This window comes from Cheilinus undulatus, linkage group 2 (genome assembly GCF_018320785.1).
Source record: "Cheilinus undulatus linkage group 2, ASM1832078v1, whole genome shotgun sequence".
Lineage (NCBI taxonomy): Eukaryota > Metazoa > Chordata > Actinopteri > Labriformes > Labridae > Cheilinus > Cheilinus undulatus.
This window is the reverse complement of record NC_054866.1, coordinates 53770410-53914588: the sequence shown is the minus strand read 5'-3', so window position 1 is coordinate 53914588 and position 144179 is coordinate 53770410. Positions and strand designations below refer to the sequence as shown.

Below are 144179 nucleotides of genomic sequence, written 5' to 3'. Positions count from 1 at the left end.
AATGTACACATGGCAGCAGCAGGGCCTGTTGCCCTCTAAAGATGCACATGGTGAGCTGTGGGTTTCTGAATTCAGTATTGATTGATTCTTTAATGACCACACAGCCAAGCTGGTGGAATTTGTTGTCAGTACTGCTGGTACAGGTTCCAACATTTAAACACAAACATAGGTATACATCCAGACAAACACATTCAGACAAACACAAAGGCCATGCTTAACCTTCCTCAATGTTCAGAATTCAGAATATTAATAGCAAATGGACTGTTGTCTTATTTTCTTCTGCTTTATGCGAGTTTGCATGGCTGTGCAGCATAACAAGCTTTAACAACTTCAGGGACAGTGGGAGTCCCCAGTCTCTGACACAGTTGCCCTTGTTCTAAGCAGGGCTTCCTTCTGTTTTTGTGTTGTGCTTCTGCATATCAGACGTGCTTCCCTGTATGGTCCAGCAAGGACAAAAATCAACCTTAGTGGCTGATAAAACCACCATCAGGATGTTGGTTCCTAGGAGTTGCTGCAGTTTGTCTCACTGGAGGAAGCAGGGTTTTTTAAGTGGATCCTGACCGGTGCATTTGTGTTCAGTGAACTTTTGCAGCATTCAACAGAAAGAAGTAAAAATCCCTTATTAGACGGTTCTGTTTGATATCTGAGGATTTTCTGTTTCCCTGCACATCTCTCTCTCCCTCTCCCTGTTGGTGTATCTCTATCTGTCCATCTCTCTGTGCTGCTGATTCATGACAGAGCTGCAGGCGCTGACATGACAGTCAGTCTGGTAGCACTCAGACACAAGTCCTGCTGGCTGCTGAGCCTCTGTTTGTGTGACTGTGTGAGTGTGATGAATTCATGCTGACTAGCCCTGTCTGCTGTCCTTCTTCTCTTTGGGTCACATCCCCAAACAGCCTGTAAACCTGAGCAGAAGGGCGAACCGGGACAGACAGAAAATAAGAAGCTTGGGTGTTGGTGTCTTTGCGTAACCTCTCTGAGCCTTCTGTCACTTAGACTTAAAGCTCAGTAATGAATAGGGATAATGACTAGGAAGGCAGTTTTTACCACTTGTTGATGCTTTTCTGCTTTATAGCTCGATTACTTTGTTCAGGAGCAGATGATGAAATGATGTATTGTTGCATTTTTTTATTTGGGTCGTTTAACATTCATTCATGTGAAGCAAACAAAGGTCAGTCCTTACACCATGACACCACAGTCTCCTCTTCCCACCATGATCTAGGCCACTACCCCATCATGACACAGTGAAATCAGAACTTTAGACATTTATGTATATTTATAAAAGTAAGACTAAAATATGGCAATGACAAAGTATCCAGACCCCTTTCTCAGCTCTTAGTTGAAGACAGCCTCCAGTCATTTTGAATATGACCCAGCAAGCTTTGCACACCTGGATTGGCAAACACGTTTAATATTATTGTAAAGCTAAGACTGAAGAAAGACTGCCTCAAAACTGCTTGAATCGAGTCTTAACCAGTAGTGTGCCGGGGGGGGGGTGCTCCCTCTCGTGGCCCAACTGTTGAAAATGCGCGCTAAAGTGCCCTCTTGGGAGGCAAAACACGAGCTAAAGTGCCCTCTGGGAGCCAAAACACATGCTAAAGTGTCCTCTTGGGAGGCAAAACGTGTTAAAGTGCCCTTTTTGGAGGCAATTCACATGCTGAAGTGCCCTCTTTGGAGCCAAAACACGCTGAAGTGCCCTTCTGGTTGGCAAAACACACTAAACTGCCCTCTTGGGTGGAAAATACTCACGCTAAAGTGCCCCCTTGGCTGGTTAAAACATGATAAACTGCCCACTTAGGTGGCAAAAAGGCAGTACCCTCCTCATTGGCAAAACACACTAAACTCCAGAAGACCATTAGGACCAAGAAATACTATGAAACATTACTGTTGCAATGACTTTAATGTTGGGCCCTTTTTTGATCTATATTGAGCCAGAACTAGAGCTCACAGAACCAGTTTGGATTATCTGGTGCTAAAATGGTGTTAAAATGCACTAGAATACAGGAAATGGCATCTACTTCAATTGAAAATGCTGACTCTGACTTTTTAGCATGCAGCTGAAATTAAAATCAAGCCGTCACGCAGCTGTTACACGACTGCCATGCACTCAGTCTGAACACGGCTGTCAGAGAAAGTCGTGGTTGTGCTCTGCATTGTGGAAAAGCTTCTAGCCTCTTTGGCTGGTTAGTTACCATTCCATTATTTCTTTGTTTTATTTACATCAGGAGGAGAAAGATGAGACAAGACGACAAAAGTGCCGACTGGACTATCACTTACCATACTTCTGGTCCTGCCAGAACTGCAGTTCATTGGCTCTGTAACCACTGAAAATTTCATCGAGCTCAAAGCTTTTAGATCAAGACTAGGCTAAAACCTTGTATAGGGCTGAAGTAGCTACAGTATCTGGGATGCCTGACTGAATTGATTGTCTGGCAGAGTGATTAGTGTTTGGGGGGTGTAATTGTGCTGTCCCTAATGTCTGTGTGTTGAGTGTTGAAGGACCCTTAAAGTTTAAAACTTAAAGCCCTGTTGGCAGTAAACAGCTAACCTGACATGCCAGATCGATTGAATATATTCCACACTTATCTGGTAAAGCTCCCATAGAAAGCATTTGTGAAGGGTGGGACTTTTCAGAAAATCTACAGAAGGTGATTGGAGGAACGTCCTGTCTGTCACAGTCATGATGGGCCAGCAGAGCGACAAATGATGTAGTGAGCATGTGCTAGTCTTTTGCAGGCCACTGCTACCTTAGTTTGTGAATGGCAGAGCTTCATGAAAAATTGATGCCAAGGCCGCTCAGGAGACGTGCAAAAACAACTTCTGTGCCAAGTCAATCTTTTGGTGTGACTCTCTGCACTTGTTTTAAAAAGAAAGGTGCCCCAGTTCGGATTAAACTTCTGCTTTCCTACAGCTACATCTGAGCTTACAGCTACCACAGCAGCAGCCATAGGATACACTGGAAAAACATAACCGTAATGATAGGATGCCAAAACAGGTTGGCAGAAGAGTGAAAACATCTTTTCTGTCACGGGAAGCTGCCCGTGTTGCTCTCTGCGCTTGTTTTAATAAAGACAGTTCTGACCAAACTACTGCTGTGGCTAAGTCTGAGCTAATCAATCCACTAGCAGCAGCCATTGCACACAACCAGTCACAACAACGAACCCTTTCCCCGTCACTATCACAAACTCATGCCGGAGCAGGTCAGCAGAAGAGCAAAAACACCTTTCCCAATCACCATAGTGGAGGCGGCCATTATTGATGGTCTTCTGTACAACAAAACCCCACCCATAGCGCAACTATATGGTATGGCTCTGAAAGTAGAGGCTCTCCCTCAGTCAGTCAGTCAGACACATACAGAGCCATGTGTAGGGCTGAGAGGTCAGACCAAAATTCAACTGATCATGCCTACCATGAGGGGTGGTTGTTTATGTGCTGCCTTTAAATGATCCTGTCATGCTGTTGTGTACTGGAAAGGCTTGGCGTTTCCAGGTGGTTCCTAGTTGGCTATCCTTAGGAGAACGTTTAAGCTCTGTGCACAGTGTAACCGCACCACTTCTCTGAGGCCAAAGGGTTCAGATGGGAAAAGACACACATGTGTTTATTTTTGTCCATTAAGCCATTTAGAGATTTGTAGAACAGTACTTTTAACTCTGATGTCTAACACATCGAAAGCCATCTAAGAAGGCTGATTTGATGAGGCTATTTAAGCCCCGGGTCCAAATTTAGACCAGGATTTCTGACTAACTGTTTTGGCCTAAAGTGGCACGGGGTCAAGATCAGGGTTAACCTACAGGATTGGTCTCCTGTGCCAGCGGTTATCTTGGCTATGGCTACTTTTAGCAAGAGGAAGTCAAGGTACAGTTAGAGCTGAGAGATATGACCTGAAATATAAATAAGTGTGTTTTTCTCTTTATGTTGGTGATATTACAAAACTTACAAAACTTACAAAACACTATTCAAAGTAGGGGTTTATAAAACAGAAATGTTGACCTTCTGGAAAATCCTCATTCCTCCCTCAGCTCTTGGTCTCTGCCCCTTTTGCATGAATTTCTGCATCTCTGCTTGTGTCATGGAGGCGATCAGTCTGTGGTCCTGCTGAGATGTTATGAAGCCCAGGTTGCTCTGATAGCCTTCAGCTGGTCTGGATTGTTGAGTCTGGTGTCTCTCATCTTCCAGAGATTCTCTATGGGGTTCAGGTCAGAATTAAACCCAGTTATACCAGGGTCAGTAAACCAGTTTCTGGTGGTTCTGGCTTCACTGTGGGCAGGTGGAAAGGAATCAGGATCTCCATAAAGTTTCCCAGCAGATGGAAGCATGATAGTGTCTAAAATCTCCTGGTAGACGCTGACAGTGTGGACTCTGAACTTAATAAAGACCAGTGGACCAACAGCAGCAGATGGGCTGGACCCCAAACCATCACTGACTGTGGAGGCTGGAAACACCTGAAGGATTCTGGACCTCTCTGATCCTCCTCCAGGCTCTGGGACCTGGACTTACAAATGAAATCAAAATGCACTTTCATTTGAAAACAGGACTTTGGACCACTGAGACCACAATGGTCCAGGTCTTTTTCTCCTTAGCCCAGGTGAGACACTGATGACAGGGTCTGTGGTTCAAGATTGGCTCTACACTTGTAGCCCTTTTCCTGTGTGGTGGCTCTAGATTCTCCGACTCCAGTCTCAGTCCAGTCCTTATGAAGCTCCCCTAAGTTCCTGAATCTACTCTAACAATCCTCTGAAGGCTGAGATCATCCCTGTTGCTTGTGCTCCTTTTCTTACCACACGTTTCCCTTCAGTCAACTCCCCATGAATCTGCTCTGATACAGCCTCTGAGAACAGCCTGACCTCTCAGCAGTGACCTTTTGTGGCTTACCCTCCTTGGGGAGGAGGTCAGTTATGGTCTTCTGGACAAGAGTCAAGTTAGCAGTCTTCCCTATGATTGTAGTTGTGTGCTCTCGACCAAACTGATAGAGTGAAGGCTCTGGAAACCTTTGCAAATAGGACTTTTACACAATATTCTAATATTCTGAGATAGCAGATTTTAGACTTTTGAGTTATAAGCTGTTATCTTCAAGATTTAAACAAAACAGTCTTGAAATATTTCCCTTTTATGAGATGAATCTAGAATCTATGCAAATTTTTGAATTAAATCATTAGGAAAAAAAAAACCTTTTCATGATTTCTAATTTTTTGAGATGCACCTGCACAGTTTAGATAAAACTGCCACTGTAGCTACATCCAAGCTAAAAGCTCCATCAGCAGCCAATGCTTAGCAGCTTACAATCCCCCTCCACACACGTTGCATTCTCAAATACATCTTTTTTCAAATAAAATAGTAAACATTCTGCTGTTAGGTGTAAAGAGCACGCCATGTCAACAGTAGTCTGTCCTTCACTGTGCAAACGAAGCAGCTCGCTCTGAAAGACTCGTCAAGGACTATTTCATTTTCACAGTTGTCCAAACCAACCTGAATCAGGTCTCTCAGAAGTTGGAAAGCAGCTGTGTATGTATGTGCTAGCATGTCTAAAGTTCAGTAGCAACGTTTAACACCAGAACAAGTCTGCTGCATCCACTGTCGCCATGTGAATGAAAGTGATAATGGCGTACACCAGAGACGGCAAGCAGAGGAGAAACCAGCACGGTGTGATTTAGACATTAATGCTGGAAACTGAGTTTCTAAACATCTTGTAATAAAAGCATTCAACAACATAATAGGTGTGGATGTTTATCATGAGGAACTACTCAGAAGCCCTGTGATTGACTGGCCACCAGTCCAGGGTGTACACCGCCTCTCGCCCAACGACAGCTTAGATGAGCTCCAGGCCTCCTGCGACAGCCAACGGGATAAGCGGTATAGCAGGGGTCATCAAGTAAATTTTCACAAGGGCCGGATTTAGTTTTGACAGAGACTCTGGGGGCCGGACTTTGGGCCAATTGACATGCTATTGTATTAGTTTTAGTATTTTCTTTCGAATCCCAGAGAATGGACCCCCCTAATTGTGATTAAGCACCAATATTAACCCATTTTTGAGACTTTTTAATATCTTTTCACTTCTTCATTCGGCCATTTCTGCAACATTTTTTTTGCCACTCTTAACCCATTTTGATAACTTTTGACAGTTTTTGCTCATTTTACCACTCTTTAACCCCTATTAGCCACTCGCCTGCCAATTATTGCCCCTGTGTGCCATTTTTAATCCCTTTTCACCACTTTGCCAGGATATTTTTGGTGTATTTTTGCCACTTTTAGTTCACTTTTGATACTTTTGCCAATTTTTGCCATTCTTTAATCTTAAATTTTGATCAATTTTTGCTTTTCAACTATTTTTGCCACCTTTTAACCCCTTTCATTACCGTGTTTGCACCATTTTTGCCAATTTTAACCAAGTTTTGATACTTTTTGCCCCCTTTTACCTCTTTTCACCAATTTTTGCCTGATTTTAACCTCTTTTCACCACTTTTCCAGCCAATTTTTGTCCCTTTGTGCCACCCCACAACCCACTTTGCTGCTGTCTAACCACTTTTCACCACTTTATCTGGCCATTTTTGCAACATTTCCACCAGTCTTAACCCACTTTTTGAAATATATTTTTAAAATATTTGCTCATAATTGCTGACAAGGGAATTTCTGTAAAAAAAATAAATAAATAAAAAAATCAAATGTTTAGTCATTTTCAAACTTTTTCAATATTAAATGTTATTATATTAATTTTGGGGTGCAGCTGCAGACAATTAAAGCCAAAAAAATACCCTTAAAACCACAACATATTGTGAATTTAATGATCTTCTGGGGGCCGGCTAGGAAGCTTAGGGGGGCCTGATATGGCCCCCCGGGCCACCAGTTGACGAGAATTACTCATTTTGATCTGTGTTTAAACTTAGCATTAGTACATCTGTAATTAGCAAAGTTAGCATACAGAGTTAGCAGTAGTTTTAGATGCATCTTTGGCCACAAGCCCGCATTATGAAACATATCTTTAACTAATGCATAGTTTCTGTTTTATGGAGATGCACAACATTGCAGAAGCGAGCTCTAGACAAACCAAGACGACCCATTCCAGTAAACAGATGGACCAACAGAGATGCTATGCAATGTGAGAACACTCACTGCATGTTGCCATTATTTGCTAACCTTAAAGACTGGGACTGAGTCTGAGCAGCTTGTGTTAGGCTCTACTTTATTCACCTGCCACTAGATTACACTATGCATGTCATGTTTTGTCTCATTTGTGCTCTAAAACCAAATGCATGTGGATCCACCTAAGATGAGGGAGTTGCTAAAATCTGTTTCAGAGCAGAAGTAATTCTGGCGATGGTATTGACACCAGTTTACAGTCCACTTTAGGGGACAATACTATTAACCATTAATGCAGGATGTGTAGTTAGTTTGTGACAGAACCAAGTAAATTTGGGCACTGTCTGCAAAATATCAAAATGCATGTGCTATTAGCATAATCCTAAGCCCAACTTCAGAGTATTTTCTGATTATTTTAATGATATTTTATGTTTGAGTCATTTCTGTCTATGCCAATGTGCCAAACTGTTCAGTGATATTATTTGATGTAACAGTTGGATGTTGCTCAAACAGAATCACAATGTTTGTCCACAGTAAAAGCCTCATAATCCTCCAAGCTCTTGCAGCAGTGCTGTCATGACCTGATGCCACCACTCAGTCAAGTAGAAAGTTCATGAACTTCTCTGACGTATTTCTGACGATCCTGTTTAAACCCCCCAACCCACTAACTGGAGCTGGATCATAGTTTATGCATTACATATCTGTGGTTCTTTTGTCCTTAGGCGCTTGGTCTGAACTCAGTCATTCATGAGTTTCCTGACTGATGACTTGTTTACTTGTTGTTGTTTGCTAGTTAGATCAATTAGTGCCCAGCAGGGGAAGTGTAAATTTACCCAACATGCACCAGCAGGAGGTTTTCAAGCTCAGAGCAGAAGAGACATCTGACCAAAGACAGTGACAGAATGAGCACAGAGCGACAGAACCACTGACCAGGGCCACAGGAGACTAGTTTGACTGTCACAGTACCAGTGCCATTCTCAGCCACTCTTACGGGAAGGTTAGTCCTCCTCAGGAGGTAGCTCTCTGAAAAATAGAGGCCACACCCATACATAGAGATTTATACAGCAGTAGGCTGAGCAGCACAAAGATAGTCAGTGCTGATAGATGTTTAAATATTCTTTCGTAAGTCTTGTATTTATGGGTCTGTCTGCAGTATCTAGGAAATGGATTTTTGAGCCTCTATAGCAGTGCAGTTCAACCCTGCTTAAACAAAGAGCCAAATTGTTGAAAGATACTTTTACAAGAGCCACAATATAAGTGGTGAAAAGTGGCACAAAACAGCTAAAGTGGCAATAAAAATAAGTTAAGGGTGGCAGAAATGGTCAAAAAGCATCAAAAATGCTTTAAAGGGCACAAATGGGGAGAAAAAGTGGAAGAATGGTCAGAAAGTAGCAAAAATGGGTGAGAAGTAACAAAAAATGACTTAGAGGTGGCAAAAAATGGTCAGAAAGTGGCAAAATCATGGCCAAAAAAAAAAGAGATAAAAGGGACTAAAATAGGCAGAAAGCAGTCAAGAGGGGCAGAAATGGGCAAAAAATAGGAATCAAGAGGTATGTGATGGCAAAAGGTAACTTAAGTGGGCAAAAAGTGGCAAAAATGGTGAAAAAGGACAAAAATAGGAAAAAGTGGCAAAAAGAAGAGGCAAAAATTTGGGACAAAGGAAACAAGTGGTATTTAATGGCAAAAAGTAGCTTATTTAGACAAAAAGTGGCAAAAAAATGGCTAAAAAGGGCAACAATGGGATAAAAGTAAGATAAAAAATGTCAAAAAGAAGTTGCAAAAATGGGCAAAATAGGAAAAATGGGTATTTAATGGCAAAAGGTGGCTTTAAAGGGCAAAAAGTGGCAAAAAAAGGTAACAAATGGCAAACATGAGATAAACATGGAAATAATGGGGGGAAAGTGGCAAAAAGAAGCTGCAAAATGGCCAAAGAAAAGGGTGAAATGGGGTATATAATGGCAAAAGGTAGCTTAACCCTTTAAAGCCTGATACCTCAAATAATAGCCAGAAAATTCTTTTTTTTTGAAAATGTGGAAATGAGATGTTATTTATCTGAAATCCAGAAAAAGGCCATACAATTTCACATTTACATTTTTGTACCACATGTGATACATTAGGAATTGTTTGAAACTGATAATCCACTAGAGGGCATTTTTATCATTTATATGACTGTATACAAAAGTTTTTTTTTAGGAAATTGTTTATCATTTTGATTAGATAGAGGTATCGAAAAAGTGCGTATCAAATATGATACCATTGGCTTTAAAGGGTTAAATGGGTGAAAAGTGGCAAAGATGGAGAAAATGGCAAAAAGTTTCCCTTTTTAAAGGTTTTCTGGGGATAGTATTTGAAATTAAGACACAAAGAGCCACATTTGACTCCAGAGCCACACGTTGAGTATCACTGCTCTACACAATAACAAGAGCTAAAGCTGGAGGCAGAATATTCTCAGGTTGTCTATCTGTCCAGGTCATAGTACTACATCTGTTTAACACTTGGAGGGACGTTTTGCACAAACGTCTGCTCTGACTCAGGAATGAACTTCTGAGCTTTAAGACAAAGATTAGAGCTAAAGGGTTTCTTTTTCATCCCTTGCTTGTGATTTGTCCTTAGATTATAAGAATGCTTTTAGAGATTTTTAAACTTTGAACAAATGTGCATTATGACTCAAGGATAAGTTGGGTACATGTTGGTGATTGTGTGTCAGAGATCAGTGTAATGAGGGCCTCATGCTTATCCCTTATAAACACGATGTCTGCTTCTAAGGGTTTTCTTCAAACTGCCTGATATCCTCTCTGACTTAAGGATGAACTGATTAGATCCTGTAGGTCAAAGGCCAAGAACACTGGGTCTTATGTCCATCCTTTTATGGTGAATGATATACAGTTCACACTGAAAGTATGAAGATGCTCTTTACTTTTTCAGTTACTGTTATGGTGCATCCTGATGCTACAGTAAAAAAAACATTTTTCACCCATTAATCTAGACAAAGAGAAATCTTCCAGTTTCTCTGATCTTTGCTGAGATGTTTCTACACCTCCACATGTAGAAAATGAAACTGATAGGACATGATTGTCTTCTCTATAGAAGGCCTCACAGCTGACAATGATCATAGAGCAAATCCGGAGCCATGAGGTCAGAGGGACTTCCTGTAGAGCTCAGAGACAGGATTGTCGACAGGCTAAGATCTGGGGAAGGCTACAGAAACATCTCTGCTGCTCTGAAGGCTCACAAGAGAACAGTGGCCTCCAGAATACTCAGATGGAAGAAGTTTGGACCAACCAGGAGTCTTCTAGAGCTGGTCGCCAGGTTAAACTGAGCAATCAGGTAAAAAGGGCCTTAGTAAAAGAATAGACCAAGAGCCTGATGATGACCTTGACTGAGCTCCAGAGATCCTGTGTGCAGATGAGACAAAGTTCCAGGAGGACAATCATCACTGCAGCTCTTCACTGATCTGGGAGGATCAGTGGAGCAGTGGGTGGAAATCTCTACTCAGGGCAACACACATGAAAGCCTGCTTGGCTTCACATGGAGTTTCTTGCAAACTTCTTGCAGGCGATCTGCAGCTCCTTTGACCTCATGGCTTGGTTTTTGCTCCGATATTGTTGTCAGCTGTGAGGCCTTCTAATGAGAGGAGAATCCTGTCCAGTCAGGTTCATTTTCCACAGGTGGACTCCAATGAAGGTGTAGAAACATACAGCTACATTTAAAGTGTAGTTGTTCTGTCTGAATTCAAAAGTTAATTCAAAACCTTTATTTATTCTCGACAGTACCAGGGCCGGCTCTAGCTACCCTCCACCCTCACCCCGCTGGCAAATGTGTAGTTACAGATGCATATTTCTTAAATAATGCAGAAATATTAATATTAAGGTTTTTATTTATTCTGTAGCATGTGCTTAAAGAGATGTCATTTCCAAAAGAGGCAAAGTAGTTCCTGTCTTGAATGTGATTTTAATGTTTATAGCACTATACCTGAAAACAAACAACAGCCTTTTTCAGTCATCGCAGCATTATTTCTCTCAGGATAGGGTAGCCACATGTTGCTAAAATGGATCAACAGCCACAGTGACACGAAGCAGCTGTGGTTCAAACTTTTCACCCTCACTCTCTCTCACAAAACCTCCCTCCCCCCCTTCCTCCCCCCACCCCCTCTGCTCCCTCTCTATAATCCCATTATGTGTAGCAATGACCTGTCAGTGTCAATTGGTGTTGTTGTCATGCCAACCTCCCGCCATGGGCTGGCCCCTGGGCTCTCGGCCAATGGGAATCCTTCCTGCTGATTAGCCCGGGGTGATCTCGTTAGGTGACTCTGTCCACTACAGAGGAGATTCACTGGGAGGATGGGGGGGATGCTGGGTGATGGGAGAGGAAGCATGGAGCAGAATCAGAGGATTTAAAGGTGATGTAATATACCTTATGCTGGCCATGTTGGAGGTCCAGACAGCTCCAGCTTCTGTCTGTAGCTGCAGGGAAACATTTAGGTGAACGGACTGCAAGGAAACACATACACATTTACAGTTTAAGCTCTTTATACTTCAAACTATTTTTATTGAATCTACATCTTGTATTCATCCATGTGAACCCTTTGATTTCCTATCTGAAATATGTCCCTTTGGATTTACCACAGAGTAGGAAACACACCATATGGACAAAAGTATTTGGTCACCTGACCATTACAACAGCAGGGACTGTAATGACATTGTATTCATGTTCATGTTCTTTAATATGGAGTGGCCCCTTTAGCAGCTCTACTAGCCTCCACTCTTCTTGAAGACTTCCCTCAACATTCTGGAGTGTTTCTGTGTGAATGTGTGTCCATTCATTCTGCAGAGCATTTATGAGGTCAGGCACTGATGTTGGACCAGAAGGCCTGGCTCACAATCTCTGTTCCAGTTCATCCCAAAGGTGCTGGATGGGGTTGAGGTCAGGACTCTGTGTGGGTCAGTCAAGTTCTCCCATAACTGAACTCAAACCATGTCTTTATAATCTGTCTTTATGCTCTAGGGCACAGTCATGTTGGAACAGAAAAGGGTCCTCCACAAACTGTTGCCACATAGTTGGAAGCTTCGCATTGTCCAGAATGTCTTGGTCTGCTGAAGCATTAAGACTGGCCTTTACTGGAGATAGGGGGTCTAGCCCAGACCCTGAAAAACAGCCCCGTACCATTATCCCTCCTCCACCAAACTTCTCAGTCAGAAAGGTAACATTCTCCCAACATCCCACCAAAATTGTGATTGGTCACTCCACAGAAGATATTCCACTGCTCCACAGTCCAGAATTGGTGTGCTTTACACAACTGCCCATTCCATGAAGCTCTCTACGCACTGTTCTTGAGCTAATCTGAAGGCCACATGAAGTTTGGAGGTCTGTAGCGATTGACTCTGCAGAAAGTTGGTGACCTTTGCACTCTATGCACCACAGCATCCACTGACCCCGCTCCGTCATTTTATGTGGCCTACCACCTGGTGGCTGAGTTGCTGTCGTTCCCAATCTCTTCCACCTTGTTATAATACCACTGACAGTTGACTGTGAAATATTTAGGAGCCAGGAAATTTCACCACTGGACTTGTTGCACAGGTGGCATCCTATCACAGTACCACGCTGGAATTCACTGAGCTCCTGAGAGCGAGCCATTCTTTCACAAATGTTTGTAGAAACAGTCTGCATGTCTAGGTGTTTGATTTTATACACCTGTAGCCATGGAAGTGATTGGAACACCTGATTTCAATTATTTGGGTTGGTAAGTGAATACTTCTGGTAATATAGTGTATTTTTCAACAGTTTGGCTCTTAGGTTGAGCAGGGTTGAGTACCGCTGGTCTAAACTATCAAATATCATAAATGGAGGTGCATACATACATATGTAGCACTGAGGATTACCTCTAGGTATTATTACTTCAAATGGATATAAATCAATGTTAATGCAATTAATAGATACATAAATAAATAAAGTAATGGCGCTATTGAATTTCAAAAAAATACTCTGGCTAATACAAATAGGAGTCACAAGTGAAAATGTCAAAGACTAACTAGTAAGAATTTCAAGTTCAGTGTGCTTTAAATTTTGATGAAGAGTCCAAAAGCGAGAAATGTGGGATTTTACAACACTTGAATACACATTTACCAAAGCCTGGCTGAAGCTTAAACCATTCCTCTTAAGACAATCCAACTGAATGCATTCTTCAAACGTAAACCTCTAAGTACCGAACTACAGACATGATATCACTTCAACATATCAGACCCATACACGTCCTCTGGGAGTCTTTCTGATGGTTGTTGTTGTGTCGCAGAAAAGCACTCGGCACAGATCTGACACTAGGAATAACTCGGAGCGTCTAATCCAACGAGTCACACAGAAATATGAATGTGAAGGTGGATTATACCTTGAAGGTGGGAGAAGGAAAGCTAAGTGCTTCTTAGGAAAGTTTTAACCTGAACCATTTAACACCTTCTTTGTCAGTGACCCAACACTGCAAGCTTATCCACAGCAAATGAGCGGACTTAGGCATAACCTCTGCTCTTTAACTTAACCTTTTCCCCTCTGTCAGCATGAGGGTCAATAGAAATAATCCAGGGTACCCGTCACATCGCTCTGTTTGACCTCCATCACCATCTGTCACAGCTTTACCTCATCACAACTTTCTCCACTCCGCCCTTTGCTGCAGACGGTCAAATCAAGAGTCAGAAATTCTGTTCCCCCTTTATGAAACCTTACAGATTACTGATAATCATTAGACCTCTGGTTGTTTGTATTAACATCTTTAAACAGTGCTTAAAGACCAACTGTTTCATGGTCTGGTACTAAAATGATCACAGATTACATTTCAGGGAATTTTAGCTCTAAAACTGAGTGGCTTTATTGTACCTGACAGGGTTGTTCTTATTATTATTTGCATTCATCAGATGGACTTTTGAAGCCCATATCTTATGTAAAATGTTTGAACACTTTGCTGATGCATCTGTTCTTGTGAGAATTTTGATGTTTTGGGGGTCTCAAAAAGGTCCATTCAGAATTGCCTCAATAGCTCTGCCCAACAGTTTTTAAAAATTAAAGCCCCCTCCTTTGGCTTTGTCGTAGTTATGAAATGTTGTGGTTAGATGCGGCTTGGGGAGATACACAAAAAAATCCTCTACAACCTACACCCCAACTCCAACAGGTAATCTGTTATTTCGAATAAATAAGCAAGGTTTGGGCTCTTTATGGCCATTTCAAGAGCTCATATTTGATTAAACTTCTAGGCATTTCATCCAATCGACTTGTACTTTGGTTAAAAGGTAGAAGAGACGCTGATGATAACAGACTATCAATAAAATTTCCATTAGTCAAAGGTGGTGCTGTGGCAAGCCCTGAAAAATATTTGCATATTAAAAAAACAAACAAACAAACAAACAAAAAAAAACCCCAATAAAAACAGTGTTGTTTTAATCTCAGCTGTGCATGGGCCGATTGGACTCAAACTTTCAGTTTTTATGATGCATTCTCTGGTTTATCAGGGGCCATTCTCTGGGTTTATCAGGGGTCATTCTTTGGTTTATCAGGGGCCATTCTCTGGGTTTATCAGGGGTCATTCTTTGGTTTATCAGGGGCCATTCTCTGAGTTTATCAGGGGCCATTCTCTGGGTTTATCAGGGGTCATTCTTTGGTTTATCAGGGGCCATTCTCTGGGTTTATCAGGGGTCATTCTTTGGTTTATCAGGGGCCATTCTCTGAGTTTATCAGGGGTCATTCTCTGGTTTATCAGGGGTCATTCTCTGGTTTATCAGGGGCCATTCACTGGGTTCATCAGGGGTCATTCTCTGGTTTATCAGGGTCCATTCTCTGGGTTTATCAGGGGTCATTCTCTGGGTTTATCAGGGGTCATTCTCTGGGTTTATCAGGGGTCATTCTCTGGTTTATCAGGGGTCCATTCTCTGGGTTTATCAGGGGTCATTCCCTGGGTTTATCAGGGGTCATTCTTTGGTTTATCGGGGCCATTCTCTGGGTTTATCAGGGGTCATTCTCTGGGTTTATCAGGGGTCATTCTCTGGGTTTATCAGGGTCCATTCTCTGGGTTTATCAGGGGTCATTCTCTGGGTTTATCAGGGGTCATTCTCTGGGTTTATCAGGGGCCATTCTCTGGGTCTATCAGGGGCCATTCTCTGGGTTTATCAGGGGCCATTCTCTGGGTTTATCAGGGGCCATTCTCTGGGTTTATCAGGGGCCATTCTCTGAGTTTATCAGGGTCCATTCTCTGAGTGTATCAGGGGTCATTCTCTGGTTTATCAGGGGCCATTCTCTGGGTTTATCCAGGGCCATTCTCTGGTTTATCAGGGGCCATTCTCTGGTTTATCCAGGGCCATTCTCTGGTTTATCAGGGGCCGTTCTCTGGGTTTATCAGGGTCCATTCTCTGGGTTTATCAGGGTCCATTCTCTGGGTTTATCAGGGTCCATTCTCTGGGTTTATCAGGGGCCGTTCTCTGGGTTTATCAGGGTCCATTCTCTGGGTTTATCAGGGGCCGTTCTCTGGGTTTATCCAGGGCCATTCTCTGGTTTATCAGGGGCCCATTCTCTGGTTTATCAGGGGCCATTCTCTGGATTTATCAGGGCCCATTCTCTGGGTTTATTAGAGGCAGTCCGTTCTGTAGTCAGGCCTGCAGGAGAGTACAGGAGAGCTCCACATGGTGAGGGCATCAATATCTGCTGTCATTGTTTGTTTTTTTGTTGGACAAATGCATGAATCATGGCTGCCTTATTCTTTTGATCCTGAAATTACGTGCATGGTCAGAATCCTGAGAGTCAGAGGTTTCTGGTGGAGTATAACATGAGGTCAACTTAGGAACAGTCAGTTTGTGAATAAGTGATTTTTAAGAGCTTTTTCAGCAGGTCCATAAATCTGCAGTTCTCTCCTCTTTGTACCTTGCTGCTAAATTCATTGTGTTGCTAACTGGTTGTACCATGATGATGAAATAGTTTCTTCTCTGATGCAGTTTAATCATATCAGAAACATTGGGTTGACTATAATTACTCTATCTGCAGACGCTGGCTTGTATCTTTTCGGAGCTGTAGCCGCTCAACGCTCTTGTTCACAGAAGTTTGACAAAAATAAGAGTGATTAATTTTTCACTAGGATGGATAATTTATTTGCTGTGAGACCCTGGTTAAGCAGTCTCTTCCTGAGCTGTGTTTTCCTAAAGCTTTTATCCTCACTTAGAATCTTCTCCCGTCTTTATCCTCCTCGCCCATAAACTCTCTGATCCCAGCTCACCTTCACTCTTCACCTCCTCACCTCCTCAGGTCAGTAAAGAGTATTGGCTCTGTCTGTTAACCTGCAGTAAACTCTGCAGCTCTCTGTGGAGGGAGGGGGGAGTCATCGGCTGCTATAAATGGCTACGGCTGTGTTAAGCTGGCCACAGGGCTGCAGTTGAGTTGAGCATGGGGAGGATGGACAGGAACTAACAGCCTGTTTATGGCAGCATGTTTCGATGTGCTTTCTCTTACTCACAGAGCTGATAAAAACCCAGCAGAGCTGTATGAGCCGACACTGAGAGGGCTTTTCTCACTAGAAGTTCATCTCAGTAGTCCAAAGCTAACTGTGGCTTGCTAATTTTCATGTTGGGCTATTTACATGAAACTACCCAATGCTGAATGTTTAGGACGTCCAGCCTTGGTGGCATGGTGTCAAAACATTTCTCAGTATTGTTTGTTATTCAGTAGGATTGTATCAAAGTTTTCAGCTCTGACACAGCTGTAGTTCTCTGGACAAGAAGGCGAGATATGCTAATGCAGGGGTTCTCAACCTTTTCAGCCCGTGACCCCCAAAATAAAGGTGCCAGAGACCGGGGACCCCACTGTACCTGAAGCTGGTTGAACACAGACATGAACAATCAAGAATAGTCATGTGGAGACAAGGCCGTCCATTGGGGGGGGAAATGGGAGAGCTCTCTGGCACCCAGCCAAACTGGGGGCCCATGGAGGTCAACAAAATCATGGTCCATTGTAAAATTAAGCTGTGATATCCCTATTTCATATTTAACCTGAAAAAATAACTACTCTTATCACTGAAACAAATATCTTTTTTAAACCATTTGTTTAGTATATAGCCTTCTTAAAAAATTTAAATCTATGTTGTTAAAATAAGACTTAAAATGGGTTAAAAATTGAAAAAAATGGGTTGATAATGGCTAAAGTGGTGGAAAAGGTGGTGAAGTTGGATTTTAAAAGTAGCAGAAATGGGTTAGAAGTGGCAAAAAATAACCATAGAAAAGGCAAAAATGGCTTACAGTGGCAAAAACCAGCATAAATAGTAGTAAACGGGAATTAAAAAGTGGCTGAAAAGGCTTTCAGTTGGCAAAAAAGGGCGGAAATCTGTTGAAATGGGAAGAAAATCAATATAAACTAGCAAATTAGTGTTAACTGAGAAAGAAAAAATTGACAGATATTGGCAGAAACTGGTCAAACTGGCAACGATGGGCATAACAAATAGTGAAATATGGTTAAAATGGTAAAAATTGTGCATACAAAGTGGTAAAATGGGGTTAACCCCTTAAAGCCTGTCTGTATAATGTTTGATACATACTTTGATGATACCACTAATCAAAATGATCATAAATAACTAAAAAAAATTGTGAATACAATCTAATAACTGATAAAAATGCCCTTGAGTGGATTATCAATTACCAAAAACACCTAATGTATCAAATGAGATTAAATATATATATATATATGTTAAATTTGATAGAAATTTAGATTTTTTTGGATTTCATTAGGAAGTGAAATAAACATTTCAGTTCTAAAAAGATAAAATTTTCTGGCTATAATTTGTGTTTTCAGTCTTTAAGGGGTTGATAGTGGCAATTATGGGTCAACAGAGGCAACATTAGGCAGAAAAAATTGGTGGGAAGGGTTTAAAATGGCAAAAATAAGTGTTAAACAGTGTTAATGTCGTTGACTAAAACTAGAACTAAAAATGTTTGTCGACAGCCTTTTTTTCCATGACAAAAACTAGAAAAGCACTCGGAGAGAGCAGACCTCCACCATTAGCCCTATCTCCCAATAGTACAGAATCCTTTAAAATATTCCTGAAGCCAGACAGTGATCTGGATCACTCCCAAAATCTAATCAGTTCTTCCTTATGCCATTTCTGACATTTCCTGAAAATTTCATTGAAATCTGTCCATACATTTTTGAGTTATGTTGCTAACAAACAAACTAACAAACTAAATAACAAACTAACTAATAACAAACGAACAAACCCTCCAATCACATAACCTCCTTGGCAGAGGTAACTAGACTAAGACTAGCAAAAATAGATCTGTGATGACTAAAACTGACAAGAACTAAGTTTATTTTTTTCAAGATGACTAAAACTAGACTAAAATGTAATTTAGTTTTCGTCTGACATTTAAAATCCATATTTCTCCACTGTGGGTAAATCTGTCAAAAAAACAACACATCTGTATCTATTCTGCCTCTCAGCTGTAGAAAGCAGGGACCCCAGGTTTGGCAGAGTGCAGAGAACACACTACCATGATTTGGTACCAGATTTAGGCAAGAAAATAAATGCTTGGACTAAAAATAAAGACTAAAATGTGAGGACTTTTTATGGACTAAAACTAGACTAAAACTAAAAAGGGTAGATATGACTAAAATATGACTAAAACTAAAATGTATTTCATTTAAAGACTAAAACTAAAATAAAAAATAGCTGCCAAAATTAACACTGGTGTTAAATAGCAAAATAAGTGTTAAAATTTGTAGGAAAAAAATGATGGAAACCGGTTAAAATTTGACAAAATTGATGTAAAGTGGCAACAGTGGAATTCTTAAAATATTCTTAGTTTTTTAAGGGCATCTGGAGACCCCCTCTTGGTGTCTCGAGACCCCAAAGGGGGTCCCGCCTTCAAGGCTGAGAACCACTGTGTTAATGTACAAAGCAAGAAGATAAAAAGAAAGACATTTAGAAGTCTAGAAAGGCACTATTTTGCAATGCAACATTCGGCTATGCATACTCAGCATGTTTTCATCTCCTGATAAACTAAAGTGAGTGACTTAGACGGGAGTGAAGATGACGTGCTGAGTACTGTGGGTATGAGGGAATGCTTTAAGAGCTGAACTACACAGAGGAACTTCTACAGATGGATCCTGAGTTTCCTGGTGGTGTAGGTGTGCAAACTGTGAACCAGTAACCAGAGATGACTGCTGTCATGAATGGGACTTCACAACGCTTCTACAGGACATTTCTCACAGATGCCTGCAGCCTGCATCACTCCCCATCCAGAGTTCCCTAGCTTACTAAATGATGCATTTAACAGGCTTTCTTCAGCTTTCTGAACGTGAATTGGAGAAACCGACCCCAAACAGAAGAACTGAGTGGAAATTTGTCATCAGAGCAAGTTTATGGCTGCGGTTTAACCGGCTACAGGGGTCTAACTATATCTAAAAATAGGGGGTATTTGTTCAGGTGAGGTAGACGGAAAAGCCATCGCTGTGCAAGTGCTAATGGCTAAGTGCTAAGCTGAGCTAGGCTGGACTGTGGTAAAAAGCTAGGAGAGAAGTCGCTACACAGTGAGAGTGCTTGTTGTTAAATTATATGTACATTGAAACGCACGACAGCCATAAAACAGCTGCGATTAAAAGCAGAAGAAAGAGAACAATACCTTAGCTTGTTCAACTCTATGAGAAACACAGCAACAAAGCAAATGTACAAACAGGAAGTGAGGCAAGACACTCACCGTTTGTCAGCAGGAAGGCAGAAATATCCCTTTAAGATAGAGACTGTAGAAAAATGTCCCAAATTTGGTTTTACTTTTATGTGCTGGGGTTTTAAAACTGAAAAAAATGCCCTTATGCAGCAGTTCCCAAACTTTGTCTGGCGGGCCCTACTTTGGCATAGAAAAATTATTTCAAGCCCCTCACCAAACACATCAACACATGATCATATATAAACATACACAGGACAGCTTATCTCACACAGGTAGGAGGGAACGAGTCCAGCTCTCTCTCTTATATCCACCTTTAATCAGGTCAAGCCAAGGCCCTCAGAAATGGCCCCTGAAAGGCCCAGCTCAGGGGCCCTCTTCTGACGCTATTTAACAACATCAACAAATGCACATTGAATCTGTAGCGTTGGCCCTTGGTTAGCATTCATCTGGGCCTGAAGTCAGTCAACTTTGGAGCAGACAGAAAACTGTTGCAGGTCTTAGCATGCTTCTAAACAGGCCCAACCATGACATGAATATTACCACAATATTACAAATATTACCAAAATAAAAGATTAATGCGTTTTTAGAAGAGGGGGTTTGTAGTTTGAAATAGGCAACATAAAAAATGCTTATTTGTCTGTCTTTAATGAGTGATTCCAGGTATTTAGGTTAGAAATTAAAGGTAATCATTCCTTAGATTTTGGACCATATGGATCATGTCTTTGCTAACCTTCATGGGCCCTCCAGAACTATGGTCCAAGATAACATTACCCTGTTCAGCCCCTTGTGGGCCACCTTGACTCATCTGTAGTCCTACATTTACAAGGAAGTCTTGTCACAACATTTCCCATGCTTAGATTGTAGAGATGGGCGATACCAATGTTTTTTAGTTCGATATGATACTGGTACTTTTGAAGAAAGAATCAAATACTGGACTCTCAAACTTTCAAAAGTTACACATTTCAGGCAGTTAAAAAGGCATATGCAGGTCATTCAGAAATTCATTTAGGAGGAAACTTCAATTAAATTAAAATGTTTAAGCAGGTAAAAAATAAAATAAACTGTAATCATAGCACAAACTTGTATAAAGCATTAAAATATCCACAACATAACTAATTTCTTTTCTTTTTTAAATTCAGATAGAAGGGCTATATTAGCCATCTATACCCACTAATTTGAAAAAAAAAATGTAAGAAATACAAGTCATCAAAGATTTTCATAGAGAAATTTATGTTATGTTTCTACAACTTGGTCTTTATACATTTTATGGTATTGTCATGTGGTCTCAGTATTTTTTGTTTTCTTACAATTTTGAAATTCACTTATTGACCACACTGAGTGAGAAAGACAGACAGGTTCACATCACAGACTATAAAATGATTTCATACTTGAGTGTGTGGAGTTGTTGAAATCTGTTACTCATTAATGATTGGTCCTCAAAGTCACATGGTACACCAGGATCGACATGTCTGATTGGTCCTTAAACCCATGTAGAAGCTCTTTAACCCAAATCATATTTTTAATGCTAAAATAGAATTATTATTGTTATCCATGAATTTTCAAATTTACTGATTTACAAAAAAACTGAAAAATAGTAAAGCACATTATTATTTCTTGATTAATATTTCAAATGATAGTTATTTACTTGCATTCCTGAACAGAAAAATTAGTTTTAGTGGTTGAATGATATGCTTGATTCATTTCTGACTTCTCAGAGAAGCCCAGTGAGCCGGCTCAGATTTGGTTGAATTCAGTTTGAAATCCCTCATTCCTGTTCAAAATGGTAAAACGTGGAGAGCTGACTGACAATGAAAGAGTCCGCATTAAAGCACTTCATGATGCTGGATGGTCTCTGAGACAAATATGACAGATGGTCTAATAAATTTGTTAAGCACTGTATTTTATAGTACTCATTTGGTATCAATACCTTGCTAAAGGGATCAATAACAAAAGAGTACTTGGTAAATATCGATATATTGATACTTTAGTATCGATACTCCCACCACTATTAAATTGATTCAGGACCCTCCAAGAAGCCACGGGTCCAGCTTTAGGAATCACCGCTGTTATCCGTGTTAAAACACGCCTTAAAATATGACACTGCTGGATCTGAGGTTCCTGAGGTTCATCGTTTTGTCCTTGTTGGAAACTGACTACTAAGTTTGAACAACTGGCTGACACATCAGCAAACTTCTGCTTTACTCAGCTTATTCTCTTTATTAACTTTTTTATTGCACACTGAATGTGTAGCGTTTTTATCTAACTTTTTTCATCCATCCAGCTGCTCATTGTTTATTTGACATGAATTTGACCACAGCCGTTTTAAAGGCTAACTCTGGGTGGTGCTATGAACATGGTGGTGCTGAGATCATCAAAACTAATATTTGACAGTATCTGTATATAAGAATGGGTTAAAACTTACACAAGTACAGGACATTTTTCACCATGAAACACGCTAAACCTTTGCCTTGGTTAACTTTGAACATCTGAGCTCAGCACCTATGATCTGGATGAAGGCTCCCCTGTTGCTCCACTTGCTCATACCCCCCATAGAGTCGCTGCCATGGTGTCCTTAAGCAAGGTGCATTACCCTGCATGACTCCAGTTGGCAAGAATGACTGTTGTTGTTGTTGTTTTGCACAGTGAGAGCACCACCTGTTAGCATGCCAGTGGTCAGCTATACAGGCTAACGGCTACGGTGAGCTAATCTGATGGCAGTAGACGTGGCCTGGTACACTGTCACTGCTTGGACAGCAGGCCTGATTCAGAGGCCAAACCAGGAAGGTTCACCATGTGTGGACACTGACTGCGTAATGCTGTAACTGAAACCAAGGGCCTCCTGTGGAGAAAATCATGTGTGCTTACCACTCAGCTGTGGCATGATGTATACAGAGCTAAATGAGGAGGCTAAACCATGCTCAAATCTTCTTAATGCTCTTTACGATGATTCGAGATCACTTTGGTGAGACTGCAAAGTCTTTTGTGTTTTCTCTTTTTATTTAGAATGAAAATCAACAATCAAAACAAAAAACAGCAACCTTCTAAGGTGAAATCTTTGAAGACACTTTACACATTTCAGTCAGGACAACTCTGTCAAGAAACATTGCTCTTCCTATGAGGAAAGCCTGGGGCAGGGAGAGGAGCAGCTAAACCCCCAGAGCGGATCAGGCATCAGCGACAGAATGACACTGATGGAGCACAGAGGAGGAGCTGGGGTGGAGGAGGGTTGCAGAGAGAGCAATTTGCAGAGGGAGCAGCAAACTGTTGCCAGACTAGAGCAGTTTAAATATGGCAGCATGAGTGCAATTATGGGCATAGCACATGGGGAAAGAGGGTACTGATTACCTGGGCCCACAGTGGGGAGGGGCCCATGGGAAACCTGCAATGAAAAGTGTTTTTCTGTTTTTGTTCTTAGTCATTAATGTCATTATTGAATCAAAAGCAACAAAATGAATTGGTCAACGGACTGAAATTTGTATCAAATAGAGTGAAAAAACACTGGGGGGGTCCCTGCTCCTCCCTCGAACATGTCTAAGTATGTAGTCTAGTGCTGCGAAATAATGCAGGTAATTTTAATTTAACCATAGTAAAAATATATCTCATAAATCTGGAAATTATGGTTCACAATATGTTTAAATGCATAGATATTTGCAAAAATAATGTTGCATTTGTTGCTTGGCTATCCAGTTAAGGGGGGCCCTGTGTAATGTTCTTTCTGGGGGCCCAAAATCCCTAGCTATGCCCTTGAGTGCAATTAGCCAACAGCGTGCTTAGAAAGAATCAGCTGGCTGTCAGCTGATGAGAGCTGATCTTAAATATATGGCAGTGCTCAACTCCAAGGCCTGCCTGAGCTAATGCTGTAAGCTTGGTATTTGAATATTACCTGCAGGGATGTACTACGCTGTCATTTATTTGCATGTTGTCCAGCTTCCTCCTCTCTTCTGACTCTTAGCCATTTATCAAACAGCGCTGAGGTCATTAACTGGCTTCTTTTTGGCAGACAGCTGGTGTGTGAACTGGTCTCTTTAATCTGTATATACGTTGCTCTAAATCAGTGATACTCAACTCGTGGCTCTGGAACCACATGTGGCTCTTTTGTGATTATTTGTGGGTCTTTTATGTCTTCATTTCACATACTCCCCCAGAAAATTGAAAAAACTGAGACTTTCTTGCTCTTTTTTCACATTTTTGGTCACTTTTCACCCATTTAAGCTACCATTTGCCATTAAATCCCATTTTTTTGCAACTTTTTACCCATTTTTGCAACTCTTCACCATTTTTTCTCCCAATTTTCACACATTTAAGCTACAGTTTACCATTAAATACCACTCGTTTCCTCTTTTTTGCCAGTTCTTGCCTCTCTTATCTGCTTTTTTGCCCATTTTAGTCACTTTTCACTTTTTTTTTTGCCACTTTTGGACCATTTTATGTCACCTTTAACTCATTTTTTTCACTTCTCAACCATCTTTTGCTTCTTTCTGACCCCTTGTCCACTTTTCCTCCAATTTTCACCCCCTTTTTATCCATTTTTGTTGTTTTTTGACAATTTTGACATCTTTTACTTACTTTAATTGCTACTTGAAGCTGTTTTTGCTTCACCACTTAGATTGTGGCTCTTGCAAAGGTATTTTTCAACAATTTGGCTCTTTGGTTGAGCAGGGTTGAGTAACACTACTCTAAATCAACTTTGAAACTACTGTTCTGAGGCAGAAAAATTACACATTTTTCAGTAAATTTCATTTTTTTATTGGAGTTTGGTTACTTTGAATGAGATGATGCAATGAGTGTGTTTGGAGGGAATAAGGCTGCCATAGTTTATAATAAAAATGTCAGGATCCTTTCTGTAATGAGGGTGGACACTTAGAATAGTAATATGAGCATACATGTGACAGAAACAATGACTTTTGGTGGATGAATATGCTGAAAAGATACTCTTTCCCTTACTTCTCGAACTTTTGGAACTCATTCATCATTTAGAATGAAAAATCTAGAAAAGGTCTGTGTTGTGAAATAACAGTAATTTCTGTTTTTAAAATCTGAGGACAGAGCGAACAGAGAGTAAGAGATTACACCTCTGTCTCACCAAAAATCAAACATGTAAGAGCTCAAATCTGACTGCTCCATGTCTCAAACTTGTTTAAGTCACCCTTTGTATCATATTACTCTTAACTTAGTTATTCTAAGGGAGGCCAGCTAATTAAAGTCAGGCTAACCATCCAGGTAATGAGGATCCTGTGAGATAAAACCTAAAACCTTGTACCACTGCACAGGGCCAGATTAAGACAACGAAGTGCCCCTGGGCAAGGTCTTTCCAGCGGGGGCTGGTCGTAGTGTCAGGCGGCCTATTGCTTACCTCAACAGGCAGCGTAGATGTTGGTGCAGGTCTGTTGCAGTATGGTTATGCGGCTACTGCCGTGGGCCCCCTGTGGGTCTTGGGCCCTGGGCAATTGCCCAGTTGCCCTAATGGTTAATCCGGCCTTGTCACTGCACCAATCCTTCATGTTTTTTTTTTGACATTCAGCGTTGGTCAAAGGTTTAGGATCAATCTATAAACTCTGATAGAGCTGGGTTTGGAGGACAATGTTTTCCATGACCAACTGTGATGGATAAGCAGTAGTCCAGGACCTGGTACAGACCATCACACCACCATCCCTATGTCTGTCTGTTGGTCTGATGTTCCTCTGACGAAATGCTGTGTTAGTTTGACTCCAGATGGAACGAGAAGCACACCTCCCAGAAAGTTCCAGTCTTGTCTGGTCAGTCCTCAGAATGTTTCCCCAGAAGTCTTGGGGATGATCAGGATGTTTTTAGTCACATGTGAGACGAGCCTTTGTGGTTTTTTTTGCTCAGCAGTGGTTTTGGCCTTGGAACTCTCCCATGATGCCATTGTTGCCCGGTCTCTTTCTGATTTTTGAGTCATGAACTCTGACCTCAACTAAGGCCAGTGAGGCCTGCAGGTCTTTAGATGTTGTTCTGGGTTCTTCTGGGACCTCCTGGATGAGTCGTCCATCAGTCATGCCACTCCTGGGATGGTTCACCACTGTTCCAAGTTTTCCTGATTTGTGGGCAATGACTCTCACCATGGTTGACTGGAGTCCCAAAGCCTCAGAAATGTTTTTGTAACCGCTTCCAGATGCCATGGTTCCATGATGTGTTGGAGATCTTTTAGGCTGCTTCACTTTGTCAGAACGGTTCTAGTTAAGGGGTTTCTGGATTCATCAGGTCTGGCAGTAATCAGGTCTGGGTACTGATTGTCAAACTGAACTCATTAAATGTGACAAATTTAAATGTGACAAATATGCAAAAACTCAGAGATCAGGGAGGGGAAAATACTTTTCCACAGCTCTGTATTTCTAGCCCAGTTGTAGTAGAGCTGAGGAAGCCATTTGGAGGCGAGGCGAACCATCTTCAAGAACCTCAATCAAGTCCAGTTGCCCCCTTTGGCCCAGTTTGCCTCCAGCCTTGGTCGTCATCAGCTTGGAGGCATTAGGAGTGAAAACTACAGCTCACTGGTATTATTCGGTTCATGGATCTAAACTAAAAATGTCTCTACTTCACAACAGAAATCTTGAAAATGCTCCGACTGTGCCAAGATGTCCTCAGTTTGGCAGTGTGAACCCGAAGTGTTCTCACAGGAGTACAAAGACTCACAAACAGACACCACACACGCATAAATACGAGAGCATAGCACGCTGACAGATCACACGGCTCGGCTCAGCCAGATGAAAAGGAAAAAGAAGTGTGAAGAGAAGCAGAGAAAGAGAGAAAACAGTGTTTTTAGGCCAGTCTAGTTAAGACCTCACTGTCCCAGTTGAACAAAATATAGAGCTCACACTTGGAGATGAAAGCTGTGTGTGATTGGGTGTGATTGTGTGAGTGTGTGAGTGTAGTGTACGCTCAGCAGTAGGTCTGTCTCTCTGGGACGCCTCTCAGTAGGAGTTGGAGCAGCAGAGTAGAATAGATCACTGTTTTCAGACTGAAGCAGCCAAACAGTTTTTCTGAGCGATGTCAGGGTGAGGAAGGACTCTCACGGCAGGAATCTGACTCCATCTTTATCAAACCTGTCGCTCTGCTCTGTCCAATCAGAGACAAGAGGACAAAAAAGGGGCACTGCGGAGACGCCTCGGATCCACTGATGCAGTCTGCAGACTGCACCTTAAAGAGTAATAAATGCTTTTTCCCTATCATCCTATAAAGAATCACCTCACCTCTCTAGACCAAAGGAACATTCTAAAGCAGAGAAAAAACAGAAAGATCCCTCATAAAGCTGTTACTATTCTACCTTTGAGGGCCTCTGCATGTTGTTTCTGTCAGATGATTTCATCTGATCATTATTACATAGCAACACACACGGACTTTGAACACAGAGTCCAGTGACTTCATTATTTTTATCCTGCAAAATTTGCAAAATGATCCCTTCCTGTAAAGACAAAAGCATGTATAACTTTGTGGTTTCAAAATTAGTAGGTTATCAGGGGCCATTCTCTGGTTTATCAGGGTCCATTCTTTGGGTTTATCAGGGGCCATTCTCTGGGTTCATCAGGGGCCATTCTCTGGGTTTATCAGGGTCCATTCTCGGGGTTTATCAGGGGCCATTCTCTGGGTTCATCAGGGGCCATTCTCTGGGTTTATCAGGGGCCATTCTCTGAGTTTATCAGGGTCCATTCTCTGGTTTATCAGGGTCCATTCTCTGGTTTATCAGGGTCCATTCTCTGGGTTTATCAGGGGCCATTCTCTGGGTTTATCAGGGGCCATTCTCTGGGTTTATCAGGGTCCATTCTCTGGTTTATCAGGGTCCATTCTCTGGTTTATCAGGGTCCATTCTCTGGGTTTATCAGGGGCCATTCTCTGAGTTTATCAGGGTCCATTCTCTGGTTTATCAGGGTCCATTCTCTGGTTTATCAGGGTCCATTCTCTGGGTTTATCAGGGGCCATTCTCTGGGTTTATCAGGGGCCATTCTCTGGGTTTATCAGGGTCCATTCTCGGGGTTTATCAGGGGCCATTCTCTGGGTTTATCAGGGGCCATTCTCGGGGTTTATCAGGGGCCATTCTCTGGGTTCATCAGGGGCCATTCTCTGGGTTTATCAGGGGCCATTCTCTGAGTTTATCAGGGTCCATTCTCTGGTTTATCAGGGTCCATTCTCTGGTTTATCAGGGTCCATTCTCTGGGTTTATCAGGGGCCATTCTCTGGGTTTATCAGGGGCCATTCTCTGGGTTTATCAGGGTCCATTCTCTGGTTTATCAGGGTCCATTCTCTGGTTTATCAGGGTCCATTCTCTGGGTTTATCAGGGGCCATTCTCTGAGTTTATCAGGGTCCATTCTCTGGTTTATCAGGGTCCATTCTCTGGTTTATCAGGGTCCATTCTCTGGGTTTATCAGGGGCCATTCTCTGGGTTTATCAGGGGCCATTCTCTGGGTTTATCAGGGTCCATTCTCGGGGTTTATCAGGGGCCATTCTCTGGGTTTATCAGGGGCCATTCTCGGGATTTATCAGGGGCCATTCTTTGGGTTTATCAGTGGCCATTCTCTGGGTTTATCAGGGGCCATTCTCTGGGTTTATCAGGGGCCATTCTCTGGGTTTATCAGGGGCCATTCTCAGGGTTTATCAGGGGCCATTCTTTGGGTTTATCAGGGGCCATTCTCTGGGTTTATCAGGGGCCATTCTTTGGGTTTATCAGGGGCCATTCTCTGGGTTTATCAGGGGCCATTCTCTGGGTTTATCAGGGGCCATTCTTTGGGTTTATCAGGGGCCATTCTCTGGGTTTATCAGGGGCCATTCTCTGGGTTTATCAGGGGCCCATTCTCTGGGTTTATCAGGGGCCCAGACATTTTTGTAGGCAGGCCTGTGTGCTAACCTGCTTTTACAGATTTTTTGGAGCTTAATACGATTTCAGCATAAATGTCACCAGTTGACCATGTTTTTATTTTACATTTAAGCCATTTTGTGCATATTTTTTATAAAAATTGAAAAATCATTCAATTTAAAATCATAATTTTTTTTTAAGGTGTCTGGCGACCCCACTTCTGTATCTTGCAACCTCCAAAGGGTTTCTGACCCAAACATTGAGAACCACTGAATTAAGACATCATGATGGAGTCTGTTGGCCTCAGATGTTAGTCATTTTCAAACGTGTCCAAACCTTTAAAATAAATAATTATTAAACTTGTCTCCTGATTGAATTGCTGAGTGTTATTGTATTTTTAGACTAAATTACTATTCTAATGAGGAAAAGTTCCTGCAAAACAAACAAAACCCCCTCTGCATTCATTGTTGCAATCTTTAAAATCCTTTGAGTTTGCATCCACTGCCATAATAATGGATGCAATGATTCTGAAATAATGTTTTTCATGTCCATCAGCTCAGACTGTGCACTCATAATTGTGGATGTTTATTTTTTCCCTCACACACACACACTGCATTATCTTCATGCTGAATGATAAAGTGTCAGTGCACTGGATAAACACTCCTTTGTGTGCGCTTGTTTTCATGTGACCAGCCTTTTGTGGTTGTTTAAGTGTGTGCGTTTAAGCCATCAGAGTCCTGATGTGTGTGCAGACAGCCTCTGGCCCCTGATGTACACCAGAGTGCTCTGATTCTACAACTACTACACCCTCTGAGTGTGTTTGTAATTGCTCGGTGTCCATGGTCCCTGGAGAGCACTCCACTCGTCAATAGAGAGCATAATGTTGTGAGTTTACCCATAATGCCCCTAGGGGATGCTGGTTGAGTGAGCTCATTGCGGTCAGACTGATGTACTGAGTGGACACTTGGGACAAGAGAGTGAGTGAGTGAGAGAGAGAGAGAGATAGAGTGTTTGCATGAACTATCCTTAATGTGATGATGTTTTTATGTTTCCAACCAAAGAATGACACGAAAAAAACAACATGGAATTTAAACAAAGACAAAGATAACGAGTAAATCTAACAGTCAGTTTTTATAGATGATTTTATTTATTACGGGAAAAAAAGCCATCCAAACCTACCTAGCCCTATGTGGAGGAATACAAGACATTTCTGAGGTCTTTGGGACTCCAGCCACCCACAGTGAGAGCCATTATCCACAAATGGAGAAAACTGTGAACAGTAGTGAACCTTCCAAGCAGTGGCTGGCCTACCAAAATGACTCCAAGAGCGCATGGACGACTCATCCAGGAGGTCCCAGAAGAACCCAGAACAACATCTAAAGACCTGCAGGCCTCACTGACTCAGTTCAGGTCAGAGTTCATGATTCAACAATCAGAAAGAGACTGGGCAACAATGGCATCATGGGAGAGTTTCAAGGCCAAAACCACTGCTGACAAAAAAGAACACATAGGCTCGTCTCAGATTTGACTAAAAACATCCTGATCATCCCCAAGACTTCTGGGGAAACATTCTGAGGACTGACCAGACAAGACTGGAACTTTCTGGGAGGTGTGCTTCCCGTTCCATCTGGAGTCAAACTAACACAGCATTTCATCAGAGGAAGATCAGACCAACAGTCAAACATGGTGCTGGAAGTGTGATGGTCTGGACCACTTCACCATGAATTCTTCTCTCTAGCAGAATATCCTGAAGGACCAAGACCTCAGGCTCAAGTCCACTTGGGTTATGGAGCAGGACCATGATCCCAAACACACCAGCAAGTCCACCTCTGAATGGACTAAAAACTAAATGAAGGTTCTGGAGTGGTCTAGACAAAGTCTGGATTTAAATCTGATTGAGATGCTGTAGCATGACCTTAAACAGTCTGTTCATGCTGGAAAACCCTCCAATGTGGCTGAATGAAAACTATTCTGCAAAGAAGAGTGGGACAACATTCCTCCACGGCGATGTGAAAGACTCACTGACAGTTTTCACAAATGCTTGCTTGCAGTTGTTGCTGCCAAGGATGGAACAACCAGGTATTAGGTTTAGGGGGTGGTGATTTTTTCACACAGGGCCAGGTAGGTTTGGAAGGATTTTTCCCTTAATAGATGAAATCATCAAATATGCAAAAAAAAAAAAAAAAGAAAGAAGTCAGGAAAGGCAAATGCTTGACATTACAGAAACTCTCTCAGCAGCATTTAGTCTGCTCTACCTCATCTTCAGAATTCAGACTGAACATCCTGAAGACATTGATTCTTATGAAATCAACAGAAAAGGGATTTCCTAGACAGACTGGTGATTATGGATCAGTTTTGGGTTGACTGGAGGAGGAGAGTGCTCTGCTCTGAAGTTTGAGTCTGTCTCCACAAAGAGGGTGGCTGATGCTCCAGCTCACACTGACGGATGTCTCCCCAGGGAGCAGACAGTCAGGTCAGTCCTGATCTACTGAAGCTCTAAAGCGGGTTTAACCTCCACACCGGGGAGCTGAATGGAGACTGTCCCTCTGATGCTAACATCTGTCTTCTTCTGCTGTCAGCCACGCCAACATCACAATATGATCACACCAGTCAGGATTTTACCTTTATGTCAGACAGAGCTGCCCATGCATACTTAAAGTGCCCTGGAGTGCCTACTCAGAAAGAAACATCTTGAGAGGTGTGTGCAGCTAGTAAAACATTGATTTGTTGGTGGCTGCAGGAATTATCACCAGGTAGAGGTAGAGATGGACTTGGTTTATAGCATTTCTCTGTGACTACTCAGAGCGCTGACTGAAGGTCACTCTTAACCATTCACTCCACATCCACACTGGTGTGTAAACCGTCCATCACTAACCTGTAGAGGCGTTTGGCATCATTTCCTGTTTTCCTTTTTTAATTGTTTAGACCGGCGGTTCTGAACTGGTCTAGACCCACGAACCACCAGTCTCTCTTTTGACAATCGCAACCCAAATAAAAAAAATAAAATAAACTTCCGCACCACGTTTAGTTAATTCAATTAGTAGTTTGGAGCATGATTGGACCAAAATACTTAATGAAAAATAGAAGGGACAAAACTGACCAGTCTAAGTTTTTGCCAATTTTGCAAAGATCTTGAGAAATAACTTCATCATGACAGGAAAAGTAGCTTTATTCATTGAAAGAAAATGAGACATTAGTTGAAATATGGACCAAACATTTACATTAATCCAGTTTTACAGTAAAATGTAAAAACTAAAGGTATCGATGCATGTCCACTCAGGACTTCAGGACTTTTTGCCACCATTTTTTACAGACACCTGTTCGTGACCCACTGAAAACTGCTCCGCGACCAAATTTGGGGTCCCGACCCACCAGTTGAGATCCACTGGTCTATACTGTTGATGCTAACAAGATACATTTTGGCGTGTAAGTTCTTTGTCAAACAAATTTTGAATTTTTAACATCAGAACCTGTGACAGGTCAATAATAAGCTCTAGCATATTCATATTTGATTGGCGGTAGATTTGAAACCGGATAAGATAGATGGATCATTCTTTTTGCATATAAAATCTGGGGAGTTACACTAACATTTCACACATTCACCATGTTACAGGGCGCTTTCTCGTTGCAGTGATGGGTTTGTAAAAATACACAATAAAGCCCACATAAAAAAAATCTTTATAAACGAGACCACGGGTATTTGCAGCACTTTCTATGTTGAAATAAACATCATCACATTGTGGGCATGACCTGTCACATGATTCTTAGGTATCCCTACCCGATAGGCTCCCCTCCCTCAACAACAGGAAGTGGCGTATTTTCCCGGGAGTTGTAGTTTTTTTCCGCAGAATACACTGAAGAACTTAGCCTGCACTCATACTTGCCTTTTCTCTCTTTCACCCCTACTTTTTTACAAAAACACTCAGACACACAACCAACACACACCTCTGACACACCTCCACACATATGTAGTTATGGATTCCCAAAAACCTGGTCACACTAAACGGTTATACAGCTGGCGCGAAACTTTTGAGCGTCAGATAAAGAGTCCAACTACTCATCGGGCTTGTTTTTTTTTTTTTTCCAGGTTACAAAATTGACTATATCTCAAAAAGCAAGTTATGTACGGACTCCAAATAAATTTCCTGTGCTTCCAAAGGATATTGTGAAACTTTTTTACTTTTACAAATTTGAGGGATACAGCTGTTCAATTCCGTATTTTGAAATATATAAAACATAAATGATTTTCTTTTTTTTTTTTTTTAAGGTTTATTGCACTTTTAAGCAATTTATTGTAGTAGTTAAGACAAAAGTCAATACATATTATTAAAACTTGGGATATAAGGGTTATATTGATGTAAAGCAAATAAAAATACTCCCAAAAATTGCACTACAGTAAGTAAAAATGTAAGAATATGTCCTGGCAGACTTGCACAATAGTGGGTTTTAAAGGGTTAAGCTAGTATGACACTTTTAGTCGTAGGAAAGTCAAAATGCTGTACACTTGCCCATCCCCACCATGATGGCTGAGGCTGACAGGAAGTGTCCGTCAGTATTAACAAACCCATTTATACTCATGCAGGAGCCACTGACACAGCAGGGGGAGCAATTAGAGGTTTAATCTGACTCAGTGACAGAGTCACCACCACCCCTTTGATTTAAAATGTAGATATATCTTGCTATGTCAGTCTCAGATAAAACTTTGTGCTTAGATTCAGCAATGGTGGGATTTTTATTCACGACATGTGCTCGATTCCGTCCTCTCCTCCACCCCTGGATGTGTCCTGAGATCCCAGCGCATCCTCAGTTATCTCCCCGTTTCAGATTTTTACTTTCCACTCTGAGTCTTTGTGGTTTTAATCTCTTTGTTCAGACTCTCAGGGGAGGCCGGGCTGTCGCTCTGCATCTTTGCCTCTCTAAAACCTTCTCTCACTGCTTGGAAGCACTGATGTTTGCCAAATATGTTGGGCTGAATTTTGGAGAAATATGCATGAGAAAAGGTACATACTGAAGTTTTTCCATTGATGTCAAACCCGAAGTAGGAAACAGGATCTACAGAGCCTATTAGAAGGATTCACCATCTTGGATGTGTAACCCTTTTATTGATTTTATTAATCAATCATGGTCCATATGATTTGGCTTTTGATAAAAACACTCTAATGTTAAAGTGTAAAAAGATTTCTACAAACTAATGACAATTAAACTAAATTCTGTAATTTGAAATAAGTGACTGCATATTCACCCACTTCTCGTCAGTATTTAGTAGAGTCAGCTTTGTCTGGAGCACTCAGTCTGTGTGGATAGGTCTCAGTCAGGCTCAAACATCTGGACTCATGAATTTCACTTCATTCTTCCGTGCTAAACTGCTCAAGCTCTGGTTGGGCGGTCGGTATGGGAATCAGGTGTGAACAGCAATTGCTTCAGGTCATTGTCTTACTGGAAAATAAATATTCTCCCAAGCAGACCAAATAAAACTGTCCTCCAGGATTTTCTACATTCATTTTACCCTCTACCTTTACAAGCCTTCCAGGGCCGGCTGCTGAGAAGCATCCCCACCTAATGATGCTGCTGAGAAGCATCCCCATGGCATGATGCTGCCACTACTGTGCTCCACAGTGGGGATGGTGTGTTTGTGGTAATGTCAGAGTTTGGCATCTTGTCTCATGACCAAAAAGCTCTCATCAGACCAGTGGTGTGCACGGGGGGAGGGCAGGGGGCGGTTGCCCCCCACATGGCCCAAATGTTGAAAAACGTGTGCCCTCTTGGGAGCCAAAATGCGTGTTAAAGTGCCTTCTTGGGAGCCAAAACACACATTAAAGTGCCTTCTTGGGAGCCAAAACGCGTGTTAAAGTGCCCTCCTGGGAGCCAAAACACATGCTAAAGTGCCCTCGAGAGCCAAAATATGTGTTAAAGTGCTCTTGTGGGAGCCAAAACACATGCTAAAGTGCCTTCTTGAGAACCAAAACACATGCTAAAGTGCCCTCTTTGGAGCCAAAACATATGCTGAAGTGCCCTCCTGGTTGGCAAAACACACTAAACTGCCCCCTTGACTGGTTAAAACATGATAAACTGCCCTCTTGGGTGGTAAAAATGCATGCTTAAGTGCCCTTCCGGTTGGCGAAACACTACTGTTGCAATGACTTTTACGCCACTGCATCAGACCAAAGAACTTTCTTCCTCTTGACCCTGGAGTCTCCCACATGCCTTTTGGTGAACTCTTGTCCAGCTTTAATCTGAATTTTATTCAACAGTGTCTTTCTCTTTACCACTCTCCCATAAAGCTCTGACTGGTGAAGAACCGGCCAACAGTTGTTGTCTGCAGAGTCTCTCCCATCTCAGTTGCTGAAGCTTGGAACTCCTTCAGAGTAGTCATAGGTGTCTTGGTATCCTCTCTCACTAGTCTCCTTCTTGCACGCTCACTCAGTTTGTGAGGACATCCTGATCTAGGCAGATTTACACATGTGACATATTCCTTCATTTCTTCATGATGGATTTAACTAAACTCTGGGGGATGTTCAGAGCCTTGGAAATGTTTTTGTCTCCATCCCCTGACTTAGACTTTCAATAATCTAAGTTGCTTAGATGGTTCTTTTGTCTTCATGGTGTAATGGTAGCCAGGAATACTGATGAACCAGTGACTGGGCCTTCCAGACACAGGTGTCTTTATATTTCAATCATCTGCAACATGAACTATCCAGGGTTAAATACTTTTTAAAGGCTTTTCTAATGGTCCCTGAGGTTGTCACACCAGAGACTTTTGCGGCCCTTAAAATCTGAATAAATGATGTGCTGGTGCCAAAAGTGAACATTTCTGTCTGGAGAGCGTGCACAACCACTACAGAAGACTCAGAAAGTTTTTTTTTTTTTTGAGCAGTTTAGAGAGCCACATCAGGCTCCGTCAGCTTCCAGCTTATCTTGTTGAATATTCCTCTCAGTCGCTCACGTATCGATCGCTTCAAAGCAACATTTTAAATAATTAAGTAGCTAAAACACCCTAACATGTTCCCCCTTTACTCTCCTGATGCAGCTCGCCACTTTTAATTTCCAAAAAACATCGTTTTCCTGCCAATCACACACACTTCCTCCCTGCTGCTCCTGAGTGTGTGTACCACTGCCGTGTGTATTGCGTGTGTATTAAATGTGAGTTGACTTGGCAGTGAACCAGAGCGCTCACAGCAGCCGGTTGGTCGGTCAGTCAGTCTCGTCACAGCGGGCTCCGGTCCAAAGCCATTTGGTGGAGGAACATCCTGACTCCATCTGGGACCAGGGTAAAATACAGAGAGTTGCACACACACCTGTCCTATCCTACCTGTGTAAGCGGCTAATGCCACGCTGGCTGGTGTATTTATACACTGAGGAGGACTATTAATGGCTGATGTGTTTTATCTTAAAGCTTCTAGGAAAGAGATGTGTTGGCTTACGCCACTCATCAGCAGCAGGATGTGGAGCTCTGTAGGACGTCCTTTAACATGACTCGGGCAAGAGTTCTTAAAACTTGGAGTCTGAATCTCTCCTTTTTAAGACGATTCCATTTAAATCATTTAAATTGGGGGCGGGGTGGGGGGTTGGTGGGGTATCATTCATTTTCTATATATTGCATGTAAAGTACAGAATATGTATCTATAAAAATTTGTTTGAACATTTTTAACCCTTTATTGGCCAGGTTCTGTCAAAGGAAACCCTGGGGTTTTAAAGGTCACGTATTTGACCCCTTTAAGACAAGTTTATATCGGTCTCAGATGTCCTAAAAACAGGCCTGGAGATTTTGTTGATAAAAAACACTCCAGTATTGGATTTTTGTATGTCTAAAAACCCCTCTGTTTCAGCCCTGCTAAGAACAAGTTGTTTCTGTGTCTGTGGCTTTAAATGTTAACGAGCTGTCTGGCTCCGCCCCTAACCATGCCCCTCTCAAGGACTGGATGTGGCTCTCCTAATCCTCCTCTCAGCCAGGAGAGGAGGGCAGAACTTTCTTCCAATCGAGGAGGAACAACTGAACCTGGGGGCGGGGCTTACTCCCCACATGACATCATGAGGGGAAAATCTTTAACAGCTTGGGGGGATTTTTCAGGTACTTGAGGGGATTGTGGACAGGCCAGGGACACATATTTTTGTTATAAAAGCCTGAAAAGGTGTTTTTTGCATTATATGTGATTGCTCCAGGGTCAAAAAAATCTAACTATAATGGAAATAGATGGTCCCAAAATGGACACTAGGGGCACACATGTCAGAATTTTTGTACTCAGTTCATTAGAGGCATGGGGTGTGAGTTAAGACATTTTTCCAAATGCCATTAAAATACAAAAAATGGTGAAAGTTTACGCCTGAGTCTTAAATATGCTTAAATATGGCCCAAAGACATGAGGAGTAGATTTCTTTGTTCAGCTTTCATGTAAATATCAACACAGGCAACATTTCACTTTTTCTAATCTAGGAGAAGTCATCTGATTTCTAGGTGAAAGAATATAATTTAGGGGTGCGTCATTTTGAGCAGATTCAACCCAGTCTCACAAAATTTCGTAAAAATGCTCACAAAATTTTGTCTATTGAGTTGTGTCCCTGGACATGAATTTCTGTCGTACGTGCTGGCTCCACGTTTTCTCTGAGTGCAGCAAGCAGCTATATTTTGATTTTAATTAGCCCATAAAGTGTAATAACTCGGCACGTAATGACAAGAAATCATCAGGTTACTTTTTCATTTGATTTTGTTTTGACTACACCATCATACGATCAGAAATTGTTATGAATTAAATGATTAACGAAATTAAATCCTGTGCATTTCAAGCACCGGTCATGCTGTCTTCAAGTTTTCTCTGAGTGCATAAAGCAGCTATATTGTGATTTAAACAGCCCATAAACTTGAAAATGTGGCATGCAATGATGAAAATTTATCTTGCTATTTTCTTCTTTGATTTTTATGCCATTACATTGTCATACGATCATAAATTTTTGTGATCTTAGTGACAATGTACATTTTTTTAGCATGTTAATGGGTGTTTATACTTTACCATTTTGATTGATACCTCCTCTGCCTTTTCTCCCTGTAATTTTGTTATCTTCAGCCCCCACCCAGAAAAACTGCCTTCATTCACAATTTTTAGCTTTGAATTTAATAGGGGTGCACTGATTGATTGGCCAAAATTGGTATTGGCGCCGATTTCCTTAATTTTAGGAGCTTGGCAATTGGCCGATCCTTGTAATAAGATCAGTTTCATATGCCTCTACCTACTAAAATGTGAAAAATGAAAGACTAAAGGAACTGTTGTAATTTAGTAGTTTGGACAGCAATGCTTTAAACTTTTCATTTATATTTGAGAGAACTACTTCATGTGCAGTTAAAACAACAAGTGTGCATTGCTTCATGGGTATTGTTCAATGTTATTCAATAAAATAAGATTGGAACATTGAAGATGTATGCTGTCAGTTATAAAAAAATCGGTATTGGCCGTAATCGGAATCGGTAGGTCAGAATTTTTAAAGATCGGTGATTGGCCAGAAAAGTGCAATCGGTGCACCCCTAGAATTTAACAGTAATTACAGTAATCTACACCCCTTTGAGCCTTAGTGATGTTACTATGACGACGATACGTGAATACGCCAGCTTCTCCGCCAATCTCCTGTCTTTGCGATAAAACTTGAAGACAGCACAACTGGTGCTGCCTATTGAAATGCACGGAATTTCGTTTCGTTTATCATTTAATTCATAAAAATTTATGATCATATGACATGGCAGTGAAAACAAAATCAAATGAAAAAATAACCTGATGATTTCTTATCATTACATGCCGAGTTATTATGCTTTATGGGCTAATTAGAATCACAATATAGCTTCTTTTTGCACTCAGAGAAAACGTGGAGCTAGCACACTGCCTATTGAAACGCATGAGATTGAATTTCATGCTACACAACACAAAAAGCAGAAATTCGTGTCCAGGGACACAACTCAATACATTAAATTTCGTGAGCACTTCACGAAATTCTGTGAGACTGGGTTGGCAGATGGGTTAAGAATGTGTGTAATGTGCTGTAACTCCTGGAGGGCATTCACACTTTTGCTCCTGTTTTTTTTTTTTTGTTTGTTTTTTGTTTAAACTGAAAGAAAATGTGTAAAAAATGTAAAGAGAGAGCTGAGAGAGAGTTACAAACCTCCCTTACTTCGCCCCCAAACAGCAGAAAGACTTAATAAAGGGGTTGGTGTGAATGTGCCTCTCTCTTTACATTTTAACACCTTTTATTTCACTTTACACATTGTAAAAAAAAAAAAAAACAGAGCAACAGTAGGAATGCCTTCCAGGAGATCCGGCACATTTGCTGTGCACACTGCCAGAAAATTCCTCATCTTTGTAAAATGGTCTTTGAGCGTTGAGCTGCAGAATTAATACTGCAACATGAAGAATCTGCTGTTTAAGAGCCCTTCCTCATAAATGAAAAAATATGACGATGTGGGAATGTACAATTACATTTCTACGCTCAGTAAACTTTTTATTAAGCACAAACACGGTGATATTGTTCCTGGCATCGCCGCTCTGTGAGCCAATCCCAGACTTAATGAAATGAAACAGGATTTGGATGTTTTTTTTTCAGTCAGGACCCAGAAATGCAGAGAGAATGTGTTCAGGCCGATAAAATTAAGAAGAAGGTCTTTTAAGGACGCTGAAATCTCAAGAATACGATCGTCCAGGACGGGCGATTTGAACGGCTCATTAGTTCTAGAGATCAGGGAGTGTGAGTCCAGCCTGGAGCATCTGTATCTGCACTGGAAACACTCAGAGGAGATGTGGACTCACAAACATGCACCAGGACAGCAGAGAACCGCATGATTGTGTTCTGTGCTCACCAGTAAACAGCCTAACTCCATTACATCTCAATTCAATCAATAGCATGTCTGTAACTGACATCAATTTTCTTTAAAATTCCCTACAACCGCTGTTTTTAACCCAATTAAACACCGCAGTCAGCAGCTGAGCAGTGACTCACTGCCGCGGCTGAATTTAAATCAAATCACTGCAATAATTCACTTTGCTCCCAATTTTCTTCTTTGCATCTGATCAGGCGGAGCGAGGAAGTAAAGCGTGATTTTCAAATCCTCCTCAGATGTCTCTGAATGTCGGGACATTAGGGGCAGACAGAGACGGGACGTGTCTATGCACTGCAGCACTGAGGGGGTTTTGTGTTGGACGGATGCCCCCTATTATACCACAACACGGTCTGTGTGCTCATCGTAAAATATCTCAAATTCCCAAACAGAGCAGCTCCAGGGCTGGAATGTGACTGGAGTCTGTCCTGCCTCCATTTTTTTCTTCTTTTGCTCTCTCCGTCTTCTTCAATGTAGCGATGAGACAAGTGCGTGGTTTGAAGTCAAGTTTTCATGGCAGAAAACAGCGACCAGCGCCCGTCCTTGATACTGAGGGGTTAAAAACACACCAACTCTGAACGAGATGATTTTCAAATCCTTACCAATTTAAAAATCTCTGGAGACCAAAAATGTAAAAAGATTTTATTTCTGCCTTAGACGGAATCAGCCTGGCATCCAGCTCCACTGTGAGAGACCTAGTCTAGTCTTTACACCAGTTTATGACTTGTAAAGTCAATGTGAACAAGCGAGGAGACATGAGATGGCATGAATGAGGTGAATTTGTGTCGTGTCCAACATGTCGTTTGCTTCAGTCGTTTATTCACAAGAGCTGAAAACCTGTAGTCAAGCGAATCACTCGCGAAAGCCAATCAGCATGGAGATCCCCCGGTGGCGTATTTCACATAAATCATTAGAGGATCCCCAGAGGACCAGCCTGAGGAGAAACGTGTGGAGTCAGTCTGTGGCTACCCAGATCTGTACCACACAACGTGCCCGTTTTACAGAGCAGGAATAATGAGGAGCTGGCTTGGAGGAGAGGGAGTGAGGAGGTCGAATTGACCAGTAAGTCTTGAAAACTTTTGTCCATCACTTTGTCACAAGGCAGCAATCCCCTCACTGTAAAGGTAAATGTGCTTTATTCATATAGCCTTTTACAACACCCCACAGGTGACCAGAGAGCTTTACAAACAATCAAATAGCATTAAAACACGCAGCACAAGACAAGCCCATAAAAATAAAACACATCAGCATTAACAAATACAGACTAAAGGATTTAACCGCCACCACGATTTTTTTGCTCATTTTTGCCACTTTTTTGCCCATTTTCAACCATTTTTGCCAATTTCCCCCATCACAGCTACCTTTTGCCATTAAATATCACTTTTTTTCCTATTGATCTAACCTTTCTTGCCAAATTTGGACCATTTTTTGCCCATTTAAGCATCCTTTAGCCATGAAATACCACTTGTTTCTTATTTTTTTGCTCATTTTTGCTACTCTTTACTCCTTTACTTATAGTTTAGTCACTTTCACTAATTTTTTGGACCATTTTTTGCCACCTGTAACTCATTTCTCTCACTTCTCACCAATTTTTGCTACTTTCTGACCCTTTTTCCACCTTTTCTCTTCATTTTTGCTACTTTTTGACTGTTTTTGCCACCTTTAACTTATTTTTATCGCTACTTTAAGCTGTTTTTGCCACTTTCACCACTTAGATTGTGGCTCTTGCAAAGGTATTTTACACCAGTTTTGCTTTTAGGTTGAGCAGGGTTGAGTAACACTGCTTTAAAGGCTTAAAAAATACTCCCACGGCTCCCTGGATGACCACTGATGATGATAATAAAAACATATTTATCATCATCTAGTTTGATGTTTCTTATTCACTTATCTGTCAACACATGACGTTTGTGAAAAATATTGAGACCAAGCAGCAGAGTAAGAAGATTTTTCTCCTCCTCCAGCCCTCAGTTTGCAAACGCTAATGTGTGTAGAGTCTTTTGTCCCTCATGACTCCCCTTATGACTCCCCTGATTCATCTCCAGAGGCCTAGCCTTAAACTTCCAACCTCTGTCCGTGTATCTGGGGTTAAAAGTCCACGCACACATTCCTGGGTTAACGTGAAATTATTTGCCCTCTAACTGAATTTCAGAAGTTTTTCTCAGCTGTGGGAAACAATTGTGCCGATTCATGCGTAGCCCCCCCCCCCCCGATTTTCGCCTGATCCCCCCACAGCCACATTTCCACACTCGAAGGCTGAAAAACACGCCTTGTCCAGCCAAACACATACCATCTTTATCAGACAATGCACAGATTTAAGATTGGGATCCAGCACATAGAGCTAAACATGTGGGAAAATGTTCGGAAAGATACTGAAAACAGGAAGTAGTTTTAATTTTTCTGATTTTAAGACAGATTTATTCAAATTTTATTGATAATAAATAAAAAGCTTTAAGAAGATTGACACTAGTTCTGCCTCTTGGCAGAAGGAGTGTCCAGATTCCAAGTCTGTCATCAGGCGTCTTCATCCTGCCAACCCTCAAACTGGTAGGCCTTTTCACTGCCAGAGAACGAGCGGACCAATCAGCATTGTACGAGGAAAAAGAGGCGGAGGATGGGACGGAAGGGCCGGCCAACTATGGGCTGTTCTTCTCTCCCTCCTTAACGAGGTTTTAGGGTGGTTTGATCATGTTTCAAATCCACTAATTATCAATAATGATAATAATAACAGTTTCATCATTTAAGAAAAAGATATTGTTGAAATATTAATTCAATAAACGTACCATGCTAACCAGCCCGGGCAGGTGACAGAGACAGCGGAAGTGCATGCATAGGTGCAGCGGTTTATACGCCTATCCTACAGTAGTAAGTGAAAGGCCCGTATTTATCCTTTAAACTTATAGTCTCCTCTTGTTTGTGTGTGTCTTTAGCTCACACACACACACAGCGCAGCGTTCATCCGCACTGTGTCCATCCGAGAGATGGGACGATGCATTATATTTTCCTTTATTTAGCCATGCTTAACTGTTAGTGCTATAAACTGGAAATCAGTTCTTCTTCACTTCTGGAAAGCACATCATGTTGGCTACTGTTTTAGAGTAGTGAAAAAGAACCAGAGGAGCCACTGCGGCAGCAAAGAATGGAGGCTGTGTGACAGTTTTTCTCTGAATGTGGTCGTTAAAATGCCTTCCAGACCGGCGCTGTTCTAAACGACAAGAAGTGACAGAGTTTATTAAAAGTTAAATTACTTTTGAACCATAAATCGTTGCCTCTTACTTGTTGTTCCTCCTGAAGCTAGCCACTGTGTCGTCCCGTTGATGCTATTAATGCGTTTAAATCCCTTGCAGCAGGATTTTAAGTGAGCCTGGAACTCCTGTGACTTTTGGGGACTTCAGTGATTAAATCCACGCCACTAAACCTGTTAACACGAATGTTAACTGCCATATTTTGTAACCTTTGTGAGGGTCGTTCAGCCAGTTGCAGTCTGTTCTATAATTACCTCATGCTGCCCAGATAGAGCATAGTATACACTATATTGCCAAAAGTATTTGCTCACCTATAACAACTTCAACTCTTCTGGGAAGGCTTTCCACAAGGTTTAGGAGTGTGTTTATGGGAATTTTTGGCCATTCTTCCAGAAGCGCATTTGTGAGGTCACACACTGATGTTGGACGAGAAGGCCTGGCTATCAGTCTCCGCTCTAATTCATCCCAAAGGTGCTCTGTCGGGTTGAGGTCAGGACTCTGTGCAGGCCAGTCAAGTTGATCCACACCAAACTCTCTCATCCATGTCTTTATGGGCCTTGCTTTGTGCACTGGTGCACAGTCATGTTGGAACAGGAAGGGGCCATCCCCAAACTGTTCCCACAAAGTTGGGAGCGTGGAATTGTCCAAAATCTCTTGGTATGCTGAAGCATTCAGAGTTCCTTTGACTGGAACTAAGGGGCCAAGCCCAGCTCCTGAAAAACAAGCCCACACCATAATCCCCCCTTCACCAAACTTTACACTTGGCACAATGCAGTCAGACAAGTACCGTTCTCCTGCAACCGCCAAACCCAGACTCGTCCATTAGATTGCCAGATGAAGAAGTGCAATTCGTCACTCCAGAGAACGCGTCTCCACTGCTCTAGAGTCCGGTGGTGGCGTGCTTTACACCACTGCATCCGAAGCTTTGCATTGCACTTGGTGATGTATGGCTCGGATGCAGCTGCTCGGCCATGGAAACCCATTCCATGAAGCTCTCTATGCACTGTTCTTGAGCTAATCTGAAGGCCACATGAAGTTTGGAGGTCTGTAGCCATTAACTCTGCAGAAAGTTGGCAACCCCTGCGCATTATGTACCTCAGCATCTGCTGACCTCGCGCCATCATTTTACGTGGCCTACCACTTGGTGGCTGAGTTGCTGTCGTTCCCAGTGGCTTCCACTTTGTTATAATACCACTGACAGTTGACTGTGGAATATTTAGGAGCCAGGAAATTTCACCACTGGACTTGTTGCACAGGTGGCATCCTATCACAGTACCACGCTGGAATTCACTGAGCTCCTGAGAGCGAGCCATTCTTTCACAAATGTTTGTAGAAACAGTCTGCATGCCTAGGTGATGATTTTATACACCTGTGGCCATGGAAGTGAATGGAACACCTGATTTCAATTATTTGGATGGGTGAGTGAATACTTTTGGCAATATAGTGTATATATGAGAGAGCCGGTGATGCAGTCCCCTGTATTACTGTTATTTAAATATTTAGGATTAAAAGTCAACAATCAGGAAAACAACTTTAGGCTCACAGAGATGCTGTATACTGTGATTCTATTTGTTGAGTCATGTTCTGAGTCACATGTAGGTCTAAAAGAATTTGCTAGTCTGCACAGTCAGTCCAGAAAGTTCACACTTGATCAGAACTCAGTATCGACTGATACCCAACACTTTGTTATCAGAATCCTATCGGGAAGGAAAAAATGGAATCGGAACATCCCTATGGTATCAGAACATCCTAAAAGCAAATTGATTCAATATATACACAATGTAATATTCCTCATGTTAAAATAAAGAGTAAATATTACTCTATTTCATACAGTAATATGTAATAGTTAAAAGTAGTTCATGATATCAGAATCAACCTTGACAACAGTAAGCCATCAGTTCTGGTACTGCTTGACCTCAGTGCTGCTTTCGATACTGTTGACCACCAGATTCTTTTAGATCGATTAAGTACTCACATAGGCCTCTCTGGAAATGTTTTTAACTGGTCCGCTTCATATCTGTGTGACAGAAAATTCTTTGTTTTTATTGAAGATCATTCCTCCAAACACTATGAGGTAACTAGCGGGGTACCACAAGGATCAATTTTCGGACCATTACTTTTTAACTTGTACATGTTACCCCTGGGTGGTGTCATCAGGAGACATGGCATCTCTTTTCACAGCTATGCTGATGACACTCAGCTCTATGTGGCTGTGTCTCCTGATGACACTACAGAAATAGATTCTCTTTTTAACTGTATTTTAGATATAAAAGCCTGGATGTCACAGAATTTTTTGCAGCTAAACCAGGACAAAACAGAAGTTTTAATTATTGGATCCAAGGCTCAGAGAGAGAAACCGACCCCTATACTTAACAAAATAGGACTAAACCCATGTCAAGAAGCACAAAACCTTGGGGTGATCTTTGATTGTGATTTTAATTTTAAGGCTCATGTGCGGGGGGTCACAAAGACGCTTTATCATTAACAGGCTAGACCAGTGGTTCTGAAATCCACTAGTGTGCCTTAAGGCAGGTCTAGGTGTGCCGTGGGAATTTGTACAATACGTTACAACTTTATGGCACGTACTGTAACCAGGCCTGCCCACGGATCTGACTGAACCCCTGAAAAACTCCAGAGAATGGGCCCTCCCAAGTTGGGATTTATTGATGATATCAGTGTATGTGTGTTGAATCAGTAGCATTGGTGCTAGCATCCTGGCTAACAGTTACCTCATTTAGAGCTGAAAAGTGTGGCAAGCTATTATTGGGTTGAAAATGTTGTTGAAATGATTAATTCATGCTACTTTTAAGTTAACATTTTTTTTCTACTCTTTCTTGCCACTTATTTTGACATCTTAAACCATTTTGGTGCTTTTTGGCATTTTTGCCACTTATTTTTATTACCTAACCCATTTTTGCCACCTTTGTAGTACTTTTTGCCACATTTAACCCATTTTTGCCACCTTTTTGCCACTTTTTGCTCACTTTTGCTATTGCTTTGCCATCTTTTCATCACATTTAACCTCTTTTTACAACCTTTTAGCAACTTTAATCCTTTTTTGCCACTTTTCTGCCACTTGTGATCTATTTTGTCACCTTTTTGACACTTAGAACCCATTTTTGCCACCTGTTGGCCAATTTCTGCCCACTTTTGCTTTTGTTTGACCATTTTTATGCCCAGTTTTGCCCTTTTTATCACTTTTAACCCATTTTTACCACTTTTGTACATTTTACCCTTTAAGACCAATTGTAACCCATTTTTGCCACTATTTTGACACTTTCAACAAGTTTTTGCCAATTGCAACCCATTGTTTGCCCACTTTTTTTTAAACAATTTTTGCCCATTTCTGACTTTGTTTTGCCACTTTTTGCCCACTTTTGCCATCTCCATGATCCCCCAGTTGGCTGGGCCCCAGAAAGCTCTCCCCTTTATAGGCCACCTTGACTGTAATATTATTTATAAAGATTATTTTGTATCGATTTAAACATGGTGTGCCTTAAGATTTTGGCTTAACCTTAGGTGTGCCTTGGGTGAAAAAAGTTTGAAAATCACTGGGCTAGACTACTGTAACGCCCTCCTCTCTGGTTTACCAAAGAACACAATAAATCAGCTCCAGCTCATTCAGAATTCTGCAGCAAGAGTACTGACCAAGACCAGAGGAGAGCACATATTACTCCTATTTTTAAGTCCTTGCACTGGTTGCCTGTTAGTTTTCGTATTGATTTTAAAATTCTTTTATTAGTTTATAAAGCATTACATGGCCTCGCCCCAGACTACCTATCAGAGATGGTTTTACTTTATGAACCTGGACAGACTCATTTATTCAGTCTGGCTTTTATGTAGTACTTTATAATTTTTATGACTAAACAGGTTATCACAATCATTGTTCTATTTTATTCTGTTTTTTATAAGACATTTTAAATCTTAATTTAAGGGTTTTTAGGCTTTTATTAAACTCTAGTTATGATCATCTTTGTTTTAATGTCCAGTTTTATAGGCTTTGAATTATTTGGAATGTTAAATTTTTTTATGATTGTTTTATTTTAACCTTGACTGTTTTTGTGCAAATTTTAATGTTTCTTATTTTCATAAATTCTTCCCTTTTCTGCTTTGTCTTCTATCTCTGTCTCTTTTCTTATCATTCATCTTTTTGATTGTTTTAGTAAACTACTTTTGTGTGCATTAGTCTCTAAACCTTTTTACCGTTATACCTTTTTGTCAATCACTTTTTTACATCCCTGGAAAGCACTTTGAACTGCAACTGAATTTGTTTGAAAGGTGCGATATAAATAAAGTTTGATTGATTGATTGAATAGAATCTGATTAGAAATGTGTTAATTAGAAGTGTGACTCAGTCGCCCTGAGTGCATATTGTTGCCTCATCTTGATGGAGTAGACTCTGTAGGTTTTTTTTATGGCGTGGCTGCTCTGTGACCCTCTGAACTTAGTGACCTGTAGTTTGTGCCAGAGGATGAGATGTTGTCATGATTCAGGTTTTTCCGTCTGTTTGGATTGCTCTGCTTCACGTGGATTGACGTTGTTTGGCAGCAGCCAGCGCTGAAAATAGACCTGGCATGCATTTCCAGTGAAACAGAGCGGAGTGGCGCTTCTGGGACGTGCTGGAGACGGACCAGAGCGCTGAAGATGGAATCACAAAGACTGACTAGAAAGGGAGGCGATGCGCTTCATGAGGGGATCACAGCTCAGCTGGTGTCCGTGGAGACTGGAGGGTAGTGTTGACGTTATGCCATAACCTAAGACAGAACCTGCACAGAGCTAACAGGCTGCTGAGGTTTAAAATGATTAACTTTCTCCTCAGATGAATCAGAATGACTTCCTAATGTCTTCTAGGAAAGTCTGTTTGTTCTTTGAACAGGAGCAGAAATGTAGAAACCACTGAATTAGCTGATCTCTCTTCATGTGATCCCTGAGAGGAAAGTGTAAAATTCTCTCCTGTTTTTCCGTTAATGAGCAGATATAATCATCTTCATCCCAGCTGCACGCCTGCCGGGCCCTGAACAGATGGAGCGCTTTCATTAACTGGATCACCAGCAGAGAGCACACAGACACAGACCGACAGAGTGAGGCTGCAGAGTCCCACAAATCAAAGAATATTATCACCATCATTTCCAGAAACCACGCTGCTGCTCACACGTTCACAGAAAACAACGATGCTGAAACCAGCAGAATACAGCGCTCACACACACAGAAGCAGCAGATGACAGGCTGATGAACGGGAGCAGGAGGTGACAGCTGCACGGCGGACTCGGGCACATGGACTCCGGCACAGTCCCAGACTCTGCCTGCTGCTGACGCTCACCGACTCTGATGGCTACACACGGAGTTCACATGTTTACACTGCTGCTGACATGGAGAGGAGCTAATGCTATTACTTATCACTGTCTACTAAGCAGCTCTAAGAGCTTGTTTACGTTTTCTTCTACCACCATTTAAAGCTACAATATGTGCCACCTCAGTTCCAAAAAAGTTAAGGCGCTGTGTAAAATGCAAATAGAAACAGAATGGGATGATTTGCAAATCTTATAAGCCAACACTTTCCAGATGTTAGAGCTGCCCTCGCCATAGGCACTAATGCAACCCCATACCATCAGAGATGCAGGCTTTAGAACTGAGCCAGGAGAACAAGCTGGATGCTCCCTCTCCTCTTTCGTCCACAGGACACGGCGTCTGTGGTTTCATCTGACCACAGAACAGTTTTTCATGTTTCCTCAGTCCATGTTAAATGAGCTTTGGTCCAAAGTAGACGGCAGTGTTTCTGGATCCTGTCGCCATACGGCGTCTTCTTTACACTGCCAACAGTGTTGACAGACAATGATTTCTGAAAGTATTCCTGAGCCTATGCAGTGATTTTAGTACAGAATCATGCCTGTTTTTAATGCAGTGGCCCCTGAGGGCCCCTGATGGCCCCTTCAGCCTTGTCCCTTGTTCGCAGAACTCCAGATTCTCTGAATCTGTTGAGGATATTATGGACTGTAGATGGAGGGAGACTCAAAGTCTTCATTATTTAATGTTGACGAACATTTCACTGAAATTTTTCCACAATTTCTAGATGCAATTTTTCTTTGTAGATTAATAATATTTTTTTTATAAATGTCTCAGTTCCCATATATCTGATATATTGTTTATGTTCTTTTGTGAGTAAAAAGATAAATCCAGTAAACGGGCCCTCCCTGTTGTGATTTATTGATGGTGTGTGATTGGCATTGGTGCTAGCATCCAGGCTAACAGTAAGCTATTAATGGGTTGTTATGTTAAAATTATTTATTTGTGCCTCCCTTTAACCCCTTTTCACCACTTTTTCTACCCATTGTTGCCTCTACTGTTTGCCACTTTTCATTCATGTTTGCCTTGTTTTTAATACATTTTTGCCACTTTTAAAACCCAATTTTGCCAATTTATAACCCCTTTTCACCAACCTGTATATTGATTTGCCATTCTGCCTGTTTTACCACTGTTCCAATTCAATCCACTTTATTTATATAGCACATTTTAAAAACATTCAAGTTTACCAAAGTGCTGCACAGTAAAATCAAAGAAGTCAAAAACACTGCTAAAATAATAATAATAATAATAATAATAATAATAATAAAGAACTGTTAAGCCATTTATGCCACTCTTTAATTCAATTTCATGGCTGCTTGGTCCAAATTTGTGCCCATTTTTGCCACTTGAAACCAGTTTTGCCACTTTGTACCCCTTTTCTACACTTTTTCTGCATTTTTTTGCAACTCTATGCTCTGCCTCAGTTAACCCATTTTTACCCCTTTTTCATACTACTTTCTGCCCATTGTTGCTACTTCTCAACCTTTTTTTTTTTTTTTTTTACAAATTTTTGCCAAATTAAACACATTTTTCCCAATTTAAACCAACCTTTACCACTTTGTTCACTGCATTCCACATTATTATGCAAATTACATTTTTCTCTTATTTTCCTAAATATTAATGCAAATGACAATATTTTTCAAGTCATCAGCCATTAGAGCACAATTCAAATTTTTTTGAACAAACTTCATAATGATAACCATTATTTAAAAAAAAAATAAAAACCTCAAAATGCACTATTCCACATTATTAAGCAGGCCACAGGTTTCAGCAATATGGGAAAGAGAAAGGATCTCTGCTTCTGAAAAGTGTCAAATAGTGTAATGCCTTGGACAAGGAATGAAAACTACATATTTCATGAAAAATTAAGCACCATTACCACACTGTGAAGAAATTTGTGGCTGATTCAGAGCACAGACCGGTTTGTGCAGATAAAAGCATAATGAGGAAGGTTTCTGACCGACAAATTCATGGGATTAAGAGAGCAGCTGCTAAAATGCCATTACAAAGCAGCAAACAGGTATTTGAAGCTGCTGGTGCCTCTGGAGTCCCACCAACCTCAAGGTGTAGGATCCTCCAGAGGCTTGCAGTTGTGTATAAACCTACTATTCAGCCCCCCTAACCAATGCTCACAAGCAGAAACGGTTGCAGTGGGCCCCAAAATACATGGAGACTCATTTTCAAACAGTCTTGTTGACTGATGAGTGCCGTGCAACCCTGGATGGTCCAGATGGAGGAGTAGTGGATGGTTGGTGGATTGCCACCATGTCCCAACAAGGCTGTGACATCAGCAAGGAGGGGGTGGAGTCATGTTCTGGGACAGATTCATGAGGAGAGAGCTGGTAGGCCCCTTTAGGGTCCCCGACGGTGTGAAAATGGCTGAATGAGTTTGTGACTGACCACTGTCTTCCATGGTACAAAAAGAAGAACAGTGCCTTCTGTGGCAAAATTTTCTTCATGCATGACAATGAACCATCTCATGCTGCAAAGAATCCCTCTGTGTCATTGGCTGCTATGGGCATAAAAGGAGAGAAACTCATGGTGTGGCCCCCATTCTCTACTGACCTCAACCCTACTGAGAACCTTTGGAGCATCCTCAAGCTAAAGATCTATGAGGGTGGGAGGCAGTTCACATCAAAACAGCAGCTCTGGGAGGATATTCTGACATCCTGCAAAGAAATTCAAGCAGAAACTCTCCAAAAACTCACAAGTTCAATGGATGCAAGAATAGTGAAGGAGATATCAAAGAAGGGCTCCTATGTTAACATGGAACTTGGTCTGTTAAGATGTTTTTGATTGAAATAGCTTTGATTTCAGTAAATATGAGCACCTAATGCTGCAAATTCAATTAATGATCATTTTAAGGTCTTTACAACCAATAAAACCTTTTAAAACTCTGTTGTGCTTAATAATGTGGAACAGTGCATTTTGAGATTTTTATTTTTGAAAATATAACGGTTATCATTATAAAGTTTGTTCAAAAACATTTGAATTATGCTCTAATGGCTGACGACTTGAAAAATACTCTATCATTTGCATTAATATTCAGGAAAATAAGAGAAAAATATCATCTACATAATAATGTAGAACATGGTATACACACATTTCTTCTTTTCTTTACCTGATTTGCCACTTTTTGCCAATTCTTGCATCTTCTTACCTATTTTTGCAACTTTTGGCCCATTTTTTGTTGCCTTTTTTTCAGCAATTATTTATTTTCTTCTCCCCTTAATGTTGTCTCAGTTTCTTCTTTCTTTTCTGGCATCCTGATGTTTGTGCTCATCGTGGCCAGCCTGATGTCTGACTTTACTTTCATTTAGTTTAATGTGCCTATTCACATTATGAACATTAACAAGTAAAGGTAATTCTCTTTTTAAGAAAAGGCTAACACGTAAATTTAAAATGATATGTGTTTCCTGACTAGCATTATTATTATACAGGTAAAATAAATAAGGTTATCACAGTTTAACTTCATAATGGACCGTGATGTTGCTGACCTCTATGGGTCCTCCGTTTGGCCGGACCCCAGAAGCTCTCCCCTTTATCCCCCTTATGGGCGGCCTTGGGTGTGTGGATGTGTGTGGGTGTGTGTGTGTGTGGGTGTGGGTGTGTGTGTGTGTGTGTGTGTGTGTGGGGGGGGGGCTCATGGGGGGTCCCGATGCTGCAGTTGGCTTCACTAAACTTGGAGTCGAAACTCTGACAGGGTGGTCTAACTTAATAGTCTAACTTCTAATCCAGGGTGGTACCAGAAGATTGGAGCAGTGGATCTGTTTGGTTGTATGTGTAAGATTATGTAAGGATTCATGATGAAAAAGATGAAGACCACTTATTATGGTGTGTATTTGTGGAGTTGTTAGATGTTAGGTGAGTTGTTCTGTACCCCATAGATGATTTACCCTCTGTTCTTTAAAAAGTGACCCTGATAGAGGTAAAGACAGAAACAATACGTGTTGTTTGAGATGCCTTTGTTTATGATCGTCATTCACACTCAGATCTACACACCTCCTACTGACAGTCAATGAGAACGACATCCAGCATGCATGCTTACACACACACATACACACACACACACGCTGCTCGTCCCGCTAATCCCTGCTAAGTGTATTAGCCGTGTCACCAATTGCAGTGACTCTGCGTTCTTCAGACACGTGGGCGCCGCACGAGATCCAACAGGCAAATCTGCTGTAATACACAACGTAAACCTCACCGTCAATCGCTCACTCAGAGCATCGTTTACCTGGGGAAGGCCCTCTGAGAGAGGTGGATCCATGCTAAACCGCTTTAGAGGATTTTTAACTTCATGTTATCAAAGTTATTTTTTCTAACACTTTGGAATTAAAGCAGAAAAACACATACTTTCTGTATTTTCACAGAGTGTTTGACAGGTCTAAAAGCAAAGGTTTTAGTTTTAAAATGTTCCTTTTACTGACATCTTCAATGTAATTGACTCTTTTTGCAGTTTATTAACACTAACTGATTACTTTTACTTATTCCCCATACTGGGTAGTCAATACTGAGTTATATTTAATAATTTTGTCCCCCATAAACTGTTTGGAGTCACATGATCCTGATGGCATGTGAATGTCAGATGTGGGACAGGAAGTGCAGAACACTCATTAGAAATCAATGATGCATAACATTTCTTCATACACTTGGCATCATCCCTACACAGTCAGTTGGGATGATTTAAGATGTTTGAGGTGCAGAACTACTAAAAAAAAAGGCATCTGGTGTATGTGCAACAATACCAGTGCATTAAAAAACATTCATACATTTAAAGTGACTTAGACAGCAACTACACCTTTGTACTAAAAAAGACACGAGTATTTAAAATACTGTTAACCACATTTGCTCCTGAGCTGGGTTTTGGTCATCTTCAGTAAGGAAAATGACAGCTCTACCTGAGCAGTTGTCATGGCGATAAGGCATTTACAGTATATTGAGGAGCTTGAACAAAGTGGTAAGGGGCACTTTACCATGTCCTCTGCAATTAGAGGGCATCCTGGGGGATTATAGCACATCCTGTTGCATGAAAAGGCATCCTAAATAGCACTTTATCTTGTTTTGTTCCATCAAAGTGCACTGTAAAAGGAACTTCTGAACATGTTTTGTTCAGAAAAGAGCACCTTAGAAGGAACATGACCATGTTTTCTCCAATCATCCTAGAAGGCACATAACCATGATTTGTTTGATTAAAAGGTGCTGTGAATGATGGTTTACCATGATTTGTCCAATCCAAGGGCACCCTAGAGGGCACTTTACCATGTTTTGTTCCGTCAAAGAGGAACTCTAGAAGGCACTTTATCATGTTATATCCAATCAAAAGGCACCCTAATAGGCCCTCTATCAAGTTTTGTCCCATGAAAGGGCATCCTAAATAGTACTTTACCAAGTTTTGTCCCATCAAAGATGATCTCTAGAAGGCATGTTATCATGTTACATCCTATCAAAGGGCACCTTAGAGGGCACTTTACCAAGTTTTTTCCCATTAAATGGCACCCTAGAGGGCACTACCAAGTTTTGTCCCATCAAAGGGCACCTTAGAGGGCACTTTACAGAGTTTTGTCCCATCAATGGCACCCTCAAAGGCACTTTATCAAGTTTTGTCCCTTCAAAGGGCACCCTAGAGGGCACTTTACCAAGTTTTATCCAATCAAATGGCCCCATAGAGGGCACTTTTCCCAGGTTTGTCCAATCAATGGCACCCTAAAAGGCACTACCAAGTTTAGTCCCATCAATGGCACCCTAAAAGGCACTTTAACAAGTCCTGTCCCCTCAAAGGGCCCCATAGAGGGCACTTTTCCCAGGTTTGTCCAATCAATGGCACCCTAAAAGGCACTACCAAGTTTAGTCCCATCAATGGCACCCTAAAAGGCACTTTAACAAGTCCTGTCCCCTCAAAGGGCCCCATAGAGGGCACTTTTCCCAGGTTTGTCCAATCAATGGCACCCTAAAAGGCACTACCAAGTTTAGTCCCATCAATGGCACCCTAAAAGGCACTTTAACAAGTCCTGTCCCCTCAAAGGGCACCCTAGAAGGCACTTTACCAAATTTTGTCCAATCAAAAATGAACTCTAGAAGGCACTTTAGCATGTTACATCCAATCAAATGGCATCCTAGAAGGCACTTAATCAAGTTTTATCAAATCAAAGGGCACTGTAGAGGGCACTTTACCAATCACTTTATCCAATCCAAGGGCACCCTAGTGGGCCCTTTATCAAGTTTTGTCCCATCAAAGATGAACTCTAGAAAGCACTTTATCATGTTAAATCCAATCCAAGGGCAACCTAGAAGGCACTTTAACTTATGTTACTCATTTGTTATCTAGTAACTGTGCTAATTTTTCTGCACCTTATGTTAATTAATGCTAATGTTAATACATTTTTTTAAAGGAGCAAAAACAATGGATTTTCTGATCAATTTAACAGAAGGATCTCAAACACTGAATATATTTTTCCATACTCCATTTATTTCTTTTCATTTTTATTTTCAAACATGTACAAAAACAACCATGAAAGAGCAGGTATGAAAGGAGAAATGTTTCGGCAGGCAGTTAAGTCACAGAGTTCCTTTTTAATGATTTCTGTTAAAGTCTTTTCACACACATCTTTGTCATCTTCATGCAGAGGTCTGCAGGCAGGTTTAAAGCACATGAATCCTCCTGACATTAACTTTTTATGCAACCTGGACCGACATCTCCCCCTGAGGAATCCAGACATGTGGGTTTCATTAAGTGACACATCAAACTGCTCCTCTTTTCTACTCTTCATTTTTTTAAATGGACAGCTCTAATAAGGCAGCACCCTCTGTACTGAGGAGTTTTGGTATTTTCAAACCTGGGTCCAGTGGACCAGACTGTCAAATACAACCCATAAAATGAAAGCTATAGTGCCACATCATAGCAGCAAAGGAATAAGGCCTATTGTTAGATATTATCTGATCAAAGCGTTGCAGAGAGATGAAATGCTGCAGCCACATGCTACAATGTAAGAAAATTAAACTCCTAATGTGGCGGTAAAATCATAGATCTTCCAGGGAAAGTTCCTATTTTTGCCCCTGACAGCATCCTTACTGCATGCAATGTCGGGGACGAAATCAGCTTGATTCTCAAGATTATTCTTAATGTGTTATCCTGACAACATGCCAGTAAAACAGAGCTGTTCATCCCCACCCTGCTCTCCTCTCTGCCACTTTCAGTGACATGGAGGAGGAACAAGGAAAGAGAAATCAAAACATATCGTGTTTTTTTCTGAGTCTTTACATCTGTTTGTCTCGCTCAGACTCCTTCATAAATACCACTATACACTCATCTCCAGTGTAAATCCCAAACATCCATCTGATAATGTCAAACTAGGAAGGATACGTGTGTGAACACATCCAGCTGTGCAAACACTCCACACAGTAAGGACAGAAATACTCCTGTGTTTAAATTCAACCTGCAGAAACATGAAACTAACCGCAGAGCAGATAATCCATCATGTGTAAGCTTTAACTTTAAGGCCTGCTGAAATTATCTGGAAGAGCAACAGCGACTGTAGCAACTCACACAAACAACAATAAGCAAACTTTCAGTGAGATAAATAAAGGCCGGATCTGGGCTGTGATAGATAATCTCTGTGCAGCAGGTTTTAAGTCTCTGCAGGCAGATTTGTCTTATAGAAGAGAACTTCAACTAAAAAAGAAGAGCTCTCTCTCTCTGAGAGCCTTTATGGTTCAGAAAAAGGCCAGCAGTAAAAAAGGAACAGTCTGTTAAACTTTATGGACTTTGGTCTTTTCTTAATAAGTCACTCTGTTCTGTTAATGCTGATAGACTTGTTACAAAACATCTTAATATTCAAAAAGAAGTGCTGTTAAGGTTCAAGAAGGCAGTTAGTGATTCATTTTTAGAAAAAAACTTCATACCAATAGCAGTTAAAAAACTATAAATGCAACGCACCAGTCTAGCTTATGAGCTGCATCCTTTACATTAGCTACAGTAGCACAAACAGCAGTATAACAGCACTTTATACATCTATTTTAACAAATGGAATTGGCTTTATCTAAGACCACAACAAAGTGAGTCACTACATCAGCCTGAGTGGTGCAGTGATGACGTGAAACCCAGAAGTTAGCATCACACGTGTTACCTCGACGGCGAGCCAATAGGATTGATCTATGGGGTTCTATATCACGGCTGGAAAAAGATCTGTTTCCAGTAAAAGTTTATGAAACTTACAGGTTTTGTTCATAAATATATTCTTCATTAATCAATAAGCATCATATTTGGTTCGTAGATATGATTGATGACAGTTAAAGCTAATGCTATATGCTAAATTGAACTAACACAGTATAGTGAATTCAACAGCATCGTCCGCATATTTCTACCATGGATAAGGGAGGTGTGATGACTTAGCTGGCTTTTAGCAAGCACCTTTATCAAGAATGGAAAACACATAAAATTCAAAAGTGGGCATTTAACCAAAATCTCAGTTGAAAATCCCGTAGACTTTCAGACGAGTGCTGCAGGGGGTAATATGCTACCTAATTTCTGCATTTTAGGACTTATTCCTAAACTACTCCATTAGGATCACGTTGAAGAAAAATAGTAAGATTGTGGGGATAAAGTCATGATACTGCAAGAAAAGTCAGCAGTTTTATATGAAAAAGTCCTGATTTTACAAGATCAAGGTTGGAATATGATCTTGTTTTGCACCTGAATGAGGATTGTGTAGCATCTTCATCACATTGCCACATGGCAGTTTCAGACGGGGTGTGTGTTTGCTGAATGACGGCTGCAGAGCATGACTGCTCCAGCTTTCGCCGTCACAGCCCTGTGTTCATAAGGCCAACTCAGAACAGAATGACAGCCAATCAGGAAGCAAGGAGGAAGCACAACAAACACAGCCATGATGGTAAACCAGAAGCATAAAGTTTGATAAAGGGCAACAATTTGGAACATATGGCAACAACATGAGTGATCAATAAGAAATCCTGAAAAATATATCACAATCCAGTTGACAAAAATGCGAGCCAGACTAAAAATTCGACCAAAATGGATGTAGCATGTAGCTAACAGCTAGCCAGATTTAGCTTGTTGCTTTTGAATCTCTCTCTCCTGTTTATGAGATGTCATTGTTGATGCTGCTGAAAACACCCCATTTCCTGATTTTGCTCAAAATAAAAGTCTTCGATGTTGATCAGCATTGGAGGCTTTAATTCGACTGTTTTCTGGCTCAAACCTCTCTTTTATGATGCTTTAATGGACTTGTAGTCCACCGTGGCTGACAGATTTAGGAAATTTACCTCACAGTGAACATAAACACAGCATGTAGCTGGATGTTAACTTTCACTAAAGGCAGTGAGATTGGCTCACATCAGACTGTAATGAGATGAGCTGCTCTGTGATTTTACATTGTTGTAGTGATAGGGGGGCGAGGTCATTCCCCATTGTGTGCCAGTGATGTGATGGGCTCCTATATTTATCCTGCCCAAATTAAACCCAGTCAGGAAGGAGGTGAACACGTTTTCAACCTTATTCCAACATATCCAGTGTGTTAAGATGCAAAGTTTGGATTTCACTTCCCAGAAACTTACAGGTCAAGTTTTAAAAATCTATGAGTCCGTGTCGGGCTTCAGCATGTCTCAGAGCAGAGCAAAACGGCACTTCTGGAAAGTCCTGGAGACGGAGTGTGGCGGTTGTTATGGAATCATTAAGACTGGGACGCTTTGCTCCAGAGTGCATTCAGAAACCTGCACAGAGTATGTGGATTTTTAGGGTAAGATGTGATGCTCACCATGGCAGCCTAAAATCCTTGAATCAGGCTGCTGTTACACAGCTCCCACACACCCAGTCTGAAACACTTTATGGTATTAATGTCTGCAGCATTTGTCTTTGCACAACAGGAAAAAAGTCCCAAACTTTAAATGGCATGAAAGGTTTGCTTTTGTTGTAAGCTGGTTTTCCTGCAGAAACATACAGTTCTGCATTCTTTTGTTAGAATTTATTGATTTATTTCAGAACTCCTCATCTGTGCCTTTCATCATCCGGATAAACCAGTAACAGTTCTAAAGGATTTCACTTGAACCTACTGCTGCCAGAGAACCCCTGAAACACGGCTTGCACTAAAAGAAAACTAACTAAATCATCATATGGTTGCTCCATCATCATGGAGGAAATGAAGAGTGGAAAAACTGAGCAGAGCTTCTGTTCCTGTGATTTTTAAAGTATGTTTTTCACCCTGTGATGCCTTTAATCCAAATTCACATCATTTAGTTTTCCGTCCTAAATTTCAAACAAATTCTGTCATGAATCTGGCATTGTGCCAGCTCCACAGGATGAGCTGCACACCTTGGTCCTGTAGAGTGTGTGGAAAGTGCTTCATCTAAACTGTCAGGAGATTCTCCGGGAGGTCCTCAGGTAGGCGGTGGCCCGTTTACGTATCGGAGCGCCAGGTGGAAGCTCCGGGGCATCCTGCTGCTGCGCTGACACGGCGGCTCCAGGACGACCCAGATCAGACAGCCCAGGAAGAGAAGAGATGCAAGGAGGTAGAGGAAGGTGGGGGACAGCAAGGAGGAGGAGGGGGCTCTGCTGCTGGAGGTCACACTAAGGAGAAGGAAGAGGTGGAGGAGAAGGTTTCTAATACAGCTAAAAAATACAAATACAGAATCGTCAAGAACAAAAAGTATAAGTCAGTCAGGAAAGTTTAATTACTGCAACAATTTTCCACATTAAAATAGCAGCTTCAAAATCAATCCAACAGTCTAGTAACTTTCACCAGTTAAAATAGCATCCCTCCTGTTTCTGCTCATAACTTTAACCCTTTCTGTGTTCCTCACCTTTGTCCAGAGAAACAGCGCTCAGATTCTTCACAGTAAGACTGCTCCTCTTCACTCTGGAGAACAGAAAATCTCCTGTTAGTCCACACTGGCTTCAGGCATTTCACACTGAAAACTTAAAAGGACATAAACAGCTGAAAAACACCTTTCTACACACACTAATGTTATGCTCTTATTTATGTGGATTGTGCTAAATAGATTCCAATCAATAAATCACTACCACATAGTTCTTACACTTTTTTCCTCACTCATGAAATCTGCCGCAGTCCCAGTTGTTTTATCTCAAACAAAAAGCCTCTTTGAAGGAAACCTACAACTTAAGAGCTCAAAATCACTGCTGATTATTTATTCAAATCCAAATGGCAACCTTTGGCAGAGCTAAAATTTCTGTAACCAGCCACACAGAGCTGGTGTCAAACTTGAGTGAAGTCCCAGGGCATATTTTATTTGGCTCATTTTTCACAGCAAGGGGGACATTTTGAAAATGAGCAGCTTGCTGTGAAAATGAAAATTTAGTACACTAGAGGTTGAACTCTAAGCCATCTATGGTCCCCTTGAATTGGGCATGGTTCGACAAAGTACACTCTTATTGCCTACCCAGTTGCCCAGGGGTGGGACACTCACAACCAGAGGGCCAAAGACCTCCTCATCGTCATCACACAACCTGAACCCGTGTCAATTTTATAAGGGCCACATCCCAGGCTCTAAGGGCCACATCACAGGCTCTGAGGGCCCAGTCACAGGATCTGAGGGCCACCTCACAGACTCATAGGGCCACAACACAGGCTCTAAGGGCCACATCACAGACTCTGAAGGCCACGTCACAGGCTCTGAGGGCCACTTCACTGGCTCTGAGGGCCATGTCACTGGCTCTGAGGCCCCAGTCACAGACTCTAAGGGCCATATCACGGACTCTGAGTGCCATGCTACAGACCTCCTCATCATCATCACACAACCTGGACCCGAGTCAATTTTATAAGGGCCACATCCCAGGCTCTGAGGGCCACATCACAGGCTCTGAGGCCCCAGGCACTGGCTTTGAGGGCCACGTCACAGGCTGTGAGGGCCACATCACGGGCTCCGAGGGCCATGTTACAGGCTCTGAGGCCCCAGGCACTGGCTTTGAGGGCCACGTCACAGGCTCTAAGACTCCAGTCACTGACTCTGAGGGCCACATCACAGGCTCTGAGGGCCACGTCACAGGCTCTGAGGGCCACATCACAGACTCTGAGGGCCACATTACAGGCTCTGAGGGCCCAGTCACAGGATCTAAGAGCTAGTCACACGCACTGAGGGCCATGTCACAGGCTCTGAGGGCTAGTCACAGACTCTGAGGGCCACGTCACAGGCTCTGAGGCCCCAGGCACTGGCTTTGAGGGCTAGTCACAGGCTCTAAGACTCCAGTCACTGACTCTGAGGGCCATGTCACAGGCTGTGAGGGCTAGTCACAGGCTCTGAGGGCCACGTCACAGGCTCTGAGGGCCACGTCACAGGCTCTGAGGGCTAGTCACAGGCTCTGAGGGCCACATCACAGGCTCTGAGGTCTTTCTATCTCTCCATAATGGTCTATGCAGGCTCTCTCTAACAGGATCTATGCAGATGTAGATGCACACCTTGATAAAGCATGATGTGATGATGGAACAGCCTGCCATTGGTTGTCACAGTCTGTCACAAAGCATTGTGGAATACAACGTGGTAGTAACATTAGCTGCTAGTGGCAGAAACGATCGAAGACAGATTAAAATTTATTAAATTCATTTAATATATTGGACACACCGGTAAGGATTTAATTGTGAAATACTCCAGAAAGTCGCCCAAGTTTCAGGCTTGCTAGAAAAGCTTCTGTAAGGAATTCAAAGGCATGGGTAGCATCTGCTCTCATTTGTCCTTAGTCTCAGGTTTAGAAGATTTGAGAGCAGACTCCTCTGGACCCAAAGGCTGATTGATGATTGGCTGACACTGTCATCATAAATGAACATTGTTATGCCATAGACACAACTTGGGAGACTTGGGATTCATCTTGTCCACCATAGAAGGCCAATCGTCCAAACACCAGGACCCAAAAAACCCAAGATGGTAACAGCCAAAATCCTGAATCAAAGGCTCAAAAACTCATCCAGTGTTTAGTTGTAGGGTGCTGCATACTCTACCTTCATATCTTCGTATAGATACCGTAAACTCACCTGAAGATTTGATTGGCGCTGATGCTTCAGTTGGTCAGTGAACCCTTCCTGGAGATGCATCAATGAAGAGGAGGAGTCAGGAAAAGGCTGCTGTGATTGGTCATTGCAAAGTTGGTTGTTGGTTGCATCAAGGCAGCTTCCATCAAAAAAACACTGCAGAATAAGCAGCAATAAATGACATCACATTCAAATTAGTGTGTGTATAACCGTCTCAAGAAGAGAAGCATTCTGGGAGATTTCTCTCAACACTTGTGTTGGATTGTGCTTCTGGAGAATATCCATTTAAAGGATCATATAGACCTCGAACCTCGCCCTACGCCTCCATTCAACAAGAATCAGGACAGCCATCTATGTGAAGGTGCTAAAAGCAGGACTAAGTGGAAGAGGCAAGGGATGAAAAGGGATCAAGTTTGAATGAAAATGTGTAAACCACCTTAAAGCAACCTGATTTCATGAAATATAACAGCCTCATGGTACGTGTGTAGCATGGGTTTACACGGAGAGCTAGAGCTAAAATAAAGATTCAACAGGTTTAACCCTTTGAATCCCAAGCCAGTTTTTGCTAGTTTTGGTCGTCTGTATTTTTGTGCAGGAATGCATGGAGAATCTCAACCCTTTTATTATCATGGATTTAGCTTTGAGGATTTGTTGTAGCAGAACTCTGAATAAACAACAGGTTTTGGGCCTGGATTAAAAATCGATCGATGAAAGGTAAGCTTCAGATTGCAATTATTCCTTACAGATCTGTCTTACAGCTAGGTGCTCCAATAACTATGAGTGAATTAAAGAATGCAGTTGCAGGAATGACAAAAGCAAAATCACTAGGATGGGATGGGATTGCCTCAGAGTATCATCTCACTTTCTAGGACAGGGGTGTCAAACTCAGTCACAGCAGGGGCTGAAATCTGAATTTAGGTCTAACCTGAGGGCCCAACAGGGCCAAGATTTAACAAAAAACTATCTACTGTGTTTTCAGGGGAAAGGGAAAATTAAATAGTGATGAAAAAGGATTTCAAGATTTCTAAAAAAAAAAAAAAAAAAAAGTCAAAGTCATTAAATATCACAACATCAATGTTACTGTGTCCATGTCAAATAAATGCTAAATAAATAAGTTAGAGGCTTAAAATCTGAGATAAAAAGTCAACTTTATCAGTCCTAACAGTCAAAATACAAAATTAAAAGTCAAAATAAAGTTTTTAAAAGGCAAATATATGAGACAGAGACCAAAAATCATGAGTTTAAAGGTCAAGATGAGATAAAATATTGAGAGGGGGTCTCCAGATGCATTTTTGAATTACGCTGTTGGCACTTTCCACCAATTTTGCCAACTATAACATATTTTACAACTTAAAACCCATTTTTGTCAATTTTTAACCCTTTCCATCACATTTTTTTCTGCCTGTTTTTGCCACTTCTAAACCAAATCTTGACACTCTCTGCCTATCGTTGGCTCTATTGAACAATTGTTGTCACTATTAAACCCTTTTACCACTTTTAAAGTCACATTTCACAATTTGAAAAGCTCATTATTGTAAGTTTAGGACTATTTCTGTCTCAGCTAACCCTTTTTTGCCAGTTTATATCAATTTTTTATCCCATCTCACAGAAATTTCCACCTATATTTGCCACTTTAACACCATTTCAGCTACTTTTGAATTCCCTTTTAACACTTAATATGCCCATTTTTGCCACTTTAACCCTTTTTGCAATGTTTTGGTTATTTTTTGCCACTTTTATTTAATTTCTGGCATTCCTAACCCATTTCTGCACTTTAAAATCTAATTTCACGATCTTTCCCACCATTTTTGCTATTTTTAATTCTGTTTTTAACAAAAGGATTTACGTTTTGTATGTACTTGTCTCCATATGACTGTTCTTGAATGTGCATGGCTGTGTTCAACCACCTTCAGGTTCAGTGGAGGTCCCCTGTCTCTGGCCCTTTTATTTTGGGGGACGCAGGCTGAAAAGTTTGAGAACCCCTGATTTAAAGTAAGCTGTATAGATAGGCGTTTACTATTGACAGGTATCATTGCGGCCAAAACGATGCTAGCTGTGTACCATGCACTTAAAGGTGGCCATTGAAAAAGTCCAGTCCACACTGTTTGTGCCGCACTAAACACAGTTTAGACCAATTAGCATCACTTAAGGAGAACGAGGCTGTAGCTGTGGGCGGGGTTTAATTATACTAGCCGTTAGCAATGGCTGCCTCCAGTGCAGGAATTAGCTGAGATGAAGCTACAACAAAGCAGCAGTTTCATCACTTCCGGACCACGTTTCTGTACGGAATAAAGAGTAAAAACAACACAAAAAAGTGCATTTCTAAACACTTTTGTTGCTATCATTAATATTGAGTATCAGTGGCAAGCATGCACAGGGCTTCAGCTGAAATGATTTCAACATGGCAGCTGAGAGCAGAAAGACTTAAGGTATTATCACTGTAACTCTGTTCTTTCATGGTCATGATACCCATCATCATATCACTAATTCTACATATGGAGACCCGTTGGGCAGTGACGGGGAGAGGGGGGTTGCCACAGGGTTGTTTTCAACATTTTTTTGTCTGTATGTTTTTTTTTTTTTTTGTAGTTTTTCCATTTCTGTACTCTGCACTTGTAGTTCACTGTCATGCCATGTTTATTTCCCTTTCTGCACATAAACAAAGGCAATTCAATAATTAATAAAAATCAAAGAAGATCTGTCTTATGGTTCCTGAGATATTGTGGACAAAGCATACGCTACTGCTTGGGAGCTTCGACAATCCAGCAGGGTTTGGAGGGTTAAAGGTCATTGATTTGGTGTACTTCAGTCCTGTTAAAGCTGCAAATGTGTGTTTGCTTTTTGGCCAGGAGTAAGCACTATCTGACTAAAGTTCAGTGATTCTCCTGGATGTTTTTCAGGCTTCTTTTTCAGCAAAACTGTGATGCTGAGATGCTGCTGACCTCTTTTAAGAAGGGCAAAACGTCACCTCAGAGCTGTTGACAGTTTGAAATCCAGCTCCAGAGTTTGCTATGCTCCAAAACATCAATGAAACTCTTGAATCTCTCCTTCACTTCTGCAGGTTGATTTCTGCTCCAATTTGTTTGGTGCTCGCTCGATAGTTGCGTTGGTAATGAACCTCCATTAGAAAGTGCCAATGCTATTACGCACAAACACGCATTCAATCAAACTCGCATACTGCAAATGACTATGCAGCAAATCGTTCTAATTATAATGCACACGGACACGCACACTTTGTTATCAGATTTTAAACTCCTCCGCTAACTTCTCCTCCTCTTTGCCCGTCTTCTGTGTAGATCCGTTTCCTGTACACGGAGCGTTATCTGCTAGCGGTCGTAACTCAGACGGAGATGTGGGAGGGAGGAAGTAAAGAGGAAGGAAGGGAAGGAGGAAGTCTGGGTGTTTCTCTGCTGGTTTTATGGCAACAGTAAAAGAGCAGCCAGACTTGATGCATAAATCACCACTTTATGGATTCACTCGGCGGGCCGGGAAGCGACGGAGGAAGAGGAGAGTAAATAGATGGCTCGGCGGTAATGAGAGAGGGAGAGAAAATAAAGACTGAAGCCGGCGGAGAGAGAAACAGGAAGTGAGGGAGAATTAGAAAACAGATGAGGGATAGAGGACAGTTATTCAGGAATCCATCTTTACCATAGGTGGAGAAAATAAAGGCTGATGATCATCAAGGCTGAGAGAGGAGATCAGAGTCTGTTAGCAGGAACTGTTGGCAGGAACCTCTCCTTTTAATGCTGGATAAAGTGAGGAAGATACAGCCTTACAACTGTTTAACATGAATGTGTCCTTATGGCCAACACTAGAGAGACCGGCCCCATCTGGGGATAGAAACTATGGAGCTCAGTCAACGATAGCGGTTAGAGCTGCATGATCCTTTGACATTTTCTGGCCTGTGCAGTTTATTCAGAAAGTATTCAGACCCTGACTCCTTTTCAATGTTGTTATGTTGCAGCCTGATGCTACTGGAGTCCACCTGTAGAAAATGAAACTGATTGGACATGATTCTCTACTCTATAGAAGGCCTCACAGCTGACAATGATTTCAGAGCAGAAACCAGGCCATGAGGTCAGAGGAGCTGCAGAGCTCAGAGACATATCTCTACTGCATGGATGTATTTCACATTCATCTGGGAAAGCTCCAATAGAACGCCTTTGGGAAGGGCAAGACTTTTTAGAAGAGTCTTGGAAAGTGATTGGACAAACGTTCTGTCACATTCATGACTGGCCAATCAGAGTGACAAGGCAAAATGAGGTTGAACGTATGTACTTCTCCTAAGCTGACAGGTTGGCACAGTCGTGGTCGTGGATGGTGGAGATCCTCAGAGACTAAAACTGATGCTAAGGCCAGTCAGGAGTAAGGCTGTTGGAACGAATTTTGGGGTTGAAATATAATTAGAATATTTAAAAACTCCTTAATATTCGAAAGCTGAAGTTACTATTTGAGGGTGTTTTTTTAAAATATTTTAGCTGTTAATAATCGGGTCCCTTCCCTCTCTCCTTGGTCTCTACTTCACCCATATGTAGATGTGGGAACCAAATGTTTTGACACGTGATGAGATGAACAATAAAGTTTTCACACCAAAACCAAGAGGCGCAGCAATGGCCACCATTGGGGTTGTTTGGGGATGTTTATCGCCAAGGTGGTGCACACGCTGGTGGTGGTTTGGCAAGTGAGGCTTCGCTACATGGTGATGTACGAGAGTAAAACCGCGGTGCCCACCGACAGTATCCCGCTGTCGTGGTGGAAAACATTCCTGTCTAGGTATCCATTCCTGTCTCAGCTGGCACGCCATCACCTGTGCATCAGGGCGGAGAGGGTTTTCTCCACGGCTGGGACTATAGTGAACAAAAAACCAGGGGTGTAGCACAGGGGGAAAAAAGGGCACCAATTACCTGGGCCCACAGTAGGGAGGGGCCCTTGAGGAGCCTGTAATGAAAAGTGTGTTTTTATCTATTGTTGTTCTTAGTAATTAGTGTCTTTATTATATCAAAAGCGACAAAATGAATCTTTAACAAATATACTGACTTTGTATAAAATGGAGTAAAATAAATACTGGGGGCCCCCTGCTTCTCCCTTAAAAATGTCCAAATGGTATAGTCCAGCACTGCAAAATAATGCAATTAAATTAATTTTAACCATAGTAAAAAAAAAATTTCTCATAAATGGGGAAATTTGGGGGAGGGGTTAGATTCTTTCTGGGGGCCCTAAATCCCTAGCCACGCTCTGTTCCACCACTTTCTATTGCAGACCGACGGTAGAGAACATGAGAAGCTGATAGGAATAGCATCTTTGAATACATTCTGAGTGTTTGCAGGTTACCTTTTTAAACCTTGTACCTTTGTAGTAAGAAAATATTTCATTGTATCATCCTTTAATTTCTCTTTCATGCTCTATTAAAGCATGTTTGTCTAAAAATAGCCCTCAGGCCCCCTGCTGAGGACCGAGCTTTCTACAAACAGCAGCAGAAAACAAAGAGAGAAAGTGTTTGATGTCACACGACATATCTGACTCTCAGTTCATCCGGTGTTCATGAATGTGCATCCTTCATCCTTAGGCCTACTTTCACTGTGGTGTTGGCGGTCACAAGGTCAGCTATTTACTATTAACCTTGCGTGTGAGTGACTGAAACAGTCCTGAGTGTCAGGTCAGGTGGTTTAACACACTGATGACGTTCATGTGATGCCATGTGCTGGATGTTAACGCTGACTTCCACAGGAAAAGAAGACTGGAGACAGAACACTTGGTTGTCTCCAAATTTCGTCGCCAAATCCAAACAGACAAAGGCATCAGAGGGTTTTAGCACATTTTCACTGTCCTGCAAACAGCTGATGATAATACTAGTAATCATAGTAATAGACTGGGTTTATGTAGCACCTTTCATGGGACCCAAGGACTAAAGACTAAACACACGAGTCTGCTGTCGGGCAGAGCAATGATGCCAGTGTCTAAGGAGCAGAGGTTCTGAGGTGGGATGTATGAGTGAAGGAGGCCAGAGAGGTACTGAGGGGTAAGGGTATGGAGGGGTTTCTCGATCAGAAGGAGGATCTTGTACCTGATGCGGACCTTAACTGGGAGCCATTGAAAGAAGATGAGGACTGGGCAACCAGGGCCTAGTGCTGGTGAGAATCCTGGCAGTGGGGTTTTGAACATACTGGAGCCTGTTCAGGGTTTTACTGGGTACCCCAGACAGGACTCTGTTGCAGCAGTCCAGACAGCAGGAGAATTTTTGGATGAAAGTTTAAACTCACATTTGGACTGGTGCAGCATTGGCAGTATTGCAGATGTTGTACTGGACTGTTGTGGTGAACAGGGAATTAAGCAGAGAGGCAAAACTCTCAATTTACTGGGTGATCTTTGTTCCAACACTTGCCTGTGGTGATGAGCTCTGGGTAATGACCCAAAGAAAGAGATCACAGGTTCAAGTGGTCATTCCACAGGAGTGGGGCATCTGATTAGGATGTATTCTGGACACCTTTTAAAATTTCTGCCCTTCCCAAACACTTTCAATGGATGTGAGCTGTCCTATATGGATATGTGAAGCAGTCCATCTGAGTCTGAGCTTTTGGAGAAGGCTCTGCTCTAAAGATTTGTTAGTGCTAGTCAGAAGTATGCTTTCACTTTTTAGAGAGCACATGGCTTAAAATCCCCATATGGGTAGATACATTAATGACAATAAGTACCAGATAAAGAAAAAAACAGTTCAAAAGAAATTAATCCATAGTTGCATGAGCCTGGATATGAGGGTGTAACAAGCTTTCTGCTATAAAGGAGGAGGCTGGGGTGGAGGAGGTGAGGCTTTCTACTATAAAGGAGGAGGCTGGGGTGGAGGAGGTGTAGCTTTCTACTATAAAGGAGGAGGCTGGAGGGGAGGAGGTGTAGCTTTCTGCTATAAAGGAGGAGGCTGGGGTGGAGGAGGTGTAGCTTTCTACTATAAAGGAGGAGGCTGGAGTGGAGGAGGTGTAGCTTTCTGCTATAAAGGAGGAGGCTGGGGTGGAGGAGGTGAGGCTTTCTACTATAAAGGAGGAGGCTGGAGTGGAGGAGGTGTAGCTTTCTGCTATAAAGGAGGAGGCTGGAGTGGAGGAGGTGTAGCTTTCTACTATAAAGGAGGAGGCTGGAGTGGAGGAGGTGTAGCTTTCTGCTATAAAGGAGGAGGCTGGGGTGGAGGAGGTGTAGCTTTCTACTATAAAGGAGGAGGCTGGAGTGGAGGAGGTGTAGCTTTCTGCTATAAAGGAGGAGGCTGGAGTGAAGGAGGTGTAGCTTTCTGCTATAAAGGAGGAGGCTGGGGTGGAGGAGGTGTAGCTTTCTGCTATAAAGGAGGAAGCTGGGGTGGAGGAGGTGAAGCTTTGCTAGTAGCAGCATGATGGTGCATTAGCATTAATGCAAGCAAGGATTATTAAAAACTTTGTCTGTGCTGAGAGAAATAGCTGTGATTGGCTGTGGGAGCTGGGAGGTGATAATTGGGATTAGCTGGCTGTCAGCTGATCATGGCCGGGTGTATGACTACGGTGTCCCGCATGAACTAATGCTGAGCTTCACTAATGCTGACTGACCTAATTGCTTCTTAAACAGTTTAAGCCTGTTTGTAAAAAGTTCATGTTCACAGAGTAAATTTTAGTAAATTCTCTCACCTCTGCCTCCCCGTCAGTCTGCACAGCTTTACAGCAGGACGTCTTCCTAACGGGAGGGGCGGAGCTCTGGTCACCTAGCCACGCTCTCACTCGCCCGCCGTCAAAGCTGAGTGTCTCTCTATCCGGAGTCGAGGACGTCCACTGGTCTCCATTTAGCCAAGCCTCACCTTCATGCAACGCTATTGGTGAGAAGAGACCTGGGTGGGTGTGGTCATGGCGGCCCTCCAATGGCTGTCCAGAAAACAATAATAAACACCAAGTTGAATCACAGATAGTTCTGCAGTAGGTTTTCTGAGTGAAAGCTTAAATGTGCTGCTCTTACAAAGCTGATACCAGGGACTCTGAAGGTCCATGTCTGGACCTAAAATGATAGAGACAGACTTGATGTTGTTTGATTTTGGATCTTGATCATCTTATTTCTGTTTCAAAAAGGCATCATTAGCAAATGTGTGTTTTGATTGAACGTTTGATCATTTTAAATGTCAGAATTCAGAAATAATCATGATATCCATGTAACTAAGATTATTTCTCAGACTATAATTGTGCCATCAAGATCCATATTTGCTGCATCCCTTTTTTAGAGCTCACAGCAGGCGATTAGGAGGGGGTTTGTGTCAGGAGGCAGGACATGACGTAAAATCACCAGGATATAAATGTCACCTCCCACCCCCTCATGGTTGAATGGTGAATTTATCCATGTGTTCTCACTGCTCATTCTGACGTCACATGAATAAATCACTGCAGGAAACACCGAAGTTAAAACTGAAGAGACAAATTCAGCTGTTAGATCCCAACATGCAGATCATCCTGAAAACCTTAGGACTTCTGTCAGCTGTTGAGGCACCACTGGTGTGGCGCTCTGCATTTATTTCTGCTTTCTATCATTTTAAAGAATCAGGTTTGGAATAAGTGAACAAATCATACTCCAAATCCCTCCTCCATTCTTGAGCTTTCTGATGAAAACACCTGTGATTTTATCCTAAAGACGTGCGCTTGTGCTCCTCCATTTGCATGCGTGCCGTGCTTAGGCCCACCTCGTCCATCCATGCCGCACCGAAGCACGGAACGATTGCGCTCACACTGGCCAAACGTACCAGACTTTAGGCTGAAACAGGCCCAGGCACGGTGCGGATGGCCTAGTGTGAGTACACCCTTAGCCTACTTCACTTTGTCAGACAGGTTCTATTTCAAGAAAATAGTGTTTAATCCATGATTTAACAAGTGGTAGCCATGACTTTTTCACATAAGGCCAGGTAGGTGTGGATGTTTTTTTCCCTTAATAAATAAAATCAACAAATAAAAACTGATTTTTGTACTTTCTAAGGTTATCTTTGTATAATGTTAGAATTTGTTTGATGATCTGAAATATTTAAGTGTGACAAATTATGCAAAAATGAGAAATCAGGAGGCAAACACTTTTTCAACATCCACTGCTGGTGCCAAAGATAGAACTCCATCTTCCTCTTTTGGTGTCATTTGGAGCAGAACTACATCCCTGTAGAACCATCAAAGTGTTTCAGGGTATTTGGATTGTTTTTACAGTTTATTTTAGTTCAAATGTCACACACATTCTTGCTTCTTTTCTTCTCACTCCTTTGTTCTTTCTGTGTTTGCACACTGTCCTGCAGCAGTGTCAGAATTAAAAATTTATTAAAATCAATTAAAAATTTTTAAACATTGTTCTGCCCTTGTTTGATGTAATATTGTGTTGGTTATAGTAGAGAAGAATTATTGCTTGTTTTTATTGTAAAATGCATGAGATGAGGAGCTTAAGAAATAATCACACATTACATTGCAATTGCAATATTGGGTAAAAAAAAATCACAATTATATTATTTTCCCACATTGTTCAGCCCTATCCTGCAGCCTCATGACCTTACATGGGCATAAAAGGGGCATTTCTCTATGCATGTGCTGCAACATGCTATTAAGAGGTGGTACATGAATAAAGTCCTGTGTTATATTTTTAAAGAATGGTTGGGTTATGCTAAAATGAAAAGGTTGGAACAGTCGCAGTTTAAAAGCAGAATGCTGAATGTTGAAGACGCCTTTTTCAGCAGCATTCAGAATTCATGCAGCGCACAAGCACCCGGAGACGAGGTCACCCGGTCGCAGATTTAATGAAGTACAGCCCCGTTCAGTCTCTGGGCGCAGAGCGGCGAGCCGAGTCTGCAGGGAGGACGTGCTGGCATCTCGCCCGCATCCGTCCAATCATGAGTACGATTACAAAAAGAGGAAATCCAGGAGTGCACATACACAGACTTTGATGCCTTTGTTTGGATGCTGCGGCTGTAATCAGATGCTAATTCAGTTGTACATGTGTCTCTGTGTTCGTCTCCTCTCCTGTTGAGCTTTAGGGTTCAGCCACAGTGCAACAGTGTGAGTGTGTGAAACAGAAACACACATAGAAGAGGCTGAGCTGCAGGCAGGCACCGGAGCAAGCTCACACTACTTCAAAATTTTAATTTCTGTCCTCGGCTCATCAACCCTCACCATCTTTCCCATTTCATCTCTCTACTTCTGCACCTTAGTTTTCCTCTTCCTCCATTGTGAAGCTGCTGACACATTTCTCCACTCCTGTCTCAACTAAATAAGAGCTAAAAAAGGAAAGCCATGTCTTTGACAACATATAGACGAGCCACATCATGTGGGCGTCTTCTATAAATAAGTAGAAGTGAACTGCTGTAAACAGCTCACAAAGATGAGGAGAGCATTTTTAGACAGCTGGTGAATCACAATATCAGTGAAAGAGTGTTTATGTGAGACTGACGCAAGCACACAGTGTATGAGCTTTGTGGCGTCTGGGTCAGAGAACAACAGAGACGGAGAGTAAAATCGCAGATCAAGAAAATAAACACATGGTCTCGTCTAAATTTAGGCCTGAGATGGCATCTAGGGTCCGCACCTCCAAGTCCGGGGTTCTCTGCTGGAAAACGGTGGGTTTTTCCCTCCAGGTGGGGAGAGTGTCTCTGCCCCAAGTGAAGGAGTTAAAGTACCTCGGGGTCATGTTCATTAGTGCAGGTAGAAAGGTAGATCAACAGGCAGATTGATGTGGCATCTGTGGTATTGCAGATGTTGTACCGCACCGTCGTGGTGGTGAGGGAGCTGAAGCAGAAGGAAAAACTGTCCCCATCATCCCAACCCTCACCTATCGTCATGAACTCTGGGTAATGACCGTAAGAATGAGATCACATCCAACTAAAAGGAGACCCTAGGGTAGGCCTGGAACTCGCTGGAGGGATAATATATCTTGTCTGGTCTGGTAACGCCTCAGAATCCACGAAAAAGCAAAACAAGCAGCACCCTCCTAACTTTCAACAGAAAAGTAGAGCACGACCACAAAAGTTAACTAGAAGCAGGAAAGGTCAGCACTCAAAATGTCCTTTTACCGTTTATTAAGGCATAACAGGCCACACCGGATGTGTTTCGACACGTAGGTCTTCTTCAGCGTTGTAGACAAAGAGCGGAAGGGCACCTTATATACAGGAAGTAACACTAACAGTACATTGTCTACACACGCTGAAGAAGACCTACATGTCGAAACGCATCCGGTGTGGCCTGTTATGCCTTAATAAACGGTAAAAGGACATTTTGAGTACTGGCCTTTCCTGCTTCTAATGCCTCAGAATCCCCCAGGAGAAGTTGGAGAATTTTGCAGGGGAGAGAGATGTCTGGGTTGACTTGCTTAAACTACTACCACCATGACTGGACCCCGGAGAAGATGGATGGATGGATGGACGGACGGACAGACGGACAGACGGACAGACGGATGGATGGATGGATGGATGGATGGATGGATGGATAGATGGATGGATGGATGGATGGATGAGCGGATGGACAGACAGAGGGATGGATGATGGATGGATGGATGGATGGATGGATGGACTGATGGATAGATGGATGGATGGATGGATGGATGAACGGATGGACAGACAGAGGGATGGATGGATGGATGGATGGATGGATGGATGAACGGATGAACGGATGGACAGACAGGGATGGATGGATTGATGGATGGATGGATGAACAGATGGACAGACGGAAAGACAGACAGAGGGATGGATGGATGGACTGATGGATAGATGGATGGATGGACTGATGGATGGATGGATGAACGGACAGCTGGATGGATGGATGGATGGATGGATGGATGGATGGATGGATGGATGGACAGATGGATGGATGGATGGATGGATGAGCCGATGGACAGACAGAGGGATGGACTGATAGATGGATGGATGGATGGATGCCATCTATGTGGCTTTTCTCCTCCAAAACATCATCTAGAGGTTTAATGTCTAATATACAGTAAATTCATTTACTGAAGAGTCAGTACAACCAAAACCCCCAAACAGAGTCACAAAAAGACATGAAATAGAGTAAAAGTAGAAATGTTAAAAGTAGAACATGATTCACTTAGAGCATTTTATTCATTTCTGTCTGGAACTATGACATTAATCATTTATCATAATCTCCCTGATGGTGATTATCACAGCTATCAGTATGTTGATAATCAGCAACAACTTTGATGTTTATGCATTATATTTTTTTAATATAACTTTACCTATAATTAGCACTTAAATACTGTACATTAAAAAAATAACAATGAAAATACTAAACATGAATTTTTTCCTCACTTTTTTGCAATAATTTCTCAATCAAGATCCCCCCGTCATTAAGACAGTGCCATGTACTGAGTGCAGCTTTTAAAATAATTGCCTTAAAATATTTGTCCCCCTCCACCAGCAGCACCACTGCCAGTGTGTGAAGATGCTTTAACATTTGCTGCAACAAAACAAAATAGTAATTGTAATGTAGACATTACAAGATGGTCTAAATGAAAACTATATTTGACAGACTAAATAACATGTCCGGAGGTCTACCTTAGACATCATCCTCCCATTTTAACGTCGTGCACCTTTCCTTAACCGTCTGCTCCCAGAGCAAAAGTCAAACCCAGTCTGTAAACTGTGAACTGAACATTTTAGGATGGGATTTTTTCTGTGATGCTGTCCCACTCTAGGAACAACAGTTAGAGCCTGTCACTGACTAAATTTATCCCCTGATCCTCAGATAAAACTCACCAAATCTGCCTCCTGGTTGTTGAGATCATTATTGATATCAGACTGTGAGCCGAGGGAGCCGAGGGAGCTGAGGTAGCTGCGTCTCTTCAGACCATCTCTGTGACACAGACCTACACATACACACAAAAGCTCAGGTAACTATTACATTAAACTGAGGCTGTTCATGCGACCTTGATATCCCAGAAACCTGGAGGAATTCCCCTCAAGGTCAAATCGCTGCTTCCTGTGTTCATCCCCATCTTTTGGAGTAAAATCTCAAGAACACTTAAAAAGGATTTTCTTCAGACTTTGTCAACTTTCTACTACAAGTCAAGGATGAACTGACAAGAAATCAGAGCTCCCAGGTCAAAGGTCAATGCCACTGGGCCTAATGTTCATCCTTTCTTATGAATTATTAGGGATGCAACAATCAGCTGACTGTAGAAATGATCAGACACTATATACAGTTGAAACCAGAAGTTTACATACACTATATAAAAAGGCACATAAACTTTTTTTTCTCACCATCTAACATTAAATCAGATTAAACTTTTCCTGTTTCTGGTCAATTAGGATTACCAAAATGATTTCTATTTGCTAAATGCCAGAATAATGAGAGAGATCATTTTTTAGACAATTTTTTATTATTTTCTTGAGGGTCAGAAGTTTAAATACATTTCATTAGTATTTGGTAGCATTGCCTTTAAACTGTATGACTTGGGTCAAACGTTTTGGATATGCTTCCACAAGCTTCTCACAATAGTTTGCAGGAATTTTGGCCCATTCCTCCTGGCAGAAATGGTGTAACTGAGCCAAGTTTGTAGGCCGCCTTGCTCGCATATGCCTTTTCAGCTCTGCCCGTAAATTTTCAGTGGGATTGAGATCAGGGCTTTGTGATGGCCACTCCAAAACACTGACTTTGTTATCCTTAAGCCACTTTGTAACAAGTTTGGCTGTATGCTTAGGGTCATTGTCCATTTGGAAAACCCATTTGCGCCCAAGCTTTAACTTCCTGGCTGATGTCTTGAGGTGTTGCTTCAGTATTTCCACATAATGTTCTTTCCTCATGATGCCATCTATTTTGTGAAGTGCACCAGTCCCTCCTGCAGCAAAACAACCCCACAACATGATGCTGCCACCCCCATGTTTCATAGTTGGGATGGTGTTCTCGGGCTTGCAAGCTTCCCCCTTTTTACTCCAAATGTAACGATGGTCATTATGGCCAAAAAGTTCAATTTTAGTTTCGTCAGACCACAGAACATGTCTCCAAAAATTAAGGTCTCTGTCCCTGTGTGCATTTACAAACTGTAATCTGGCTTTTTTATGTTTCTTTTGGAGTAATGGCTTCTTCCTGGGAGAGTGGCCTTTCAGCCCATGTCGGTACAGGACTCGTTTGACTGTTGATAATGACACACTCTTACCAGCTTCAGCCAGCATCTTCACAAGGTCTTTTGCTTTTGTTCTTGGGTTGAGATGCACTTTTCAGACCAAAGCACGTTCATCTCTGGGACACAGAACTCGTCTCCTTCCTGAGCGGTATGATGGCTGGACATTCCCATGGTGTTTATACTTGTGTATAATTGTTTGAACAGATGAACGTGGCACCTTCAGTCATCTGGAAATTGCACCCAAGGATGAACCAGACTTGTGCAAGTCCACAATTCTCTTCCTGATATCTTGGCTGATTTCTTTTGATTTTCCCATGATGTTACACAAAGAAGCAGTGTGTTTCAGGTGTGCCTTAAAATACATCCACAGGAGTGCCTCTAATTAACTCAAATGTTGTCAATAAACCTATCAGAGGCTTCCAAAGACATGACATCATCATCTGGGCTTTCCCAAATTGTTTAAAGGCATAGTAATCTTAGTGTATGTAAACTTCTGACAATGAAGAAAGTAATAAAAATTGTCTAAAAAAATCCTTTTCTCATTATTCTGACATTTAGCAAATAGAAATAAAAAAAATAATTTTGGTAATCCTAATTGACCAAAAACAGGAAAAGTTTAATCTGATTTAATCTTAGACGGTGAGCAAAAAAAGTTTATGTGCCTTTTTATATAGTGTATGTAAACTTCTGGTTTCAACTGTACATGTTGGTTTCTCTGCATGCCTGTGTGATGACCTGGTAAACTTTAAAAGGAGGCTGTTGTGTCAGGTCCTACCTGTGCTGACACTGAAATACGAGGAGTCGGCATCATCACGGGAGACGGATCGGCCAACATCGACGGAGGGATCCCACTCCAAGTGCTCGTGAGTGGGCGAGGATGGGGATCGAGGAGGACGGAGATGGCCTGATGGGAAATCTGTTCTGGCGTTAACTGAGAGACAGAGAAAGAATTTTATTCAGAAAAATAAGAGAAGTTAGATATTTGCTTTGATTGTTTGTCTTGTCTTAAGCTTTTAAGGAGCATGATCTCCCGGAAATCTGCAGGAAATTCAGGCAGACTGCCCTTAAAATCTTCTAGATGTTTTGTCCTGTTCACACATGGACCTCATGGCCAGAGACTTGGGTGGAGGTCTCAGGATATGGTGTTTAAAGGACAGTGCAGAAATGGCTGACAAAGCAACAGATTCCGATTATATCAATGCTACATGTAATAAAGAAAGATTGGAGGATAACACACTGACGGAAGAATCTTCTTGAATAGTTCCTCCAGTATTCAGATGTCAGCTCACTCAGTTTGTGAGGAAGGTCTGATCTAGGCAGATTTACACATGTGACATATTCCTTCATTTCTTCATGATGGATTTAACTTCTGTGGGGTGTTCAGAGACTTGGGAATGTTTTTGTCTTCATCCCCTGACTTAGACTTTTCAATAACCTCTTCTCTGAGTTGCTTGGGGTATTCTTTTGACTTCATGTTGTAATGGTAGCCAGGAATACTGATGAACCAGTGACTGGACCTTCCAGATAGGTGTCTTTATACTACAATCACTGAGACACAGTCACTGCACTCAGCTGATCCCCGTTTCACTTTAAAGAGGATGAATATTTATGCAGTCATTTATTTTACATTACAGATTTTTATCTAATTGACATTACTTTGTAGAAATCTGTTTTCACTTTGACATTGAAGATGTTTTTTTTTATATTTTTTCTGTCAAAAAGCCAAAGGTGCATTAAAAACATCACAGTCCATGTAAGATGGACTGACCTTAAGTGGAAAAGTGTGCTGTGGTCTGATGAGTCCACATTTCAGTTTATGGAAAGGAGGGCTGTTGAAACCTCAGGGGTAAAGAGGAGAAGGACCATCCAGATTGTTATCAACACAAGGTTCAAAAGCCAGCCTCTGTGATGGTGTGGGGGTATTAGTACCCATGCTATGGGTCACCTGCACATCTTTGAGGGAGTATCAATACTGAGGGATACAGGCTTTGGAGCAATATCTGCTTCCATGCAGATGACTTCTTTGTCAATGACGTTCCTGCTTATTTCAAAGAAATACGTAATGCCAAGACACACTCTGCACAACAGCATGGCTTCACAGTAAAAGAGGGCGGAGCCTAGTTAGGCTTGTAAAAAGTCCAGAAGTGTATCCCATTGAAAGTCTATGTAGCATTATGTAGCATAAAATATGACAACAGAAACCACTGAGCAACTTCAGATGAACATTGAGTGAGAATGTGAAAGAATTCCACTTTCAGTATTTCAAACATTATTGCCTTCAGGCCCCTGGCACTAACAGAGCATGTTAGAAGAAAAGGTGATGAACACAGAGGTAAATATGCTCACTTATATAGTCACTTCTTTTGCATTACATATCTCTACTAATTGATATTACTTTGTTGTAAATCTGTTTTCACATTGAACTTAAAGAGTTTTTGTTGTTTTTTTGAAAGAAAAACCCCAACTATAATGACAATGATAGATTTATAAAATCAATAAACATTTTATTGTCCCTGTAGCTCTGGCGGCTGTCCCTCTTTGCAGCACAGTGTTCTGTTTATTTACAGATTTCCCTCCTTACCTGACCCATGCAACCAGATCTCAGACCTGGATCCCTTTAAAAACACTGAGGTTAAGGACTGACTGGGAAAAGTCTGTTTTTAGTGTTGCTGCACCTCTTATGTGGAATCATTTCCAGTCATTAGCTTCTATCTCTTGTTTCTAATGGTGTTTTTAAAGAGCTGGAGTCTGAACTACTCAAAGAAAGTGACTGTGCCTGTTTTAAAATGTCATAGCACCAAGATGGGCACACTTTACAAATATGAATGTACTTTAAGGAGCCTCTATGTCATTTGTACAGGTATTATTTTACTTTGGTAAAATGCTTTTACTCATTTTGCTTCTGTAAATGTGCAGGGAACCTTGGTCTGAGTGGGTCCCCCAGCTTACATTAAGGAGAAATAAAAAATAATGTGAAAAGTGTTGAGTTTTGACATAGATGTATACTTTTTTTTTATGGGTGGTAGGGGGCTCAGCTACATGGGGGGGCTCCAAGGAAAAAAAGGCTGGGAATCACGGCACTAAACCTTAGTGTTGGTTCACCTTTCTGATGGTTGGAGTATGCAGGGAGGTCCAGGTTGGTCTTATCAAGCGCTCCCTCTTCCTCTAATAGACTCTCTGAAGGACAACCAGAGTCTGTGGCCTGAGACAGAATCCAGTCATCCTCAAACACCTGGAGGAAACAGAGAAGCAGACTTAGGAGACGGAGAAGAAGAAGCAAAAAGCAGTCAAACAAATGGCGTCTCATGTCAGTAATTCTTAAAAGTCACATATTTGACCCCTTTAAGACAAGTTTATATTCTTCTCAGAGGTCCCAAAACATGTCTGTGAAGTCTGGTGCTGAAAAAACACTCCAGTATTGGATTTCTGCATGTCTAAAAAGCCCTCTGTTTCAGCCCTGCTCAGATGAAGATGTTTCTGTGTCTGTGGCTTTAAATGTAACTGAGCCGTCTGACTCCGCCCCTGACCACACCCCTCTCAGAAAATAGATGTGGCTCTCCTGAGCCTCCTCTCAGCAGGATCAGAAGAGGAGGATGGAACTTTCCTAGAAGCAGGGAGGGCCAACTGATCCTGGGGGCAGGGCTTACTCCCTACATGACATCATGAGGGGAACATCTGAGAACTGCTTTTTTCAGCACACATTTCCTGAAAGCTGGAGAAAGAGAGGGGGGAGGAAATGGATTTTTCTGGTACTTGAAGGGATTGTGGACAGGCCAGGGGCATGTATTTTTTTAGAAAAGCATAAAAAAGTTATTTTTGCATAACCTGAGACCTTTAATTACATTTTGAAAGTCACTGGAACGTAAAATTCTTAGATGAAACACTTAGTGTTTAGAGAATATTATGATCCTTATTTAAAGTTGCAGTTTACATGAGTGCTTTGCATTGCAAATGTGAAACCACTGTTGTTTTCCCACAACCGCCTGTGGACAGATTTCTATGTAGAGGACTGTTTCTGTTTGGTACATTCTAGACGAAAGTCAAAGATCTCAGTGCCACTTTCATTTCTCTTGCAATGGCTTTTTCTCATAGGACCAGGTAGGTTTGGATGGCTTTCTTCTCTTGATAAATAAAATCATCATTTAAAAACTGACTTTTGTATTGACTCCGGTTATCGTTGTCTAATATTAACATTTGTTTAACCCTCAGGCATCACTAAGGACATTTTTGTCCATTTGGACAAATTCTTCCTCTTTCTCTGCTCACCATTTTGGCTGTGTTAGTGCATGTGGTCTAAATTTTGTAACAAAGTTTCTTTCTAGGCAAATTTTCGAATTCAAATTTCAATTGCTGTAATAGGTCAGGGAAACACTGTAAAACAAATTTACCACCCTTAAAAGCCATTAAGAATAAAAATGTCAAATTACCAAACATTCAATCATTTTGAGGATTTTAACCCTTTAATTGCCAGTTTGATTACTTAAAGTCAATGTTGTTTTTTAATGAAAAAAAGCCAAAAAAAAAAAAAAAGTGATATCTTCCTCAAACCAAATGTTGGATGGCTGGGGCATTATTTCTAAATCCAGCTTGGATAAGTCCATGATTAGCCACAATTTTGACTTTGATGCATTTTTAGTTTTTGTGTAGCATCCAATTTAAAACTTACTACGCTTTCGAGTCATTAAGGACAAAAACGTCCACTTCCAAAAACAGCAATAAAAAGAGTTTACAGTAATATTTTTTCTGCTTTTTTGGGTCAAATCTTTTGATCAACTTCAGTTCTGACCAAAACAATTACATAATGAATAACTTCCAGGATTTTAACCTTTTAAATGCCAGTTTGATTACAGGATGATAATATTTTCTCGTAAAGAAAAAGAAAAACACAAAACAGTTATTATTTCCAGAAAACTAATGTTGGGGGTGTTTTTTAAATTAGTCCTGGGTATGTAAAACATTAGCCAAAATATTGACTTCGATGAAAGATTAGTTTTTGTGTAGCATCCGATTTAAAATTTACTACCCTTTCGAGTCATTAAGGACAAAAACATCCCATTGATTCCCATTCAAACCACATTTCTTGATCTCAAAGCCATTGCATGGTATAATCATGCATTCTGTAGTTTTAGGGTTTCATTATTGAGGAAAATAGTAAAATTTGTCATTTTTAATGTTCATCACTAAAACCAGGCATTTCCCCATTATAGGCCTATGCTATATAGATCAATCTGTTAAGTTTTTATAGCAGTTTTTTGGAAGTGGACATTTTTGTCCTTAATGGCTTTAAAGGGTAGTCAATTAAAGTGATGCCTTAGGGTTAATGATCTGAAACATTAAAGTGTGAATAATATGCAGAAAATAAGGACTGAGGAGGGGGACAAATGCTTTGCCACAGCTCTGTGTGTAGCTCACCAGTCTCATGCTCAGCAGTCGAGTGTGTGTCCGTGCGATGTTGTTGTAGGCGAGGCTGCAGCTGCGCAAAAGCTCCAGCAGTCGGTTCTCTACGTACTGAGCATCAGTGGGTTCAGTCCGCTGGATCAACACCTCGCCACGCTGCAGCAGGGCATTTACGCGGGCCGAGTTCATGCATACACACTGCTGGAACGACTGAAAACACACAACCATCAGAGAAACACAGAGAGAGTGGAGATGACCCTTCTTAATAACGTGAAAACAAATCTACCTGGAGTCGTCGCAGCTTCTCACAGGTGTTTCCTGTCAGGTGATCCACCTCGCTCAGACGGACATCCAGGTCAGCCAACCAGAGACCAAGCTCCTCCCTCTCTGCCTCAAACTCCTCCCACTCTGAGACAAACACCTGGGAGAAAATAGAGAGATCTGTGTCACATTTTCAACAAAGATTGTTGACTAATCTCAGAATCTCTGTGGCTGTGATTAATTACATTCTTTTCCCTTCATTTTAAAAGTCCACCATTTTCTGCTTGTTTTTGTGTCATTTTGAGTTTTTCTGCTGTCTTAAACTAAGAGTAACTGACTTCCTGTTTGGATACAGGCCTGCTTTCATAGGTAGAGCAAAGATCTTAATAGTTTGTTTGCAATCACGTGCTCCAGAATGTCCACTGGGAGTCAGGATGTGGAAGACAGTCATTAGGAATCAATGGGAATGGAGGAAACTTAGGACGTCACTAAATGATCTGGATCTCGAAACAGAGACATCTCGTCACAGTGAGAGGGACTGGATTGACATCAGGAAACATGAGGATGACCAGGACAGAACTGGACTGAACCAAACCGGACCACTTTGTGGAAACAGAGCATGCATGAGTGTTGTGTGACTCCTCAGTCTTTAGACAAAGGATGTTTTAATTCCTGTCTGCTGCCATTTCCTCTTGAGCTTTATAAAATTTTAAAAACATGTTGCTTGAATATTTCACCACTTTCAGGACACATAAGCAGCTTAAGAAATAGGATTTTTTTTAAATTTTGCACTTTGAATTGTCATATTGGTAAACAGCTCATAACTAACCTGGCATGCCAGATGGATTTGTTTCACACATCCATCTGGAAAACCTCTCATAGAAAGTGTTTGGGAAAAGGAAGAGCCTTTGAAAAAAAAAAAAAAAACTCAGAGGATGATTGGATGAATGTTCTGTCTGTCACATCTTTACGGGCCAATCAGAGCAACAAAACATGTGGCATAGCTGCTACAGAGCTGCGCCCGTACCGAAGGAGTAAACTCCATAGAGAACTGCATATCCAATCATGGCGACTGTAGACATGTCAGTACACCACTTTTGTCGTTTTTGAAAAGAAAACAACTCACCGCTGTTCTTTGTTCTTCTTCTAATGAAGTAATGTCGTCAAGGTCTGATAAAACTGGCGCTTTAGCAGCATCCACGCTAATGTCTTCCACCATAATTGCACCGGCCTCTTGTTGCTGCTTGCTTATGTCACGACTCTGCCGCGCCCGAAAGTACTGCCCCTGATCGCTGATTGGTCCTGTCACTTTCTAACCGGGCCCAAACGGCACAGACGGGAGCTTTGCAAGATGGATTCGCCAGTGAGAAACACGAAAACGGGCGAATCAAGACATGTTTTTGGGTAGAGTTTGTCTATGTAGAAATCTCTACTTATGGCACTGATCATCAACTGGAGGCCTGGGGGCCATATCAGGCCCCCAACAGCTTCCCATCTGGCCCTCCAAAGCTCGACTTATTTCAGAAAAAGTGCTGAGGAAAAAAATCTATTGCTGTACTTAGGGTATCTTTTCTTACTTTTCTTTTAAGATCCCTACAGACATTTAAGTAACTCCAATAAGTGAGATTGAATCATGTTTTTAATAAGAGATTGGTTTAATTTTTGCTCAGTTTTACAAATTGATTAGAAAATAAGATGCACGACACTTACTCAGAAGTCCATTCTTCATTAAAGCATCAGATTCCTGCATAAATGTAGCTGTATGGGGGGTTGAGAGTTTATTTTTCACTGCTTGAGAATTCAAATAAAATTTTTTTTTTTTTACCTATGAGGATGCAGCATATTATGCCAGCCCCAGAAATACTTGGCTTAAATATCTCAATCGCCTCCATGTGGCCTGTTGCAGTATAGGAATTTAACTGTGTGAATTGGCACAGAGTTCACTGCGAAAGACTATAAACGGTACATTTTACAGAAAACACATTTTAGACAAAAATGTGTCTTTTATTTAGTTCATTAATGCGCTGGCCCTCACAGTGCCTGCATATAAGCTGGTCCTGGTACAGATGTAGTTGATGACCCCTGACTTAGGGCGAGATTGCTGCAGGGAGATGCTGACATGGATTAACCAAAGTGTCAGGAAGATATGATAAAGCATGAGATTAAACATGGTTAAAAATTCACTAATTGTGGATCTTAGTTAACTGCAATTAATGTTATTAATCTTGGCGGCCTGATTTTTTGTAGTTAAATAAGTGCAAAAAGTTCAGTGCCAGTTTAGCTCAGTTCATTCAGTTCAACACTCGTCGTTCACTTTATTGCTAAACGGATCTACAGTTGTACTTGGCGGAGAGGGTTCTGCTCTAAAGGAGCTCCCTGGGTTAGTCATTAGCATGCTTTGACTTTGCATGGCTAGAAACCCCCATATGGATAAATACATTTGAAAAACAACGATATGATTTCAGAAGCAATTAATCCATTGCAGCTTGAATCTGAATGAGGGTGCAACAAGCTTTTAGTCATAAAGGAGGAGGCTGGGGTGGAGGAGCTGAAGCTTTGCCAGCAGCAGCAGAGTGGTGCATCAGCATTAATGCAAGCAGGGATTAGTAAGAAGAATGTCATATTTGAATACACAGCTGTGTTGAGAGAAAGAGCTGTGATTGGCTTAGAGGTGATAATTATGATCAGCTGGCAGTCAACTGATCACAGCAGGACATTTGACTACCGTTTCCTGCATGAACTAGCGCTAGGCTGCAGAGGTAATGATCCCTCATTCCCTGGTCTAGGATTGCCGTTTGGAGTATTGACCATCAGCTTTGACAATGAATCATTTAAAGCAGTGGTTCTCAAATGGTGTGCCAGGGCACACTAGTGTGCCTTAAGGCAGGTCTAGGTGTGCTATGGGAATTTGTACAATATGTTATAGCTACAACTTTATGGCAAGTACTGTAACCAGGCCTGCCCACAGATCCGACTGAACCCCTGAAAAAACGCCAGAGGATGGGCCCTCCCAAGTTGGGATTTATTGATGATATCAGTGTATGTGTGTTGGATCAGTAGCATTGGTGCTAGCATCCTGGCTAACAGTTACCTCATTTAGAGCTGAAAAGTGTGGCAAGCTATTATTGGGTTGAAAATGTTGTTGAAATGATTAATTCATGCTACTTTTAAGTTAACATTTTTTTTCTACTCTTTCTTGCCGCTTATTTTGACATCTTAAACCGTTTTGGCGCTTATTTTTATTACTTGACCAATTTGTGCCACCTTTGTGGTAGTTTTTGCCACATTTAACCCATTTTTGCTACCTTTTTGCCACTTTTCGCTTACTTTTGCTATTGCTTTGCCATCTTTTCATCACATTTAACCTCTTTTTACAACCTTTTAGCAACTTTAATCCTTTTTACAATACAATACAATAACTTTATTTATCCCTGCAGGGAAATTCGACTGACAAAAATATGAAAAAATAGAGCAAAAATTGATTTTTTTTTTTGCCACTTTTCTGCCACTTGTGATCTATTTTGTCACCTTTTTGACACTTAGAACCCATTTTTACCACCTGTTGGCCAATTTCTGCCCACTTTTGCTTTTGTTTGACCATTTTTATGCCCAATTTTACCCTTTTTTTAAATCACTTTTAACCCATTTTTACCACTTTTGTACATTTTACCCTTTAAGACCAATTGTAACCCATTTTTGCCACTGTTTTGACACTTTCAACAAGTTTTTGCCAATTGCAACCCATTGTTTGCCCACTTTTTTTTTTTTTTTTTTTTACCGATTTTCGCCCATTTCTGTCTTTGTTTTGCCACTTTTTGCCCAGTTTTGCCATGTTGTTTTCATCAATTTTAACCCATTTTTGCCACTTTTTGCCTACTTTTGCCATCTCCATGATCCCCCAGTTGGTTGGGCCCCAGAAAGGTCTCCCCTCTATAGGCCACCTTGACTTTAATATTATTTATAAAGTTTATTTTGTATCGATTTAAACATAGTGTGCCTTAAGATTTTGGCTTAACCTTAGGTGTGCCTTGCGTGAAAAAGTTTGAAAATCACTGGTTTAAAGTCTCCAAATGTTGAACATTTTAAAACTTGACTACCTAAACGGTAAATGTGGCATTTGGTCAGACTGTCAGAACCTCTCCATTAAAGTGGGACGTTACACACTGAGACAACCTCTGACCTGCAGTCGTGCAGTGATGGATTCCAGTTTGGCGTTCACGTCGTCCCATCGTTGCCCGCAGTGTCTCGTAGACGCCAGCAACCGAGCTCTCATGGCGCCCTGAAACAGCCGGGTTAGCGTTCGATTCCTGCGGGTCAAACCGTCCAGCCGTATCAGCAAAGATCCCGCCTCACACCGCAGCCTCTGAAGACACAAACGCTTTCATATCAGTCACTCTCCTCCACTTCAACAACAGAAAGTGACAAATAGACGACGGTTTCATTCATTATTGAACTGACAGCTGCTTTAATCTGAGCTGAAGACAGAGAGATTTCCCCACAGTGACCAACCTGACAGCACAATTTAATTTGGACAAATAAGGAGAACCTACGGAGGCTGTGCTGTGCTTCACACTCAGAATTTGTGGTTTAAGGTGCTAAAATGAGTGGATTTGCTCAGAAATACTGCCAGCTCAGCTCACTGAGAGCTTCAGGAGGGATACTGAGGTTCTACCTGGATTACGCCTTTAACTTCAGCTCAAAGCTGCTCTTAATTTTGTTGTAATCCCACATTTTCTCTCACTGATCCCTCCCATGTCATTGGGGGTTAAGATATGCCAAATATACAACAACCATGAAGATATAACCTCTCTTTAATCCTGTTGCTTCATTCAGATCTGATGAGTGAATTAATATGAGCTTGTTCTGAATAAGTTTGAATTTCCTGTGATGCCAGTGACCCTGAGATTCTGCTTATTTGAACATTTTCCTCACCTTAAACTTCCTCAGTTCCTCTTTGGCAGTGAGGTAGGTACTGTAGGCGGGGTTTGGGGAACTGACAGCCTGCTCAGCCAATCGTAGCCAGGTGTCCAGGTGGGCGTGCTCCTTCATAAATTCATGCCAGAGGACCCACCTCCTCTCCAGCCTGCAAAGACAAAGTTATAAAAAGGGCTGCTGACAGGATCACATGGATGCTTAGGTATCATCAAGAGCAGGGGTTCTCCACTGGTTCCACTGAAAATGGCATCGGTGGGTCACAGGGATGATTTTGAACCCTTAGTGTTCCTTTGTTGTCACTCACTGTCCACATCCCTGCAGGTCTCCATCTTGGCTCCAGCTACTGTCCACCTCCTCGGTTCCCTCCTCCAGAGGAGGCGATGTGGAGAGATCCAGAAGCAGCTCCATCTCCATCACTTCTTCTGCAGAGTTTGCATCATATCCTGCAGTGAAGGGGCCAACACCGCTATGGCACTCTAAAGGAGCTGGGTCTGTTGGCGATCCGGGCATGCTGACATCATGTTACCTTTACCTGGCGGGAAACAAGAGGCAGGGGACGAAGTCAAATTCAGGAAGACTTCAGTGAAAATGTTAGTCCCATTCTTGTTGAACTGAGTGACCCCTCATTTCCACATATGTTTGGGTACAGAGGTGGTGGCAGGTTTACTTTTAAATACATGATCACAGGTGGACATCTACCTATTTCTGCATCACTGCAACCCTTCATATGAACATTCATGAGAACATTTTAATGCATGGATTCTGCGTATTGTACCTTTAAAAATACGCCGTTCTGAAACAATCTGTCCAGGAGAAAAGCTGTGCACCCTTTTCCCATAACTCTAGGCTGCTGCAGGTTTATTTCTGAGGAAAATAATCTAGTTTGTTTAGAGTTTTTAGTAGAATTTAGGCATCAAAACCTAAATGTAAAACAAGGAGGAAAACATTTCAGCAGGCTGCAGAAAATTTTAAACTCTCAGAATAAGAGACGTGAGAGGCAGAAGAAAATCATTTCTCCTAAACACAGCAGTGATTTATCACCCCTGCATGGATTAGCACACCTACACCTGCAGTTACATACAAAAAAACAGTGATGAGAGGGAGAGAGATCCTGATTTATACAGCACCGCTCACTCACGTTGCACTCAGCGTCTGTGTGTAATTATGTCCTGATTTACAGACGCAGCAGCTGATCACACAGTCGGGGCTCGGCTCTGACACGCAGACTCATTTACTGACCGGAGTCAACATCCTTTTTGTCCTCAAATCACACGAAGACAACATAAGGTAGTTTTATAGCGATGCATGTTATAATCAGCATGGCAGAGGTGATAGATATTAGCTATAAAAGTTATTTATCAGTAAAAGAAGATATGAACATTTCTGCATGTTTATAGCCAACGTACTGCCTGTAAATATCAGTGTAAATGGGCTGTAAATATTAAAATACGAGCTGTACATATCAGTATATATAGGCTGTAAATATTAACATATATGGGCTGTAAATATAAGTATATATGGGCTGTAAATATCAGCATACATGGGCTGTATATATTTACATATATGGGCTGTAAATATAAGTATATATGGGCTGTAAATACCAGTATACATGGGATGTAAATAACAGCCTATATGGGCTTTAAATATCAGTATATGTAGGCTGTAAATATTAACATATATGGGCTGTAAATATAAGTATATATCGGCTGTAAATATCAGCATATATGGGCTGTATATATTAACATATATGGGCTGTAAATATCAGTATATATGGGCTGTAAATATCAGTATATATGGGCTGTAAATATCAGTATATATGGGCTTTAAATATTAGTAAATATGTGCTGTAAATACCAGTATACATGGGATGTAAATAACAGCCTATATGGGCTTTAAATTTCAGTATATGTAGGCTGTAAATATTAACATATATGGGCTGTAAATATCAGTATAAATGGGCTGTAAATATTAACATATATGGGCTGTAAATATCAGTATATATGGGCTGTAAATATCAGTATATATGGGCTGTAAATATCAGTATATATGGGCTTTAAATATTAGTAAATATGTGCTGTAAATACCAGTATACATGGGATGTAAATAACAGCCTATATGGGCTTTAAATTTCAGTATATGTAGGCTGTAAATATTAACATATATGGGGCATAAATATCAGTATATATGGGCTGTAAATATCAGTATATATGGGCTGTATATATTAACATATATGGGCTGTAAATATCAGTATATATGGGCTGTAAATATCAGTATATATGGGCTTTAAATATCAGTATATATGGACTGTAAATATCAGTATATATGGGCTTTAAATATCAGTATTTATGGGCTGTAAAAATCAGTATATATGGGCTGTAAATATCAGTATATATGGGCTTTAAATATTAGTAAATATGGGCTGTAAATACCAGTATACATGGGATGTAAATATTAACATATATGGGCTTTAAATATCAGTATATATGGGCTAAATATTATCATATATGAGCTGTAAATATTAACATATCTGGGCTGTACATATTAACATATATGAGCTGTAAATATCAGTATATATGGGCAGTAAATACCAGCATATATGGGGTGCAAATTTAAATTTAAAGGGTTTGTTAACACCAGTATATATGCTGTTAAATACAGTATATATAGCACTTAATCCTGGACATTAAAGGTGGCTGGCCTTTGTTAATAGTTTGATGTGAGAGACACTGGCTACAACTTAAAAATATCTCTTACAATGTCTTACTCATGAATGAAGGTAGTCGGGGAGCATCATTAGTCATACTTTTAGTGGATGATATTAACACCATCTCATCCCCATCATTTGTCGTTTCCATCCTTCACTGCCTGTGTGTAAGTGTGTTCGTGTGTGTGTGTGTATTACTGTGTGCAGGAGTTTCTGTGTTGTGAACTTCCAGCCTCCCAGACTCATAAATCAAGCTCTTCCTCCGACACCACAGGGGGCTGATCAGGCCAAGGTCTCATCCTCCAAACTCCCACCGGGGGGACTGTGGGTGTGATAGCAGAGTTATGAGGCCGAGGCCGAGGCCCTGCACAGCTGAGAGTCCACAGACATCCTACTCACGGTCTGTCTGTCTGCATCAGTGAGAGAGGAAGAGACTCTGACACCACCACAGCATCCTCAGGGACCATGGACATAGGGGCACTCAGAACCAGTTTTAATATTAGAATCCTCTTAACACACAGCTGCCGTCCGTGACGGTTTTTCAGTGGAGTTTTCACAGACTCGTGGTCTCACAGAAACTCACAGGGTCAGACTAACTGAGTCTAAACAAGGAGGTTCATGCTTTCAGTCAACAATGTGAAACTGGACAGTGGTTAGGCTTTGATTAATAATCAATCAATATTCGTATAGCGCTAAAGTTATCTCAGAGAACTTTACAGAGATGATAGAAAACAGAGCAACAGTGAATAAGTTCATGGCTGTCCTTACCAGGAACCCATCCTGACTTTATTTCCTTGTCGTATGTCGTTTAGAGCTGTAACGATCTATCAAATGTACATCAATACATCAAGTGGCTGATAAATGATCCAAACAGATCAATAGAAGAACAAAACTACACAAGCTACACTTTTATTTTAAAATTCTTCCTGCATGTCTGTTGACAGTTTCCGCTCAAGTGCATGTCCTCAGTAGACAAGCGGTAGAAGCTAAAATAAAGAGGATATCCACTCTTTTCTCGGCTGTGGGAACTTAAGACAGAGACGACTCCAAGGACAGCCTCTCGCTTTATTTTGTAGTCTATGTCTGCATTTGTCTGCTGTATGAGATTGTTTATGGATAAAGACACTCCCCCCCATTATGGCTGGAGTAGTGTGAGTGGTGTCTGATCCAGGCTCTGCAGCTAAACAGAGAGGGAAGAGTCCACTCTTTTACACCCCTTTGAGTTACTGATTGAAATCTGACATCTTACATTATATTCAGAATGAAAATAGAAAATGTCTGCACTAACGTTGTTCATTCAGATAAGCTGCTCTCTTTACACTCTGGTAAACACTCCTCTATGTACTGTGTGTCTGTGCCTACAGAGACATGAACAATACTAGGAGACAGCTGGTGGAGTCAACAGGCACATGTAAAAGGCTCAAAGAAGAAAGAGATGACTTAAAAGTGCTGATCAAAACTAAATAAATGATAGCGACTCATTACACACTGAGTCTTATGTTTTTGAGAGAGTTAGGCCCCTCGAGAGTTGGTTCACAGTGCTGAAAGCAGCTGATCAGGGTGCTCTGTGGAAGTAAAGCCCATTTTCCTTTTTTGATCTGTTTCACTGATAGTTTAACTTTGAAACTAGAACGTTAAAAATTTACAGAATGTTTTTTTCAAAGTACTGAGGGAAATTATGGACGATTCCTCTGTCAAAGGTTGTCAAAGTGCTGAGAAAAGGAGTGAGTTAGCTCTAGTGAAGACAGAGACATAGCAGCTCAGTTTCCAGAGAGCTACGAGTAAAATGAGCATCTGTTGAACATGTGGACATGCACATTCACTGCTGTTTTTCTCAATGAGCTGGTAGTGTGAATGGAGCTTCATTCAGAGAGAGAGAGAAAGCATCTTTATGAGTGGATGAGTCACCAGCTGTCTGCAGATCAGGGCAGAAACACACTGTACTGCTAGAGGCTCACACACAGACACACCAGGAATCACCGCGATAGAGCAGAGATGTGACCATATTGAAATTAAATATCATGTTATAATGACCTGATATATCACTGTAATCAGTATTATCACAGTACTTATAGAATTTGATAAAAATCTGAAAAAGCATAGATTGACAAGTTCAAATAATTTCATCCAGTTTGATTAAAAAAACACTATTGATAAAATTAACAGCATGGGGAGAGGACCCTTAAACATTAACAAGAAACATGAAAAGTTGATCAAACGTGCACTAATAAGGTAACTTTTAGGGATGGGGCAGATCCAATTCAATATCAGTATCGGGTCCGATATGGACGTAATTAATAGATTGGATATCTGACTGATCACACTGATCAGTTTGCAGTGGACCATAAATGCACCACAGCCTAACACGAGACAGTGTGTAACTGAGCTAGTATTAGTTGGGGATGTTCTTACCCGTGTAATTACCTAGTAGATTAAACGTAAATCTTTATTCAGGATAGCTAAAACTAGTCTAAAGATGAGAGAACACAAAGATGAGTGGGTGTGATGTTAGCTTGATATACTCTCTACAGCGTGGCTAGCATTCAAAGCTAGCGCCGCCGGCCTTCATTCCCCTTTGCAGATTAATATCCTGCTTTGATATTTGGCCTCTTTTCACTTCGGGTGAGTAGTCATACGTGAGCTTAACCCTCGACAGCCAACATACCACTTTATTTCCATTTACTACTTTGGAAAACTGTCGTACCGCAGTCTTCCTACTATACGCTCACAGATTAGCCACCGCAGACCTGCTCATTGTTTACATCTGGTGAAGGGTCAGAGAGGAAGGCTGCGGCCATTAACTGAAGCTACAGCGGTCTCTAGTGGCGGGAGGTTCATTAAAGAGCATTATTGTTGTTTATAACTTATTCTCAGTTGTTGTTTTTTGAATAATGTTGCTATTTATCTTTCAGTAGTAGTTCAAATAAATTTGTTTGGAATACAGTTAAATTAAATTTGTTTTTGTTTTTTTATGGGTCTTTTTTTTTTTGCTTTTTAATAAGATGAGCTGGGTGGTTTACTACGGCCTCATGTAACCTCAAACATTATACCAACAACGGTAATAATTGTTAAAAATATATATATATATGTACAGTGCTTAACAAATATATTAGACCACCTGTCATATTTGTCTCAGAGACCATCTAGCATCATGAAGTGCTTTAATGCAGACTCTTTCATTTTCACTGAGCTCTCCACGTTTTACCATTTTGAACAGGAATGAGGAATTTCAAACTCAATTCACCCAAATTTGAGCCGGCTCACTGGGCTTCTCTGAGAAGACAGAAATGAATCAAGCATAACATTCAACCACTAAAACTCATTGTTCTGTTCAGGAATGCAAGTAAATAACTATAATTTGACATATTAATCAAGAAATATTAGTGTGCTTTACTATTTTTTCAGGGTCTTTTTTGTAAATCAGTAAATTTGAAAATTCATGGATAACAATAATAATTATATTTTAGCATTAAAAATATCATTTGGGTTAAAGAGCTTCTACATATTGGTGTATTAACCATTGCAGCAACATAAAAAATGATTTTGGTTTTACCAATGCTGTTAATTTAGGGCAGCTGTGGCATAAACTTTACTTTGGTGGAAAGTGGAGCCAGAATCCCCACAGATGGGTCCAGGAAATAGACTACTAGTGTGGTTTTCCTAGAGAGGAGTCACTCCTGAAGCACAGACGAGGGCTGGGCAATTAATTGAAAATTAGATTAAATCGCAATATGGTCTGCTGCAATTTACAAATTGCAGAAGATGCTATTTTATCTTTGAAATTTGTGTTAAAACACCAGTTTTAAAGTTGTTTTTTTTTGCAGCAGCAGAGATGTTATGCCTGGCATATCATGCAGTCAGTCAAGACCTAGTTTTTTAGAATAGTCAACAAAAAAATGCTACTTTCTTAATTTTTGTACTTTTTTCTCATTAAATATAAGAATGAAAAAATCCCCTCAATGCAACAGTTCATATTCAATTTGCAATACGAGTCAAAATCATCAGAATGTGATATTTTTTAAAGGACTGTTCAGTCCTTGTTTAGGAAAAAAGAAAGTTAAGCGATAATCGTGAATCGCATTGCAATATCGAGGGAAAACATTGCAATTAGATTATTTCAGCCCTAGCACTGATGGCAGAAGTGTCCTGCCTGGGCTAAGGAGAAACAGAGCTGGCCCACCGTGATCCTAGTGGTCCAAAGTTTTCAGGGGTTTCATCTGTCCTCAGAGAAGCCAAGACAAATGAAAACAGCTGATGACATGCAGCTGAAATGAAATAAAAGGGCAGAATTGCCAGTCACAACATGCAAATGGACTCCCTAAATGTCAGACTAGTGATCAGTAGAGAACAGGACAGGAGGCTTGTCTGTGGTGATTTCATTTGAATGTGACTAAAAGAGAGAGAGGATGAACCAAACACAAACATACACGGCTGCTTTGCAACATTTGAATATTTGCCTCTTAATCTGCTGAATACTACAGACTCTGCCCTGTTGAAGGAATAGTCAAGAATAAAAGAAAATCTCCGTTCATGGATGTTTGAGCACCTTTCCAGAGTCACTATCTGTTAGTGGTTTGTCATTTTTATAGGAGGATTAACATCTGCAGGACGGCGTCTGTCTCTCGGTGAGCCTTTAACCAAACACCTCACTCAATCAGAGCAGACAGGAAATGAGTCTGATACCTGCCATTATTGATGACATCACTGATGATGTCACGGACATAACCAGCTGAGCCAGACAAGAAAAAATCCCTTTATTGTTATTGGATGAATGAGCTGGCAGGGAAGTGTCTGATTGGCTGAGATGATTGACGCCTCATCGTCCAATATGATCCCCCCCGACAGCTTTCAGGGTGTGTGTGTGTGAGAGTGTGTGTGATCAGTCAGTAACCTCTCTGACTTTGAACAACAAATGTCTGACAGGACAAACAGGCTCTCACTTCTCCTGTCTTCTCTCTGCTTTTCTCCAACAAATCACTTCAATGAGATCGCTTCCATGCTCTTTATTATTCAATAAAAGCTGCTGCATCATTTTAACTTCCTTCAGCATCAATCTAGGGCGAAGAAATGGGTTTTAAAACCCACAAAAGTATTCTTAGCTCTGATTTTCTCAGGAGTTTCTAAAGGAACAGAATTAAGAAAAACTAAAGAAGATATTGGTGCTGCCCTCTATAAGACCACCAGAACAAATCCTGTATTCAGTCGTATTCTAAAGATGTGACTCCTGGCCCTCCAAGCCTACCCCGGTTCAGTCACTCTGTGGGAAGATGTGATGCAGCAAAGAAGCAGACTGGAGTCAGCTAGTGTTATTAGTCTAAGTCAGCGGTTCTCAAACTTTTCAGCCCACGACCCCCAAAATAAAGGTGCCAGAGACCGGGGACCCCCACTGTACCTGAAGGTGGTTGAACACAGACATGCACAATCAAGACAGTCATCTACCCAAGGTCACCCATAAGTGGGGTAAATGGGAGAACTTTTTGGCACCCAGCCAAACTGGGGGCCCATGGAGCTCAACAAAATCATGGTCTATTATAAAGTAAAGCTGTGATAGCCATATTTTAGAATTAACCTAATAAAATATCCACTCTTATCAAAGAAACAAATATCTTTTTTAATCATTTGCTGAAAAAAATGGGATGAAAATGGCTAAAATGGTTTAATAATGGTAAAGAAAAGGTGGAAAAAGTGGTAAAATTGGTGAAAGTAGCAGAAATGGGGTAGAAGTGGCAAAAAAATATGTAGGAATGACAACAAAAAAAATGGCAAAAATGGGTTAAAGTGGAAAAAATGGGCATATATAGTGGTGAAGGGGAGTTCAAAAGTGGCTGAAATGGCTTTACATTGGCAAAAATGAGGGGAAATGTGAAAAAATGGAATTGAAAAATTTATATAAACTGGCAAAAGGTGTCAACTGAGAAAGAGAAAAAAGGCACATTGGTTAAACTAGCAAAAATTGCCATATCAGATAGTGAAATGTGGGTAAAATGGGAAAAATTTATTGTACTGAAGTGGTAAAAGGAGTGGGGGGGGGGTTAATAGTGGCAATAATGGGTCAACAGAGGCAACATTAGGCTTAAGTGGCAAGAATTGGTTTAGAACTGGCAAAAACTGGCAGAAACTAGAAAAGCACTCAGAGAGCGTAGACCTCCACCATTAGCCCTATCTCCCAATAGTGAAGAATCCCTTTAAAAAAATCCTGGATCCAGACGGTGATCCGGATCACTGCCAAAATCTAATTCGCTGATTACTCCCTCCTCAGTGGGGTGGAGACACGAAGAGGCAAAGCATTGCTTAGCTACGTGTGAAAGTCATGGCAGAGGGTGAATATTCCTCTATTCCTCCTAGCCTTGTGAGTATTCTCGCTACAATTCACTGTCTTTCTCTCTGTTATGCTCTGACTCGTCTCCTCGACCGGGCATGCGTCAAACTCTATAAAAAACTTTGGATAAGTTACTCATGTCTGCCATCTCCTGGTGTTAAAGTGGTAACAGCGCAGCCCTATTTCCCAATAGTACAGGATCCTTCAAAAAATTCCTGGATCCAGACAGTGATCCGGATCGGTCCCAAAATCTAAGCAGTTCTTCCATATGCCATTTCTGACATTTCCTGAAAATTTCCTGAAAATCTTTTTGGTGGGGGGGGGGGGGGGGGGGGGGGCTGGGGAGGGGGGATCTGGGGACCCCCTCTCAGTGTCTCGCAACCCAGTGGTCTAAGTTAGTTCAGGGTAGGGATGAGTATTGAAATCTGGTACCAACATGGTACCGGTACCAACATAGCCAATAATGATTACAACACAGATATCGATACCCCGCCACCCCCAATGGGACTCCCTGTCACCCTCAATGAAAGGCACACTCACCACTTTTCTCATCCATGTTCTACTGGCATCTTTTAGAGACACAGCTGCAAATCATTTATGGTTCCTAGACAGCTTTGATTCTCCCACCAACTTTAAACATGCTTTTTGTCTCTTAAAATTTTCGATTCAGGCACCGTTTAGGCACCGGCGCTGTATAGAAAGTCTCACTTTGGCACTGGTATCAGAAAAGAACCCAATCCATACCCAACCCTAGCTCAGGGAGTGTTGGAAACATGCTGTTAGTATGACTGCAAAGGACTACAGATGATGTTGAGAAATATATCATCAAAGTTTGTCTCCTATAGTAAAAATACTCGTGATGCTAATTTTCATTAGTCTGTAAATGGGATTTTCCATTATGTGTTAGCATTAAGCTAACGTGTATTTTGCCCACTTTGTTCAAATACATACAGCTCTGTCGTTGTGTTTTTGTGCACTTTTTGATGTGCTTTTGTCATGGTGCCAAATTTAAAATTGAGACTATGAATAAAAAGTGCATATTTTCCATCAAATTGGTCTGTATTGGTTCCAAATTTGATATTACCAGCATCTTACTGGGTGCTGAACATGTACATTTCTTGATTTTAAAATCTGGCCCAGTTGATTTGTAACTGAATAGTCCTGCCATATTGTCTTCCTCTTGATAAATCCATAACTGTTATCCACAGTCCAATCCATAATTGTTTCTTGTTTGTCGTTTTCTTCTTTTACGAGATAAAGACCACTAAATCACACAGAGCGCTTCTGTTATAGAGCGACTGTGCAGCGGCACTCTTTGACCCCACCCCCCTGACAACCTGTGAACTCCCACACTGTCGTGGAGATGGTGGGGATGTCTGCATAGCGGCCTGGATAGCTCTTGTAGAGTGACCAGGCTGTCGGCCAAGAAGGGATGAGGTTTTTTGTTGCATAGTGTGACGTGGGGCCGTCGTGAACAACCATAAAAATCAGGATGTCTGAGCCAGCTTTAAATGAATGCAGATGGCATGCTAGCTGTACAGAGCGACGTTTAAGAAAGTATGACACAGTTTGGTGAGACTGAAAACGCTATTACAACTCTTAAAGTGACCAGTCATGTGTTGTTTTTTTCTGTTTTCACAGTTTAATAGTGTCTTTGTGTGTGAGCTCTCAACAAATGGCCAAACCAAGAAGAAACGGTCTCTTATTTCTTTGACACCTCAAAGCATAGCAGCTGCTCCTTCTCAGTGAAAGGAGCCAGTTGAAGTGGTTTGGGCATCTGATGCGGGTGCCTCCTGGTTTCCTCCCTGTGGAGGTCTTCAAGACAAGTCCAACAGGGAGAAGACCCCAGGGCAGACCCAGAACTTACTGGAAGGATAATATAGACCCGTGATACTCAACATGTGGCTCTTCTGTGATGATTTGTAGCTCTTTCATGTCTTAATTTGAAATACTATTCCCCCAGAAAACCTTCAACAAGGAAAACTTTTTTGTCACTTTTTCCCCATTTTTGCCACTTTTCACCCATTTAAGCTACCTTTGCCATTAAAGACCACTTTTTCCTACTTTTTGCCCATTTCTACCACTTCTTTTTGCCAATTTTTCCCCATTTTTGCCACATATTGCCCATTGAATTTACCTTTTGCCATTAAATACTACTAGTATCCCATTTTGTTGCCATTTTTTTCCTGTTTATGCTGCTTTTTCCCCATTTTTTGCAACATTTTGCCCATTTAAGATTCCTTTCACCCTTAAATACCAATAGTTTTTTTTTTTTGCCCATTTTTGCCACTTCTTTTTGCCACTTTTTCCCCATTTTTGCCACTTTTCACCCATTTAAACTACCTTTGCCATTAAAGACCACTTTTTCCTACTTTTGCCCATTTCTACCACTTCTTTTGCCAATTTTTGCCCCTTTTTTGCCACATATTGCCCATTGAATTTACCTTTTGCCATTAAATACTACTAGTATCCCATTTTGTTGCCATTTTTTTCCTGTTTATGCTGCTTTTTCCCCATTTTTTGCAACATTTTGCCCATTTAAGATTCCTTTCACCCTTAAATACCAATAGTTTTTTTTTTTTGCCCATTTTTGCCACTTCTTTTTGCCACTTTTTCCCCATTTTTGCCACTTTTCACCCATTTAAGCTACCTTTGCCATTAAAGACCACTTTTTCCTACTTTTTGCCCATTTCTACCACTTCTTTTTGCCAATTTTTCCCCCTTTTTTGCCACATATTGCCCATTGAATTTACCTTTTGCCATTAAATACTACTAGTATCCCATTTTGTTGCCATTTTTTTCCTGTTTATGCTGCTTTTTCCCCATTTTTTGCAACATTTTGCCCATTTAAGATTCCTTTCACCCTTAAATACCAATAGTTTTTTTTTTTTTGCCCATTTTTGCCACTTCTTTTTGCCACTTTTTCCCCATTTTTGCCACTTTTCACCCATTTAAACTACCTTTGCCATTAAAGACCACTTTTTCCTACTTTTTGCCCATTTCTACCACTTCTTTTTGCCAATTTTTCCCCATTTTTTTGGCCACTCTCCGCCCATTTAAGCTACCTTTGCAATTAAATACCACTTGTTTCCGTTCTCCTCATTTTTGCTTCTTATTGTTAGTGTAGTATCCCATTTTGTTGCCATTTTTTCCCCATTTATGCTGCTTTTTCCCAATTTTTTGCAACATTTTGCCCATTTAAGCTGCCTTTCACCCTTGAATACTAACATTTTTTTTTTTTGCCCATTTTTGCCACTTCTTTTTGCCACTTTTGGACCATTTTTGCCACTTTTTGCCCATTTAAGCTGCCTTTTGCCATTAAATACTACTAGTTTCCTAATTTTTGTCATTTTTTTCCAATTTTTGCTGCTTTTTCCCAATTTTTTGCAACATTTTGCCCATTTAAGCTGCCTTTCACCCGTAAATACCAATAATTTTTTTTTTGCCCATTTTTGCCACTTCTTTTTGCCACTTTTTCCCCATTTTTTGCCACTTTTTGCCCATTTAAGCTACCTTTACCATTAAATACCACCTTTTCCTACTTTTTGCCCCTTTTTACCACTTCTTATTGCCACTTTTCCCCATTTTTTTGGCCACTCTCCGCCCATTTAAGCTACCTTTGCAATTAAATACCACTTGTTTCCGTTCTCCTCATTTTTGCTTCTTATTGTTAGTGTAGTATCCCATTTTGTTGCCATTTTTTCCCCATTTATGCTGCTTTTTCCCAATTTTTTGCAACATTTTGCCCATTTAAGCTGCCTTTCACCCTTGAATACTAACATTTTTTTTTTTGCCCATTTTTGCCACTTCTTTTTGCCACTTTTGGACCATTTTTGCCACTTTTTGCCCATTTAAGCTGCATTTTGCCATTAAATACTACTAGTTTCCTAATTTTTTGGTCATTTTTTCCCATTTTTGCCACTTTTTCCCCATTTTTTGCCACTTTTTGCCCATTTAAGCTGCCTTTTGCCATTAAATACTACTAGTTTCCTAATTTTTTGTCTTTTTTTCCCATTTATGCTGCTTTTTCCCCATTTTTTGCCACTTTTTGCCCATTTAAGCTGCCTTTTGCCATTAAATACTACTAGTTTCCTAATTTTTTGTCATTTTTTTCCCATTTTTGCCACTTTTTCCCCATTTTTTGCCACTTTTTGCCCATTTAAGCTACCTTTTGCCATTAAAGACTAATAGTCTCTTATTTTTTGCCCATTTTTGCCACTTCTTTTTGCCACTTCTGGACCATTTTTGCCACATATTGCCCATTGAATTTACCTTTTGCCATTAAATACTACTAGTATCCCATTTTGTTGCCATTTTTTTCCCATTTATGCTGCTTTTTCCCCATTTTTGGAACATTTTGCCCATTTAAGCTGCCTTTCACCCTTAAATACCAATAGTTTTTTTTTTGCCCATTTTTGCCACTTCTTTTTGCCACTTTTTCCCCATGTTTTCCACTTTTCACCCATTTAAGCTATCTTTGCCATTAAATACCACTTTTTCCTACTTTTTGCCCATTTTTGCCACTTCTTTTTGCCACTTTTTCCCCATTTTTTGGCCACTCTCCGCCCATTTAAGCTACCTTTGCAAATAAATACCACTTGTTTCCGTTTTCCTCATTTTTGCTTCTTATTGTTGCCACTTTTTTTCCATTTTTACCCTTTTTCGACATTTTTTTTCCACTTTTTGTCCATTTAAGCTGCCTTTTGCCATTAAATACTACTAGTTTCCTAATTTTTGTCATTTTTTTCCAATTTTTGCTGCTTTTTCCCAATTTTTTGCAACATTTTGCCCATTTAAGCTGCCTTTCACCCGTAAATACCAATAATTTTTTTTTTGCCCATTTTTGCCACTTCTTTTTGCCACTTTTTCCCCATTTTTTGCCACTTTTTGCCCATTTAAGCTACCTTTACCATTAAATACTACTTGTTTCCTTTTTCCTCATTTTTGCCTCTTGTTGTTGCCACTTTTTTCCCATTTTTGCTCTTCTCACCATTTTGCTCATTTAAGCATCCTTTTGTCATTAAATACCACTTGTTTCCTGTTGGCTGTCCATTTTTTGCTACTTATGACTGCTTTTTGCCTACTTTAGTCACTCTTCACCCTTGTTTTTGCCATTTTTGGACCATTTTTTTGCCACGTGTAACTCATTATTTTGTAACTTCTCACCCATTTTTGCTACTTTCTGACTATTTTTCCACTTTTCCCTTCCCACTATCAATTTCCGCTGCTTCTTGACCGTTTTTGGCATCTTTAACTTATTCTTATTGCTACCTCAAGCTGTTTTTGCCCCTTTTACAACTTAGCTTGTGGCTCTTGCAAAGGTATTTTTCAACAATTTGGCTCTTTGGTTGAGCAGGGTTGAGTAACGCTGATATAGACCGTCTGACCTAGGAGCACCTCAGATTCCCTCAGGGGGAGCTGGAAAATGTTGCAGGGAGAGCAATGTCTGGGTTGACTTACTTCGCCTGCTGCCACTGTGACCCAACCTCAGATACGTGGAGAAATATGGATGAATGCAACGATGGATGGTCTCTCATTTCACAAAGAAACGGTTTGTTCTATCTGCCAAACAACAGGAACGTTCAGGGAGGGGAAAATAGGACTATCTTTGAAATGGGACTATATGTTTGTTGGCATGTTTGCCTTCATCAACAGCTATTTGAGTTCATCAAACTATTACAGTGTGCAGCAAACCAATCCTAGCTCAGTCAAACCCCCAAAGTCTTTGACTTAACCTGGAGTTTCTGGCCATGGGGTTAGTCCCTGGAGTGGGGTGTTCTAGTCCTGATGTAGAGAGGAAAGGGTTCACAACTATAGGGGTAGTAAACTTCTTGGCACTGATTCACAATTCATCTGAAAAGTCGGGTTACACACCCAAGAGGTCTACAGTAGACCATCTCCCGACACTTCAGGTCTTGTTTGCAGTTGGAGGGGGCTGGACTCAGTGAGTAGAGAGGAAGATTCTGGGGCTCTGCAGAATCCTGTCTGCTTCGTCCAGCTGACGTCTGCCCCATATTCTGGTCCACAGAGTGCTGTGGAGATTGGTGGCCTTCAGTACCTGTATAGTCTGGATAATGGGGCCTCCATCAGGCTCCAAAGATTAATCTTTTAGCCTGTTGGCAGACTTTCTACCTTTAAGCAGACCTGATGCCTCTGACCTTCCTTTCCTTTTCATCCTATCAGAATATCACATGAATGGTTTATTGATTCATATTTGCCCTGGAGAGTCTCAGGAAGTATCAAACCATTCTCAGAGAGAGTTTATCTTTCCCTGGCTCCATATCACTGCTGGTTCATCCTCCCTGTGTGCTTCTGGTCAACGTGCACCAGACTCACAGATGTTGAATGGACGGCTAACGCGGTTTCACCCTCATAAAAACAGAAATGATGTTAAATTTGGCTCCACGGCAGCCAGGAGAGCTGAGGAGCAGAGGGGATGATTAACTTTGTCTCGGGACACAGACGTTATTTTAATCAGTCTCTCTTCTAATAGTCTTAACTTCCCCTCACCTTCATCACCTCCTCAGCTGAATATCACTTTTGCTCTGAAGCAGCCGCGCTCTAATAGGAGCCATCCATCTCTGCTCCTCGCCGCTGAAACTTCAGGGAGTGATGCATTTCAGAGCCTCCTTCCAGCATTCTGCAAACTTGCACTCGCTGACCTGCACAGCTTCCCTCTGCACGCACAATACGCTCAATGCTACTTAGATTGGACTTTTCTAAATGTGAAGGTCACTGCCAAATTAGAATGTCACCTGGTTTTACAGCTAATGCATGCAGAGATGGGTGCAGCAAACCAATGAAACACCTGATTCCCTCTGCTTTGAGGGAAACATTTCCTCTAATGCTGTTTTTAATCCTGCTGCATTAGAGGAAATAATGCTGCTTTCATGCAACCACAGAGATTAGGCAAAGTTCAAATTCAGCATTTTCTAATCAAGCTGTTTTAGGTTTAGAGTTAAATGAAGGTTAATAAAGGTAAAGGTATAATGTCAGGAGTTTTACTGCAGTTTTATCTTTAATGCTACTTTAAAAGCATTCACGTTACTCTCACACTGTAGATAAGTAAATTACTGAACCTGAAAATGGATGTTTTTATGCCTCTAAGAGCCAAATATGATTTTGTCTGTCCTTCCATCCATGCATCCATCCATCCATCAAAGCGTCATCCATCCATCCATGCATCCATCGATCCATGCATCCATCCATTAATCTATCCATGCATCCATCCATTAATCCATCCATGCATCCATCCATTAATCTATCTTTGCATCCATCCATCTACGCATCCATCCATCAATCCATCCATCCATCCATGCATCCATCAATCTTAGCATCCATCCATCAATCCATCCATCCATCAATCATCGATCCATCTTTGCATCCATCCATTCATCCCTCCATTCATCTTTGCATCATCAATCCATCCATACATTCATCTTTGTATCAGGTTATGTCTTGTGAACAAAGACTCTCAGGAAAGCTTGGGGGTATTTTCTTCAAACATTGAACTAATGTCTGTGATTCAAGGATGAACTGGGTAGATGAGGCATCTGGATCAGATGCCTGAACCACCTCAACTGGCTCCTTTTGAAGCGAACTCCTCACCCAACTCCTCTCCGAGGCTGAGCCCAGTCAGACAGAGAAAACTCCTTTTGGCCACTTGTATTCACAGTCTCATTCTTTCTGTCTCTACACACAGTTCATGACAATACAGTCATGGACGAAAATATTGGCACCCCTGGAATTTTTCCAGAAAATACACCATTTCTCCCAGAAATTGTTGCAATTACAAATGTTTTTGGTATACACATATTATATTTCCTTTATGTGCATTGGAAGAACACAAAAAATCTGAAGAAAAAAGACAAAACTGACATAATTTTACACAAAACTCAAAAAATGGGCAAAAACTGTGGGTAAATCTTTTTATTTCCAGCATGTGATGCTCATTTAAACTCACCTGTGGCAGTAACAGGTGCTGGCAATCTAGAAATCACACCTGAAGCCAGTTAGAATGTCTAAAAGTTGACTCAACCTTTGTGTTGTGTGCCTGTGTGTGTCACACCAAGCATGGAGAAGAGAAAGAAGAGCCCAGAATTGTCTGAGGACTTAAGAAGCAAAATCGTGGAAAAATATTAACAATCTCAAGGTTTCAAGACCATCTCCAGAGATCTTGAAATTCCTTTGTCCACTGTGCGTAATATAATCAAGAAGTTTATAACCCATGGAGCTGTGGCTAATCTCCCAGGATGTGGATGGAAGAGAAAAATTGACAAATGAATGCAACGCAGGATAGTTGGAATGGTGGATAAACATCCTCAATCAACTTCCACACAAATTCAGGCTGTCCTGCAGACTCAGGGTGCAAAAGTGTCAGCTGGGACCGTACGACATCATCTGAATGAGATGAAGCTCTATGGCAGGAGACCGAGGAGAACCCCACTGCTGACAAAGAGACATAAAAAAGCCAGACTGGAGTTTGCAAAAATGTACCTGAGTAAGCCTCAATCCTTCTGGGAGAACATTTTATGGACAGATGAGACTAAGGTAGAGATTTTTGGAAAAGCACGTCATTCTACTGTTTACAGAAAATGGAATGAGGCCTACAGAGAAAAGCACACAGTACCTACAGTCAAACATGGTGGAGGTTCAAGGATGTTTTGGGGTTATTTTGCTGCCTCTGGCACTGGGTGCCTTGACTGTGTGCAAGGAATCATGAAATCTGGAGACTATCAAAAGATTTTGGGCTGCAATGTAGGGTCTAGTGTCAGAAAGCTGGGTCTGCGTCAGAGGTCATGGGTGTTCCAGCAGGACAATGACCCAAAACATACCTCAAAAAGCACCAAGAAATGGTTGGAGACAAAGCTGGAGAGTTCTGAAGTGGCCAGCAATGAGTCCGGATCTAAATCCCATTGAACACCTATGGAGAGATCTCAGAACTGCTGTTGCAAGAAGGCATCCTTCAAATCTGAGAGACCGGGAGCAGTTTGCAAAAGAAGAGTGGTCCAAAAATCCAGTTTATTTTTTTCCGAGGTTGTGCAACCAAATATTAATTTGAGGGTGCCAATAATTTTGTCCGGCTCATTTTTTGAGTTTTGTGCAAAATTATGTCAATTTTGTCTTTTTTTCTTCTGATTTTTTGTGTTGTTCCAATGCATATAAAGGAAATAAACACATGTATACCAAAAACATTTGTAACTGCAACAATTTCTGGGAGAAATGATGGATTTTCTGGAAAAATTCCAGGGGGGCCAATATTTTTGTCCATGAGTGTAGGTGAGGGTAGAGAGGTAGACCGACCGGTAAATGGAAACACACACCCACAGTCCTGCTGACTCTGCACCAATCCACCGGTCAATCTCGCGCTCCCTTGTACCCTTACTCGTGAACAAGACCCTGATATACCTGAAGTCTTTCACCTGTGGCAGTGACTCACCCCCCACCCAGAGGGAGCAATGCATGATTTTCAGACAGAGAACCAGGATCTCAGACCTGGAGGTGCATACCCTCATCCTGACATGCTTCACACTCAGCTGCAAACCGTCCCAGTGACTGTACCATTCATTCTCTTCCCAACCAACACTCTGAAATCTTTGAATTAGGATCTTTGAGTTTGTACATTTGTGAATCTTTGAAACTGTGGATTGCATTGCCAATGAAAGGGATCAATCTCCATGCCAATAAAGCCATTTTGATTAAATTTAACTGACTGCTGGAGGTCCCCAGTTGAGGATGCCAACAGCACCACATCATCTGCAAACAGCAGAGGGAATTCTAAGATCCCCAAACTGTACCAAGACCGTAATGTTGACCAAAAACACTTAAAGTGTTTGAAACCTCAGAGGGATGTTCTTACTCAAACGGCCAGGTAAAAATCAGCTCTAAAGTCAGAGGCACAGAGGAAAATCTTCATGATCCTGTGAACTTTTCTCCTTTTCCATCAGCTGAATGTTTCTCAGTCTCTCCTGCAGACCTAAACTCATAACTCCACCTCTGAGCGGCCTGCTATTAAAGTGGTGAATAAACTCCCCTCTCTCTCATATTTAAGAGCTCATTTCAGGTCTCAGGACATGAATCTTATTTAAATGAGTCTAAGCCGAGTCTTCAGAGTCAAACTTCTCTTCTTTTCCCCTCACCTCAGCTCTGTATCACCGTCAGGTTCAACAAAAGCCTTTCTCTTAATCCTAATAACATGAATCCGTTTGGTCTGCGGCTACACAGCAGAGAGGAAGAGCTGATATCCTCATCATCTCAGCAAGGATGAGTCTTAATCGTACAGATGAGCTGCCTCCTCTCATGCCACTCGCTCGCTCTGTCTGCTTCTACTCCTTCCTGCAGGCAGAGCAGCAACATCTCCACACACACATCAAATATTCTGTAAGAAGTTCCTGGTATCGAACAAAAACATCTGCCAACAGGGAAAGAAGAAAACATGATAAGAGTTCTGGAGAGCCCCATTAAATCAGGACACTACCAAACGCTGTGTGACCTTTTAAAAGAAGTTTAAAAATTGACTTCAGACTCCAGATAACAGCTCCTGAAACCAGGTTTTCTTTTAATTTATTCAATTAAAGCTGAGCTGCACATGAGGATCTGATAAGAACAAAACCATCCCAGGTGCAGGACAGCGCCAGATCAGGAACATTTAAACTATTTATTCATCCGATCGAAAATCAACCTAGACCAAAATATTTGACCTCCAATCAGCCCTGCCCCTAAACTTGGCTGGGCCCCTGGAAACCCAGAGAATAGGCCCCTGATAAAGCCAGGGAATGGGCCCCTGATAGACCCAGAGAACGGACCCCTGATATACCCAGAGAATGGACCCTGACGAACCAGAGAATGGGCCCTGATCAACCCAGAGAATGGCCCCTGTTGAACCAGTGAATGGGCCCCTAAAAAACCCAGAAAAAGGCCCCTGATAAACCCAGAGAATGGACCCTGATGAACCAGAGAATGGACCCCTAAAAAACCCAGAGAATGGCCCCTGATGAAACAGAGAATGGCCCCTAAAAACCCAGAAAAAGATCCCTGATAAACCCAGAGAATGGGCCCCTGATGAACCCAGAAAAAGGCACCTGATAAACCCAGGGACTGGACACCTGATAAACCCAGAGAATGGTCCCTGATAAACCAAAGAATGGACCCTGATAAACACTGAGAATGGACCCTGATCAACCCAGAGAATGGGCCCTGATAAACACTGAGAATGGACCCTGATCAACCCAGAGAATGGGCCCTGATAAACACAGAGAATGGCCCCTGATATACACTGAGAATGGACCCTGATCAACCCAGAGAATGGACCCTGATAAACACTGAGAATGGACCCTGATCAACCCAGAGAATGGGCCCTGATAAACACAGAGAATGGCCCCTGATAAACACTGAGAATGGACCCTGATCAACCCAGAGAATGGCCTCTGATCAACCCAGAGAATGGCCCCTGATGAAACAGAGAATGGCCCCTAAAAACCCAGAAAAAGATCCCTGATAAACCCAGAGAATGGGCCCCCGATGAACCCAGAAAAAGGCACCGGATAAACCCAGGGACTGGACACCTGATAAACCCAGAGAATGGTCCCTGATAAACCAAAGAATGGACCCTGATCAACCCAGAGAATGGCCCCTGATAAACCAGAGAATGGCCCCTGATAAACCAGAAAATGGACCCTGATGAACCAGAGAATGGGCCCCTGATAAACCCAGAGAATGGCCCCTGAAAAACCCAGAGAATGGCTCCTGATAAACCAGAGAATGGACCCTGATAAACCAGAGAATGGACCCTGATGAACCAGAGAATGGGCCCCTGATAAACCCAGAAAAAGGCGCCTGATAAACCCAGAGAATGGCCCTGATAAACCCAGAGAATGGCCCTGATAAACACAGAGAATGGCCCCTGATAAACACAGAGAATGGCCCTAATAAACACAGAGAATGGCCCCTGATAAACACTGAGAATGGACCCTGATAAACCCAGAGAATGGCTCTTGATAAACTCAGAGAATGGCTCCTGATAAACACAGAGAATGGCTCTTGATAAACTCAGAGAATGGCCCCTGATAAACACAGAGAATGGCTCTTGATAAACCCAGAGAATGGGCCCCTGATAAACCCAGATAATGGACCCTGATAAACCCAGAGAAAGGACCCTGATAAACCCAGAGAATGGACCCTGATGTTGTAGAGCTAAAATATTTTAAAAACTTGTGATTGTTTATTATGCCTGATGTTGGCGCTGCAGCACCTACAACTTTTAAAAGTCTGAACTTCATAATTTCTCATCACTGATCTACCTGCAGAAAGAAGAATGAAAGCATTTCTAAACTTACACTGCCATGGATCACAAAACACCCTCCCTGAACTTACTCATAGTCCCTGCTGCTGAATCAGTTTAATTTAGCAAAGGTGGACTCCAATCAAGGTGTAGAAACATGAAATCCCGATAGAAATAAGGTTAATGAACAAATAAACTGACTAAGAGCCAAGAGGATTAGTCTAAAAAGGATCTGTGACGAAGCAGTGCTTAGATGAATCAATCTACCTTTGATTCATCTCAAACTCAGTCTAACCATGAACTCCAGCCCTACAACACTGACCCAGATCAGTCTCTAGACTCTCCTAGTCTCTAACCTTGTGACGAGGACTCTCTCTCTCTCTAATGTACAGACATGTTATTTAAAATCCACCAAGTGTGCAGCAGAGAGAGCAGCCTGGGCTGACATCTGTGAGTGTTTGTGTGTGTGCAGTAACATAAGGTTGGCTGCCCGGCTGTCAAAAACTCCCCCCGCCCCCCACCCCCGCTCTGACATACTGTGCTACAGTAGGCTTCTGTTTCCTCTGGGCGATGACACCTGCAGAATCTGAGGTCAAACAGCCACAAATCCAATTTCTCCTCATACATAACCAGAGTGTTTTCTCATCATGATGCTACCACAGAAAATGTAACTTTTTTCTGGTGCAATGAGATGACTTTTTACCCAAAGACAAGATTTATTGTGCAAACAAAGTATTTTTCACAAAACTTCACTCCAAACACCCGAGGATGTGGGAACAAGAGAACACTACTCTTCAGACAAATATTTGAAGAAAATTAGAAGATTCTGTTGTGTGGTCCATAAATAGGTGTGTATTTATGAAAGCAGAAGTTGTTCCCTGCATTTTGGCTTTTTGTACAAATGCAAGCAGTGATTTAGGTCACTGAAAACTCACATTCGGGAAAACAACTTCCAGAGTTAGGGTTTTTCTAAACTGTTTAAATGTAGATGGTAGAGCTGCAGTGTTAGATAATGCTACAAAATGCAAAGTGCAATAATTGCACTGTTGGAGCTTAAGGGCCATTCTACAGCCATTTTTGTAAACACTGAAGTAATAATTATTTGGAAAAATAATTGCAAACTTTGATGCAACTATGGAATTCCATAGCTGAACACTGTGATTGCAACCAGATAAATTGTGCCGCACTAGAAGGTACAGCTTTGTTCCTCTGTCTGATGGGACATTTTTAGAACTTTCATTTCTGTGGTTCAGCAGATAAAGCCAAACACAGGCGCCTAAATGGACCGGCTCCTGGCGCCGGTTATGCTTTATGTGCAAAACAACACAAAGCATGCATTTTAACTAGGGCTAGGAAATTAAACCCAAATTAGATAAAATCACAACACGGCCTGCTGCAATTTACAAATCACAGAAGTTGCAATATTTCTTTAACTTGAAATATGTCAAAACACCTGTTCAATACATTTATTTTTTGCAGCAGACTTTATGTACACTGTGCAAAGATTCAAGTTTCATATTTTTAGAATTTTTGCAAAAGTCCTCCTTTTCTTGTTAATTTTGTTTTTTATCAATCAAAACAAGAGACATAAAGATGATAATCCCCTCAATAAAGCCATTGATAAAAGAATTGCATCATGAGCAAAAACAATTGAATGTAGATATTTTTTAAAATCAGTCTACCTTAGTTCATTCTAGGGGTGAGTAATGGCAAGAACCTCACGATATGATATGCATCACGGTACTTTGGTCAGGATACGATAGTATCACGATATATCAGGATATCATGATATTGTGATATATTGCGATATTCTACACAGTTAACTAAGAAAAATATCGCAATGATGTATATGCATATCACACAATACGTTGGTGGTGTTCCTGCTATATTTCACGGCAGCAAGACAGAGCTTGCAAACGGCATTTCCTTTCTTTAACTCGCTCTTTATGCTCACACAAACGTGTGAGCAAGTCGTATTTTACTAACAACTCAGCTAAAATATGAATTTTTATTTTTTACCAAAAAAATTGATATTTAGAGTTGAAGTATCGATATTGTATTGGATGCCAAAGTACCGCGATATATTGCCATATTAATATTTTTTCACAGCTCTAGTTTATTCTATCTAATACTGATGAAGTGTAGCGTTAGTTCACGAAAGTCATATTCCCAGCCATGATTAGCTGACAGTCAGCTGATACAAATTATACCCCCCAGCTCCCACAGCCAATCACAGCTCTTTCTCTCAACACAGCGGTCCATTTAAATATGACATATTTCTCACTTTCCTGCTTGCATTAATGCAGATGCACTGTGCTGCTGCCGGCAAAGCTTCACCTCCTCCACCCCAGCCTCCTCCTTTATAGCTTAAAGCTTGTTGCACCCTCGTATTCAGATTCATGCTACTATGGATTAAATTCTTCTGAATAATTTCATTGTTTTAAAAATACAGTCATAAATGCATCCATCCATACAGGGGTTTCTAACACTGCACTCCCTGGAAAGTCAAAGCAGCTGCTTGAGTAACCCTGGGAGCATCTTTAGAGCAGAGCCGTCTCCAACTTAAAAACTGCATGTTAATTTTGTGATTAAATGGTTAAATGATGAATGTTCCTTGCTGAACGTAGGTTATAATATAGAATGATTTATTGTTGATTTTGTTGAAACCTTATAATAACTACATAGCAAGTCATAATATGGTAGGAAAAACAGTTCTATTATTTTGTACCCTTTGCACACAGTGTTTTATAGGACTAAAATTTTTAAGCTTGTAAAATTTAATTTAAATACATCATGATGATATTAACCTTTGACCTTAAACCAGTGATCCTCAACGCGTGGCTGTTGAGCCACATGTGGCTCTTTTGTCATGATTTATGGCTCTTCTGTGTCTTCATTTTAAATATTATTCACACAGGAAACCTCAAAAAAGGTCAACTTTGACCTCAGAAATTATCCATTGTGAGCTACATTAATCAGTTTGTTTCCCATTCGTGTGCAGCTGGCTTTAACTGCCAACCTTCATTTTTTTTTTTTTTTTTTTTGTCCGTATATTTCCATTGCCTTTATTTGCAATTTTGTTCCCCTTTTTCATTTTTTTTGCCATTTCTAATTTTTCAGTTTTCTGCTTTTTAATCTCATTTTGCCACTTCTTTATGCCACTTTTGGTCAATTTTTGCAACTTTTATCCTATTTTTGGCCTTTGTCGTTTTTTTTTTCCCCCAGTTTAGTCCACATATACAATGACACTGCACAGAGTACACAGTGTTTCTCTCAGCCACAGACTCTAAAATATGATCAGATATGCCAATCACTAGATAGGGCGATAATGATTGGTAGCTGATCAGCAGGGGCATCATTAACTCAAACTTTATTGTTTAGATTTCAAGGAGCATCATCATCACAAAACCTTAAATCATTCTGTCTAAACTCCTTGTCCTCTCTCGATGGTCATCCCTTTCCTCCTCCTCCTCCTCGTCCTCCTCGTCCTCTCCACCCCCAGAGTCGGCGTTTTGTTTCATCTGGACAAAAGGAGGCAGGCAGGGAACAAGCAGCCCCTCTGTCCTCCTCCAGCAGATACACAGAGAGAGACAGAAAGAGGACCAGGGGCCAGCGATACCCGATCTCAACTATCTAATTCTGAAGAGAAGTTTGTGGAAAAAGAGGAACGTGGAAAAGGAGACGGTGAGAATATCTGGAGGGTGAGCGGTTTACAAATCATCCCTGAAATAAACGACGGAGAGGAAACAGATTCACAGAGCCACAGGGGGACACAGAGAAAATAAAAATGATATTCCATTTCATTTTTGTCAATAAACCCCATAAAAAGGCCCAAGCATGCTCTGCTATTCTTCTGCTCCCAGCTGCAGGCTGGGCAATCCTAACCAAAGACATAAATATCTCCATTTAAACTCATATTCAATGTGTTTGCATGCATCTGCAGTGGTGATAGCACAGGCCCAAGGTTATGATGTTTTCAGGTTGTCTGTCCGTCTATACAGCCATTCTTGCGAACGTGATATCTTCAGGATCCTTTGAGGGATTGCCTTCAAACTTTGGCACATCTGTTTATTTAGAATCAAGGATGGGCTGATACGATTCTGGAGGTTAAAATACCAAATTATTGTGTAGTGATGAGGTTGTGCCCCATGTACGTGGGCGGCCTGAGACCGACTCATTCCCACGTCTCTCCCCCAATCTCTCATACATTTTCAACGACTCTATCCACTGTCTTCTTCTCTGAATAAAGGCATAAAAAACCCCAAAATGCATCTTAAAAAAGATACATTTCCCATCAGCCATTTTAGTCCTTAAAGAGCTCTAATCAGCGAATTAACTCCAAACACCTCCAAAGCTTCCCTGAGCCTTCATTCTGGTTCAGTCCACACAACCACAACCATGGGGAAGACTGCTGACGTGACAAAAAGCCAGAGGACAATTATGGACACCCTCCACAAGGAGGGCAGGTCTTCAGAGGATTGTCAAACAAAGCAGATTCAACGTGGTGGAGCTTCACAAGAAGTGGACTGAGACTGGAGTCAGTGGATCAAGAATCCCCACAGATGGGTCCAGGAACTGGACTGCTAGAGTGGTTTTCCTGGTGTGGAGCCACTCATGAACCACAGACAACGTCATCAGTGTCTCACCTGGGCTAAGGAGAAAAGAAGTGGACCGTTGTGGTCTCAGTTGTCCAAAGTCCTGTTTTCAGATGAAAGTAGATTTAGCATTTCATTTGTAAATCCAGGTCCAAGAGTCTGGAGGAAGATCAGGACTTGACTTCAGGTCTTGAAGTCCAGTGTTTCCAGTCAGTGATGGTTTGGGGTGCCTGTTGGTCCTCTGGTCTTTATCAAGTCCAGAGTCCATGCTGTCAGCATCTACCAGGAGATTTAAGCTGAGTTCGACTGTACTCGGAACTCAGACAAATCCGACCTCCGAATTGGAAAAGTGCAATAGAATGGCCTTTGAGCTCGGGACTCCGACTCAGGAATTTGGGTAAGATCCAAGCAGCCCAAGTTGGTCGGAATGACATAGCAAAATGGCGTCGAACACCGTGTGAGTCACTTTCTCCTCAACTTTTACTTTTAAGTGTCGTCTAATTTAACATTTGTGTTACTACAGTCCAGGCCTCTGCACAGCTTGCTTTGATACCCGTGTAAGTTCAATGACGCATGCAGGATTCCCCTCGCTGGTGCGTTCAAGTCATACTTACAGCATATGACGTTTCTCGTTCTCCCTCTCCCTCAAGTAGCTAATATATTTCCCCAACGGTAATTTTTGATCCTTAAAAAACATCAAAACAAAATCAAGCTTACTGCGGCCGGCCATGTTTTCCAAGACCGACCCTGATCTTTCCAAGTTCCGAGTACAATCGAAAGCAGCATTAAGAGTCCTTCATTCTTCAGTATAATGAGAAGCTTTATGGAGATCCTGATCTCCTTTCCACCTGCCCACAGTGAAGCCAGAACTAGCAGAAACTGGTCTACTGACCCTGGTGTTACTGGGCTTGATTCTGACCTGAACCCCATGGAGCAGTGGTTCACAACTGGTGGGTTGGGACCCAAAAGTGGGTTGCGGAGCAGTTTTCAGTGGGTTGCGACTAGGTGTCTGAAAAAAATGGTGGCAAAAGTCCTGAAGTCCTTATTGGACGTGCATCGATACCTTTTATTTTACCCTGTTTCACTGTGAAAGTGGGTAACTTTAAATGTTTGATCAATATTTCAGCTAATTTATCTCCTCTTTTTGCAAATAAATGGATACTTTTCCCATGATAAGGAAGTAATTTCACAAGTTCTCTGGAAAATTGACACAATAGATGGGGAAGAGGGTTTGAAATTTGCTAGTTCTGTCCCTTTTCAGGTGTTTTGGTCCAATCTCGCTTCAAACTGCAACATATTCAATTTACTAAACATGTGTTGATTAAAATATTTGGAAACTTGTGCTGTAAGACAGACTGGTGGGTCCTGAGGCCAGACCAGTTGAGAACTACTGGTATAGAGGATCTCTAGAAGATGAGAAACATCAGACTGGTGACTGAAGGCTGCTATCAGAGCAAGCTGGGCTTCATAACACAAAACAATCCTTTAACATGAGCTTCACCACATAAAAACAGTAGTTTAACATGTTTTAGATTTGATTTATTAAAGAAAATCAGACAGATATGACTTCTTGATTCCAGGCTGGGTGATTATGTCAGATTTGGTTCCAGGCAGAGGGAGACTTTGAAGTTTCTAAAGGTGTCAGACGAGCCTTTTCACCAGGCAGATCTTAATCTCATGACCCAAATCCGTCAACGCCTCCCTCCACATTTGAATGTTAAACTAACCAAGCTGGAAGTGGCGTCAGGAGGCAGCAGAGAGCGGTGAATTATCCGTGCTGAAAGGGGAAGGTGTGTGAGTTTGGGATGAGTGGAGAGGATCACAGAGGGCGTGGATGTGAAGGAGAGAGAGAGGACACAGCTCAGACTCTGATGAAAGCACGGCCATGTATCGGGGCACTGTTAGAGTCTAAAAGGGGGAGAAGAGCTGCTCACATCTGGCAAAAATCAGAATCATGATTAGCTCAACCTTCAGACTAAACAGCACTGGTGTTATTGATCCAGATCCACAGACTGGAAAAGGGTTTAAAATAGGCCTTTGATTCAGAGACATTAAAATACACCAGAACCTATAGACTAGCACCTTCTTCAAGAGGAATTACACGTCATCTACAACCCCAATGCCAAAAAAGTTGGGACATTGTGTAAAACATTAATGAAAACAGAAATCAATGATTGTCAAATCTCATAAACCCAGATTTCATTAACAATACAACAGAAACAACACATCAGATGATGAAGCTGAGGCATTTTAACATTTCAGGAAAAATAGGAGTTCATTTGAAATTTGATGGCAGCAACACGTCTCAAAAAAGTAGGGACAGGACCATGTTTACCTGGACTCTTCCCCTGTGAAGCCATGCTGTTGTGACGGATGTGGTGTGTGGTTTAGCAGAAAGAGACGTCTGGATGGGAGCACATGTTGCTCTAAAACCTTTCTCTGCTTTTCAGCATTGATAGTTCCTTTCCAGATGTTAGAGCTGCCCACGCCATAGGCACTAATGCAACCCCATGCCATCAGAGATGCAGGCTTTAGAACTGAGCCAGGAGAACAAGCTGGATGCTCCATCTCCTCTCTAGTCCAGTGGTTCTCATATGGTGGGCATGGCACACTAGTGTGCCTTGAGGAAAGTCAAGGTGTGCTGCAGGGATCTGGCTGGGCCTCTGAAAAAAACAGAGAATGGGCCCTCCCTAGTTGTGATTTATTAATGATCAGTGTATGTGGGATGGATCAGTAGCATTGGTACCAGCATCCTGGCTAACAGTTACCTCAATTGGCAAGCTATTACTGAGTTGAAATTGGTGTTGAAATGATTAATTCATGCTACTTTTAACCAAGTTAACCAATTTCTCTACCCATTTTGCCACTTCTTTTGACAACTTAAACCATTTTTGCTGCTTTTTTTTTTTGCAATTTTGCAACTTTTTTGTAATACTTTTGACCAAATTCTTGCAGCTATTTTGGAACTTTTTGCCACATTTAACCCATTTTGAGAACTTTTTTACAGTTTTTGCCTACTTTTGCTATAATTTGGTCATTTTTGGCCTTTTTTTCATTACTTTAAACCCCTTTTTACCATCTAATAGCAACTTTAACACTTTTTGCCACTTGTAACCTATTTTGCCGCCTTCTTGCCAATTTTCACTCACTTTGGCTTTGTTTGGCCATTTTTAAAATCACTTTCTACTCACTTTTACCACCTTTTTACAGCATTTAACCCTTTACGGCCACTTGCAATCCATTTTGCCACCTTTTTGACACTTTTAACATGTTTTCGCCACTTTTAAACCAATTTTTTGGCCCTTTAAGCCAATTGTCACCCATTTTTTACTTTGTCTTGCCACTTGTTTTGCCATGTTTTTTTCATCACTTTTAACCAATTTTTGCCACCTTTCAGCCACCTTTTGCCTACTTTTGCCACCCCCAGTTGTCTGGGCCCTAGAAGCCTCTATCCTTTATGCCCCCTTGGGCCACCTTGACTGTTATATTATTTTAAAAGTCTATTTTGTATTGATATGAATATGGTGTGCCTTGGGCGAAAAAAGTTTGAAAACCACTGCTCTAGTCCACAGGACACGACGTCTGTGGATTCATCTGACCACAGAACAGTTTTCCATGTTTCCTCAGTCCATGTTAAATGAGCTTTGGTCCAGAGAAGACGGCGGTGTTTGTTGTCATTTGTGGATGGCACGGCCAACTGTGTTGACAGACAATGATTTCTGGAAGTGTTCCCGAGCCCATGCAGTGATTTCAGTACAGAATTATGCCTGTTTTCAATGCAGTGGCCCCTGAGGGCCCCTTCAGCCTGTTGATGATATTATGGACTGTAGATGGCAGGAGAGTAAAAGCCAATTGTATGATGAAAAATATTTTTCTAAAAATGTGTTCTAGTTTTTAAACAGTTTTTCACAGACTGGTTAATCTCTGCCCATCTTTACTTCTGAGAGACTCTGCCTCTCTAAAATGCTCCTTTAATACCCAGTCATGTTACTGACCTGTTAATAATTAACCCTAACTTCTTGCAAAATTCTCTTCCAGCTGTTTTTCATTTGCACCACTTACTTTTCCAGTCTTTTGTTGCCTTGTCCCTTCTTTTTTGGGATGTGCTGCTGCTATCAAATTCAAAATGAGCTGATATTTCTCATGAAACATTAAAATGACTCTGTTTCAGCCTCTGATATGTTGTTTATATTCTATTGTGAATAAAATATGGGTTTATGTGATCTCACATTGCATTTATACAGCGCCCCAACTGTTTTGGAATTAGGGTATTGTCCTTTTGCTCTTTCTCACAATTTTTGTTTCCATGCAAGTTTCAATATTGTAACAAACCCTGATATCATTTTAATTTGTGGTTAACCTGCATCATGCACACTTCTGGGTTTATGTCAGAGAACTGTGGAAACATCACAAACAACAACAACATCAAATTAAATCCCAGTAACATTTGACTCCATCCGTTTGGTTTGGAACAACCAGAATGGGCATTTTGATATTATTTGTTGGAAAATGATTTAAATGGGTAATTGATTAAGAAGTCTATCATCTTAGCACAATGTCAGGTAATCAAACAGTTTAGACACCTCACAAAATGTTTGTTTTGGTGAGAAATGAGACTAAAATCTCCAGATAAACGTCTTAATGCAGAGTGGATAATGCACTCGATGTCTGAGCAGATCAATAGTTCCAGTGACAGCAGCTGGAATAATGAGCTCTAAAGACCAGCCTGCTAGTGAAATATAGATGTAAGAATACAACACTAAAAAGAGGCAGTCATGTTTGAGAGGAAGAGGAGAAGAACAGCTGACTGCAAAAGCAGTGGAGCGATGAAGGAGTTTAAAGGAAAAGCGAGCAGGTTGTGAGCTGATACAACTGTTTGTAGATTATAATGTGTTTTAAGAAGTGTTGCATTAGTGTTTCTGAGGCCGCTGGGCTTCATTATGACTCAGATTACCTTCATTATATCCCAGGGCTGCTCCCCTTCATGGCAGCGGTCCACTCAGAGTCTCAGCGAGCAAACATCTGCAGGCTAATGTCCCCTCTGACGCCCATAATAACACATAATGTTATTACAGCATTAAAGAGCCGGCTACCTCCAGCTTTATGGCTGCTGATACCTGCAGCACACCACGCTACACACAAACATACTTAGAAAGTCTGCAGCACACCACGCTACACACAAACATACTTAGAAAGTCTGCAGCACACCACGCTACACACAAACATACTTAGAAAGTCTGCAGCACACCACGCTACACACAAACATACTTAGACCACCTGCAGGTATCACTGCACACATTCTTAGAAAGTCTGCTGCCATCCCTGCACCACAATGGGACAACCTGGGCCGTGCAGGGCCTAACCAGACCGCACAGGGCAAACTGGACCATACTGGACAACACTGGGACAAACTGAAACCAAACTGGACAACACTGGGACAAACTGGGACCAAAACAGGACAACACTGAAACAAACTGGGACAAACCTTGACAACACTGGGCCAAACTGGACCATACTGAACAACCATGGGCCAAACTGGGACCAAACTGGACCAAACTGGACAACACTGGGACAAACAGTACCAAACAGGACAACTGGGACAAACCGGGACCAAACTGGACAACACTGGGACAAACTGGGACCAAACTGGACAACACTGGGATAAACTGGGACAAAACTGGACAACACTGGGATAAACTGGGACAAAACTGGACAACACTGGGAAGAACTGGGACAAAACTGGACGACACTGGGCCCAACTGGACCAAACTGAACAAACTGGGACAAAACTGGTACCAAACTGGACCACACTGGACCAAACCAGACCACACTGGACTAAACTGGACCAAACTGGACAAGAAAAGACAGAGAAACATGTTCCATTTGTTTAAAATATTTATCGATATGTTTGGGCAAAAAAAAAAAAAAAAAAGAAACAGTTTAGACATTTAAGATGAGGACAAAGGATTGAAATAAAACCCTAAGGACCTGGTTCTGTACTTTTAAAACCCACAAATCAATAACATTAGCTCACATGTTCTGTAACGTAACGCGGTTTTTATCTCTGATGTCATACGTCATGGGGGAGCTCGTTCACATTTCCAAAATTGGTCAAGATTTTTAAAATCCTTGTTATTTATGTTCCAATATTCCACAGCAAAGGCTGAGAAAAGTGCATCCTTTTGATTCTTATTACTATAAAATAAAACAAAAATGTTTATCTGAGGTTGTTTTGTAATTCTGTCTGTAATTATATTTTATTATGAGGTTAAAGATTATCTACATGCTGCTAAAAGCTTGTGTTTATTTTAAGAATACCAGGAGGACACAATGATGAGAATGCTACTGATCGGGTTGATGGAGTGCAGGTAATTTTTTTTATCATTAATATTATTGTTATTATTATTTTTACCCAAATAAAAGAAACTATTGGTGTGTGCTTTGATGTAATTTTCAGTTTTTCTTGGCTTACTTCAGGCCCTGTAAAATAAAACTCAAAAACACAACTCCTACATACACCGAGGTGAAAGGACCTTCATCACTGTTAAGATTCTGACAACCTTAGACCCTAGAGCAGGTACGGCTGTGAACTGTACTGCTGGGAAACTTCAGCTGTGCTCACAATGAGACACCCGTTAAAGGAAATGTGACCCTCACAACAATGAGGACTTTATTTTAATTGTCACATCTTGGCTATCATTATCTCAGTTTCGGGTGAGAAGCGGGTCAAACTGCTCTCCTGGGATCAGTCCTGGGCTCAGGTGACAGTTAGCCCACAGCTGGGGTCACTGTAGTGAAACTGTAGCCACAGTTCAGTGAAACGTGACACAGTTACAGAGTTTAAGCTGCAGCTCGCCTTACCTGAGCTCGATGACACCATCCAGGTTTCTGCGATACTGTACGCCGGCGTTCAGAGTGGATATGAGAGACGACACGAGTATTTAACCAAACTGTGTCAGATGACCCCGCAGCCAATAGAGCCTCTACAGCCTAAATACAGTTTAATATTTACCCTCTAAAGTGGGTCATGTCTGAATACAGACATGCCAGTCACACTGCTGGGTGTCATTGGGTTTTTCTGGTCATTACCTTCTCTGTCCCGTGGCGTACCTCAGATATCCGTCTTAGGTCCTCTTAATTTTCTCGTACACTTCCTCTAGGCCTTTTAATAGAAAAAAGAAGACTTTGAAGGTACAAATAGCAATGGAAAGCAAAGCAGAGAATGAGCTAAGCCAGTCAGTGGTCAAAGAAAAAATACAGCAGCATCAGCAGGCCACAGAGATGAGCTCTAACTAACCTAGCATGCTGACGAGATGGATGAGAAGGATGCACAAACCAAAGCTGCTAGCGATATCAGCAAAGGAGGTTAGAGGGGCTCCCAAACTCAGACTGGACTCATTTAGTTCAACAACATCTTTAAACACACAGCATGGAAAATACAAGATGGCCACAGCAGATTATTTGCTGATATAGTCCAGAGTAGAAATATGAATCCAAGCTGAAGATGTGAGGCACTCTGATGTGATCGAAAATCCTTTATAAACCAGAAGTGCCTCACAGTTTTTTTTCTCAGAATCAGCTTTATTGGCCAAGTGCTTACGCTACGAGATATCTGACTCCAGGTAACTTTGCTCTCAGTGTGCAGAAATTAAACATTAAACACAAAAATAAATAAACTTACATAGAATTAAAGTGAAGATTTAGATATGTACAAGCTTTTGTTGGTATTATTTCCAAGTATGTAAGCAGTGATAGCATGGTGATAGTTTATGATAGTTTATATTTGGGGTTTACATATTTCACTAAGTTTATGCTTTTGAAATAAAACTGTTCAGAGGAGATGGGGTTGCTGTTTTTCTGGCATATTACCCTAAAGCAGGGGTTCTCAACATTGGGGTCGGGACCCCATTTGGGGTCGCAGAACACTAAGAGGGGGTCTCAAGATGTCTTCAAAAAACTTGGAACATTTTTGAATTACACTGTTGCCACTTCACACCAATTTGGCCAAATTTTAACCAGTTTTTTCCACTTTTTCCCACCAATTTTGCCAATTTTAACACCATTTCCTTTTTCTGCCTGTTTTTGCCACTTCTAAACTTCTGGCAAATCTTGCCACTCTCTGCCTATTGTTGGCTCTGTTGACATGTTATTGTCACTATTAACCCCTTTAACCAATTTTTTAAGCCACATTTCACATTTTCATATGCCCATTTTAGCCAGTTTCTGCCTATTTCAGCTTCAGCTAACCCTTTTTTGCCAGTTTATATCAAATTTCATCCCATTTCACTGAATTTCCACCTATTTTGTCCAATTTAATGCCATTTCAGTCGCTTTTGAATCCTGTTTTACCACTTAACATGCCAATTTCTGCCATTTTAACCCCCTTTTTCTTGCCACTTTAATCCAATTTTTATCATCTTTAACCCATTTCTACTACTTTAAAAATCCAATTTCAACACCTTTCCAGCCATTTTTTTGCCTTTATTAACCCATTTTAGCTATTTTCAATGTATTTTAATTCTGTGTTTAACAAAAGGGTTTACATTTTAAGAGGACTACTTACTACAAAAATGAATTAAAATTGGTTTCTTGATAAGAGTGGTTATTATTCAGGTTAAATGTAAAATACCTCAGCTTAACTTTACAATGGACCATGATTTTTCTGGCTGGGCCCCAGAAAGCTCTCCCATTCTTCCCCCTCTAATGGGTGACCTTGTCTGCACATGACTATTCTTGATTGTGCATGGCTGGGTTCAACCACCTTCAGGTACAGTGGGGGTCCCCGGTATCTGGCACCTTTATTTTGGGGGGTCGCGGGTTGAAAAGGTTGACCTAGAGGTCATTGATTCTCAGCTGGAGGCCCGGGGCCACATCAAGCCCCCCACGGCTTCCCATCCAGCACCCAGAGAATTATTAATTCAGAAAATTTGACAATGAAAAAATATGGCATGCTATTGTTGGCATTGGCACGGGAAACACGTATCAATCATTCTTATCTTGATTAAAGCTGCATTCTTTGGATACATTTTTCACATAAGGCTCTCTGAGAGTGCAATTTTCCTTTCTGAGAATCTAAAAAGAATATCTGTTTATTGCATGTGTTTTTGGCAAATCACGTCGCAGCATATTAGCATCAAACTCTTAGATGTCATGAGGTATCCAGAAATATGCAGCCTCAAATATCTCAGTCACCCCCTTGTGGCTGGCTGTGGTAGAGGTTACGGCTGTAAATGATCTCTATACAGCAATTATCATCAGAAAATATCTGCATACATTGGAAACGACCCCTACTCTTTATGAAAAAGGGATTTTTCTTTTCCATAGTTTCCAAGAGATTTCAGAATATCACAAATTACTTCGTCATGCAGACCTGAGCACGTAGCGTCATCTAGCCCAGTGGTTCTCAACCCTTTCAGCCTGGGACCCCCAAAATTAAGGTGCAAGAGACTGGGGACCTCCACTGTACCTGAAGGTGGTTAAACAGCCATGCACATTCAAGAAAAGTCCATAAGGGGGTAGAGCTTTAACCTGAAAAATAACCACCCTTACCAAAGAAGCAAGTATATTTTTTGATTCACTTGTGGGGTAGATAACCCTCTTAAAAATGGGTTCAATCCCTTTTGTTAAAAACTTAAATAAAATGGGTTAAAATGACTAGAATAGGTTAATAATGGCAAAAAAAATGGTGAAAAAGGTGGTTAAATTGGGTTTTAAAAGTAGCAGAAGTTGGTTAAAAGTGGCAAAAATGTGGGGGAGCAGGTGGCCTAGTGGTTAAAGGTGCTCCCCATGTACGTGGGCGGCCTGGTTCAAATCCGGCCAGAGGCTCTTTACCGCATGTCTTTCCCCAACTCTTGACCCTGGGTCTGACTCTATCCACTGTCCTCCCCTGTCTAATAACACAAAAATGCCCAAAAATAAATCTTTAAAAAAAAAAAAAAAAAAGGCAAAAATGTGATAAAATTGGAAAAAAAATTAGGGAAAGTGGCAAAAATTGGTTAAAGTGGCAGAAACTTGCATAGATAGTGTTAAGGGGAATTAAAACGTGGCGGAAATTACTTTAAATTGGCAAAAATTGATGGAAAATCTGGTGAAATGGGATGAAAAATTGATATAAACTGGCAGAAAGGGTTAACTAAGACAGAAAAAATGTGCAAAATGGCAGAAATGGGTTAAACTGGAAAAAAAGAGCATATCAAATAGTGAAATGTGGTTGAAATGGGCGTAAAATGTGGTTAAAAGTGGTTAAAAGAGGCAATATTGGTTTAACAGAGGCAACAGTAGGTGCAAAGTGGCAAGACTTGGCTTACAAGTGGCAAAAACAGGCAGAAAAAAAAGTGGTGAAAAGGGTTTAAAATGGGAAAAAAATGGTTTAAAGTGACAAAAATGTGTTAAAATTGGCAAAATTGGTAGAAAAAAACAATGAAAACAGGTCAAAATTTAGCAAAATAGGTGTAAAGTGGCAACAGTGTAATTTTAAAAATATTCTAAGTTTTGTTGGGGGGCATCTTGCGACCCCCTCTCAGTGTCTCATGACCCCCATGGGGGTTCCAACCCCAACGTTGAGAAGCTCTGATCTAGCCAGGCAAAATGAGTCTGAAGGAAACTAGCGCTGAGCTAAAAGGCTAGCTGTACTGAGCTAAGAGGCTAGCTGTACTGAGTTAAGAGCCTAGCTGTACTGAGCTAAGAGCCTAGCTGTACTGAGTTAAGAGCCTAGCTGTACTGAGCTAAGAGCCTAGCTGTACTGAGTTAAGAGCCTAGCTGTACTGAGCTAAGAGCCTAGCTGTACTGAGCTAAGAGCCTAGCTGTACTGAGCTAAGAGCCTAGCTGTACTGAGCTAAGAGCCTAGCTGTACTGAGCTAAGAGCCTAGCTGTACTGAGCTAAGAGCCTAGCTGTACTGAGCTAAGAGCCTAGCTGTACTGAGTTAAGAGCCTAGCTGTACTGAGCTAAGAGCCTAGCTGTACTGAGCTAAGAGGCTAGCTGTACTGAGCTAAGAGCCTAGCTGTACTGAGCTAAGAGCCTAGCTGTACTGAGCTAAGAGCCTAGCTGTACTGAGCTAAGAGCCTAGCTGTACTGAGCTAAGAGGCTAGCTGTACTGAGCTAAGAGCCTAACTGTACTGAGTTAAGAGGCTAGCTGTACTGAGCTAAGAGGCTAGCTGTACTGAGCTAAGAGCCTAACTGTACTGAGTTAAGAGGCTAGCTGTACTGAGCTAAGAGGCTAGCTGTACTGAGTTAAGAGCCTAGCTGTACTGAGCTAAGAGCCTAGCTGTACTGAGCTAAGAGCCTAGCTGTACTGAGCTAAGAGCCTAGCTGTACTGAGCTAAGAGCCTAACTGTACTGAGTTAAGAGGCTAGCTGTACTGAGCTAAGAGCCTAACTGTACTGAGCTAAGAGCCTAACTGTACTGAGTTAAGAGGCTAGCTGTACTGAGCTAAGAGGCTAGCTGTACTGAGTTAAGAGCCTAGCTGTACTGAGCTAAGAGCCTAGCTGTACTGAGTTAAGAGCCTAGCTGTACTGAGCTAAGAGCCTAGCTGTACTGAGCTAAGAGCCTAGCTGTACTGAGTTAAGAGCCTAGCTGTACTGAGCTAAGAGCCTAGCTGTACTGAGCTAAGAGCCTAGCTGTACTGAGCTAAGAGCCTAGCTGTACTGAGCTAAGAGGCTAGCTGTACTGAGTTAAGAGCCTAGCTGTACTGAGCTAAGAGCCTAGCTGTACTGAGCTAAGAGGCTAGCTGTACTGAGTTAAGAGCCTAGCTGTACTGAGCTAAGAGCCTGACTGTACTGAGCTAAGAGGCTAGCTGTACTGAGTTAAGAGCCTAGCTGTACTGAGCTAAGAGGCTAGCTGTACTGAGTTAAGAGCCTAGCTGTACTGAGCTAAGAGCCTGACTGTACTGAGCTAAGAGCCTAGCTGTACTGAGCTAAGAGCCTAGCTGTACTGAGCTAAGAGGCTAGCTGTACTGAGTTAAGAGCCTAGCTGTACTGAGCTAAGAGCCTAGCTGTACTGAGTTAAGAGCCTAGCTGTACTGAGCTAAGAGCCTAGCTGTACTGAGCTAAGAGCCTAGCTGTACTGAGTTAAGAGCCTAGCTGTACTGAGCTAAGAGCCTAGCTGTACTGAGCTAAGAGCCTAGCTGTACTGAGCTAAGAGCCTAGCTGTACTGAGTTAAGAGCCTAGCTGTACTGAGTTAAGAGCCTAGCTGTACTGAGCTAAGAGCCTAGCTGTACTGAGCTAAGAGCCTAGCTGTACTGAGTTAAGAGCCTAGCTGTACTGAGTTAAGAGCCTAGCTGTACTGAGCTAAGAGCCTAGCTGTACTGAGCTAAGAGCCTAGCTGTACTGAGCTAAGAGCCTAGCTGTACTGAGCTAAGAGCCTAGCTGTACTGAGCTAAGAGGCTAGCTGTACTGAGTTAAGAGCCTAGCTGTACTGAGCTAAGAGGCTAGCTGTACTGAGTTAAGAGCCTAGCTGTACTGAGCTAAGAGCCTGACTGTACTGAGCTAAGAGCCTAGCTGTACTGAGCTAAGAGCCTAGCTGTACTGAGCGAAGAGCCTAGCTGTACTGAGTTAAGAGCCTAGCTGTACTGAGTTAAGAGGCTAGCTGTACTGAGCTAAGAGCCTAGCTGTACTGAGTTAAGAGGCTAGCTGTACTGAGTTAAGAGCCTAGCTGTACTGAGCTAAGAGCCTAGCTGTACTGAGCTAAGAGGCTAGCTGTACTGAGCTAAGAGGCTGGCTGTACTGAGCTAAGAGGCTAGCTGTACTGAGCTAAGAGCCTAACTGTACTGAGTTAAGAGGCTAGCTGTACTGAGTTAAGAGCCTACCTGTACTGAGCTAAGAGGCTAGCTGTACTCGGCTAAGAGGCTGGCTTTACAGAGCTAAGAGGCTAGCTTTACTGAGCTAAGAGGCTAGCTTTACTGAGCTAAGAAGCTAGCTGTACTGAGCTAAGAGGCTAGCTGTACTGAGCTAAGAGGCTAGCTGTACTGAGCTAAGAGGCTAGCTGTACTGGGCTAAGAGGCTGGCTTTACAGAGCTAAGAGGCTAGCTTTACTGAGCTAAGAGGCTAGCTTTACTGAGCTAAGAAGCTAGCTGTATTGAGCTAAGAGGCTAGCTGTACTGAGCTAAGAGGCTAGCTGTACTGAGCTAAGAGGCTAGCTGTACTGAGCTAAGAGGCTAGCTGTACTGGGCTAAGAGGCTGGCTTTACAGAGCTAAGAGGCTAGCTTTACTGAGCTAAGAGGCTAGCTTTACTGAGCTAAGAAGCTAGCTGTATTGAGCTAAGAGGCTAGCTGTACTGAGCTAAGAGGCTAGCTGTACTGAGCTAAGAGGCTAGCTGTACTGAGCTAAGAGGCTAGCTGTAAAGAGGCTTGCTTTACAGAGCTAAGAGGCTAGCTGTACTGAGCTAAGAGGCTAGCTGTACTGAGCTAAGAGGCTAGCTGTACTGAGCTAAGAGGCTAGCTGTACTGGGCTAAGAGGCTGGCTTTACAGAGCTAAGAGGCTAGCTTTACTGAGCTAAGAAGCTAGCTGTATTGAGCTAAGAGGCTAGCTGTACTGAGCTAAGAGGCTAGCTGTACTGAGCTAAGAGGCTAGCTGTACTGAGCTAAGAGGCTAGCTGAGCCGCTTTAAAATCTTAAAAATCCTCCATCAGCGTTAGAATCTGACAGTTTAAGGATCTTTCTAGAAATAACAGTTTTATCATTAAAAACCTTGCATATTAACACAGTTTCAGCTCTACTAAACCAATATTACTAGATTCTACACTACAGTCTCACCTCCTGAGTTGATTTTGTCCCCTGTTTGGTACTGAAAACATCAGACAGCACCCTGAAACACCTGAGAGTCTGTGGAGTATGAAAAAAGCATTTACAGCAGAAAGTCCTCAGTGAACATACGAGCCGTCACTGTCTGCCTGTTGTATGAATATTTAAAGTTAAAGCAGAACTTTGAGAAGCTCAGAGGCTTTGAGCTGAGCTGGAAAACATCGGTGCCCTATTTTTCCTCTGCTCTGATGATGTGATGATGCAACTCTCCAAACACTAGCCAACACGCAACTAAACTCAACTTAAAAACATCAGAAAACAGTGAATACGGGTCTAGTCCATCTGACAGCATAGCTCCACAGCTATTCTCTGTTCTCAGTGACGTCTTATGTTTAATCTGAGTGCCCTAAATTCACGCTACAGTATCAGGAGCACCAGATCAGTTATTACAGGTATGTACCTGATGATGACAGGTAACCACAGATGTTTGCAGCAGGACTGTGAGATCACACGTGCAGACAGCGGCACGTTCATCACCAAACATCAGAGTAGTGTTTGTTGGTGAAGCAGCAGAGACAGAAGCAGCTTTAATTGTTTCTTCAGTTCAGGTGTGGCCGAGGACGAGTCTGATGGCAGGAAACCAAACAGCTCGGAGCGTCATTGTTCCATCACCGGCTGGAGAGACAGTTTTACCACAGAGTCACATTCCTGCAGAAACACAACCATGACTCCCAAGACCAGACAGCGTCAATTAGAGAGCGTGAGAAGGATTTCTGTTTGGATGTTCAGCTGGTCAAGATAGTGAGCAGGGGAAGAATGTCAGAGGACCGGATTTACTGAGCCTTTACACAGAAGCCTCATTTATGGATGTAAATTAACCTGGAGGAAACGACCTGTCACCTCCACAGCAAAACCTCTCTGATTTGCGCGATAAATTCGTCTATACAAGAAGGACAGTTCTGCACATTCTCTGATGTGCAGATGTCAGTGGGTTTGAAACCACAATCTCTTTTCTTACCAAATGTGTTCAGTGCCAAAATCAAACCTAACCTGGTAACTTTAAATTATTTGTTACATTTGGAAAAATATGCAAATGAGCTGAAATAAAGCCTTGACTTCTTGCTTCACATGTGCAGTGATCTCTGTGGGTAAGAGGGAAAGTGTTTTTATGAGAGACAGCCCTGAAGGCGACTTATTCACGCCAACACCCAGAGATGGCTGCGATGACTGACATGAAAATGCTTTTGTGTTGCAGACATGAGAGCGGAGAGGTATTAGTCTCCAGGTTGAAGACTGATATGAAAAGGTGAGGCTGTTCCCATGCAGGACTCTACAGGTCTTATTTTTACAGCTAGTCCAAACTGAGCTGATCCAGGGGGACAATTTTATCTTTAACTTCTGTTCTTTCAGATGGTTTAAAAACTGAAGGATGAACTAAATCCTCAAGTATGAGAAACTTCAATCATTTTCTTACAAGAGGATTGACTTAAAATGTTACAGGATAACTAAAATATACAGACAAACATGTTGATCAGTTTTTATATGTGCAGTGAGTGAACTGTAAACTCTGTTTGCAGCCTTTGTTCTCAGCAGGTGGATCAGCACCCTAAAGTGGGTCACAAAGCCTTTTTCAGAAGGTGATACATGAATGTCTGGAAAACTACATGGTCAAAAGTCTAAGATGCTTTATTTTGAAGGAAATGTCTCTAAGTAATTGTGTCATCACATATTTTATTTCTTTTTAAGTCCAAACTGCCCTGATTTCATCTAAAACATTTGATTGACAAGTTTAAGAGCCATTACACACAAATAAAGAAAACTGTGAACAATGGTGAACCTTCCCGGGAGTGGCCGGCCTACCAAAATGACTCCAGGAGCGCATGGACGACTCATCCAGGACATCCCAGAAGAACCCAGAACCACATCTAAAGACCTGCAGGCTTTACTGACTGCGTTTACATACACTTAAGTATCCCGGTTTCTATCAGGTTTTTTTAGTATCCCGGTTTCTCCTTGTGCAGGCACGTATCTTCAGAAACCGGGATATTACAGTATCCTGGTTTTGCTACCTGGAGAACTCCAAAAAAAAAAAAAATGGGATATCATGTATACGCAGTATCCTGTTTGTTGCTATCAATCCGTCCCGGAAACCCGATTTTTTACTGCGCATGTGCAAACACGTGTCAACAGCAAGTTGCTTCGCTCTTTCTTGGTGGCTCTGCCAAACTTTCTTAGTCTTTAATAATAATAATTCTAATCGTCTAAAAGTCATAATATTTGAAATATTAGGTTATATTAAGCGTGTCCATTTGAGATCTCTCTTTCACTGCTTGCCATCCTCTCAGTCTCTTTACTTCTGGACATGCTTTATTGCCTGTAAGCGTTCTTAATATAAACAAGATTTTTTGTGTTTTCTCTTGTTGTTGGAATAAGGTGTATACAATTTCTGCAACGTGATGTTGGCATTTACCTGTTAAACTCAAAATAACAGTGATTTAATTTTTCTCAAATTTCAAACTTACCTCGTCTTGTGTTGTAAAATAACATGACAACTATCTGCACAGATATGATGCAGTGATCAGAAAATGGGATACTAGTTTCTCTCATGTATACAGGGATATGAATAACAAGGTTTCTCTCTGGGCATGTAAACACGGAATCCAGAATATGATCAAAACCGGGATATGACTCATAACCGGGATACTCAAGTCCATGTAAACGCAGTCACTGGCTATGGCTGAAATCACTCCATATTCACTATATAGTGCACTATATAGTGAATACGCCACTTTGTAGTGGTGTCCCAATTCTGAGTGAGCATTGTTATTTACTATATAGTGCACTCATTCTTTCCCACAGTGTATTTTGAAAAGTAGTGAACAACTGATGCTCACTAGCCCAGCAATATTTACCATCATGCATTGCGGTTGCTGCTCTCAAACATGACGGACGAATGAGAGGAGCACAGGAACATATATTAAAACTTTATTTAATACTTGTTTGTTCATTGGTTTTAACCAAATCTGTTAGTAAATATTAAGGATTTAAAGAGGAGTAACTGAGGATTACAAGACATGAGACCACTATCTTTATGCAAAAATAAGAGATAATACACAAAAAAATGTAGACTATTTTTCCACTAAAGACACAAGCTTTTTTTAATCTATTAGTATTTTTATGTTTTTGTGAAATTCGTAACGTTTAGTATCAGTTTTCAGTGAAATTCTACCGTTAATTTTACCATTGACCTGGAAATTTATGAGCCATTGCTGCTAAACGTTTTTATTGTGAGACGGCGATGACGTCATTTCCAGTGGCCGGAGTAGTGTGAAATGAGTGAGTGGTTTCGGACATTGCCACTGACTCAGTTAAGGTCAGAGTTCATAATTCAACAATCAGAAAGAGACTGGGCAACAATGGTATCAGGGGAGAGTTCCAAGGCCAAAACCACTGCTGACTTAGGGTGCTTTCACATTAGGGACCTGATCCTGGATCTGAGTGCACTTGAGCCCAAAGTCCAATTAGTTAGGGTGGTGTAAATGCAAACGAACTATGCCCAGGCACCGGGCCTGGGCCCACTTGGGGAGGTGGTCTTGGGCATGATTCAAGTTGACTCTGGCACAGTTCAGATGAGATGTGAATGCGCTCGGATAGCTGAGCGTCGTCTCAGCTTTATGACGCCATCGTAAAAACTAAACTTCTTTCAACAGCGCGGGAATTTATTCACATTTTTCCTCAATAAAAAGTGGAAATCATCAGAATCCAGTCAATAAGCGGTCTGTTATGACTCACCTTACAGATGAACACAAGTTGGAGTCAGTGAGAGGAGGTGCAAAGGCAATAAAAGTCTCCTGTCACCTCAAAAACCGTTGTATCTGCGCAGCGTGAGTAGATGTGCAGATATGAAGAGCGAAGTTGCTGGCATTTGAAAAAGTGATTTTAATCATCCGTGGCTGCAGGATGGACTTTTTGCCCGGTCAAACCAAAAACAGATTTCGCTCAGGTCATGACCCCAGTGGTTGCCATGGTAGCTTCTTCTTCTTTGTCCTCCTTTGCGGGGTTGTAAACCAGCTACGCGCATATGGGCACCTGCTGTTTCAGACCGAGTAAATACGCAAGTGGACCCGGGCATGGTTCCATATTGCTAGTGTGAAAGCAAGCCGGGGGGGGGGGGGGGGGTCGCCCGCGGTGTGGTTTGAAACAACTGGGCTGAATGTGAAAGTGCCGTCAAAACATCCTGATGATCCCCAAGACTTCTGAGGGAAAAATTCTGGGGACTAACCAGGCAGAGGTTCTGGAAGGTGTGCATCCCGTTCCATCTGGAGTCAAACTAACACAGCATTTCATTTTGATGGTGAATTTGTTGCTGGAACCAATAAACTGAATGTTAAAAATATTGTATAAATACTTGATGTTTAAAGATATTTAAAATTAAAGCATGTTTACTGCTAAGAATATCAAGGTCATATTAGAGTGCCCTATTTCAGACTTCTATTGTAGGAAAGCTTAAATTTTACTCCTTTAGTGAAAGTTTTGAACTCTGGGCCTGTCTGAGCTATAAAACTCCAGGCCTGAAAAGCTGCTACCTTCATCTTATGAAAATCCCCACTTATCTCATCAGTCAGGCTGATCGATCAGATCAATGTTATTCTGATTATCAAACATTAGAGTCACCTTTATCTCATTACACATCACTATAAGACTATAGCTCTGCTCAAACTGGCCCTTAGCTGGACAGAATACATTAGAAACAAAGGTAACTAGATTTACATCGACAGCTTCACTGTTTCCCCTGGACCTGAATGGCTGTAACCATGGCAACAGAGGGGCACAAACACTGCTGTAAAAACTGCTGTCCTGAGGGCACACGACACTGGATCCACTCCTCTGACAGTCAATGAATGCCTCTCTCTCTCCCTCTCTCTCTCTCTCTCTCTCTCTCTGAAAACCGGTTCCTGGAGTCTAAATTACACCCTCGCGCTCTCTCAGGAGCCTGCATGTTTCTAGAACACAACATGTGCTTAAAAAAACAACAACAACACAGGACAGCAGATTCAGCCCCGCAGACAGCTGAGGCTCATTTTCATACAGGAAGAGGGGAAAACAACAACCAGCTCAACCCGGAAATAGCATCAGAAACACGCCAAACGTGCGCGTGAAGATTTGAACGACATGGTGAACGTGACGTCAGTAACGTCCGTTTGATGGATGACTCACCGGCAGCCGATGAGCTCAGTCCAGGAAACGACAGGAGTCAAACACGTTCGGATTTAAGGTGAGAGGCAGAAATCCAGGTGGAGGAGTCAGGGAGACTTCCGGTGATCCAGGTGAGCTTTCAGAGTGATCAAAGAGTCACCTGCACAGGTGAGCTCTCTCCTCTCTGCAGCAGGACAACACTGACGAGCTACAGGTAACATGAAGCTACCTGCTGCAGGTAGTCTACAAGCCACGCCCACTGAGAACCCTCACACACCTGCAGCTGCTCGCCAGCGCGGCTACCTGCGTCCCATTTCAGACAAACACCACCTTTATGCGTAAATAAGTGCTTAAGTGCTTAAAATAAAAACACCTCACCTCCTCATAACATCCATTTCTGGTTTTAAACGTGTTTCCTGAACTGTTTCCGCTGTTTGCCTGTCAATAACTCTGGGTTTATTCATTAAAGGAAACAGAGAAGGAGACGAGGAAGTGGAGATGATTTTAGAAGGGGACGCGGCCCTGCTGGCCTTCTTTATAATGGTGATAAAAACCGTAAAAGCATAAAATCAAATATTAAATCCGAGTGTGTAAACATCTGGTTTAATATTTAACTAAAACACAGTCAGCCCAGAGTTTACTGACTTTCATTAACCCATTGTTTGCTTAACCAAGATAAACCTGTGCAGTTTCAGGACTCTGCAGACAGATTTAACAAAGTAAAAACATAGAATATTACTACATACAATAACCTAACAGAGCTTGTCTACTGTCATGTTTGTTTACTAAGAACATTATTCTAGACTGCCAAAGAAGGAAGTGAACAGCTCTGCAGGTGCTTCATTTGCTAAACTAGACTGTTCCTGATTCTTTTACTGCCACAGCGCTACGACACATGAGCGTGTGCTGCAGGGGCCGGATTCTAAATTTAGGTCTCACCTAGGAGCCTAACAGGGTCAACACTAACCATAAACTGTCAGCGCCACTTTCCCCAGTAATGAATTGTGGGAAAAAACTGAGCCGTGATAATTAACGAATCTGAGATTAAGAAGAAGTCAAAATGAAGTTAAAAGGCTTAAAATCTGAGATAAAAAGTCAAACTTATCAGTTTAAAAGGTCAAAACATGAAATTGAATGTTTTTAAAGGTAGATATAAGAAATACAGTGCTTAACATTATTAGACCACCTGTCATATTTGTCTCAAAGACCATCCAGCATCATGAAGTGCTTTAATGCGGACTCTTTCATTTTTCAGTCAGCTCTCCACGTTTTACCATTTTGAACAGGAATGAGGAATTTCCAACTGAATTCACCCTAATTTGAGCCAGCCCACTGGGCTTCTCTGAGAAGTCAGAAATGAATCAAGCATGACATTCAACCACTAAAACTCATTTTTCTGTTCAGGAATGCAAGTAAATAACTATAATTTGACATATTAATCAAGAAATATTAATGTGCTTTACTATTTTTTCAGTTTTTTTGTAAATCAGTAAATTTGAATATTCATGGTTAACAATAATAATTATATTTTAGCATTAAAAATATCATTTGGGTTAAAGAACTTTTACATATTGGTGTATTAACCATTGCAGAAACATAAAAAATGATTTTGGTAATTACCCATGCTGTTAATTTTGGGTAGCTGTGGCATAAACCTTACTTTGGTTAGGGTTAGGGTGGTCTAATAAATTTGTTAAGCACTGTATATAGTCAAAATCATGTTTTCAATGTCAAAGTACTTAAAAAAAATTAAACTGTGCATCCAAAACCCCTAAGGACCTGCACCCAGTAGTCCTAATACAAAAAAATGAAGGGGGGCATAACACTAACTATATATTATTGATGACATCAACACGTGTGCTGGATTCAGAGAATTTGGGCTTTTTAACCCCTTCGGTCCATTGTCACCCCTTTTTTTTTAACCAGTTTTCAACATTTTCCACCCATTTCTCCCCTTGTTGCATTTTTTTTTTTCTTGTAGAAAATTTTTGCCACCTTAATCCCATTTTTGTCTCTTTGGAACCCTTTTCACCACTGTTTTCATTTAATATGCCACTTTTTTCATATTTACAAATAATTTTTTTCCCACTTTTAACTCATTTTTGTCAATGTGTAGCCCTGTTTACAATAGCTGGTCATTTTTGCAACTTTTTGGCTACATTTAACCTATTTATATACATATGAAATATGATTTTTACAGCTTATCTTTGGAATGGATCATGATTTTGCTGACCTCAATTGGCCCCCAGTTTGGCTGGGCCCAAGAAAGTTATTCCTTATAGCCCCCCCTTATAGGCCAGTCACATGACCACATCAGCATGGTCAGTGTGTTTCACTCAGGAACTTCATGAATTAACATTTAAAGGTCATGTGACACCTGTGTTACGCTGGGTCCTTATGGGTTAAAGAATGCCAGAGCCAAAAGCTACAAATGTGGCTATTAAAATACAGTAGAATCCGTGTGCAAGGTTCAAGTGCAGGAGGTTTTTCTCAGATTACAGATTAAAAAACACATGCAAAAATAACAGACCCAGGGTGTGAAGATCTTAATGTGATACATGGTAAGAATATGAAATTATAATATAGATTGATATATTATGGGAGGATGCCAACAGGTCCGTGTCAGGTGCTGGGGAACCAGGGCACTCTGATGAAAAGTGGACTACTGGAAGAAGACAGGGCGAACCTTTGTTTTCTCTCCTGGTGGCTGGGTTCTGGGACAAGGACGGCAAGCTTTCAGTTTAATACTGACTTGAACAGAAAACAAGACAAGAAATGATTGCGTGGCTCTGTGGCGCAATGGACAGCGCATTGGACTTCTAGTTGAGCACTGGAGAAGTGATTCAAAGGTTGTGGGTTCGAGTCCCACCAGAGTCGAGCTTTAGGTTAGAACCATGACACAGACTGTCAACCCTGAAATGAGAGAAACTCAAATCCAAGAATGAGGGGTGAATCAAGCCTTTTTTACAAGGAGAGAAAGTGTGAACTCTCAGTCTGTCCTGGTCTTAGAGTTTCTCCATCTCTGACACAGACATGGTTTCATTTTTGCATTGATTGAAGCGGTGTACCTTTTTTCTAAACGTAGCTTCATAGGCACAGAGGATGTCTAGTCTGAGAGGATGAAAAACAGTGTAACACCCCCCCCCCCCCCATGTTTGCCCCTTTTATTGATTTTATAAATCAATCATGTTCAATATAATTTTTTAGACCAAAAATAAACTTTATTGTCAGAGGGAAACCAGATTTCTACAAAGTGATGTCAGTTAAGTAAATATCTGTAATGTTAGATCAGTGACTGCATAAATAGTCACTCTTTAAAGTGACTGACCTAATTCAACAGTGGTAGCAGTGAGTAGTCTCACAGGTAGTGAAATGAGGATCACGTGAGTGCAGTGAATGTGTCTCAGTATAAAGACACCTGTGTCTGGAAAGACCAGTCACTGGTTATCAGATTCAGATTCAGATTCAGACGACTTTATTAATCCCCGAAGGGCAATTCAGTTTACAGTTTACCCTGCCTTATTGAAATGATCTAAACAATCAAAGAACAAAAAAAAAAAAACAAATCCAAAATATTCACTACAGCAAATAAGCAACCACATTCACATGTCAGTGCCAACAGATCCACAGGATCAGCAATAAATACAATAAGTACAATTAATACAATGTCAAGGATGCATTAACGAGCAAAACACCCCAATCAGATTCTGTTCACCTCTCAGCATTTAGCAGCCTGATAGCTGAAGGGATAAATGAGTTTGAGTATCTGTTGGTTTTCCTTGGGGGTGCATGATAGCGCCGCCCAGAGGGCATAAGAGAAAAGTCAGAGGAGAGAATGTAGTCAGGCTGATTTATTATTCCTCTGGCTTTCTGGACCACACGTTTCTTCCAGAGGGAGCTTAGGTCCTCCAGCTGGACACCAATAATCTTGGAGCAGACTTTGATTATCTGGTTTAGACTGTTCCTGTCCTTTACAGACAGTCCATTAAACCAACACACAAAAGAAAAAGTTAAAAGACTTTCAATAAAAGAATGATAAAAACAAGATAAGATGCCCTCAGAAACACTAAAAGAGTTCAGCTTCCGCAGCAAGTGGATCCTTTGCTGACCACATTTGGCTATTGACTCTATGTTTGGAACAAACTTTAGTTCAGAGTCAAACACATTTACAGGAATACAGGTATCAGTATTCCTGGTTACCATTACACCATGAAGACAAAAGAACACTCCAAGCAACTTTGAGGCTCTTGAAAAGCCTGTCAGTGGATGGAGACTAAAATATCTCCAAGTCTCTGAACATCCCCCAGAGTTCAGTTAAATCCATCATGAAGAAATGAAGGAGTATATCACATGTGTAAATCTGCCTAGATCAGGATGTCCTCACAAACTGAGTGAGCGTGCAAGAAGGAGACTAGTGAGAGAGGACACCAAGACACCTATGACTACTCTGAAGGAGTTCCAAGCTTCAGCAGCTGAGATGGGAGAGACTCTGCAGACAACAACTGTTGGCCGGGTTCTTCACCAGTCAGAGCTTTATGGGAGAGTGGCAAAGAGAAAGACACTGTTGAAGAAAACTCAGATTCAATCTGGACTAGAGTCCACCAAAAGGTATGTGGAAGACTCCCTGGTCAAGAGGATGAAATCTTCACTATCCCCACTGTGGTGGTGGCATCGTAATTCTGTGGGGATGCTTCTCAGCAGCTGGCCATGGAAGGCTTGTAAATGCAGAGGGTAAAATGAACATGAGCATGTTTTTGTTAAATTGACATTATTTTGTAGAGATCTGTTTTCACTTTGACATTAGAGAGGATTTTTTTGTCAAAAAAGCCAAATTATATAGACTGTGACTGATTTATAAAACCAATAAAAGGGTCAAACATCCAGGGCTGTACGTGGATCTTTTGTTGTCACCTGCTGCGATAGTTAATTCTTGTATCTGAGCTCCACTGTTGATGACTTTCATGGTCATGTTGCCCACGCTGAACCTACTCAGAGTTGACCTACCTAATTCAGATATGCTGATCTGAAACAGACAACTCTGAGTTTCTTATCTGACAGATGACAGATCGACTCTGAGCTCAGGGTTAGAATCTGGGTTGTCAAACCGTCTTGAAATGGGATCCTGGTCTAACAGCAGGAACTATGGCAGCATGGTCCCCTCTCTGGGTCTTTATGCTCCATTAGGACCACAAACCAGCAGCGCGTCAACAGACACAACAAATCAAAGCCTCAGTGTAACATTTGTCTGGCGCCTGTGTGTGCCTACACGTGTGTCTCATTTGCATATATGTAAATGAGCCCCCATGCTCCAACATAGATCCGTGCAGAGCCTTTATCTCTATGCAATTATGTAAATGAGGCTTGGTGTTGTAGGACAGTTACGTAAACGCCGTATTTCAAAAAGAGCTTTAGCAGGAAATTACATAAGCAGCTGGTTTCTGAGGCTATTTACAGCCGCCATGAACAGCGCTCTGCCGACACAATGTGCAGTATTTATGGTGGCGAGTAAAGAGGGAATTTAACACCAGCCACCTGCCAAAGAGCTGGCACATTCAGGTTGGCGGCTGCTTAGTTCAACACTTCTACCAGACAATTGTCATCAAACTCATCAGGGACATAAAGAGACTGAATGGTCATGGATTTTACACGTGCAGTGGCCCATATTCACCACCTCTCCGCTGTTTGACTCCATGTTCGGAGTGGGACTCCTCTCGGCTGGTATCAGCCACCTCCAGTGTGGATCTAATTTCTCAAACTGACAGCAGAATCACAGATGTGACACGCTGCTGCTCTGCTTTCTGATTTTTGGCTCGTATCACTTGTTTACATCAACATCTTGCCAAGTGTCACTTTGAGTAGCCACTGAGCCGAGTGGATGACGTTACCGTGGCCCGTCTGTCCTCTTTCACACCCGGTCTGGCTCACTGTCAGCGAGTACTCATCATCACAGTCATTCAGAAGTCTCAGAGGAGTTCTGCTTTGTTTGGCCCCTATTATGTTTGTGTTTGGTCCTTTTAAATGTTCAGCAGCTATTTCACATGAACATTTTCCTTTCCTTTAGCAGAGGCATAGTTTGGTGGTAAAACATACTAGCCAGGTTTTCTCTGGCTAGTTACTCAGGGTTTTATTTTTTTGTCAGCTGGTGGTTTTTAAACTTCAGAAATTAAACATATTCTGATGATCACAGCTTCGGAGACATGTGGCTGATTGAAAACAAGCCAATAATTAAATTCCACTTCCCAAAATGTGTGTGGGAGTAGGACGGGACTTTCTATGAAGAACAGTTGTTTTCATCACAAATGGTGTTTGGCTTAGCGACAGGTGAATTAGACTATAAAAAGCTAGTTGCAATCCAAATGAAAGACTTTTTCACCCCTAATTTCCACATACAGTACATTCTGTGCAGAACTGTTAGGCATGTTTGGGCCAAAGACTGAGGCTGAAGGAGGGAAGGAGGATTGACACAACCTTGGTCCCACTCCGGATGTCCTTGCACATTTCCAGTGGCATGGGAAAATATTCTGTCAAAGTCCACACCTTTAGGGCAGAGTACGGGGTGGCTGTGGCGATAAAGCACGGTCTAGAGTACTTCCTGGGCAGGAAGAAGGATTGCCACAAGCCCCTGGTCATGCTGTGGATGTCCCAAGAACCTGAAAACTCCAGCCTTTTTCTCCGGGTGTTTCACCAAGGGTTGAAAAGGCCTGGACGAAAGAGATGCCGTTGAGCTTGACCTTGTGGTTTACTGGGCCCTGCAGTAAATCCTCAGCGCCATACATGCCTAAAGCATCTGCGCACTGCTATTACAGCGATTGGGTTGTATAAAAAATATAGCGGCTACCCAGGGCCGTAACCAGGATTTGATGAACACCGAGGTCAAAATTTGGTGGTCCAAGGGCAGCGCTGACATACAGTGCTTAACAAATGTATTAGCCCACCACTCAAAGTAAGGTTTATGCCACAGCTGCCCTAAATTAACAGCATTGGTAAAACCAAAATCGTTTTTTATGTTGCTGCAATGGTTAATACACCAATATGTAGAAGCTCTTTAACCCAAATGACATTTTTAATGCTAAAATATAATTGTTATTGTTATCCATGAATTTTCAAATTGACTGATTATAAAAAAAACTGAAAAAATAGTAAAGCACGTTAATATTTCTTGATTAATATGTCAAATTATAGTTATTTACTTGCATTCCTGAACAGAACAATGAGTTTTAGTGGTTGAATGTTATGCTTAATTCATTTCTGACTTCTCAGAGAAGCCCAGTGAGCCAGCTCAAATTTGGGTATAAAAAGGTGAATTTAGTTTGAAATTCCCCATTCCTGTTCAAAATGGTAAAACAGTTTAATTTTAGTTTTAAACAAGTTTTTGAAAGATTTATAATTTTTTTTTTCTCATTTTTATAACAGCTGGTCTAATAAATTGCTATGCACTGTAAAAGTCAGAGGCAGGAGAGAGGGGCAGCCAGTCAGCATCCATGAAGACCCACTGAAATTACATGAATATAATGGGTTATTGCAGGCCTGTACACCATCAGATATTTCTATTTATATGGTGTGTGTTGGGGGTAACTGATTGATTAAGCCACTTGTTGTTAGGAAGGCTGTACTTCTCCTCATCATTTAGCTTTTTGTTTTTGTACCTTCCAGGATCCAGTTCATTTAAATAATTCAAATACTAAATAGTAAGAAATCAAATACAAACAGCACAAGAGTAAAAGTAAAATTTAGGTTATACAATGATTCTAATACACTTATATTTGGTATGTTATTAAATTTAGGCTATATAACAGGGGTCATCAAGAACATTTGCACAAGGGCCAGATTTAGTCCTGACAGAAACTCTGGGGGACTTTCAAATAAACAAAAATTGAATCAATATTTTGGGTTTGATTGAAATATTGTTGTAGTAGTATTTGTATTTTCTTTCAAAATGCAGAACATTTTTAGGAATTAGCAGTGAGATCTATCACTGTTATCTAGGTATAATGCAGCAGGCCACAAGGAGCCTGACAACAGAACTGGGCCCCTGAAAATCCCAGAGAATGGGCCCTCTACAATTGTGATTTAGTACTAGTATAAACTCATTTTTGACACTTTTAAACCCTTTGTGCCTCTTTAACACATTTTCTTGCATGTTTTATCCCCTTTGTGCCAATTTTATCCATTTTTGACACTTTTGTACCCCTTTTCATTTCATTTTTTTAACTATTTTTGCAACTTTAAAACCAATTTTTTGCCACTTTTATTTGCCAATTTTTGCAAGCCACTGCCTGCCTCTGTAACACATTTTTTTGCCATTCTTTAACCCATTAAACCACTTTTCCTGCATGTTTCATCTCCATTTTGCCATTTTTCTTCTATTTTTTGCCATTTTTTAAACACTTTTCATTACTTTTTTGCACTATGTTTACCATTTGCAACCAATTTTTGATACTCTTTGCCCCTTTTTCTCTTTTACCAATTTTTGCCACATTTTAACCTCTTTTCAAAACTTTTTCTTTCAATTTTTGTCCCTTTTTGCCCATTTCACCACTTATCACCTATTTTGCTACTCTCTAACCCTTTTTCACCATTTTATCTGGTCATATTTGCAGCACGTCTGCCAACCTTAACCCTTTTTTAAAAATATCTACTAATTGTGACAGTAAATTTCAGCAAAAACAGATCAAAGGTTGAGTCATTCTAAAGTTATTTCAGTATTGTTTGTGGGATTGATTTAACAGCTGCAGACATTTAAAGCCAAGGGATACTCTTCAAACCACAAGATCTTCTTTTTCTCTTTTTCTGAATCTAATGATCTTCTAGGGGCTGGACAGGAAGCTTTGGGGGGCTTGATATGGCCCCCAGGCCAGCAGTTGATGATCAGTGCTATATAAGTTCCATTATGATTGCCAAAGAAAACCTCTGTGGTCATTACATTGTTTGAACTGGATCAGAGGACAGTATTGTTTGTTTAACATCAGTGTGTATGGTACAAAGATAATCCTGTTCTGGGTGAGAACTGTGAGCAGGACTTGACTTCTCACTCTCTACTTTTTGTTCTTTTTCTCCCCCTCTCATCCTCTTCCTGTCCTGTTATCTTTTCCAAAGGGGAGCAAAGTTTGAGTAAATTTCTTTATCTCTGTGAACATAATAATCACCTGATGACGCAGTCAGCACGGAGTAACATAAACGCTGTCCACAGCAGTATTATACCAACAACGTTAACATTTATTTCATTCAAGTGAAACCAACATCAGTTACGTGACATCAATATAATTTAACGTTAACGTTACGTTGACAGCACATTTTGGTGGGATCAGATGATGTTTATCTGGGGTGGCAATAACGTTAAATGTAAAGTGAACTTTTATTGCGTTACCTTGGCTGAACTCTGTTGTAGCGGTCTGTACATTAGCAATCAGTACTAATCTGGCAGATTTTTGAGGCAGACCCCCCACAAAGCACTGTGATGACCAAAGATCGTATAGTTACGAGAGGATGATCTACCGCACAGTGATGTAGAGGTGCAAGTGATGGCTGACACAAAGTATATTTGCAGTCAGTTATACCACCTTCTTTTTGTCACTTGAAAAAAATACCAAGGACATGACCTCGGTGTCCTCAATGGTAGTTACGGCCATGTGGCTACCACTAGTGCAGTGATTGGCTTGTACTTAGCTATAGCTAAAAGATTAAAAGCTTCTCTCTTCTGCAGAACTGCCTCAGCATGAGTTTGATAGTTTTTGGTGGAAGGAGGTAGTTGTCGTGTGAGTGGGTACATGTGAAGGCTGCTAGTGGAGTGATTAGCTCGGACATAGCCTCAGCGACAGTTTTGTCATAATGAAAATGTGTCTTTATTAAAACAAGAGTAAAAAGCTGTACTGAAAGCTTTTCTCTTCTCTCAGTCTGCTTCAGCGAGGGTTTGTGATCATTGTGGTGTATCCAATGGCTGATGCTGCAGTAGCTATTAGCTCACATGTAGCTGTAGGATAGTGTCAGTTTAATCAGAACTGGACCACATCTCATTTTTAAAACAGGAGCAAAGAGCTGCAAAGATTGTCTTGGCAGAGAAGAGGTTTTTGCATGCCTCCCATTCAGCCTCGGCATCAATTTTGTTCGCAGAGAAGCTTCGCCATTCAACAACTATGTCGGCAGTAGCCTGTCAGCTCAAGACACACACATGCATACAACCTCATTTTTTCTTTTTCGCTCTGATTGGCCCAGCATGAATGTGACAGACAGAACGTTCCTCCGGTGACTGTGACATAAATCTATGCAATGGAAATGAAACAGTCAATCTGGTGTGTCAGGTTGAACCCAACCTGCCAGAAAAACGTGCAAAGCCACCAGCATGGGCTCCTAACGGTAAATCAACCTTATATCAACAGTAGGTCTCATCCTGTGGCACTAACTACATGTGGGTCAGTGGCTCACAGAGCTTCTGCAGCACCAGTGTTGAGGAAACGTTCACTTTCAAGGTGGAAAACCTTTAAACTTCATAATGTCTTCACCCATGGTAGAATGGAAAGAATCATGGGATAATCATGAAATGAAAGGCAGATCAGCCCTGAAAAGGCAAACTAATCTGGGTCTTTTGTGTTACCGTGTAGAATTATTTCACTACAAAGGGCAAGAGAAGACAGTGAAAAAAATTTCGGCCATACCACCCAGGTCAGTTATCCAATAGGCAAATAGTTTATTATTTTATGAATGATGTGTCTCAGTGTGTTATTGAACCAAACTTGGATATCTCCCCACCTACAGTCCAGTTAATAATCAAGATTCACAGAATCTGGAGACACTTCTGTTTGAGGGGCAAGGCTGAAAGCCAACCCACCTTACTGATGAAGTCTCCCCCTGTAAGCTCTTCATCTTCTGCTGGGCCCTTTACCCTAGCACCACGCAGCAGACCTCTTAACATGTTGCGTGTGATGTTTTCAATGGCTGATTGGCCTCACCAGAGTCTAAGTAGCTAAAGAGCTAAGTGGGCACACTCCTCATGTGACGCTGCCTTCGCCCTCTCAGTAGCTTAATTCGGTTTAAGCAGTTATGGAGCTAAATGGAAGCAGTCCTCAGATGGGACGAGATGCTCTGGAGTGATTGTGGAGCAGCAGAGGATTAGCCGAAGGAGGGCTGATGACAGATGCATCTCTTGGCTTCGCTGAAGACGTTCTGCATGGTTCACTGAGCTAAGACCACCGCGGCTCGGGGGGTGTGTGTGTCTATGATAGCATTAGCATCACGGTCTGCTCTGGGGGTAGAAGCAATACTATTGGATGAATTAAACCTCAGTGGGCGGAGCTAGAGAGCAGGTTTTCTTTAGAAACACTTCATTATGTTCACATTTGTTTCTGTTGGCCAGACTTCTGATGAATCAGCCGTCATCTCGGTGCACGTCCTGGCTTACCTCTCTTGGATCCAGGACAGTTTGGTGGTTTGGTGTTGATTCATGTACAGTAGACTGTCCCTGTTTGTACTTTTAGAGTACTTTATAAATTCTGGAGACGAATTCAGGTTTGATATCTTCAAGCTAATGCAGCAACCTCATGTCTAATCACAGTTTGATCTAAACCATGTTATGTTCTACCATGTTCTACCACCCATATTCTGATTTTATGCCAGGACAGCCAGCAGAATTTGGTCTGTCCTCCAAATCCGTTTTCCTCCTGCCGTCAGGTGGAATCACACCAGTTTCTCTGAGTGGGGATCTTCACTGTGAGCATGGCAGGTGTGTGGTCTCACCTTCTGGCCATGTCGCCATGTGTGCATTCAGAGGACTGCGAGATGAAAAATCATTGGAGCTATGGAGCCACATGGTAGACATCTCTGTCCTTCTAAAGTTTGACTTTGGTGGGTCTTAAGCCCAAAACCTTTGATTAATTTCTCCTGTATTTTTTGGGAGGGGCGAGAAGCAACTGAACCCATCAAGCTCTACTAAAAAGCCAGCTCAGGGTCAGGCTCCAGGGGGACTTGAACCCAAAACCGTTAATAACTCTTTCTGTATTTTACTAGACATATGAACTACAGAGGCTTAAATCCATTTAACATGTCCTTTTTATTTCAAATTTCCTTTTTCTGGGATGGAAGCGGTCCATCCTGAGTAAAGTTTGACTCTGGTGGGACTCGAACCCACAACCTTTGAATAGCTCCTTAATACTGCTTAGCTAGAAGTCCAACGCGCTGTCCATTGCGCCACAGAGCCACCCATCACAAAATAATCTAACCTTCTTAAACTGACATCAGGGTCAGGGAGTCAAAGTAGACGACAATGTAAGAAATATTCAGACATGTTAGTCTTGTTGAAAGGTGGTCGTGGGAGTCTTGGATGCGTTGTTAATTAAACACACTACAAGACCTTTAGTTTTCTAACTGTGCCAAACAGCCCTCACCCTTTGAATCACTCTTCCAGAGCTGTCTGATGTACAAGAGAGCCACATATTTTCAGATGTGATTCTTTTGACGACATTTCACTATGATTGTGTGGAAGTGTTCTTCTTAAGTAGACTTTTTGGAGTTAATGCTTAAAGGCCGACTCTGGTGGGACTCGAACCCACAACCTTTGAATTCCTTCTTTTTCAACAGCTAGAAGTCCAATGCGCTGTCCATTGCGCCACAGAGCCCTTTGTGCCTTCTGTCATGTGCTTTCTCTCACGCTGTTTATAGCTATTGGTTTTCTCTTCAAAGAAATCAGAACAGTACAGATCAGGTGAGGGTGCTGAGCACTAAAATAGATATTGTTTGCATTCCTACTCCTGAAAATTTCAGACTGCGACTGGAGTTTTCCTGAGTTGGCGGCAGAGCTCCACAGAGATAACTGATGGTTCAATAATGCCCGTTTCAGACCGGGAGCGTGTTTTGCTGCTTGTGCGTCGCGCGCTCCTGCCGGTGCGACTTTCACACAGGGCGCAAGTTTGCTGCATGTCAGCCGCATCTCCCTGCTCTCAAAGCCCTGTCCTTCTTCATAGGTTTTACCTGAATAAGCCCCCTACAAGCCACTTGATTCAGTGTATAGAGGAAGTATGTCAGGAACTATTCAAAACAAAAGATTCTGTACAAGTGAAGGGAGTTTCTCTACAGAAATGCTAAACCGGGATTTTAATTTGAAAAGCACAAACCAGAAAAGCACTTAGGCTAGGTGTTTAACTTTCCTGTGACATATTCTACAAGTGTGGAGACAGAAAGTTTCACTAATAGTAGATCTTACAACTTTATAAAACAGGCACATTTAAGCTTGTGGCCTTCCTCAGGGTTATCAAGAAACACATTGTAAACATATTCTATGTGCATATTTGCCATAACAATGTAAATATGGCTCTCCATTTATCATTTTCCTGTCTAAAATGGTCCAGAGCCACACACGGTGCAAGGAAAAAATAGGCGGGACTTTGGATCTCTAAACTCACCGTGCCTGAGCCACGCGTATCACGCACCTCATTTGAGAGAAAACATGCCCTCAGATTGACTGGGGGTAGGTTAGAAAATGACAGTAACAATGCAATTAAAAGACTTTTTGTGCCTTAAAAACTTAAAGATCCATAATTTAAGGCATGTTTTGTTATTCTCAAATGATGACAGAGTGTCAAAGAATTGTTCTGAGGGTTTTGTCTGAAACTAGAGGGTTCCTAACAACCTTAAGCGATTGCTCTGTGACAGCAGGAGACGTTGGGTCCGTTCGAAAAGTCC

The 144179-nt window shown here is 41.4% G+C and overlaps 1 protein-coding gene and 3 non-coding genes across 5 annotated transcripts; 1 reads left to right on the top strand and 3 right to left on the bottom strand.

Annotated features, from left to right (window-relative positions):
- Positions 1–54473: 54473 nt before the first annotated feature.
- si:ch211-137a8.2 (uncharacterized protein LOC777613 homolog) lies at positions 54474–130733 on the bottom strand. Of its 2 annotated transcripts, XM_041796732.1 has the most exons (14): positions 130530–130733; positions 85982–86209; positions 85675–85825; positions 84923–85105; positions 80768–80902; positions 80497–80691; positions 78187–78316; positions 75860–76015; positions 73718–73827; positions 68956–68994; positions 68634–68864; positions 60997–61149; positions 58814–58869; positions 54474–58580 (listed from the first exon to the last, which is right to left on the bottom strand). In XM_041796732.1, the coding sequence occupies exons 2-14, from the start codon at positions 86185–86187 to the stop codon at positions 58391–58393; spliced, it is 1935 nt and encodes a 644-aa protein (XP_041652666.1). In that variant the 5' UTR covers positions 86188–86209; positions 130530–130733; the 3' UTR covers positions 54474–58390. The 2 variants fall into 2 exon arrangements, with proteins under 2 accessions (XP_041652666.1, XP_041652675.1); XM_041796741.1 differs by lacking the exon at positions 68956–68994.
- A 2560-nt stretch (positions 130734–133293) lies between these two features.
- Positions 133294–133385, top strand: trnar-ucu. The gene is given in 2 exon segments: positions 133294–133330; positions 133350–133385. It is a non-coding gene; the product is annotated as a tRNA-Arg (tRNA).
- A 9219-nt stretch (positions 133386–142604) lies between these two features.
- Positions 142605–142698, bottom strand: trnar-ucu. Its single transcript has 2 exons — positions 142662–142698; positions 142605–142640 (listed from the first exon to the last, which is right to left on the bottom strand). It is a non-coding gene; the product is annotated as a tRNA-Arg (tRNA).
- Positions 142699–143025: 327 nt separating this feature from the next.
- trnar-ucu lies at positions 143026–143116 on the bottom strand. The gene is given in 2 exon segments: positions 143026–143061; positions 143080–143116. It is a non-coding gene; the product is annotated as a tRNA-Arg (tRNA).
- Between the last annotated feature and the right edge of the window lie 1063 nt (positions 143117–144179).

Coding starts and splice junctions, on each gene's coding strand:
- si:ch211-137a8.2 (XM_041796732.1), bottom strand. CDS start 86,187: ATGCCCGGATCGCCAACAGACCCAGCTCCTTTAGAGTGCCATAGCGGT. Junction 85,106..85,674: donor AGGAACTGAGGAAGTTTAAG/GTGAGGAAAATG, acceptor TTGTGTCTTCAG/AGGCTGCGGTGTGAGGCGGG. Junction 80,692..80,767: donor AGAAGCTGCGACGACTCCAG/GTAGATTTGTTT, acceptor GTGTGTTTTCAG/TCGTTCCAGCAGTGTGTATG.